The following is a 140,974-nucleotide window of genomic DNA, read 5'->3' as shown; positions in this document are numbered from 1 at the left end:
TTCTCTCTAAATATTAGTAGTTTAGTTTAGTTTAGTTTAACTTATATTAGTTTGTTACAACATTTCTATTATCAAGTTCAAGATTTATTCCAAGTTATTTCCATTTGCAATTGTTCTTCTATTTCCATTCAAGGTAATTCTATCTTTATTTTAATTATGTTATTTATCATTTCATTTAGCATTAGTTTAGTTTATATTTTCACAATGTTAGAGTAGTTGCATTTGTCTAAGGAGTAAGGGAAACCATGCATGATTAAGTAATATATAAATGTCAAAATGAGGTTAAGTTAATATTGATAAATTGTTTCTATCACATGTTTGCAACATCACGTTTAATCTTCGTTTAAAGGCCTTATTCATTGATTAAGTTTGTTCATTCGTTCTAAAAGTCGAGAGGCATGAAATTGAATTAGACTAAGCATGTGTAGTAGGACGACCTAGTCATGGACGAGAGTTTCTCTAGGACCCGGTCTATGGTTGACACTAATATCGTAAGGTGGGTGTCTTTAAGCCTAAATAATTGACAATATTATTATTACCAAGTTTAACATAATCATATATTTACGTAATTGGCATGTGTGACCCGACCTCCCTAGACATTTTATTATTATTGTTTTATTACATCAAACCAAAGCAAACGCACTACTACAGATACAGGCTATAACAACGGTTAAAAACCGTTGTTATATAAAAAAGCGGACGTTGTTAAAGTGTCCGTTGTAGTAGGTTTTAACAACGGTTGGTTTTTCTAAGAAACCCGTTGTGAAAACTATTAACAACGGTTTAAAGTAGAAAAAACCGTTTTGGAAAGGGTGACTAAATTTTGGTGGGAAAGTTATAACAACGGTTACAGTATAAAAAACCGTTTTTATAACTAAAGACAACGGTTTTTTTTTAAATAACCGTTGTTGTTTATTTACCTCCAAAAAAAAAAATTAAATATTAATAGATCCATGCATTATTACGGCGGCCCTTTATAATTCCGATGCATGCATTATTACTGTCAATCCCTGCATATGAATGGACAATATATGGAATGAGAAGGGTTATAAGATTTGAAGCAGAGATATGATGACACAAGTTCCTAAACATATATTAATTAAAAAACAACTCAAAAGACACATTACTTAGTATAAATACATGCATTATCTCAACTAACATTCTATTATCTCACCATATATCTCCAAACCCTAACTGCTAAAACAAACTCCAAACTCTAAATCTTTCAAACAAACTCCAAACTTCATCAACAATGAATGATACTATCCGTAAGACTGTTACTATGACCGAGCACAACAAGAGTTTCATCCGTCGGTTGCTAGACATCGAGGACAGGTACAGGAGCTACCTTGAGGACGCTCGGACCGCACTCAAGGACGCCAAAAAAAATGGCTTGACAGAGCAAGCGGCTTGTTGCGGCTATATGACGATATAGCAACTACTTGAACGAAACCTCCAAATAGCTAAGCGAGAGAGGATGGATATCATAGAAGAGAATGAGACTCTCTATGCATATCTAAGAATTGCATTTTTATCAATGTAATTCGTTTTTTAGTTTATATATTTATGTATTAATATATATATATATATATATATATATATATATATATATATATATATATATATATATATATATATATATATATTAAGTTTATCATGCATTCCTCTCTATCATCTTGCTTCTTCTTTGTTTTATTTTATTTAATTTGTTTTACAAGCTAATAAACGCAGAAAAACAACAGTGACAAAACTAATTAAGCGAATAATACTTAGAGAAAGAAAATAATGATCGATAAAAACACATGCAAATGAAATAATTAGAGAAAGAAAATGACTGAGATGACAAAACCTAAATTAAATCATGCATATTTAACTGATAATTAGTGAAAGTAAGAGACGATGAAACCAACAGTGACGGCGAGATGATAAAGCGACGATGAGGAAGAGAGAAAGAGACGATGAGAAAGTGTGTTTGTGTTTGTGTATGTTTATTGTGTTTGTGTTAGGGTTTGTGTGGTGTGGCTGTAGCTGATCTGTGTTTGTGTGGTTTATAGTATGGAAACTATTGACAACGGTTGTTAAACACAAACCCGTTGTCATTATAGAAAATATTAACAACGGGTCCATACTAAACCGTTGTTAAAACGTATTAACAACGGGTTTATAAATAACCGTAGTAATTACTTTTTACTAACTCTGCGCCAATTTTGTGCCAAATTATTAACCACGGTTGTGCATGTTTGAACCGTTGTTAAAACCTATAACAACGGTTATGGAACCATAACCGTTGTAATTAGTTTTAGTAAAATTCGCGTCATCCGTTCTACAACGTCTATGGTGATTTTCGTGGATAAGCGTTGTTAAACGGGCGTTGTAGTTGCCTGAATTTGTAGTAGTGACGTTAATCTACCAAGGTAAAATTCAATCCATAACAATTAATTAATAACTCCCGTCTCCTTTGGGTTCGACCCCTAAGTACTACATTCATTTGTTGTCTAGGGTATAAATATTATATTTGCATAGGTGTGCGATAGCTTATTATTATTATTATTATTATTATTATTATTATTATTTTTTTTTTTTTTATTATTATAAAATGCGCGCAACTTTCATTATAATAAAAATAAAAGGTTTACATGAAATTGGTGGGGAGCCGAGAGACAATCTGGGCTCCCACACCCTTAGCAATAGTAAAGCTAATACGAGTAAAAATGTAAGCGGCTACCCGAGCCCCAGCATCCTGAGATACCGAGAATTTCTGGATCCGCTTGAGCAAGGCAACAACATCCGAACTCAACTCCCCAAGTGAAGAGAAAGAGAAAGGTAGGAAACCATAACCCGCTACCGCGCACAAATCCCCATACTTAGCACACTTTCGCCGAAAGAAGATCGGCGACAACCCGACCGGACAAAATCCGCTAACCCGATCGAGTCAAAGGTGAAGAACCTGTCAGGTCGACGCACACATCACGCCCCCTGTCCCAAGAATAAAGCAATAAATCCGCAGGACGAAGAGAGCCACCATGCCCATCAACCAAACCGATATCAACCTCCTTCCCCGCAGAAATACCAGATCTATAGCAGATGTCGAAGAGAGTGTCCCGGACAAGGTTATGCCGATGTTTAACGCCCACAAGACCGATCAAGAAACAGCGTGGTCCCCAAAAACATCCCCAAAGAAAAACCCGAGAGCAAGCGGACGGGGCCTAGATACCGAGAATAACGGAACACCCAAGCGATACCCCAAAGACACTACGGTAAGTCCTCCCGTTCATAGTCTGACCCAACCCCGAGATAGGAACCGCACGTAACCAATCGGAGGAGTGAGAACCTGCCGAGACCGCCATAGAGCGATCCGGCGAGGTGTCAAAAAAAAAAAATGACTACGAGGCGTGTGCAACCGTCGTGAAATAAATTATTATTATTAAAATTATTATTATTATTATTATTATTATTATTATTATTATTATTATTATTATTATTATTATTATTATTATTATTATTATTATTATTATTATTATTATTATTATTATTATTATTATTATTATTATTATTATTATTATTATTATTATTATTATTATTATACTATGTTGAGCAATCTCTTAAGGCCCTGTTCTTTTGGACTGAAACGAATCTTATCTGAACTGAACTGAACTTATAGGATCTGAAATGAACTGAACTTATAGGATCTGAACTGATCTGAACTTATAGGATCTGAACAGAACTGAACTTATAGGATCTTAACTGAACTGAACTTATAAGATCTGAATTGAACTGAACTAAACTTATAGGAGCCGAACTTAACTTAACTTAATTTTATTTTATTTTATTTAACTTAACTATTATTATTATTTTTTTTTTTTTTTTTTTTTTTTAAAAAAAACGCAAACTTTTATTAATCAATCAAAAGTTTACAGGAAATTGGTGGGTAGCCAAGATATTTTTATTATTAGTATTATTATCATTATAACTTCTTTTTTTTTTTATAAAAGGATGCGCTCAACTTTCATTAAAAGAAAAATAAAAGTTTACATGAAATTGGTGGGGAGCCGAGAAACAATCTGGGCTCCCACACCCTTAGCAACAGCAAAGCTAAGTCTAGTAAAAATGTAAGCGGCCACCCGAGCCCCCGCATCCTGAGATATCGAGAATTTCTGGATCCGTTTGAGCAAGGCAACAGCATCCGAACCCAGCTCCTCAAGTGAAGAGAAAGAGAAAGAAAGTAAACCATAACCCGCTGCCGCGCACAAATCCCCGTACTTAGCACACTTACGCTGAGCAGCATCAGCAACAATCCGGCCAGGCACAAAATCCGTCATCCATGTCTGAGTCAAAGGAGAAGACCCTGTCAAGTCAACGCACGCATCACGCCCTCCGTCCCAAGAATAAAGCAACAAATCCGCCGGACGAAGAGAGCCACCATGCCCATCAACCAAACCGATATCAACCTCCTTTCCCGCAGTAATACCAGATCTATAATAGATGTCGAAAAGCGTGTCCCGGACGAGGTTATGCCGATATTTGACGCCCACAGTACCAGTATAAGAAATAGCGTGGTCCCCAAAAACATCCCCAACAAAAACCCGAGACCAAGCAGGACAGGGCCTAGATACCGTGAATAACGGAACACCCAGACGATACCCAAACACACTACGGTAAGTCCTCTCGTTCATAGTCTGACTCAACCCCGAGATAGGAACAGCACGTAACCAATCAGAGGAGTGAGAAGTGAGAACCCTACTGAGACTGCCATAAAGCAAGCTGGCGCGGTGTCAAAGAGAAAACAGACTCTGAGGCAGCAGCAACCGTCGTGAAATAAATGTCTGCCAATTTTTTCATAAGTTTGGGGGCAGCAATTTCACTAGGGTTACCTAAAATACCAGAGCCTGTAGTCACGGTAAACACCCGCGCGGCATCATCAAAAGCAGGGTCAGCAACTACAATACCAGAAGGGTCGATGAGCTTAGCCTGCAAACCAGCAGACTGCAAACGGGATGCAATAAAAGCATAAAAAAAAACATCTCCCGCCGCATAGACACCAAGACCACCAAGATGAAAAGGGAATGTATCAAGGCGCCACTGCCAATCCCCAAAACCCGGCCCAGACGCGGTGACAATATGTTCCAAGCTGGAACGAAGAGCGGCATCAAAAGGAAGATGGACCGACCCAAAAACACTAGGGGAGCAAGTACGTAGTGAGAAATAGAGCTTAGAAATACCAGTACAAGATTATTATTATTATTATTATTATTATTATTATTATTATTATTATTATTATTATTATTATTATTATTATTATTATTATTATTATTATTATTATTATTATTATTATTATTATTATTATTATTATTATTATTATTATTATTATTATTATTATTATTATTATTATTATTATTATTATTATTATTATTATTATTATTATTATTATTATTATTATTATTATTATTATTATTATTATTATTATTATTATTATTATTATTATTATTATTACTACTTGCCAAGAGAGAACATTGATAAAAAACAAATTATAGTCTAAAACACAAGGTAAAATAATAACATTTTTTCACTTTATATGCATTGATTTTGTAACGAAAAATTTTGTATTGCGATAATTGAAATACAAAACAAGGAAACAAAATGAGTTTTTATTAATATCAGAAAAGTTTGTGTACAATATCTAATAATCCTCTGATTCTAACTAAACAAATAGGGTACGCGTGCACGATCCATGTAGGGGGTGCGCGTGCGTTTTGCAGGGGGTGCACGTGTACAGGTTGTATGCACTCTACGCGCGACGTTGGCCTGTATTCTTGAGAGGGTCGAACGACTTGAGTCTCTCTTGAATGTTTGAATGTTTGAATATTCGAGTTTGAATGTTTGAATATTCGAGTTTGAATGTTTGAGTTTTCTTGCGCAGGCGGCACGAATTTGCTGTGCTTGTTGACTGATTACGTTGAATTTCACGAGATTTTCAGAGAGAATTCCAGAGCTTTTCTTTTCTTCGAGTTTTTCTATCTTCGAGTTCTTTTTTCTATCTCTCCCTGAAATGAATGAACTTCGCTCTATTTATAGAGAAAAAGTTGGGCTTTCTCTAGCTTAGGGTTGCGGGCCCATTTCTCGGCCCGTTTGCAATTTTAGCCCAATTTGACTTCTGTTTGGACCCGAATAACTCGGAATGACCCAAATTTGATTCAAAAGGGACAAAAATAATTAAATTGAGTAATTTATTTATTATTAACTCAAATTAATTCATTTATTTAATTTTTGACACTTAAATAAATTTTTGGTGCCTACAAATTGCCCCCTCGAGACTTTGTCACGCCCACTTTCGAAGTGTATCAGCGTGGCGGGGTCTCGACCCATTCTTTTGGTTTGACTTGGAAGTCGACGGGTGTCCATCATGTTGCATTGAAAGCATTTTTTTGGCCATCCTGTCATTATCTGACTTGGCGGATGACTGACGGCTCTTCTCAATATTTATATCACCCTGGTCATTTTGTAACCTTGACGGACGACACTTGAGTTTTTATATCACTCTGGTCATTTTGTAACCTTAACAGATGACACGTTTACAGTTGAGCAACAAATATCTTCAACTGATTACTTCAGCAGGTCATTTATATTCTTACATGAACTACCATGCAATGAACCCGTTGGGTCATTTCGGTCATCATGTGAGGCATATTTCTTAAAGACCTCATCAAATCATCATATCCCATGTCGAGCCGGAGCCCTGCAGATTTTTTTTTGGGGAGATCATTCTGATTCTCATATGAGTTACCATGCAATGAACCCGCAGGGTCATTTCGGTTATCATATATATGAGTTATCATGGTTGCCATGCTTTGGAGATTACTTAAACTTTTCAATGACCGAAGATTATGACAATGTGAAAACAATTTCGAAGATTCTTTGAAATATTGAAGAGGATTATATTACTTGAGGATGGAAGTCTTGAAGACGAAGAAAGTCTTGAAGACTATTTGAAGACGATGGAAGTCTTGGAAGACTATTTGAAGACTAATCAAGACGCTTCACGGAAATTGTTGATTGATGATGGTCTTAGAAAATGGCTTCTTCAATTTTTTGCAGAGATGGTTTACAAAAAATGTTTGCTCGCAGAATGTCTTAGCTGCTGTTATTTTCAACAAGATGCTCATCCTTTTATGAAAACGCCAAGCAACGTTGAGTTTTTTTTTTAAGGTGCGGTACGGGGTATTGACCTACTGTTTACCTAAATCGCCTACATACTTACAAAGTAAAAAAAATGGTATTTCACAAGATCAAAGCCTACATAATAGTGCAAAGGGAAATGGTGTTTGCTTGGAGGGATGACTGTACTCGAGCTACATGTTCATGTGGGAAATAATCTGTATACTTCCCTTTAACATGAAGGATTATAACGATATAATAAAGATGATCTATGGTCATAAAATAAAATACATAAGCATAAGTAAAAATATTTAGAATTAACCTCGGGTCCTTGCAAAATTGGCCTAAGAACAATATCAAAACTGATATTCGCCTATTAGTTGCACCCAAGACGATCTAAGATATACCCTTTGATTATGCTAGAAATCAATCTAAATTTTTTGTAAAATTTTATTGTCTTTGTGTTTTTGTGATGAGAAAGAGGAGGCTAGGTCAGAAAAATAATTAGGTTAGAAATAATTCTCCACCTTTCTTTTTATATAGACCGAAATTCGAAATCAATTAGGAAAGATTTATATCTCCTAATTTCGGCTAACATTGACCGAAATAAGGAATAAAATTTTCTTATTTTTGGTCTTTCCAAAAATATATAAAGTGTGTTAAATTGTCATCTAGTGAGGATCGAACCCATGACCTATTGGCTTGTGTACCCTCACTATTACCACTATGACACATTCAACTTGTTGATATTAAATACAACTGATTATATTTAATTACGAATTAACAGATTAATTCTTTCAAACTAACCTTATATATATTTAATTAAATATAACTTATTATATTTAATTTACGAATTGACAGTTAATTCGTCTCAACTTAATATTATTTAACTTTCATTAAATAATTATCTCATCAACACATTGACTAACTTTTTAGTCATTTTGGGCATCAATGTAATTATATTTCTATAACCACATTTCTCAAATACGTCCTATAGGTGTGACCTTTAGGGACCAGTTGATCACCGCCATCTGTATGATAATAACGTCAAACTTTCTAGCAAGCCAACCGTTATTAGGTAAACGTTAATCAACTGATTAAATATACGAAGTATACCCTTGTGAACCTGTAAGAGATTTACAAATGTTATCACACTAATTTGTGGAGGACACCAGCTCCAACAAACTCCCACTTGTCCTCACAAGTGTATGTGCGATAACCGATTCTCATATCCTTTAAAATTTCTCCCACTCAATGTAAAACAATTTGCAAATCCGAATTCACAAAGGTCGTATTTTACAAGCGATCATTATCAAGAGTGGTTTTCCCGACTAGAGAGTAACTTAACTGATAAACGAATCAACATTCGAGCATGACCATGCATTTCAGTTACAACTCCTCGAGTGGCCCCGAGAAATAACTATACCGATAAGGGTTGGATATTTTCCTCAACTCGAATCCTGCAGATGTAAGTACAGTATGAAATGACCCAGAAAAAATCTACTTAGCCCCAATTACGGTAGACCGTGAGAAAGAAACCAAAGTCACCCAAAAACTGCCTTAATCTCAAGAGACAGTCGATAGTCAAAAGAATCGACTCTAGGATCACAATGGATGTCCTATCCACGACCTGGCACCGAATGTTATTAAACATTTAGGACTCCATTACGTTGTCACAAAAAGTTGTCCTACGAGGTATCGTCATAATCTCGTATCTGTGATCGATCAGTCAACTGTTTGACTTATGGCTCGTTGAACCCACCATCAATCGACTGCACAATATAATAGCCGGAGTTATCAGCTCACATTGGCGATTACGGACCAAAACAAATATAATGTAATTCAGTTAACTTTGTGGCGTTCAATGTTGTCAGTACAATCCACATGAAAAACAAAATATTATATATAAAACGATGAAGTTATAAATAATATATGAAAAAGATAATGTATCAAATCCATAATCAAGTACTACAACTCAGGAACACGTTTAATTCCCATGGAAATAATGTGCCCTACATGCTTATCATAATTCAACGGTTCAGTAGTAGAATCTGCTACAACACACTAAGAGTGAAGACGAACCCGGACTGTGATCCGTTTGGAAGCTAGCATCTGCGTAACCGGTTGCGCATACACTACTACAGATACAGCCTATAACAACGGGTAAAAACCGTTGTAAAATAAAAAAGCGGACGTTGTTAAAGCGGCCGTTGTAGAAGGTATTTACAACGGTTTGCTTATTTAGTGGAACCGTTGTCTAAATTATTCACAACGGTTAAAAGCCGTTGTTATTGGATGCTCTCCGTTGTGGAAAGTGTTTCAAAATTTTGGAGGGAATTATATAACAACGGTTGTCGTATGTATAACCGTTGTTGTAACTTTCCCTCCAAAATTATGAAGTCTTTTGACAACGGGTTTATGTTACATACCCGTTGTTGTAATTTTACCTCCAAAATTGTGAATACTTTTAACAACGGTTCTTTGATTAAAACCTGTTGTTGAATATTATGCGCGGGTATTTGTAAATGTCATTCACAACGGTGTTAGTTTTATTAACCGTTGTTAAAGGTATTCACAACGGTTTTTTTTTAGTAACCGTTTTTATTACGTACACCTAATGTTAAAAAATTAAATTTGTTTCATGCCATTCAAAAACCTCGCATATATCAGCAAACCATATACCAAACTAGCATAAATCATAGCAAGGGTTCATCGAACTCAATAGATTCAATTCAACCACAACAAAACATCATATATATATATATATATATATATATATATATATATATATATATATATATATATATATATATATATATATATATATATATATATATATATATATATATATATATATATATATATATATATATATATATATATAATTACAAGGAGTTGAATTTACATGAACTAATTAATCATTCCCTAACTTCAACCAAAAAATTACTACTATAGTATCATGCATTTCTATCTATATATATTCTAAGACGTAGTTGTCCCACATGTCTCTTACCTCGTCTATATCTATACTTGAGTATTGCTCAATCTGTTGTGACTGGTTGATTACATACTACGGAAAAAACAAAGAGAATACATTATGGTATATATAGCAGCAAGCAAGACAACATTAGCAACATCATAGTATATATAGCAGCAATTGCAAGACAACATTAGCTCTAATTTAAAAAAAAAGTAATAAACACATGTTTAAATTATTACTAACCCTTTCTGGAATAACGAGATATCTTCGCCTAATAATCTCCAACATGAACCGACAAGCGTATTATCCACATTGTATGCTATCCGGTCGAGAGGGCCTATTATTACATAAAAAAAACAGACGAGAGAAGGCTCACATCATAATCTTGAACTTTAGGTATTGTATTAGTATTAAACACAGATTTTGCACTTAATGTTATTGTATTTGAGCACGTACCCATCTGTTATCGTAATAAAATCGGGGCCAACATCGGAATCGTTCGTGGGTTGATCCTCCTCGTTTGCTCTTTTCTTCTTAAAGGCCCTTTTTTATAAAATAAAAAAGGAGGCGAAAACTAATTTTTTAGGGGCAAAAATATGAACGAGCTTTTTTCTATAAATAAAAATTGAAAATGTTATTATAAATAAATCAGCATTATAAACTTACATTTTAATCAAGTGCTTAAAAGTCTCGCTTGGTTGATGATGTAAAGAGTCCAACCGTAAAACTTTTTTCTTTGTCGGCATGATGGCTGCTAGCACCCAATGAGTCCTACATCAAGAGACATCATCATTATTAACAAGTACATATATTAGTTATGAAAATGCAATTGTAGGGGAAACGTAATATTAATTTGTTTATTACCCTTTTTCATTATAAGCGCCAAAAATCAGCTTCTTGGTTGTCGTCAATTGCTGAGCAATATAATCTACCCGTTGTTCGAACGAGAAATCCGGAATAAATAAAGATAAAACATAGGGGCACAGGAATCCGTATTGATCAGATGGAATATTCTTCTCGGGGATCACTCTCAATTGCAATATCCTACATTATTACGGTATTAATTCCGGTATTTAAAACACTATCTACCTAGTAGTCAAAATATTAGACTATGAAATTATTTATTAAGAAACTTACTTCATCCAAACAAATATGTGTGCTATATCAATCTGGTCTAGTCCACCCATACGGCTAGCGATCCCATGATATAAGCGCTTGGCGCTCGCCCTAGAATATCCTCCTCGAGCGGAATAATTATCGCTTGCTCGGAGGCTATGCGATGGCCAGCCTCCTCATACAGTCTCATCATCGTCCCCGTTCTTACTTTTTGCATGTAATCCTTCCCTTTATATTTTGTGGAGTTTATACTCCTAACTTTCACGGCCGGGAAAGAATGAGTCTTTGATGTGGTGCTACTACCACCAGCCTACACATGTAGTATAGATAATTAAAATAATAAAAAATCCAAAGGTAACATATCCTAGTTGGAGTAATAAAAATAAAAGCGTACTTAATTAAATACCTCGTCAACCTGCTCTTTCAATGATGAGGTAGTAGTAGCAGGTAAGACTGGGGACTTAGGCTTATCAGTATTTTTTGTCCCCTACACAAAATTACCATGCTTTTTATAAATACAGACAAAATATAAATAAAGGGGCGAGGTTAATTTTTTAAAAAATGGAGAAGTTAATTAAATACATACCTCATCAAGTTGTTGTGAAGTCGAGGTCGTTGGCATGTCTGTGGACTTAGGCTTATCCGCCAAAGCCGCCTTTTTTGTTCCCTACAAAAAAAAAATAACATATAAATTTAACATATAAAAAAATTCAACAATTAAAAATGTAACACATATATATATATAAAGGTATTTCTTCTAACCCCAACTGCTTTCCATTTGCTCGGGTGAGGCGGCGGAGATATCTTCGCCAAGTAGATGTGAGTATCAGGCCATTGGATGAAACTTCCAAGCGCATCTCCCAGAATGGTAATGTCGTCACGAACTGGGACAGGCAGTGGAAATTTTTCATGGCCTGGATTGACTGTAGTTATCTCTACTATTCTATGATTCGGCAAAAGTTTTTCGCCATGAACTACGATTTCCGTCTACTTGCAGCTTTTTTGTTTTCTACGAGACCCCGGCCAACACGCACAGGTGGCTTTTCGATTCTATTAGGGTCAGCAAGAATAACTGGCCTCTTGTTTACGGCCTGAAGAATATACACATACATACATTATTATATCTTTGCAAAAACGCTTCAGCATTCAAAAGATTTTGCAAAAACGCTTTCTGTCTCAGGCCGATTTTTGCACAAACTTCAGCATTCATATAAATTTAACTAATTAAACACTTCATGCATACCTTACAAAAACAGGAACCGACTTGAAGGGGATGTATCTTTGTTTTCCATCAGTCGTCTTCTCATCAAGTTGCATCTCCTTTTCAGACCCATTATTTACCTAATAAAATTAACCAATTCAATGGCACCATGTCGGAAGTTGGCGGTGAACACACCCCCGATCTTACCCAAAAAAACAAAAAAGAAAAATAAGGAAGTATATTAGGTACCTGATCGGCTTTAGTTGTTACAACTTCAGAAGCATTATTAGGTACCTGATCTTTCTGAATCTCGTTGACCGATACTTCCTTCTCATGTATTGCCAAGGTAGTAGCGGCCTCTTCACCAATCTGTTGTACCTTATTATTACCCCCTTTAGAAATGACATCCTCCATTATCTTCACTTCTTCTTGAAAGCTTACCTCCGATTCAGCTTTAGTAGTACGGATGCCATTAATCAAGTCGCTTGCCAAGAATGTAATGTGTCGGCAATTTTTATCCCAACAATAACATGTGAATTGAACTTAAATGAAAATAATAAAATAAATGTTACCATGTCGGCGTTCTCGGACTTAGTCTTCCTTTTCTTCTTTATCCGGGCGTTTTCCCATAATATTTCGTTACTCCAACCTGTAACGGACGCCCCTCAAACGACCTGGATGTTCGGGTCGGCCGATCGCTCTAGCAAGAACGTCATTACGACCCCTGGGAGTGAATTTCCCTTCTTCTACCTCTTTCAATACGTTATCCTATAATATATTAAATAAACTTCAAATTATATTTGTGACTAAAATAATAAAGTTAGTAATGAACTCGTCTTAATAAAATAATGCTTACTATGTTGGCCAAAACTTCCTCATCGTATTTGTCATGCGACGATCGGGATCCTTTAGGCGTGTGCCCATGTTTATAAGTTACATGCCGATCCACCTCTTTCACTCTCTTTGCCACCTACACATTAACATGGTAACATTTATACACGTAAATGTGTATCAATGCAAGTCCAAGTGTGATTAAAAAAATAAAGTCTCACAGGGCAATAATGCATGCTACTTACGAGGTCCTCTTCTATCTTTCTCAAACCGCCTCGAGAACCATAGAATTTCCCCTTCTTGCATGAAATGTTAGCACGATTTCTTTTGCTAACGGCCTTCAAATAATTATATAAAAGCGCAAGTAGATGAGATAATAAAAAGATTATATAAAGGACTCATTAATTAAAAAAATGATAGGTAAATCGTTAAAAGGCGAGGATATTTAACTCAAAACTTCTCAAGACTTCTCATCTTTTTGAAAAGATCCCATTCTTCCTGCTTGATGGTGGGACACTTGTTTTCCGGTGGGCTCTTACGCATCTCCCCGTTGCCTTGTCCACATACAACCAATCCCTAGCAACGCCACACTTCCACTGCCTGTGGACATCCGCTGCCTTATGCATTAAATACTCATCATGGCTTATATCGGGTATAATAAAGCCTTCCTTTATACGAGCCAAGTATAACTCCGCCAATTTTGGATTCAAAGTTCTAACATCATCTAAATGGATAGGCACAAACTGTCTTGTGCAAGCACCAATCCAACGGAGAAAAGACCCGCATTTGGACCAAAAGTGGGAAACCCTTCTCACTCCATGTTATTTCGAACAGGCTGTTTAGCGGCTATAGCCGCAAGGACTCTCTTGCACTTCGTAGCATCCCTCTCACCAGGCTTATTATCACCAGGCTCATTATTCTTTTGACTTCTTTTACGTTTTTCACCCATGATAATCCTAAAACCCAAATATGAATGATATAGGAAATGAACAACTTAACAACGTACATGCAGAGTATTATCTAAAACCCTAAACCCTAATAGGAATGAAAATTTAAAACAACAGATTGAGCTTCTAAAATCCTAAACCCTGATAAGAGGAGTAAAGTAGATGATGCGGGATGATAAAGATAACAAAGAAAACGAAAAATAAACAGATGCATGAAAAAAGAAACAAGATGATCGTCTTAAAACCCTAATGACGAAACACAAAATTAAAGTGAACATACCTGTTGATGATGATGATAAAGAGAACGAGCAGGATGATAAGGGAAGGCAACGGAATCTGGGCTTCGGAAACTGGGCGACGGCAATGGCGGCGAGAATGTAAAAAGCGAGGAAGAGAGAAGAATTAACACAGGATACCAACGGTTGGAGTAATAATGTTGTGTGTGTTTGTGTATGGCATGCTGGATGGGTTTCTATATTAGTTTTTTATTAAGACAAACTATTAACAACGGGTGCTCAAAACAAAACCGTTGTTGTATGTTAATAACAACGGGTCAATAAAAGTCAACCGTTGTCAAAAGTTTATTACAACGGGTAAAATATACCCGTTGTAATATATTTTCACCAAATTTGTGCCAAAATGAAATATGTCAAAAAAAATAATTGACAACGGGTAGAGGTACTACACCCGTTGTTGAAAGTATTAACAACGGGTAATTTAAATATAACCGTTGTTATTGTTGAACCTCTTTTTTTTTAAAAAATTACTGTAATTCCATTACGGTCAAACTGTAACAATACATACTTTGCAACATTATTCAGCAATTTCAACACCAGCATCCACATCTAATAATAAGATCAAGAAAATAAGACAACTTACACCAGCATGCATGCATACTGTGTCCTGATGAACTATCTCAGGATCGGGGACGTTTCTTGGATGTCATAGTTTCTTCGTTAACTCAAATACCTTCACCATGGTCATCACGCATATAGATGCTTTCAGTGTCCTCATGATCAGTGTCAACATCGTCGAAATAAGATACAGTGGTAGACTGATCCATTCCCTCAAAAACGACATCCTGATCATCATCATCATTATCGGATGGACTACTCCTTCTTTTCCTTATAGACAGTACAACAGACCACTTCTTATCCATAGGATCGGTGACATAGAACACTTGTTTAGCTTGGGATGCCATTATGAAAGGATCATCCTTATTATTGCCAACCTTACCCAGATTGACCAACGTCAATCCCATCTTATCCTTTCGGACACAATGGATGTTGTTATCAACCCAGTTACATCGAAACAAAGGCATTGTGAAATCAATGTAATCTAGTACCAATATTTCTTGAATAACACCATAATAAAGACATTTTCCCCAAATAGGCTTTTTATCTTTTGAAGTAGCAAAGTGCATTGCCTCAAATTCAGAACTCACACCACTATTTTGCATTGTGCTCACCTCATCTTGCTCGCGGGTGTAAAAAGTATATCCATTAATGGCAAAACTGTTGTAAAAGGTGACCCTGACATTTGGACCTAAACCAAGACGTAGTAACCTAGGAGAGATGTCATCACCAGTTTGATCAGTACACTGTAAGACAATATTCCTAAACCACTCTGGAAACGTCTTCGTATGCTCGTTCGCAATCCACTTCTCGGTCTTGTTTTGGTGATCGTATTTGAGCTCATCTTTGTGTTGTTGAATATAAGGTTGCACCTCATCTTCGTTGTTTAGCACATACATGTGTGCTAAATGCAACATTTCACGTGTCACAATTTTTTCAACCCGGCCCCTAATACCTTTTCCGGTCATCCAGTCACTATGACGATTCTTAGGAACGCCAATCAACTCCTCAGGGGAGAGATGAGCGTAACAATATGAAAGAGCTTCGTCTAAAATAGCGCGTTCAGCAATACAACCTTCCGGACGATACCGATTAGATGTATAGTCCTTGTAGACTTTCATCAATCTTTCGAAAGGATACTGGTATCTCAAGTACACGGGTCCAAGGTACAAAATCTCCCTAACCAAGTGAATGGTCAGATGAATCATGATAGTGAAGAAAGAGGGTGGAAAATACATTTCCAACTGACAAAGAGAGGTTACAACGAGGTCCTGCAATGAATCCGCGTCATCGGGATCGATGACTTTCTTGCATATGGACTGGAAGAAGAGACAGAATCTAGTTATAGCATATCTTACCTTTTCGGGTAAAATGGAACGAATAGCCACAGGTAGTAATTATTGCATCAAAGTGTGACAATCATGTGACTTTAACCCGCTGAGTTTTAGGTCTTGCATCGACACTAGGCTTTTGATGTTCGACGAATAACCATGTGGCACTTTAATTCCATTCAAGCATGCACAGAACTCTTTTCTCTCATTCCGTGAAAGGGTATAAGCTGCTGGCGGTAAAAATGTACGATTACCTCTCTTCCGTGGTGCCAACTCTAGCCTAATACCCATCATTTTCATATCTTCCCTAGCTGCGGCGTTATCCTTTGTTTTACCAGGAACATTCAGAAGGGTATTGATAATATTATCACGGACATTTTTCTCAATGTGCATGAAATCGAGGCAATGCCTCGACCTCCAGTCGTGCCAATATGGAAGTTTATCAAAAAATATGGATCTTTTCTTATACCCACGAGTAGACAATTTAGAGCCGCTCTTCTTCCCATAATCTATCTCAATATGCTTTACTTTCCGATAAACTTCATGCCCACTCAAAATTCTAGGAGGTTGACGAAGTTCTTGTCTTCCATTGAATGCTTTCTGCATCTTGCGATAACAATGGTCATGAGACAAGAACCTCCTATTTCCCATATACACATACTTACGAGAAGACTTCAAGTATTCGGACTCGATATCCTCCCCACACAATGGACAAGCCTCTTTCCCATGAACTGTGTGCCCGTAAAGGTCGCCATAAGCCGGATAGTCGGTTATTGTACACAATAACATCGCTCTCAAATTGAAAGTTTCGTTCTTATATGCATCAAATACTTCTATCCCACTATCCCACAACAATCGCAAATCATCTAGAAGAGGTTCCAAATATACATCTATATCATTTCCCGGTTGTTTAGGGCCGGAAATTAACAACGACAACATCAAATACTTTCTTTTCATGCACACATATGGAGGTAAGTTATAAATAGCCAACACTACTGGCCAAGTACTATGTTGGCTACTCATGTTTCCGTGTGGGTTCATTCCATCAGTGGACAGCGCTAGACGTAAGTTTCTAGGTTCATTGCCGAACTCGGGATACTTAGCGTCGAACGATTTCCATTGCTTACCATCTGCCGGGTGTCTTAGCTTTCCATCATTTATTCTTCCTGTTTCATGCCAAGTTAACATTTTTGCATCATCGGGATTCGCATAAATCCTTATGACTCTTGGTATCAATGGAAAATACCACAACACCTTAGCCGGGATCCCTTCCTTATCCTTATAACGCCACTCCAAACATTTAGGGCAATTGGTTAAGTTTTGATATAATTTCCGATACAATATGCAATCATTTGGACATGCATGTATTTTCTCATATTTCATACCCACTCCTCTTATTAGTTTTTTCGCCTCATATGTCTTAACAGGTAGAACATTACCATCAGGAAGCAACTCCTTTATCAAGGCTAAAAACTAGTGAAACACGTGTCACTCACCCCATTTGCCCCCTTGATATTATACAACTTCACCACAAATAGACATTTTTGTGAACTTACAACCAGGATAAAGAGGTGCTTCAGACTCACACAACTTCTCATACATGTTGTTAAGGTCATCCCAATTACTAGTGTCATCACTTACATCTTCAAAAGCAATGGACTCATCATCATTCTCTTCATTATCTATAGACCCAACATTCAACTTCTCTACTTCCAACTCTTCCAACTCAAAAAACTCGGCAAACTCAGGATCATCAGTTAGCCTTTCGTGTACCTCAACATCATCTTCTTTAGAGTTATTCTCTTCCTCTAATGATTCCCCATGAAAAATCCAAAGTGTATAGGATCGACTAAATCTCCACTTTTCTAGGTGTATTTTAACGTCCGGAAAAGCTATATAGCTAATATTACCACATCTTTCACAAGGACATGCAATACTAGAAGAACCTTTCAAATTGTTCGAAACGAATTCATAAAATTCAGCTAAACCATCCTTGTAGGTGCGGTCACTCATATTTGCATCAATCATCCAAGTTCGAGTCATTATTCTACATTCGTAATAATAGGCAACTAATTAAGAAAATACAATAATAGGCAAACAAATAAACGAAATTCAGGAAAGCAATTAAGCTAAATTATCAACAAATTAGATAATAACCCAAAAAATCCTATATCTAGTTATAATAAGCGTTGCTAAGAAACATATATATACCTGATTGATAAACACGCGCGATGAGGGAGAGAAGACGTGACAACAGTGACGGAGATGAAGACAGAGAGACGATCAGGGAGGAATGGAGGATGATATAGTAGCAGTATTAGCTTGTGTTTGTGTTTGTAGCGTATAGCAGAATAAAGCAATATGTTGTTCTTAAGATTTTCATAATATTAATAACAACGGTTATTGAGTCTACAACCGTTGTTAAAACGTATTAAAAACGGGTTCTAATATAACCGTTGTGATTACTTTTCACTAATTTGGCGCCAAACCATTAACAACGGTTAAAATTTAACCGTTGTTATTAGTTTTTTCATTAACAACGGTTGTTTAAGTATGACCCGTTGTTAAAACCAATAACAACGGTTAACAACACATAACCGTTGTCATTAAGTTTGGTAAAATTCGCGGAATAAATTCTACAACGTGTTTTGATGATTTTCGTGAATAAGCGTTGTTAAAGGGCCGTTGTGGTTGCCTGTATTTGTAGTAGTGATAGCTTAGTATCTCCTCCATAAGTCAATACCCAATCCTTAGTCCTCCGTAGGTACCTGGATTCTTTTGGTACCGACTCGTCATACTCAATGCATATGCCACGTCTGGACGTGTGCATATCATGGCATACATGACCGATCCTATTGCAAATGCATAAGGAATACGAACTCATGCGTTCAACCCCTTCAGGCGTCGTGGGTGACTGAGTCTTGCTCAACTGCATCCCAGACGTCATTGGAAGGTTCCCCTTCTTGGAGTTGGTCATGCTGAACCTCTCAAGAATCTTATCCAAATAAGACTCCTGACTAAGTGATAACGTCCGTCGTGATCTATCTCGGTAGATACGGATTCCCAAAATGCGTTGTGCCTCACCCAGATCTTTCATCTGGAAATGGTTCTTCAACCATTCTTTAACCGAAGATAGGAGAGGAATGTCATTCCCAATCAAGAGTATGTCATCGACATACAATATCAAGAATACAATCTTGCTCCCACTCGACTTGATATACAAGCATGGTTCTTCGACCGATCGAGTGAAACCATACTCTTTTATCACTTGGTCGAAACGATGATTCCAACTCCGAGAAGCTTGCTTAAGTCCATAAATGGAACGCTTAAGCTTGCATACTTTTTTAGGATGCTCAGGATCTATGAAACCTTCGGGTTGCACCATGTACAACTCTTCCTCCAAATAACCGTTTAAGAAGGCGGTTTTCACATCCATTTGCTAAATCTCATAATCATGAAATGCGGCAATCGCTAAGATTATCCGAATGGAACGTAGCATGACTACAGGTGCAAAAATTTCATCATAATGCAGTCTTTGCACTTGAGTGAAACCTTTTGCCACAAGTCGTGCCTTATAGATATCCGGTTGCGCGTCTACAGAACGCTTTATTTTGTAAAGCCATTTGCACTGTAGAGGTTTTACCTTTTTAGGTAAATCAACTAGATCCCATACGTTATTCTCATACATGGAGTCCATCTCGGATTGCATGGCTTCAAGCCATAGCTTTGAGTCGGAACATGCCATAGCACCTTTATAGGTTGCGGGTTCATTACTTTCTAGAAGTAAAACATCATTCTCCTCGACCATACCAATGTATCTGTCCGGAGGATGAGAGTCTCTACCCGACCTCCTAGGTTCCTCAGGAATATTAACCGTATCATCAGTTCGAGGTACAGCTTCCTCCATCTGTTCCTCGGTTGTTGGTTCTAGAATCTCCGACAGCTCGAAGGTTCTATTACTCGACTTGTTCTCGAGAAATTCTTTCTCTAAGAACGTCGCACTAGCCGCAACAAATACTCGATGTTCGGTTGGCGAATAGAAGTAATGACCAAATGTTCCTTTTGGATAACCTATAAAGTATGTCTTGACCGATCGCGGGCCGAGCTTATCCTCGTGTCTCCACTTGACATAAGCCTCGCAGCCCCAAACCCGAATAAAGGACAAGTTAGGTACCGTTCCCTTCCACATTTCATATGGAGTCTTGTCGACAGCTTTAGACGGACTTCGGTTAAGTATAAGAGCAGCTGACAAAATAGCATAACCCCATAATGAATCAGGCACTACCGTGTGACTCATCATGGATCGAACCATATCAAGTAAGGTTCGATTTCTCCGTTCGGACACACCATTTAATTGAGGTGTTCCAGGTGGAGTTAATCGTAGAGCGATTCCACGAGTCTTTCGGTGTTGATCAAACTCATTTGAAAAATATTCGCCACCCCGATCCGAACGGAGTGCTTTAATCTTTCTACCCCCAGTTGGTTACTGTACCTATTCTCGGTATTCCTTAAATTTCTCAAAGGACTCACTTTTATGCTTCATTAAGTAGACATATCCGTATCTACTCAAATCGTCCGTGAAAGTGATAAAATATCTATAGCCATCTCTAGCGGTAATTGACATAGGTCCACATACGTCCGTATGTATGAGTCCTAATAGGTCACTAGCGCGCATTTCAACACCTTTGATGGAAATTCGAGTCATCTTGCCAATGAGACATGATTCACACGTGCCATATGCAGAAAATCCGAATGAGGGAATAGTCCCATTATCGACGAGTTTCTTTACGCGTTTCTCATTTATGTGTCCCATTCGACAATGCCATAGATAGGTTTGATCTTTGTCACCAACCTTTAATTTCTTATTATTCATGTGTAATACTTCCGTGGTTTGATCTAAGATATAAATTCCATTCATGGAAACTGCTTTGCCATAAATCATTTCATTAAAAGAGAAAATACAACTATTATCCTTTATTGAAAATGTAAAACCGTCTTTAGCAAGTACGGAAATGCAAAATAATGTTCTTAGATAAATTGGGTACATAGTAACAGTTATTTAAAGATAACTCAAAACCACTAGGGAGTTGGATTACATATGTTCCCTTTGAGGCGTGACTACTCGTGCTCCATTCCCGACTCGCAGGTCCACATCACCTTTTTCGAGAGGTATGATGTTCTTTAGGCCCTGCAAATGATTACACAGATGAGAACCACAACCAATATCTAGTACCCAAGTTCCGAAACTTGCATGGTTAATCTCAATCATATGAATATAAGATGACATACCAACAGGAGCGACACGGCCTGCTTTGATGTCCTCACGGTAGACGGGACAGTTCCTCCTCCAATGTCCAGTCTTGTGACAATGGTGGCACTCTATGTCACCACCCTTGCTCTTTGTCTTGCCCTGTGAGCCACTAGTCTCACCGGGCGCACTCTTACCGTTTCCTGGCTTCTTAAACTTTGGCTTACCTACAGCTAGGTCGCCATGAGCCTTGCCCTTACCTTTACTCTTGTTGTGAATCGTGAGAACATCCTGCTTCATGCTCCCACTCAATTTCATATCTTTCTCGGTCTGTACGAGAAGGGAGTGTAGCTCATGAGGACTCTTTTTCAAGTCATTCATGTAGTAGTTCGCCCTGAAAAGGGCAAAACCATCGTGAAGAGAATGAAGCATTCGGTCAATGACAATGCTCTCACTGTTTCTACAATTCAGTGACTCCAGTTTCTCGACATTCTCAATCATGTGAAGAATGTGTGGGCTAACAGGTTGGCCCTTTTGGAGTTTCGCATAAAAAAAACGACAGGTATGCTCATATGTGATGATTCTCGGTGCCTTTGAGAACTCATTAGTGAGCGTGGTGAAAATCTTGTTTGCACCTTGGGCAATGAAGCATCTCTGCAAATTGGTTTCCATTGCAAAGATGAGTACGTTCTTTATCGCACCCGTTTCCATAACGAAATCACTATAAGCGAGTGACTCGTTGGCTCCTGCATTTGGGCCTGGGTTGACCGGTATTGGCTCAGTTAAATACCTGAGCTTACCGTCAGCAGTGGCAACATTCCGTAGTGCCGCCTCCTAGTCCGCAAAATTGGACCCATCATTCTTCAGTCGAGTGGACTGATTCATTTGGTCCATAAACATTTTAAGCCTGGACGAACGATCTAGTGTGACACTAGGCATTGGGATTGCGTTATTTCTAGCCATTTGTTGTAACAGTATTATTGATAATAAGCGTGTTCTACACTGCGAAAGAAGAATAAAATAATAAGCTTGCATCGTTTTTATTTTAAGTCTAATGAACTAATGTCATAACGCGAAGACTCAAAAACATTTATACAATTGACTCCCTCAAGAATTATATAAATGACCCCAAGACTCAATTCTCTGTAAATTGATAAGCTAACCTTTTAGCTAATTCTACCGTTAGAATTCTTGGTCGATAAATTTCTGTAAATTCTATCTATAGTCCATCATAATCACGAGAAACTCTTCAGACTATGATGTTGAGGTAAACTAAGTCAACACAACTACTTACCCAACGTAGAAGAGGTCATATTAGGCCTACCGACGAAGAAGGGACTCATAGATGTTTGCCCTTATAAAGACTAATCTCAATTTCCGTTTTAGAGAAAAATCCCATCAACTTTTTAATTCATTTTAAGTGAACTATAATCTAGCATGCGAGAATGATTTAAACTAAGGTGATGGCTTAAAGACTGTGACATCTGCATGTCCATGAAAACTAACATACAACCTATATGAGTCAATTTTCATGCATTTTAGTAGTAGGTGGTTTGGTTTTAGGCGGAATATGATGCAATTACTAGCATGTGAATGAAAAGCAATAAAATGAAAAACGTAAAAAAAACAGTAAAAGTCTTAGTGTGGCCTATCCTATCAAAATGAACAATAAATACAAGTTTGGAATCCATCCTTGGACCCGAGAAGCTTGTCTTGATGTTCCATCTTGATCCATGTAGCGGGAGTGAGCTTGAATCTTCATCTTTAGTCTTCTTTGAAATTACAATAATTAAAATTACATAATAGACCTATTAATTACATTCTAATTTCAAAACCCAAAACTAAAATAAAGGAGATTTGAGATCTCATAATTACATAAAATTATGTTTCCTTCATTACGAAAACATAATTGACTAAGGCCACACTAAGTATTACAAATTACAACCGATTGCAAAATTAAATACGTAAATAAAATTCATTCATTCGATTCATTCAACATAATTAAAAGCATCAACTAAAAATAAATTAAACATACATAATACGATTAATAAATTATGTTGATTAATTTATCCAAACCACCTATTTAAATTAAATTAAGTGATAATTCCGCAATTTAATCACATTAATTTCATACTTAATCCATATTATACTTGTAATATGAATTCTATCCGTCAAAAATTTTAAACTGCTTTAAAATAACTCGGTATCATTAAATTGTGAACCGATTCACAATAACTAATTGGCCAAAATAAAAAATAAAATCTAATTCTCTAAATTTGTCTCGGCCAAAAAAACGAAAAGTCCCTTTTTTTTTTTTTTTTTAAATTGACACGGCTGAAAAAAATAAAAAAACAACTCCTTTCCTATTCTAATTAGATAAATAGGAAAAACAAGGGAAAAAAACTTTCCAAAAAAAAATTTTCTCTAATTTTTTCGGCAAAAGGCAAAAAAAAACTTTCCTAATGTTTTTTTTTTTCTTTTTCACGGTTTACCAAAAATAAAATTAACAAATTTTTTTTTTTTCGTAAACCCTAAAAAAAAACAGCCTATTTTTTTTTTTCTTTTCTTTTTTGCGGCAATTATGCCCTAAAACAAGATTTGATGATCAATTGTTTACCTTTGCTATTAGAACATGATTAGCATATGAAATAATAAACATGATTAATTTATATGCCAAAAACTATATAGCAAAAACAATCTTTTAATCATAAACATGACGATTCCATTTGATTTTAACTTAATCTGCATTAAATCAAAAACTACCAATTCTTCATATGATAATTTTAACTGATTATAAACTATAATATGAAAAATAGAATGGAAAAACTATCATCAAACAGAAAAAAAACGGCACAACAAAAACGGCATAAAAAATTTCGATCCAAAAAAACGAAACCCTAAAATTTCTTCTCGAAAATCTTATCGTTTACATACAAATTTTATGAAAATCATCAAAATTAAAATCGTAGCCTTAAGCTCTGATACCACTTGTGGGAAATAATCTGTATACTTCCCTTTAACATAAAATTATAACGATATAATAAAGATGATCTATGGTCATAAAATAAAATACATAAGCATAAGTAAAAAGATTTAGAATTAACCTCGGGTCCTTGCAAAATTGGCCTAAGAACAATATCAAAACTGATATTCGCCTATTAGTTGCACCCAAGACGATCTAAGATATACCCTTTGATTATGCTAGAAATCAATCTAAAATTTTTGTAAAATTTTATTGTCTTTGTGTTTTTGTGATGAGAAAGAGGAAGCTAGGTCAGAAAAAGAATTAGGTTAGAAATAATTCTCCACCTTTCTTTTTATATAGACCGAAATCCGAAATCAATTAGGAAAGATTTATATCTCCTAATTTCGGCTAACATTGACCGAAATAAGGAATAGAATTTTCTTATTTTTGGTCTTTCCAAAAATATATAAAGTGTGTTAAATTGTCATCTAATGAGGATCGAACCCATGACCTCTTGGCTTGTGTACCCTCACTATTACCACTATGACACATTCAACTTGTTGATATTAAATACAACTGATTATATTTAATTACGAATTAACAGATTAATTCTTTCAAACTAACCTTATATATATTTAATTAAATATAACTTATTATATTTAATTTACGAATTGACAGTTAATTCGTCTCAACTTAATATTATTTAATTTTCATTAAATAATTATCTCATCAACACATTGACTAACTTTTTAGTCATTTTGGGCATCAATGTAATTATATTTCTATAACCACATTTCTCAAATACGTCCTATAGGTGTGACCTTTAGGGACCAGTTGATCACCGTCATCTGTATGATAATAACGTCAAACTTCCTAGCAAGCCAACCGTTATTAGGTAAACGTTAATCAACTGATTAAATATACGAAGTATACCCTTGTGAACCTGTAAGAGATTTACAAATGTTATCACACTAATTTTTGGAGGACACCAGCTCCAACAGTTCACTCAAGCTGCCTACGTACTTGCAAGGTGACAAGTATGACAACTCGCAAGATCAAGCCGACGTAGTTCAATTTTTTTTTTGTTTTTTTTGTTTGTTTAGGTATGATACACATTTTTTTTGTGGCTGCACTTAGGCTAAATGCTCACCCAAGTTGCCTACGTACTTGCAAAGTAGAAACAATACTTCACAAGATCAAGTCGACGTAGTTCATAGAGGCTTGCAGTTTAGACTCTTGCTTAGGAGCATGGCTTGCAGTTTACGCTCTTGCTTAGGAGCATCACTTGCAGTTTACGCTCTTGCTTAGGAGCAGAGGTTGCCGTTTACACTCTTGCTTAGAAGCTATTATGCAGTTTATCCTCTTGTTTAGGAGTTGTTATGCAGTTTATCCTCTTGCTTAGGAGGTTGAAACCTGCTTATTTTGTAGCATTATCAATATTGCTCGCCTTGGATTTGACGTACAAGGGAGCAGGTATTTCTTCGTTATTTCCATCTTTATCGAGTTTAGAAGTTTTCTGTTGATTTGTGAGTGATGTAATTCGTCTCTTTATTTTGAGGGGTTCTACTTCAATGATTTCTACTATCTCCATACGCTTCGTACTAGAAGGAATGAGACTTTTGACGTTGCTATTATCTTTCACTTCTTTGATTTCTTGATTTGCTGAAGCAAAATATCGATGTTCACTGTGACGGGTATTTATGGACATCTCTAGGCGGCTGAAGACCCCGTTTGTAGTAGAACTTAAGCGGTGAAGCACCAAAGTCTCTTCTTTTACATGCAATGAAATGGCTGACGTGACCGAGCGTCTTCTGCGCGAGCTTAGTCTCTTGAAGACATATCGATGATTACTCAAAGGTAGTTGTCGCTCCTCTGTAGCTGCTGGTCTTCCTAGTCGATTAAATACAGACGAACGTGGTCTCGTTTTAGGTTGACGTATCCTATCAAAGACGGATAACGTTGTTGGAAGAGGTACATTGTTTTCCTCTCCACTTTCTTCATTTGTCATGATAGAGATAGTGTTGACACTGACTTGGTTGATGTGATCTTTTAGCTGCTCTAGAGTTATTTTATTTCCTTGTTTTCCTCGTTGCTGGGCATAATGTGTTTCTAGTTTTGCTTGCCCTCTTTGCTTCTTTCTTGTTATTGTCTCCCAATTTTTATGACCATCCACCCTTTTGTTATTCTTTGTAGGTTGGCTTATGTCTGCCGATGCTTGAGCTACAGACGACAATGCCTTTCGGCTCCAAATAGCTAATGGTTCTAGACTTTCAAACTGAATCATGTTTACGCACCATCCATTCTCATTTGAGAAATCGTTTTGTACTTCATGTAAAGCTAGGATTGGAGGAGTTATAGGATGTTCCATGGCCATAGAAATATGATTAGTTGTTACTGTTTCATCAAGGTCCAAGATGATTTGTCCATCTCTGGCAAGTTGCATGATCTTTTCCTTAGGAGTTATGCATTTCTCAAGGGGATGACTAACCAATCTATGGTAATGACAATAGTTGGGATTAGTCGTCTTGTTAGCTTGTTCTGGTCGTCTTGACTCTGGCAACTGTATTACGTTCTTTTCTAGGAGGTCATCTAACATATTTGACAGGTCAGAGTCAGCAAATGGATACTTCTTAGCCAACAACTCTTTCAATATAGATCGCCCTCTTTTGAAATCTTTGATAAATGCATTTTGCTTATTATCGAGCGTAGGATTATTGGATATCTTCATTGGTTTGTTGCTAACACTTACGGCCATGGTCTCTTTGGCTTCTTCTTCAACATTTTGGTATTCCTCCTTTTCATCATACTTTTGAAAGTGCGTTGCTTTTCTCTGATTGTGCCTCTTAATTGTGATTTCCACATGAGCGCGCATCGCAAGCTCTTGGAAACTTTTAGGCTTGATGCCTTTCAAGATGTATAGAATATCCCAGCTCATCCCGTTGATGCACATTTCAACCGCTGAGGCTTCTCTTAAGCGATCCTTGCATTCCAGACTCAGTGCGCGCCATCGGTTGATGTAGTCAACGACATGTTCATCTTTCCACTGGGTTGTATTTGTCAATTCACTCATGCTGACAATGCGTCTAGTACTGTAGAATCTGTTGAGGAATTCCTCTTCCATGTGACCCCAACTGTCAATTGACTCCGAGTCCAAATCCATGTACCAATCGAACGCAATTCCTTTAAGGGAACGCACGAACTGCTTGACTAGACGATCACCATTAGTTCCAGCATTGTTGCATGTCTCGACGAAGTGGGCGATGTGTTGCTTTAAATTTCCCTTCCCGTCGAACTGTTGAAACTTCGGAGGCTGATAACTAGGAGGCATGCGCAAACTGTCAATCCTCTTAGTGTAAGGCTTGACATAGCGCCCACTGCTTGTCGAACTTTCACCTAGCTGAGTTTTGATTGTCTTAGCTATCAACTCCTGAAACTTCTCTTCAGTGAAGGTGCCAATTTCATTGCCAGAAGCCTTTCCATTATCATATTTGTCATCGTCCTCATCAGTATCATCTGTAACACCCCCATATTCTGAGGAGCCTTAACTAGGCCTTCCTTAGCATATAAGGGCGTTACCATCTTGGGTGCTCGAGGTAAGTAATCATCAAAAGTCGATAAAAGAACAATTATAGTTATATTACAAGCGTTACACCCAACTTAACAAAATAAAGATACGACTCGTCAGCTACACACTATCTCTATTAGAACTCGTGAGGACTCATCCCCGCCAGGACTCCAGCTATCTACGACATCAACACCTGCCAAGACTGACTGCTCACCATAGGGGATGACGGCAGACACATGAACAAACAAGACAACCACACAAGGCCAGTAACTGAGGCAAGACTCAACATAAACCAACAACAATTACCCACACAACACAAACACAACCCAACACACACAATCACACCCACTCCAAACAATCTCCGTCACCGACTGTCCACTGGACCAGGCCCTGCCAGTGGGGGACCGCAGTCGTACCCACCAAGTCCCCGCTCATCATACCGAGCGATAACCCTGTCCCATTAATGTGCACATCCCATCCCGTGGCGGGTTCCACGGAGGGCGAAACTAGGGCGTGAAGCCACTCCTGCAAGCGACTCCACTCAGCCGAGGACGCACCTCGAGAACCAGAGACAAACAATCACAGACAGCTGCAATACAACAACAACCAACAAACTGTATACACCAACCGACTATCGCATATACGCTGCCACACAAATACAACTACAACTACAACAACCACGACACAACAACCGACACACTAGACCATCCACAGAGACTGAGTAGGCGAACCTACCTTTAAGCGACTGCAACGATTCCATGCCAACACACGAAATATCCAGCAATTAAGCAACACCTATATACATAACACAACCATCTATCACCACCAAGCAAACCCTAACTGCAAAGACAAGGATACGGATGATGATGACGACATACCTACAAGAAGAAACTTGGCAAAGGACCGCTACCCGACTCAAGCTATGCTCTCCTAAGGCACAAGGACCTTCAAAGGCTTCCATGGAGGTTATATGGTGAAGGGAAGGGAAGGAGGCGACCTAAGGATCTGAAGAAATGAGGCGGAAATGACATGCGGATATAACAAAACGCGATTATAAACCCTCGCTGAAAAGACGCTACTCGATCGAGTGGCCAACCTACTCGATCGAGTGGCCCCTACTCGATCGAGTATCAAAGCTACTCGATCGAGTAACCTCTACTCTATCGAGTACCACCCCTAACTCACAACATAGGGTAACTTTAATACGCATTCTAAGGGACATTACCACCCCCCAAGGTCGGTCAACGCTGGTCAACGGGTCTCTAAAAAGGGCGGGTATTACAGTCTTCCCCCCTTAAAAAGAATTTCGTCCCCGAAGTTCAACTCACCTATCTCAAAGCACAAGATACGGGAACAAGACGACATCGCTATTCTTTCGACATAGGTCACTACTCCCCGGAAATACCATCCCCCATGTCATCATCATCAACTGTCTAACACGCCATATAGATCGACTCTTACAAGCTATTACTTGAAATACCAACCTCACAACACGAACCGGCACAACCAACGATTACCCAACACATTACGAGATTACACTTTCACTAGCAATAATCATCAACACGAAACAAATCCCATTAACACAACTATGTTGATACGATTCTATTCCACCACATGACATCATAACTATCTCTTTATGACCGTCTTTTAAAGCACACTATCAACTTTTACTTTAACACACAAATTACTCAACGAACAGGTGCAAACAATTATCCTTTCATACAAGAAGTGTAACCAAAGTAATAGAAAACTTTATAAACAAACAACAAAATAATTGCAAAATCGGCCTTTTTATTTTGCGACATTACTCTTCCCCTCTAAAAAGGAACTTCGTCCCCGAAGTTCACCACCGAATTACTACACATGTTACTTACTACTTACATTTCGACATATATATCCAAACCATATTATTCATTATTGACATTACTCATTAAACATACACCCATTTAACCATACAAACGTATGCAACCACATCGAATAACTAGTCACTGTCAAGAATGCTTGTATGTACCATATGTATATGTACATGAAAAGACATAACTCCGGTGAAATATAATTAGTGGACATTACGGATGTAAGATGAATGCAATAAGAAACAATTTCTACTCCACTATTTGTTATGAATCCGCATCTAAAATTCAAACACGGCTTTCAACATATGAAATTAACGGTTCAAACATGTTACTAATCATCAATAACCATATTAAACATCAAAACATGTAACTATATAACCATCAAACAATTTTAATTATCAAAAAGTTCCTGTAACAGTGCTACTCGATCGAGTATATAGGGTACTCGATCGAGTGTCTTGGCTACTCGATCGAGTAGCCCTGAGATCAGAACACTCCAACCCTGTCAAACCTGCAGCTACTCGGCCGGCTATGAGGTACTTTGTCGAGTACCTACAGGTCAAAATCTTGGAAAATCCTGTCATAACACCATGTATATATATAAAACGTCACCAAAACACGAGTCGGGATGACAACCGACCCCCAAAATTCTGCAAACAAGTTCAAGCTAAACAAATCCGGCCTTATGGCCATCCATACAAACCAAAATAAAAGTTCTAACTAAGGACGACTACCATCATCCAACATCATCAACTATAAACAAAGAGAAGAAAGAGGAGTGTCACTCCTGCTGCTGCTGCTGCTCATCCATCACCTCATCTCCACCACCATCTCCTCCCGAGGTGCCTGCTCCCGATGACCCAATACCCGCATCAACCGCCAAAAGCAAAGGACTGTGGTGTCCCCCAGGCTGACTGATCCACCCCGTAAGAGTAGAAAACCCCACTATAGTCCCCAACTCCGCTCCACCACACTGGATGTGGTCCCTCGGTCCCAATCCCCTGAGCATACGCCATCTCATGCATGTTCTGGAGTGTCAAAGTAGATGACACTCTCTCTGCCAAGTAGCTCGAACGCGTCTCTGGGGTGTCGAGGTAGGGGTAACAAGGAAAAGGGTGATGCTGCTGTGGTGCTGCTGGTCGTGGTCCGGTCTCAGCTGTCCTCTCCCTCACACGACGGGGTCCTCTCCCCAACCTGGGTCTCTCCTCCACCGCTGCCACGTTCTCCCCCTTCCTCGGCTCAGGCATCACCTGAAGGATCGTGTCATCAATGAGGTATGTTTGCAACTGCCGAGGTACATCATCATCCTCCTCCTCCTCATCGGAGTCATCAGTTACCACCACCGGGTCAACGGCTCTGTCGGTGGGAGGTGCTCAGGAGCCGGGATCTTCATCCAGCTCATACCCCACACTCTCCAAGCTAGGCCACCATCAGCTAAAGTTCTCAACCACTTCCGGTCGAGGTAGTAGTCTATGTCCATAGTAGGCACCGGTGTAGCCAGGGGAACATACTCAGAAGAAGCCTCAAAGGAGGCTAGCTTTTCAGCTAGCCGGGTGGCAAGAGCACCACAACTCAAGTGCCGAGTGGTAGATGTAGCCATCAAGGCAAGGCTAGCACACACCATGGCAGGAGCATTGAAGACCACCCTCTCGGTCCGCTCCGAGTTCAGATAAGACATCAAAAGCAACAGTTCATGATTGTTCAGCTTACTCATATCCGACCTCTCATAAAGAAGGTTCGAAATAGAACGAAGAAAGATCCTCAAAGTAACATGTTGAACATCATTAATCAACATGTTGTTAGAGGTGGGAGCTGACTTTCCGGAAAGACAAGGCATAAGGCGGCAAACACCGCACTCAGAAGGAATCTCACTGATGGAATCCTTGGGAGGCTTGGCCAACCCAAGGTAAGAAGCAAAAAGGTCCATAGTCAACACGAAACTCGTGTTCATAAGACGGAACTCAACAGTTTGTGCAGCTGGCTCGTAATTAAACGAGCTCATAAACTCCAAAGTCAGAAAAGGGTAGGAATGCTTCCTCAACCGATACAACCCCATAAATCCCAAAGTCTCAAAGATGTGACGGACATCCGTCTCAATTCCCAAGTCCTCAAGAAGTGTGGTATCCACACAACGGGTGGGTCTCATCTTGCATTTTTGCAACGCCACAAATCTCTCCCTATGTTTAAAGTTTACAACCACCGAAAGGTATTCCGGTACAGCGGGTACCACGGGTCCACTACCTTCCCCAACTTCGGGTTGTGAAGCCCTCCCCCTCTTACTCTGACGGGTCCCTATGTTTAGTCTTGGCATTTGTTTCAGCATATAATTTAAACAAACTTGCATAGGCACTTAAAACATAGAATTTACACAACTGAACATTGAATAGTCATCCAGGTACACACTTTCACCAACAAATTCTCAATTGATGCATAAATTCAGTTTATAGTATTTCAGACGATCTCTATAGCTGTAAAAAGTTTAACATGATAAACATGATTTACTCGACCACTACGATTATCAAGCCATGGCTCAAATACTACTTCATGTAAATACTTGATAACATGCGAAATATTCATATATGTTCATAGAAAGGCAACTTAAAACATGTCATCATCAACCTTCAACATTAGAAGCAACAACTCAATTAGACTAGTCAGACGGTCTCTACAGCTGTAATGATATTGACACATTCATCAAGAATTAACATCACCACTACTAAATTAAAAGTTTAACTCTTGCATATACATTCATATCCAACACAAAACCTTAGTCATAGGAAACGAATTTCAATTTGGGGCACTTTTAAGACGGAGTTTTAAGGCAAGTTTTAAGGTGAAAATTACCAAAAATCCAACTTCTAACATAACATATGTAACATATAGTACTCAATTTCATCATTCAACATGTAGAAAACATCCAAAAATCAATTTTGATTTTGCAAACCCTAGAAAATTCGCCCCCAATTTTGCAATTTCTACTCTATTTTTAGCATAATTAACATCAATAATCATGAAAGGGAAGCATATGAATCACATTACGACAATTACAAGCAATTTTTGTCCATATGAATCAAAATTTTCGGACTATTCTATCATTCTAATAGGTTCAAAGTGATAAAACATGTAAATAGGGAAGAAATTCATACCTTAATTAGATGGAAAGTGAGAGAACGGAAATTAAACAAAGTAAATCACCCAAATTTAGTCACCACAACCTCAAGAATAGGAGAGTTTTTGAGAGATTTTAGGGCTTAGGGTTCGAATAAAGAAGAAAGAATAAGAGGAATGAGAAGAAATAAGGGTTTTAAGAAACCCGTAAGAGCCTCTATACTGTAGCCTACTCGATCGAGTGCCTAGGGTACTCGATCGAGTGCCCTCTACTCGATCGAGTAGGTGCTATTTGGTCGAGTATCTGCAGAAAATTCCTACATCCCGATGTCATAGCTTCCTAACTAGATCGAGTGAGGTCTACTCGGTCTAGTAAGCACTCGCACTCGGTCAAGTAAGGTTGAGTACTCAGTCAGAAATATAAAATTAATTGAGGATTCCTGCAAAACAATATCACGTGTCGATTCCAAACCAAGTTCGGAATTCGTCACTGGTTATCGTACTCACTTCTATATCACCACTACTACTCAAACATATCATGTCGTCTCATCAGACAAGGTTCATATCATATTACGCTACAACAACTGCACACTACATGGTTTACCTGTCACTGAGTCATTCATATACACAATTACGTCATCATATCATATCTAAACTCGTCTTACCACATTGCTAGCAAACTTATGCTTACGTCAATATAAAACATATAATTAACGGTGAATATCCTCATATCATCCAAGTACATTCTACATAAACAAATTAAAGCCTATCATGTTCCAATTTCAACATAGCAAATTATTTTACACAAATTAATCACCACGCAAGCGGAAACTTTCAGCAATTAAGCATTGTACAAATGCATCACCATTAGCTATTTCTCACATCCTAACTCAACATTTCTTGAACTATCATCATTATAGCTATGGTAGGACTTATAAACTTATATGGAATCACCATTTCTAACAACCTTAAGCAAACACCAACATGATCACTTTCATATTACAGCATACACTTTCACACTTTTCACGCATATCTATTAAATAAAGCCTTTTACGTTTTTCATATTCATCGCATAAGCTCACTAATTCTACCAAAACTTCACCATACACAATCCAAACGCAAATATCATGCCTATACCAACTTTAACAAAGACTCAACCACGGATAGTTCCAACGCAATTCACATTCACGTTAAGCACCTACTCACGGACTCCACATTCCCATACCCAGTGACTGGCTTAAGTACAATGGGGCCAAGATCTTGAAATGAGGGCGCCTACTCACCCAAAATCTAGCATCAGCTGGGGCTCCCATCATACATACACCAGGTTTATTTTATTAGACTTACTACGTTCATTGTGTTCATTGGTTACAGGTTCCAAAATCGTCGCTCTGATACCACTTTGTAACACCCCCATATTCTGAGGAGCCTTAACTAGGCCTTCCTTAGCATATAAGGGCGTTACCATCTCGGTTGCCCGAGGTAAGTAATCATCAAAAGTCGATAAAAGAACAATTATAGTTATATTACAAGCGTTACACCCAACTTAACAAAATAAAGATACGACTCGTCAGCTACACACTATCTCTATCGGAACTCGTGAGGACTCATCCCCGCAAGGACTCCAGCTATCTACGACATCAACACCTGCCAAGACTGATTGCTCACCATAAGGGACACGGCAGACACATGAACAAACAAGACAACCACACAAGGTCAGTAACTGAGGCAAGACTCCACATAAACCAACAACAATTACCCACACAACACAAACACAACCCAACACACACAATCACACCCACTCCAAACAATCTCCGTCACCGACTGTCCACTGGACCAGGCCCTGCCAGTGGGGGACCGCAGTCGTACCCACCAAATCCCCACTCATCATACCGAGCGATAACCATGTCCCATTAATGTGCACATCCCCTCCCATGGCGGGTTCCACGGAGGGCGAAACTAGGGCGTGAAGCCACTCCTGCAAGCGACTCCACTCAGCCGAGGACGCACCTCGAGAACCAGAGACAAACAATCACAGACAGCTGCAATACAACAACAACCAACAAACTGTATACACCAACCGACTACCGCATATACGCTGCCACACAAATACAACTACAACACAACAACCGACACACTAGACCATCCATAGAGACTGAGTAGGCGAACCTACCTTTAAGCGACTGCAACGATTCCATGCCAACACACGAAATATCCAGCAATCAAGCAACACCTATATACATAACACAACCATCTATCACTACCAAGCAAACCCTAACTGCAAAGATAAGGATACGGATGATGATGACGACATACCTACAAGAAGAAACCTGGCAAAGGACCGCTACCCGACTCAAGCTATGCTCTCCTAAGGCACAAGGACCTTCAAAGGCTTCCATGGAGGTTATATGGTGAAGGGAAGGGAAGGAGGCGACCTAAGGATCTGAAGAAATGAGGCGGAAATGACATGCAGATATAACAAAACGCGATTATAAACCCTCGCTGAAAAGACGCTACTCGATCGAGTGGCCAACCTACTCGATCGAGTGGCCCCTACTCGATCGAGTATCAAGCTACTCGATCGAGTAACCTCTACTCTATCGAGTACCACCCCTAACTCACAACATAGGGTAACTTTGATACGAATTCTAAGGGCCATTACCACCCCCAAGGTCGGTCAACGCTGGTCAACGGGTCTCTAAAAAGGGCGGGTATTACATCATCATCCTTGTCAGAGTCAGTGTGCTCACTTGAGATATTTTTCTCGCGAAGCTCTACCACCTCCTTTTGAAGTTCATCAATCTTCTTGTTCTTTTCTTCATTCTCCTTCATCATCTTTTCAAGGAGCTTATCCATGCTTTGGACTTGCTCCTCAAGTGTAGCACCAGCAATCACCATGACTGAAGCGCTGATAGGAGTGGAGGCATCCTTCCTTTTTCGCGACGCCCTAGGTTTGCAAGGGGAAGCGTTTTTGTCGACCTTAGAACTTCGAGTCTCTTCACGCGAAGGAGTAGAGGCAGCAAGGATAGTTGTAGCAGCAGCAGCTATGGAGGCAACGAAGATCTTGCGTGGCCTGGTAGGGACATGTGCAGAGTGTAGGCTAGTAGTAGTAGCGTTGATAGCAGCTTTCTTTGCCATTCCTCTAGTGCTGATGCCAACTGATTGCACAGCTGGGGAGGTAGCAGCAGTGGGAGTGCCTTGCAGGATAGCTGAGTAGGTCTTCTTGGGGGTGTTGGAAGAGGTGTCTTGCTTGGTAGACATATTCTTGTAGCAGTAGACTTAATTTGTAAAGTAGTAGAGATGAGAGGTAGAGATTTTCACGTTGGGTTCACCAAATTTGTAACGACAAATTTTGTATTGCGATAACTGAAATACAAAACAAGGAAACAAAATGAGTTTTTATTAATATCAGAAAAGTTCGTGTACAATATCTAATAATCCTCTGATTCTAACTAAACAAATAGGGTACGCGTGCACGATCCACGTAGGGGGTGCGCGTGCGTTTTGCAGGGGTGCACGTGTAGAGGGTGTATGCACTCTACGCGCGACGTTGGCCTGTATTCTTGAGAGGGTCGAACGACTTAAGTCTCTCTTGAATGTTTGAATATTCGAGTTTGAATGTTTGAATATTCGAGTTTGAATGTTTGAGTTTTCTTGCGCAGGCGGCACGAATTTGTTGTGCTTGTTGACTGCTTACGTTGAATTTCACGAGATTTTTAGAGAGAATTCCAGGGCTTTTCTTTTCTTCGAGTTTTTCTATCTTCGAGTTTTTTTTTTCTATCTCTCCCTGAAATGAATGAACTTCGCTCTATTTATAGAGAAAAAGTTGGGCTTTCTCTAGCTTAGGATTGCGGGCCCATTTCTCGGCACGTTTGCAATTTTAGCCCAATTTGACTTCTGTTTGGACCCGAATAATTTTCGACACTTAAATAAATTTTTGGTGCCTACAGGTTTGTTCATACATTATACTACGATTACATTACGATAACAAATAAATCACATATTATATCTTTTTTTTTCTAACCATTTATTTCCATATTATCATAATCCTCATCACTTTTATCTTCACTATCATTCTCAACAACGGATCCATTGCCTCGCCAAATATTTTTGACTATATTGTTTCGTACCTAATACATGGCCTTATTTTGCTTTTTATCAAACATGCCCAAATCTATTGTGATGCTGAAATTATTAATGAGAGGAGTGATTTTTTTTTAAATAATAATGTATGTATCGAATAATTAATGTAAATGTTTTTGTATCGGTCTTTAAAAATAATACTCTGTATATAACTTTTCTGAACTAAATTTATAAGAACTTATAGGATATGAACTGAACTTATAGGATCTGAACTGAACTGAACTTATAGGATCTGAACTGAACTTATAGGATCTCGAATCGAATCGAACTTATAGGATCTCGAATCGAATCAACTTATAGGATCCGAACCAACTTATAGGATCTCGAATCGAATCGAATCGAACTTATAGGATCTGAAGTGAACTGAAATTAAGTGACTTTAAGTCCAAAGGAACAGGGCCTAAGTGTCAAGTGACATCATCTTACTCTACCTAAGTGATCATTTAAGAACCTTTATAAATTTTCTAAGATAAATATGCACTAAATTTTTCATAACCCCATGAATAATGATATCTATAAAACATTATTAAAAGGCTATCCTAAAAAGGCCACGTAGACAATGCCATATGGGATGAAAAAAAGCCACGTACGCAATAACAATGTGACTTGGCAAACTAATATGACATGGATTATCAATTTATTATTATATTGCATTAATTTTCACTTATTTTCTTTAAAAATCTATCCATATTCCATTAGCTTTAAACTTAATTAACTAAAAAAACTACAATAAAAAAATACGCATTAACTATAAGTTAATTATTTCAAGATATTTCATATGGAGTAGCATTATATGTATTCGAAATAAAAAAACCGAATACATGAAATTAAGAACGAAGGAGAATAAATGAAGTTGAAAAATAAAAAAAAAATTGTATCTATACAATATAGTTAAAGGCTACTTAAAACATTTAATTTTAATCCACATGTCGATTTTTTATTGGTAAATACTAAAAAATCTATACTAATTACTTGATTATTTATATATATACAATATTATTAAAGTCTAGATTATGTATTAAAAAGTTATCTTTAAAACTGTCACATGCTTATAAGTACAAAAATAAAATAAAAAAAATATTAATTGTAAACACAAAAAATAAATTAATACAAACTCTTTATTTTCCTCTCATAAATTTGGTTATTAATCTACTTATTTATTTAACCTTTAATTTCTTTTATTTAGTAGGATGGTTTTTGGTTTTCTCTCGCCATCATTATAATTTGTAGTTATCATAATTTTTTTATCTCCCTTTTAATTCACAAAATTGTTCCTCTTCCCTCGAATAAATTGTTGAAATTAATCAATAATTAATAACAAAAAAAATTCATATATAACTATTATAACAATCCTAATTTTCATTTTTATTCAAAAAGTTGGTAGGTAAACTATACATACATGGATAATTAAATGAATTCTTTCGCCTTTTATCCTTATTATGTTTTAAATCTATTAATAGTAAGAATATTATTTAGTTATTGTTTTTGGGTTTGTATTGAAATTGCAGGAAGATGACATACTCAATTATCAATAACATTGCATGAAATCACTATGTAATTAAAAGGGTAGCTTAGAACATTCAATTTTATTTCACATGACATTTTTACACCCCATTAATTCTTATTCATTTTCATTGATTATTTAATTATATTGACAATATGACATGCATGGAATAATAATTAAATTTATAAAACTATAATTAAAAAGTAAGCCAAACTATCTACCATTATCTGAATGTCATATTTAAAATTTCATAAGATAATTTCTAAACCACTCTTATGCAAAGTGGATTTTGTAAAAAAAAAAAAAAAAATAAGAATAATAAAGCAAATCTTTTACATTCCATTTATTCTTTGTTCCATATTTATGGATTATGTCTATATTAAATTTCATAATAATGAGAAAAATCTATAACTCAATAATCTAAATGTAAAATATATAAATCTAATTAAAAGGCAAGCAAAACTAACTATCATCATTTATACGTCATATTTTAATTATATAATAAGACAACATCTTAAATAAATCTCTTGTAAAGTGGATATTGTAAAAAAAAAAATAATAATAATAATAATAATAATAATAATCAAGCAAAACTTATACATTCCATTTATCTTTATTCCTTATTAATGTTTATATTAAATTTCATAATATGAAAAATGATGCTCAAAAGTCGCGAACCTTGATTCATATTTATACCTATATTAATTTTGATAATAATGAAAAAATGAAGCTCAAAATTCATAAAACGCATCCTCAATTCTTTATATATTTTTTATGGAAGACAAAATTTATAAGCCAAAATTTTTCTTATCTCTATCATTAGTAGAACTAAATGTAAATTTTCCTATCATTCTATTAACATCAAGCCAAGTGTATTAAGGTTTTAAAATTATTAACTAATTTATTTACTTTTTATGTAAGTTCCATTGGGTTATGAAATATTCAACACATTTTCAATTTCATCGTTTGTGTTTGTTTTGTTCTCATTTAGGGGCTATCAAAATTTGTGGTGTTGAGCTATTCAAAGTTAATATACTTACATCTCTACAACTTCACTCTCATTCCCTTTTTCTTTCACTATTTAAGAGGAAACTTAAGTTAACAACAATAATATTGCATAAAAAAAATTCACTATTTTGTTGGTTAATTCAGACTAATTACTGAGTTACTTTTTTTTTTTATTATTATAGGGTCAATTCGTTGGAAATAGAAGACTATATGGAGAAGTAAAATACTAAGATAGCTTAATAACTATATATTGAAGACTAAGCACAAGATTGACGACATCAACGTGAATGACTAATAGTTTTTTTCTTTTCTTTTTTCAAATGTATATTTTAATTTGGTATTTGTTTGTTTTTTTTCATCATTTTACCTTCGAAAAAATAGCAATATGCACCTACTTTGGCTTATTTAATTTATCGACTTTGATCTTTATGTTAACATGTAAATGCCCGTAATCTTAGTACGCAATCAATGATGACTTATTCATAAGGTGAGCTTACTATATGTTTTGATATTTTATAAAATTTCAATTACTGAAAACACTAGAAACATCACACTCAAAACAAAACATCCCGTAAATTTCACGGGCCACAAAACTAGTTGGTAACTAAAAAGACAAAGAAAGATAAATATGTATGTACTAACTTTTTCATAACTACACGAGTAATGATCTTGGTAATTATAAAGACAAAGAATAAAAATTAGTTAAATAAATGACTAAGTGAGCATGTAAGAACATTCATAAACTCCCTAAGATAAATATGCACTAAATTTTCCATTACTCCATTGTTAATAATTCATTAATTAGTTTTAAAACCCGTGAAATTCACGGAATATTTTATTCTTTTCTGTTTATGTAACATTGTAAATAAATAATATGTTGAATTAAATTATTACTTTTTGTTCGTGTTGACGTGTTGATAGCTGTTGAATCACTCAATTTATGTTCTGAAGGATATGTTTCCATTGTAACTAAAATAAGTAAAATAGTCTCAAGAACGTCATAATTTTCGATAAAAAAAAGCGCTAGGCACAAATAAATAAAGTATAAATTCTTGTTAGAACCAAACCCCGCATCTTCCATCTAAATTGGTTTTCCAATTAAAATATTCTATGGTTGAAGTTTTGATTAGTATTAATATTAATATAAGTTAACCAACAGTAATACATTAGAAATTCAGGAATTCTTTGTAAAGTGGTATAACTCAAGAATTTGTGTAAAAGGTTGTTTTGGTAACCACTTTTTTTAGTTTATGTAACCCTTTTTTTTCACTTTGTTAGTGTAAAATTGTTTTATAAAAGACTAATTAATAAAAAATAACTTAAATAACCTCCCCTTAAAAGATTTTTTTTTAATTTCTAATTACATAAATACATTTCTCCTTAAAAATCAGTTTGGCATTTTTGTACTACTGAATTTGCATGAAACCGACTCAAAGTAATCCTGAACAAACCTATTAATCACTCTTGAGTCTTGACCAATAATGAACTGCACTCCTTATTGCTACCTTTCTTTGTCAACTCTTAAAACTAAGAACTCTTAAAACTACATAACTACATAAAGTATAACATCTTTAGCCTTACCGTGGGACATCTCTCAATAAAATCTCGATTCTTGTAGATTTAACAATCAAAATTCATTGTTGGTCATAATATTTGTAACTTTAACTTGTCAGGTCAAGCAAAAATAACATGAATGAAAGTATTTGATTCATTTTATACAAAATGTTTGAATTTAAAACTTCTAATTCCCCTTCTTTATTAATATTGAAAAGAAAATGAAAGTATAAGCCCACACCTTTAATTCAAGTATATGAACCCAAACCTTTATTTCAATTAACTAAATGCAGAGTAGTAGATCTAATAACTCACAATCGAGATAGTCCACAAGCTTGTAACCAGCTAACATGGCTCTGTTTTATGATCTTGAAAAACCTGAAAGAACAAGACAATAAATTTCAATTAAAAATTAGCAAATCACTTAAAATGTAAATTCAGCTTTCGCAAAAAAAAAAATGCATTTGTGGAATTGAAAGATAACTACACGAAGTTGGAAGAGATATAACACTACTACAAATCTAGGCAACTACAACGCCCCTTTAACAACGCTTATCCACGAAAATCACCATAAGACGTTGTAGAACGGATGGCGCGAATTTTACTAAAATTAATTACAACGGTTATGGTTCCATAACCGTTGTTATAGGTTTTAACAACGGGTCAAACATGCACAACCGTTGTTAATAATTTGCGCAAAATTGGCGCAAAGTTAGTGAAAAGTAATTACAACGGTTATTTATAAACCCGTTGTTAATACTTTTTAACAACGATTTACTACGGACCCGTTGCTAATATATTCTGTAATGACAACGGGTTTTTATTTAACAACCGTTGTCAATACTTACCATACTATAAATCACACAAACACAGATCAGCTACAGCCACAAAACACAAACCTGACACAAACACAAACATACACAACAAACACAAACACAAACACAAACACAAACACAAACACAAACACAAACACAAACACAAACACAAACACAAACACAAACACACTTTGTCATCGTCTCTTTCTCTCTTCCTCATCGTCGTTGTCACTGTTGGTTTCATCGTCTCTTACTTTCTCTAATTATCAGGTAAATATGCATGATTTAATTTAGGTTTTGTCATCTCAGTCATTATTTTCTTTCTCTAATTATTTCATTTGCATGTGTTTTTATCGATCATTATGTTCTTTCTCTAAGTATTATTCGCTTAATTAGTTTTGTCACTGTTGTTTTTCTGCGTTTATTAGCTTGTAAAACAAATTAAATAAAATAAAACAAAGAAGAAACAAGATGATAGAGAGAAATGCATGATAAACTTAATATATATATATATATATATATATATATATATATATATATATATATATATATATATATATATATATATATATATATATATACATAAATTAAAAAACGAATTACATTGATAAAAATGCAATTCTTAGATATGCATAGAGAGTCTCATACTCTTCTATGATATCCATACTCTCCTCCTTAGCTATTTGGAGGTTTCGTTCAGCAGTTGCTATATCGTCATATAGCTGCAACAACTGCTGCTCTGTTAAGCCATTTTTTTTTTGCATCCTCGAGTGCGATCCAAGCGTCCTCAAGGTAGCTCATGTACCTGTCCTCAATGTCCAGCAACCAGCGGATGAAACTCCTGTTGTGCTCGGTCATAGTAACAGTCTTACGGATGGTATCATTCATTGTTGGTGAAGTTTGAAAGATTTAGGGTTTGGAGTTTGTTTTAGCAGTTGGGGTTTGGTGATATATAGTGAGATAATGGAATGGTGGTTGAGATAATGCATGTATTTATACTAAGTAATGTGTCTTTTGAGTTGTTTTTTAATTAATATATGTTTAGGAACTTGTGTCATCATATCTCTGCTTCAAATCTTATAACCCTTCTCATTCCATATATTGTTCATTCATATGCAAGGATTGGCAGTAATAATGCATGCATCGGAATTATAACGGGCCGCCGTAATAATGCATGCATCTAGTAATATTTAATTTAATTTTTTTTTAAATAAACAACAACGGTTATTTAAAAAAAAAACTTTGTCTTTAGTTATAACAATGGTTTTTTATACTATAACCGTTGTTATAACTTTCCCACCAAAATATAGTCACCCTTTCCACAACGGTTTTTTCTACTTTAAACCGTTGTTAATAGTTTTCACAACGGGTTTCTTAGAAAAACCAACCGTTGTTAAAACCTACTATAACAGACGCTTTAACAACGTCCGCTTTTTTTATATAACAACGGTTTTTAACTGTTGTTATAGCATGTATCTGTAGTAGTGTAAGAAGACAAAAATAGGAAAAGAATTATGATACATATTAAATAAGGAAATTTATGTTAGCTATTTATGACTTGCTATTACAGCCAAGTGATTTTACAATGTATAATCTTATAAGACTATTTAACCGATGAAATAATGAATTGTGGACATTAAAGTGTTATGAAGAAATTCATAATTGCATTAAAATTTAAAACGACAGTCAATTTCAGTATTTATTCACTAAATGAAAAATTAGTTTACAAAGTCTTGCTCTCCTTGCTGACACATGGCTAAATTTAGTGCTCAATCTAGCCTTTTAATAGTATTATACTAGGTTTGGTGCCCGGCTACGCCCGGGCTACCTTTATTTAACATTTAAATTTTATTTTCTATGAAATATGATTTCTCTAAATTTGGTTAACACATACATTTACAATTTATATATTAAAATTATGATGAGAGGTAAAATTAATCAACAAATTATGAGACACGTTCACCTCTCCCGCCGTTAATATTATTACTTTCACTACATCCCCTGTTAATACTATTACGTTCACTACTTCTTCGGTTACTGTTGTTTGTTTTACTATTCGTGCTATTTTTACGGTTAACCCGTTAGTTTTGTCAAGCTCGTATATTTAAATAAATTAATATTTTCTTAAAATCGAATTGTTAGTTAATTTTTCATACTCTTTCCGTTGTTCTTACTGTTACTTTCATTAAATGTGTTGTGACTATTATTACTTTCACTTCTCCCGCCGTCATTATTTTTTCTATCACTACTCCCGCATTTATTATTGTTAATTTCACTACTCCCGTTGCTGCTAGTATGACTTTCAGTACTCCTGTTGCTATATATATCATTATTATTTACTAATTAAATTACAAATCTAATGAATTATGGAATATTATATTTTTTGAAAATCTGAATTGATTTACTTACCTTTAAATAGTTTCCAAAATATAACATATACTTATATTATATTTATGTATGTTAAATAATTAACATATTTATATACTGATTAATTGGGACCCGTTTATTTAACGAAACTCGCCATATTCTAATATTCTCTAAATTTATACTTTTAACCAAAACTATATAATATTTACATTGAAGTCCATTGTTCAGGTCCATCACATGGCGCTAGCGATTTAAAACTATATAGTATAATTAATTTGTATAGATTTATTTAATTACATGGAAGTCCCTTGGTTTCTGGAATTAATATATAGTATTGATAGAAGTTTAATTTCAATAACTCTCATTTTTCATTAACACTAGGAGAGTTTATTGAGATCAATTATAACCAAAAACTCAAGAGAGCAATTAAAACTCATATAACCCAAGATTATAAATAAGATCACAAAAAGTTGGCGGGACTTCCGTTCACCTATAATTTTTTATTTGCATACTTTTGTTTAGTCTTTTACACTCTATTCAATTGGATTCTAATTTATTTTTGTTTATTTTCAGAGTGTACTTACAAAGGATCTAAAAGTAAAATGTCGAGGTATAAACAATTAATATTTCATTCTTTCTACATTTATTTCACATATACGAAGTATTTTTTTTCCCTTAAGTAAGTTTCAGATAGTGGTTACAATCCTCGAATATTAAAATGGAATACTGAACTTAGGGGTTGTCATTAAGACAAATCAAACTATCATATAGATTCAGGGGTTTTGATGTCATTCCTCATTGAGGGTTGTTATCTAACTTTTTCCTCTCATCTTCTCTTCCAACTTCTCCTTTTGTCCTCTCACAATTGATTAAGCTAATATATATCGTGTGGTGGTCGGATAACAAGTGAATGAGGCCAAAGATACTATATTTAACTGGTTATTAGTGGAGAAGGTAGAAGAGAATGTAGAAAAGAGAAGGTAGATAGCAATTCTCTGTTCAACATTACATGGTTTTGACTCATCACAAAATTTCAAAATACAGTAACTATAATATATCTTCAAGTTAAAAAAAAAAAAGTACAGAAAAAAGCTGAAAAAATACTTTCAAGAACAATACAGCGAAAACAAAACAACAACAAAAGTCAAACCCGCAATTCTCACATGTCACAAAACTAGTTTGCAAACTACAATTTACATTGTTTTATATTGCCTAGTGATTGTTATGTTAGGAGTTTATTATTTTTCGTATATAAAGAAATTGAATCGCATTTTACTTGAACTTCTTACTATGAGGAGTGACTTTATTATCCGATCACATCGAGCTTATTTCACTATTATCCCATCTAAAGAATTGCATAGTGTAATATGTTTCAAACTAATGTGAATTTTCTACGTGCTTTGAGTTTATGGTTGTCGTGAGAGACAGATGACGCTAAATTAGAAAGATACCAGAGGGTGGGGTAGGCCGGTAGGTGAGGAGGGAAGAAGTGGGTAATTGGTTTTGAGTGGGATAGATGAGAAAAATAACAAAGATAAAATCGTTATATTGTGATAATCAAGCGGCGTTGCACAATGCGAGAAATCCGGTTTTTTATGGCAGAACCAAGCACACCGAGATAGATTACCATTTCATTAAATAGCACTTGGTAGACGGACCATTGCAATATCATTGTTCACACAAAGGAACAATTGGCGGACATTTTTACGAGGGGGGTTAGGTTAGGGTCGGAATACAGGCCAGGGAAAAAATTATGACGTCTTTTATTTTATCATTTTTCAGCCCAAAAACATATTTTTAAAAATTAAATCATATTTAATATTAATAATATTATTATATTTATTATTTTATTATTTAATGATATAAAATTTATATAAAATTGACTTTTAGATTACTTTTTAATTAAAAAAAAATTAAAATAATGTTTTTTATATTTATTATTTGAAATATAATATAAAAATATTATTTTAATACTATTTTTAATTTATCTTTGACCTATCCGTTGAACAGGTCGGATCGAGTTTCAACCCAAAATAACGGGGCATTTTGGGTTCGCGTCATTTCAGATCACGGGTCAAGATAATAGGTCTTTGACTCTAAAAAATTGGGTCGAATTTACGGATCAAGACATGTTTTAACAGGTCTACTATCAATTAATCAATCAATTATCAATTTATAAACATTAAACAAACCCAACTTCCTACTCTTTCTCTACCGCATCCAAAACCTACGCAAAATGTGGAGAATTTTTTGGTTAATTAGCGTTATTAAGCAAAGTAATTAGGTAATTAGTGTTGAATTGAAACTATTTACGTTTATGGTGTCCACGTCATTACTCTTTTTTTTCCCAGATTTTCAACAAAGCCGCTAATCTTCTTAGCGGCTTTGCTTCTTTTTTACTAGACATTCATCTTCCAAAGTCCAGTGGCTATTGGACTCAAAAATTGCGGAAATAACAGACAAAGCTGCTGATATTCTTAGCGACTTTGTCAACTTTTCAAAAAAAAAAATGAACACAGAAAGCCGCTAAGAAGTATAGCGGCTTAGGTGCTTATATTAAAAAAAAAATACGGGAATCTCGCATTCATTCAATTGAACACAAAAATCCCCAATTGTTCCCCCGGAACCCTAATAAGTCGAAAAACCCAATTTCTCACCCAAAATCTATCAAATTTCTTTCAATCAATTCCTCTCCATCAACCTAATTCATCCTATATTCATCTAAAGGTAATAATTCAACCCTAATTTACTAATTTCGTCCATACTTTAGTAATTCTTCCCCAATTTACTAATTTTTTTGTGCTTAGTTTAGTAATTGTTTTTAGCTTAGTTTGTTACTTTGATTGTTCAAATTAGTAGCTTGGTTGTTCTAGTTTGTATTTAGTTTGATTATTTACAATGGAGATAAATAATTATCCATTGACTTGTTGGTGGAATGGTGAAGTAGAGGTAAATGGTGAAGATATTAGTTATAAGGGTGGTTGTGAAAGCTTTGTTATTGTTAATAGTACTATTAGTCTTAATGAGCTCAAGAGTGAAATATATGAGTCTTTAGAGGTAGATAAAGGAAAATATGAGATTAATATCAAAATGAAATTCCCAAGTGTAAGAGGTTATAAAGTACTATCCTTGAGTAATGATCGTAGTTTGAAAGCTATGTGGGCAAGTGTGTGTCAATCGAAAGCCGCATCGATGGATTTGTTTATGGAGTTGATGCCTCTTGAAATAACTCAAACTGCTACACAATCCTCTAATTTGTCATTCACAAATATGCTTAGTCAAGTTGAGGATCCAAATTGGTCTTTGTCTTTGTCAACTAATAATGTTGATGAAGCGCCCATTGATGGTAATATTTTTGGAGATGAAATTGAAAATGTGATTGAAGAGGAAGATACAATGTTGTTGTTGAGTGATGAGGATGATATGATAGACCTTGTTTCTCAACCATGTACTAACACCCAATTCATCAAGGTTCATGCTTTAGATGTTGATTATGAAAATAGTTGGTATAAATCAAGTGCGGCTCCATTTAAGAATGGAGAGGAATTTAATGTTGAGCAAGAATTTGCAAGCAAAGAGATTTTGCGACAAGTTGTCACATCCTACAATGTTCTTAGAAACCAAGTTTTTAAAATTACCGAATCAAGACCTCACACCGTGACTTATAAGTGTAATAGATAACCCTTAGCTTGTAGTTGGTATTTGAGAGCGAGTAAAAAAACATTTCCATAGATGTTTTCACAATTGTGTCATACAAAGGTCCACATGAAGCGTCTTGTGTGGTTCGGAAACCATCTCTTGATCATCCAAATTTAAGGGAGGAGTTTATTAGCAATGCTATAAGCATCTTGTGAAAGAAGATTGGGGGGGCTAAGGTGAGTTTGTTAAGGGCATCCATAACAAAGGAATTCAACTTCAAGATTTCTTATTGGAAGACTTGGGTGGCTAAACAAAGAGCGTTGGTAGATATTTATGGAGACTGGGAGGAGTCTTATGCTTTTCTTCCTCGTTACCTAGATGCTTTAAAAGAGGCAAATCCGGGAACCGCTGTCCATTTTGTCAATAAGCCAACTAATGATCCCAATTTCCAACTACTTGATAAAGTGTTTTGGTCATTTGGTCCCTCAATCAACGGCTTCCCTCATTGTAGGCCCATTATTACCATAGATGGCACTCATCTATATGGCAAATATCAAGGGGTTATGTTGATTGCAATGGGAGTTGATGCAAATGACCAACTCTTTCCATTAGCATTTGCCATTGTTGAGAAGGAGGACTATGAGAATTGGAGTTGGTTTTGGGCTGCATAGGACATTATGTGACACGGCGTAGAGGTCTTTGTGTCTTGTTTGACCGTCATCCGGGTATCTTAAAATCAATGAATGAAGTGGGGAGTGGTTGGGAAGAGCCATACGCTTTTCTTATGTATTGTATTCGACATCATGCATCCAACATTAACAAGATGTTCAAAAATTCAGATTTGAAATCAACTTTCCCCGAGAACGCTATGCAACACCAAATTAGAAAATTTGACTTAGGTATGGAGAAAATTGGTTTGATCAATGCAAATGCTAGAGCTTTGTTAGAGAGAATCCGTCCAAGTAAGTGGTCTCTTGCTCATGATGGTAGTAAAAGATATGGTTTTAAGGCAACAAATATGTGTGAATGTTTCAATGGTGTGCTAAAGGGGGTAAGATTTCTCCCAATTCAAGCCCTTGTAAAAGCCACTTTTACCTGAGTTAACAAATATTTCGTTGATTGAAGAAAAATCACTAGGGATAGATTGTTAGGTGGTTTTAAATGGTCGGATAAAGTAACTAAGACACTTGATGAAATTGAAGAAATTGCCGCCCATCATGAAGTTAGTGAACACGATTTTGAGCAAGGCCTTTATCAAGTAACTATAAGTCAAGGTCGTAGGCTTGGAAATCGTGGTGGAAGAAGTCACACGGTACGATTGACAGAAGGACTTGTACTTGTAATAAGTGGCAAAACTTTCATTATCCTTGTTCATATGTAATGGCGGTATCTCGTCCTTTTTCAATCGACGTGGATCAATATGTTGACCCATTATACTCTTCGGGGGAATATCAATCTTTCAACCTATTCCCGATGAGGGTTATTGGAAGACATGGATGGAGAATAAATTGATTCCTAATGATACTTGGTTAAGAGAAAAGGGAAGACCGGTATCTAAAAGAATTTGTAATGAAATGGATGAGGTTTCCAAGTCTACCGTTACTTGTAGTTTGTGCAACGTAGAGAGGCATAACAAGCGGTCACGTGCAACAAATAAATCTAGGGGGTAATATATCATGTTATTTTTTCATTGTTTAAAATTGAACTATTAAAAACCATGTTAATTTTTCTTGGAGTTTGACAATGTTTATTTTCTTGATGTGTTTAGGTCAAATGGAGCCGGGTCCAGTAGATGATAGCGTTCTCACAATGCAAAAGGAACATAGAAGCTCGGTTATTTGGGAAGGAGAGGTAATTAACGGTTCTACTTAACGTATTTTATTTTAAAAAAAATATGTACTTGTTTAAGTTATTTTAAAACATATATGTTTATTTTTTTTTTGAAGGATATCGAGCCGCTAAAATGTAGAAATCATTTATATTCCAAATCTAAATTCACCGTAGACCCAGCTGTTGAGAATTTAATTAGTGGAACCCAGTTTCATGGTATTCATAGGTTAGCTTATGTTGTAGCTCGTCCTGATATGATAACTACATTAGTTGAGCGTTGGAGACAAGAAACCCACACCTTTCATTTAACAGTTGGAGAAGCCGCCATCACTTTGCAAGATGTTAATGTTTTGTTGTGTCTAAAGGTCGGGGGATTACCTATAACTGGTAAATCTGATCACTTTTGGCCTGAGTTATTGGAGCATTATTACTTAGGTATTAGACCACCAACTGATGCATTTAAGGGGAAAACTTTGAAACTTTCTTGGTTAAGAGCAAATTTTCAAGGCCTACCACAAGATGCAACCGAGCAACAACTTCATGCATATGTAAAAGCTTATTTGTTATATTTGATCGGTACCGTGCTCTTTCCGGATAAAAGTGGCAATAGAGTACAATTAATTTACTTCCCCCTTTTGACAAATTTGGAAAGATTGAATGAATATAGTTGGGGAAGTGCAACACTTGTTTATTTGTATAGAAACTTGTGTACGGCGTGTACAAAAGGAGCGATAGAAATTGGTGGTTGTCTTGTTCTAATGCAACTTTGGGCTTGGGAACGTATATCTATTGGTCGACCTACCATCATGACATCAACAGTAGAGGAGCAAGCCGGTGTCGAATACCCACTTGGTTTCCAAGTGGTGGAGGGTGTTGACCCACTTGGTTGTAGGTGGCTAAGAATTCACCGGGCTTACAGGTATCACTTGATTGGATTAGTTCAATGTAGGCATGCTCTTGATACAATGATCGTTACCATGTTCACTTGGGAACCCTACGCTACGGATGTCCTTTCCCTTCTTCCCGTCCTTTGTACCGAAGATCCCAGTGAGTGGATTGTAAATGCACCACTCATTTGCTTTGAAGCCGTTGAGTGGCATTTTTCTAATAAGGTTGTTAGGCAATTTGGTTGGCATCCTACGATTCCCCCTCTATGTAAAACATCTAAAAATTTGCATAAAATTGATCGTCGAGGAACTGCTACTGATTATGAGGACTTGCATAAAGAAAGCATTGCGAAGTGGAATAACCGCAAGACTAGATTGACCCCTAGAGGTGTTCTTTACAATTGTTACCTTGACTACAATGATGGATACCTACAATGGTATCGTGCCATCACTCATCTAGTAGTTCTTAACTTTAGTACCGAAACACAAAGCAAAGACTTGTATGAGAAGAGACACAATTTCTATTCGAATGCGGCGGACAACATGCTACTTGTAAGTATTTCTTCAATTTTAACAACCTTTGTCTAATGAAATTTGTTTAGTATTAGTTTAATTTTAGTAAAATTGTACTTGTTAAATTTTGCAGACGGAGGGTCATTTATACAACTATAACCATGCTACTACTATGCATGGTAACATGCGGAGGATGTTCCACTATCTCATGTAGGCATGTTGCGAGAGATGCAGACAATGTCACTCGAATGCTTGCAACGCACGGGACACAAGCATCTAGTCCCACCCATTGACACCGATCATCCAAGCCCTCCACACCAACCTCCTCCTAGATATCATTTACGTCACTTGGAGCATAGGCTTACCCTTATCCGTGAGGAGGAGACACCTACCAGTTCAAGATCAAGATCAAAGAGGACTCACTCGAGATTGGGCTAATGTGTCAAGTAGTTTGATGGAAATGTTTAATTTTTATGAACTTTAATTTTATTTCAAAGTATGACTTTAGTTCAAGATTAGATTACTTTTGGAGTTGTAGTACGAACTTTGTTGGTTTATTTTCTTATCAATGACATGAATTGCATTTTCGGATTTCAATGTCGTGTTTGGAATGTGTATATTTGGGCATTGTGTATGTCATGGTGAAGGTTTGTGCAGATGTGAATGATCTATTTGCAGTCGTGTTTGTCGTAGTGAAGGCTTAGGCATTGGGTTTTATGTGTTTGCAGCTTTTTTTTTTCAAATCCACAGGTAAAACCGCTAAGAACTACAACGGCTTATGTTCTTTCCTTTTTTTTTAGTGAAAATTAGATAAAGTCGCTAAGAACATCAGCGGCTTTGCCTGTGTCTTTTTTGCAATTTTTGAGTCCAGTAGCTACTGGATTGTGCAAGCTTTTTTTTTCAAATCCACGGTCAAAGCCGCTAAGAACTTCAGCAGCTTACTACGTTCTTTTCTTTTAAAAAAAAAAACTTGGCAAAGTCGCTATAATTCTTAGCGGCTTATATGAATAACACGAATTTAGGCACTCCAATAGCTACTGGATATGGTTAGTGTGAATTTTGGATGAAGAATTGATAAAGCCGCTAAGAACATTAGCGGCTTTGTTGAAAGTCTGGTAAAAAAAGAAAATTGATGACGTGGACACCATAAACGTAAATAGTTTCAATTGAACGCTAATTACCTAATCAATGTATATATATAAAAGTGGCTTTTTTCAGGCAATTCTAAAGACTCCAACTTTTTAAAACTATCTAATTAATTTTATTTAAAATAATAATATGTATAATTATCCCAATATTTATGCAAATTTTATCTACATAGCTCTCGAGTCTCCAACACTTTCAGAAGTCTAATGTTTAATAGCTTCCTCATACAAGATAAGAATTGGAAAAGAGTAGATTATGAGTCTTATATTCCGTAGCTTACGAGTATATAAATAGGAGTACACCTTCCCCCTACTATGTGTACTTTTTATTAGGGTCACCGTGTTTACTTTCACCTGTCACTATTATTTGTACTTTATACTTTATTATTGTTACTTACTAATTCCATGACTTTTTATGTTTAGGTGTTATTGGCAAAGCAAATACAATATTGGTATTGAACCAAGTTGGTATATGGAGCATGAGCATATAATGGTGGAGATGAAACACTTTCTTTCTTTATAGATTTTAATGTGCATGGAAGGTAATTTCTCATAATTTGTTCTATTACGTTGACAATAATTCTATTTATTGCTCCTTGCATTGAACGTGCATGTATATTAAATTCTGTTACTATTACATTATATTGACTATATAGACATATTGTACAACTGTAGCAATTGTCGGATTTTATTCAAGTAGTCAGTCATGCTATTATATTAAGTTAACCAAGCAATGTTCGGTATTTCAATCGTCTTTGTGTCAAAAATTCGTATGATTAGCTATTTAGCTCTATTACTTGCTTCTTAAAAGTTCATATGGTTAGCAATTTTCGTGTAAATTAATGTAGTTTGATTTGGTAACAGGGAACATAGTAGCATTGAAGAAGGTAAGGTTTGATAATTTAGACCCAGAAAGTGTGAAATTTATGGCGAGTGAGATTGTAATTTTGAATAGAGAGTTTATACTCTTAATTTTCGTGTCAATATACCACATAATATTATACTATGTATTGAATACTATATTTTTTATTTTATTGTTATTATTCATTAAATTTGTTGCTTGCCTACATGATTATATGGTACGTGAACTAAATCGAGTTTATTGTTGATGCTCATGACGATTACGCTTGGATTTCCCACTAAAACTCCTCTATTATTTGTTTGAGATATAAAAGAATTACTACTACATATTATATTGATATGATATTATACTATCTATCTATGAACACATAAAAAGATAGAGGCATGGCTTACATGTTGTTTTACGTCAGAAATAAGCCATACATCAAACAACTTCCAAGAAAAAAAAATGGTTATATATGAGCACTAACTAGTTTTGTGACCCGTGAATTTCACGGAATATTTTGTTTTTAGTGTGATGTTTATAGTGTTTCTAGTAATTGAGACTTTATAAAATATCAAATCACATAGTAAGATTACCTCATGAATAATTCATGATAAATCGTGTACAAAAAATACGGGCATTGACATGTTAACATAAAGATCAAAGTCGAGAAATTAAAGATTGATATTTTTTTCAAAGGTAAAATGATGAAAAAAATCGACAAATACCAAAATAAAAAATACAGATGAAAAAAAAAAACCTAAAAAACTATTACTCATTCACGTTGATGTCGTCAATTTTACACTTAGTTTTTAATATATAGTTCTTTAAGAAATCCTAATATTTTACTTCTCCATATAGTCTTCCTTCTTCAATGAATCGTCCTATCAGGGGCGGCCCAAAGGCTGTGCGATTAGGTTCACAACACAGGGGCTCAAGGGGAAATAGGGCCCCAAAATATAAGCCCAATTCATAACATTAAATGAAAATGATTTTGGCTTTTTTCCTCCTTGTGGACTACTCCTGTAAAGTCACTACTCTACACTTCACAACATCTTTGTTTACCCAAAACGCACGCGCATCCCCATTTCCCATCAATAGGCAATTTTTTTTAAAATTTATTTATTTAAGTAGGTCACAGAAAAGTATAATTTTTTACCTTTCTCAGTTCTCGGTTCTTTTGTTATATCTCCATCTTTTAATTTCTTTTATTTATATTACTCTTTATATTAAATTATTAATTATTGTGTGAGACATTTTTATTCTATAAAAGACAAGATATTTATTACAAATAAACAAATACGAAGTACTGTATATTTTATAAAAGTGAATCGTCTCATGATATGAATTATGAAACGGTCTTATTTATATAATTTGTGTTTTAAGTATATGCCTAAAATAAATCATAGCATTTTTTTTCATATATCTTAATCTTTCATTTTTTTTTCAAATTTTTATTTTTAATAGTTTTCGTTTAGGATCTCAAGTAAATGACAATTAATTGTTTTGAGGCCTCAACCTAAGAATCGGAACAGGGCCTCCCGAATTCATCGGGCGCCCCTGGTCCCTATAAAAAAGTAACTCAGTAATTAGTGCAACCAACAAAACAGTGGAATATGTTTTATACAATATTATCGTTATTAACTTAAACTTCCTCTTAAATAGAGAAAGAAAAGTATGTTAACCTTTGAATAGGTCAACACCACAAATCTTGGTAGACCCTAAATGAGAACAAAACAAATACATACGATGAAGTTGAAAAATGTGATCAAAACTTCATACCAATGGAACTTGCACTAAAAAAGAAATAAATTAGTTAATAATCTGAAACCTTAATACATTTACCTTAATTGGAATAGAATCATAGGGCGATTAGTGACATATTTAGTTCTACTAACAATAGGGATGAGAAAATTTTTGGTTAATAAATTTTACTTTCCAACAAAAATATATAAACAATTGAGGATGCGTTTATGACTTTTGAGCATCATTTTTCATTATTATCAAATTTAATATAAGTATAAATATGAATCAAGGTTCATGACTTTTGAGTTTTGAGCATTATTTTTTTCATTATTATGAAATTTAATATAAGCATAAATAAGGAGTAAGGAGAAATGGAATATATAAGGTTTGCATTATTACTAATAATTATAATATTTTTTTTTTTACAAAATCTACTTTATACAAGAGTGGTTTAAGATATTATCGTTTATAATTAAATATGACATATAGATTATGATAGATAGTTTGCCTTGCCTTTTAATTAGATTTATAGATTTTTTTCATTATTATCAAATTTAATATAAGTATAAATATGAATCAAGCTTCATGCCTTTTGAGTTTTGAGCATCATTTTTTTCATTATTATGAAATTTAATATAAACATAAATAAGGAGTAAGGAGAAATGGAATGTATAAGGTTTGCTTGATTACTAATAATTATATTTTTTTTTTTTTTACAAAATCTACTTTATATAAGAGTGGTTTAAGATATTATCGTTTATAATTAAATATGACATATAGATTATGGTAGATAGTTTGGCTTGCCTTTTAATTAGATTTATAGATTATAGAGTTATAGATTTTTCTCAGTATTATAAAGTCTAATATAGAAATAAATATGGTGTGAGGAGAAATGGAATGTGAAAGGTTTGCTTTATTATTATTATTATTATTATTATTATTATTATTATTGTTCCGGGTGTAATTCCAGAGCAAGTATAGTTACCACCCGTGGCTTGTTGAATGATGTCTTGAGTTGGATTCTCCCTTGGTCTTAATCGTTCCTCTCGGCCTCTCCTGCAACAATGAACGAACTGAGGGCTTGGCTTTGTGCCAAGCGTACCCACTCCGACGCCCAAGTCAGTAAACTTAGATGTATAAGTTGTATGCTAAATGGCTAGGAATATATTGTAGAGAGATAAGGAAGATTATACCAGATGAATAGTGTACTTAGGTCAAGTTGTGTATTTCTGGATTGGATGGGATCCTTTCCTCAATGAAGGTTGAGGAGTATTTATAGACTTCACCTTTTGTCACGTAGTGGCCAAGTGGCCAAGTGGCTAGCAGGTGGAAAGATCGATCTACCCCTCGGCCGAGGGACCTAGGGCTGGCCGGCGGGCGCTGGTGACCCGCCGCCGAGGGGTCTTGGATATGAGTACGCGGATATGTGTCCCGGTGGCGGTTGTCACGCCGGACCCGAGTTGGCAGTAGATGGGCCGCATCGGCTAGGGCGTCTAAGTCGTTGACTTCTTTGTGGACATCTTTGACCTTGCTCAATATGTTGACTTGGTCAGCGGGTGCAGAATATGCCCCATCAATTTGCCCCCGGCGTAGTCTATGCCGTGGTATGGGCTTCGATGTACGTCGAGCGTATATTCTCGCGCAAGTAGTTTGTAGAAAATTTTCCCGCACGGCTTCTTCTGCGGCGGCTTCTTCCGCTCCGCCTAGTCTTTCTTAGGCCGTACCATATCCCCCCTCCACATGGATGTGTATTGGGCATCCGATGTGGAAAAAGAAAGGGACGCTGGCCGAGACCGGGGTTGAGGCTGCGGTTATTTTTGATTGCCCCCTACGGCGGTGTCTAGCTTGGTTGATCATGTGGCCGGCGGAGAATAGGTGCATGGGAATTTGTTGAGGAAGGTGAATAGGCGGAGAGATTTGAATAGGCGTGTTGAAGACGTTTGGTCACCGTGCATTGATTTACACAACTGTTGCAACGATTGACATCCGTGGTTGCATGTCCGACACGTGTCCGCATCTTTGATTGGTTGACGCTTCATGGGCTGTTCTCTGATTGGTCCTGCTTCATGGGCTTTTCCCTATAAATAGGGCAGTTGCTCCGTGAAATTGGTCACCAATTTCATTCTCCAAAATTTTTCTTCTCTAAACTTTCAAGGGCTTCTGTCTTCTAACATTCAGAGTTGTTATTCCGGCGAGTGTTTTTCTTCAAGGTAAACAAACAAACTTCTTCTTTTTATTTTGTTAAATAATTGTTGCTATTATGTCTGCTACTGGCGCCGGGACTAGTACTTCTGCGCCGGAGGATTCCCCGTTGCGTCTTGATGGGGAGGAGATACTAGACGCCATTCCGATAAGGTTTGGGGGCCCTAGGTCTCCTTCTCCCGTAGTCGATCCCCCACCCGGAGGGACGGGAGGATGAGGGTGAGGATGCTGATGAGGATGAGGGGACCCCTTCCGATGGTGGGAGGCTGTCTGTCCCGGATCATGGCGAGCCCTGTACGACTGGTCTTGAACGTGGTTGGTTCCATAAGTTCGGCAGTTGTTCCGGCGAGACATTTTTCGGAGGCCATTTCTCATTCGGTGAGGGGTATAAGATCGTTATTCCTAAAGAGGGTCAGGCGGTCTGTTGCCCTCCACCGGGTCACACCGGCGTGTACATCAGGCATCTGGAGTATGGGCTGCGGTTTCCTCTGAATAGATACGTCGTGGCCATTATCAGAGCTATGAACGTCGCGGTGGCCCAACTACATCCGCTGGCCATGAGGACGATAGTTGGCTTTGTGTGGCTTTGTCTCTTTAGGGGGGAGATCCCGACAGTCAACTTATTCCGCCGACTTCACGCCTTCGTCCGTCAATTCTTTGGTAAGGTGGGGTGGTACAGGCGTACGACGGAGCCGAGCTATGTCTCCGTGAACAAGCTTACTTCCCGCAAAGACCGCAACGGCGGTGGGTTTATATCCAAGTGCCGGAGGATTACCCATTGCCCCGGTCTTTCCAGAGCCCTGTTTACTTGCGGTGTGAGAACCGGGAAGAGTATGAGGAGTGTACCTCCCGGGGTAAGGTGAAAATGGACGCTTCGAAGGTTCCTCTTACTGAGGATGAGGAGCGGGCGATGCACTGCTCGATCTTTGAGAAGGGATGGCTGCCCCCGACTCGATTATTCTTCAAGATGAGCCGCTCATCACGTCGGCCTCATACCGGCCCTCGGCCCGGGGTGAGTGGGGTCGGTGTGAGGCCTCTTTTTGCTGTTGTGCTTCTGTTTTTTAGAGCTATGTTCTATTCCTGTCGTGTAATTCTTGTTTGGTTTTCTTTTTGCAGACCGGTTTGGCCAGGATCTGTCCGAGAGTACCTTGAAGCGGTTAGGCCTTGATAAGGACGGAAAGGTCGTGGTGCGGCATCCTACGGCTGAATTACGCGATCGCAGACCGTCTCCCAACGAGCTCATGGATAAGCAGTTAAAAGGGGTGGACCCGGTGGCGGCTCAGGCAAGGGTTCTCGGAGGCGTGCCAAAGAGAACGAAGAGGGCTGCGACCGGGGCGACGGCGGCGTCTGTGCCTGCTCCCTCTTCGACCCCAGTGGTTCAGAGGGAACCTGTGGAGGTCGTTGATATTACCGGGGGGTCGGTGACCATTGCTAAGGAGTCGCCGCTTGCTTCTACCGTTGTTGGGGAGAAGAGGAAAGAGCCACCGTCTCCTTCCGTTGTTGCCGGGGAGAAAACCGATCCATCCGGCCCTCGAACAAAAAGGGCCCAAACTGGTACGGATCTAACTTGTGGTTCGGATTTAGCTGGTTCGCTGGACATCCCACGACCAATAGCTTTACGATGTGTCAATGCAAGGTGACATGGATGCTTTGTGCAAATTTTTTGCAGATCCTTCCTCGGCGACCGCCGTTCTTATTGAGCGGCAATCAGGGAAGCAGCCCGAGAGGGCTATCGAGACGGCGGGTGACGGAAATGTCATTGTTGACTCCTCCGCTCAGAAGATCTCTGCCTCCGAGCTTGTGGCGGAGGGTGTGAAAATGTATAAGAGGCTGGCGAAGTGGACCCAACAAGCCGGCTCCTATATCGCGGAGCAGGAGAAAACCATGGGCCAAGCTGCGCCGCTGATGGCGAAGCTTAGACTTGACCTCTCTGCCGCAAAGGGGGAGGCCGCGAAGTTTAAACTGGATTTCTTTTCTGCCAAGAAGCGCGCAGAGGAGGTTGAGAAGCTGCTGGGGGCTGAGAGGGCCAAAGTTGAGGAAGTTGATGGCGCTACTGCCAAGATGATGGAGGAGCGGGATAGGTACAAGGACGCTCATAACGCCGCGGTTGCCGAGGGGGAAAAGTGGAAGAATCAGTTCCACAACCAGGCGGAGGCGCTTAGGGACGCGCAGGCTGTCATTGCTCAAAAGGAGAAGGATATTGCCATGCTCCAAGATGAACTTCTCCCAAAAATGTGCGCCCAATTCCGGGACCAGGCCGAGGAGGCGACCAGGGAGGCAATAAGGAAGCTCGTCCCCGAGGGCTCTTTCCCGTGGGATAAATTTGAGAAGCTTTTGGACGAGATGGCTGAGGCTGCGGACGAAGCGGCGGCGGGGAAGACGGAGGCCGTCTGTGGTGCGGAGGTGAGGGAGGGTGACGTGCTAAAGGCACTTGAAAATGTAGAGCCCTCTTCCGAGCCGGCCACCGGAGAAGCTGCTGCTGCTGATGGAGGACAGCAGCAGGCATAGGGAGACGGGCGGTCGTCACCAGACTCACCCGGCGTCTCGGATAGCTTTAGCTGTTCGGGGGCCAACTATTGAGCCTTCTCTCCCTGCCATCTTTTGGCGCTTCAAATCCTAAGTCTGTAACCTTTTGTTTTCCTTTGTTTCCTTGCTTTTTGTAAAGCTTTGGTAGGTAGAGTTTAAGCTATCCTCATGGGGACGGCCGTCGTCTGTACTCTCCTTGCAATCATTTTTAACAATTTTATCTTTTGGTCCTTGGCTTTGGCCGGGACTTTGATCATCATCCTTCATTTGTCTCTTTGCGTTATTTAATTGAGTGCCTTTGTTTTTACCGTCGGCATGGCCGAGGCAGTTAGTACGTGCATCACAACTGTGTTAACGTCTTTAGCATTTCCTCTAGCGTACCGGTCATTGTGTCCCCGTCGCTCTCGGCTGGGGCCGAGGTAATCGGGGTTATGGCTCGATAGCATTCGTATCTGTAGGCATATTGACCGCCAGACTCGCGTCTCAACTGCACTGAGTATACGTTTCTTCTAGCATATCGGTCGTTGTGTCCCCGTCGCTCTCGGCTAGGGCCGAGGTAATCGGGGTTAATGGCTCGATAGCATTCGTAACTGTAGGCATATTGACCGCCAGACTTGCGTCTCAACTGCACTGAGTATACGTTTCTTCTAGCATATCGGTCGTTGTGTCCCCGTCGCTCTCGGCTTTGGCCGAGGTAATCGGGGTTACGGCTCGATAGCGCTTATCGGTCATTGTGTCCCCGTCGCTCTCGGCTAGGGCCGAGGTAATCGGGGTTATGGCTCGATAGCGATTCTTCTAGTGTACCGGTCATTGTGTTAGCATTTCCTCTAGCGTACCGGTCATTGTGTCCCCGTCGCTCTCGGCTGGGGCCGAGGTAATCGGGGTTATGGCTCGATAGCATTCGTATCTGTAGGCATATTGACCGCCAGACTCGCGTCTCAACTGCACTGAGTATACGTTTCTTCTAGCATATCGGTCGTTGTGTCCCCGTCGCTCTCGGCTAGGGCCGAGGTAATCGGGGTTAATGGCTCGATAGCATTCGTCGAATCGGGCATATTGACCGCCAGACTTGCGTCTCAACTGCACTGAGTATACGTTTCTTCTAGCATATCGGTCGTTGTGTCCCCGTCGCTCTCGGCTTTGGCCGAGGTAATCGGGGTTACGGCTCGATAGCGCTTATCGGTCATTGTGTCCCCGTCGCTCTCGGCTAGGGCCGAGGTAATCGGGGTTATGGCTCGATAGCGATTCTTCTAGTGTACCGGTCATTGTGTCCCCGTCGCTCTCGGCTGAGGCCGAGGTAATCGGGGTTAATGGCTCGGTAGCGATTCTTCTCTTTGAGTGACAAACAATTCGACGGAAAAGTTGGGTGATTCATTCGTTTGTTATGATCATGCGTTGGGGTGTCCACAATGGGTTTGGACACCTCCGCCGCTATACAATGTATTTCCTCAAGTTGTCGGTGTTCCAATGGCTCATCAAAGGCACACCTCCCATGTCCGTCGGCCCGGTATGTGCCCGGTCTCATCTCTTCAATCACCTTGTAGGGACCCTCCCGATTGGCCGTCGCCTTACCATGAATATTTCCTTTGTTGGTGGCAGCCGACTTCCTTAGGACTAGGTCTCCCACTTTTAAATCCCTCTTGTGGACTCTTCATTGTAGGCTCTTTTCATCCGGCTCGATATACTTGCCAAGTTGAGGCGTGTCGTATCTCGGCTTTCTTCGACCAGTCTAAGGAAGCTTTGCCATCCTCGTTTTCAACCGGGTCAAGGTAGCCGTTCAATGTTGGCACCGTTGCTTCAATCGGTAGGGCGCCGGGAACCGTAGACTAGGTGGAAAGGGGTGTACCCCGTTGCTTCTTTCTCCGTGGTTCGAAGGGACCATAGGACGCCGGGTAGTTCATCGCCCACCTTCCCTTAAGGTCTTCGACTGTCTTCTTCGACCGTTGAGGATCGTTTTGTTGGCCGCCTCCGCCCGTCCGTTGCTCTGTGGGTGGCAGACGGAGGAGTATGCAAACTTGATACCAAGCTCTTCTAACCAATTCATTATCGGTCACTCCGAACTCTCGTACCGTGGTCAAATACTATAACTTGGGGTAATCCGAAACGAGTTATAACATTTTCCCAGCATTACCTTTCGACGGCCGCCGTGGTCTTCGCCGTCGCTACAACTTCAACCCATTTGGTGAAGTAATCAACAACGACGATCAAGAACTTCCTTCCTCCGGAGGTCGTTGGGAATGGCCTTAGCATGTCCATCTCCCACTGTGCGAAGGGAAGAGGGCTGAGCACCGGTTGTAGGTCCCTGGAGGGAGCGTGTATTACGGGGCATGCATCCGATTCGTGCACTTCTTGGTCTTTGCTCGGAATCTTGAAGCATGGTGGGCCAGAAGTAGCCGGCTCGTAGAGCTTTGTGGGCTAGCGTTCTTGCCCCCATGTGGTGTCCACGAGATGCCTTCGTGAATCTCTCGTCGATGCTCGCTTCTGCGTCGGTGGACCGACACACTTCAAAAGTGGTCTTATTACGGACCTTCCGTACGCTTCTCCTTCGAACACTAAGTACCTGGCGGCGATCCGTTTCATTTTGGCCGAGGGATTGCGGCCCTCCGGTAATTCACCTGTAAGTTTGTATTTCATTATCGGAGTCATCCACGTTGTCTCGGCCTCTACGTTGCCCACCATGCCGTCGGTCTCAGTGATGCTCTTCGCATTCCGGATATCTACCAGCGACGGTTCGGTGACGTTCTTGATGGTTGAGCTGGCAAGTTTGGAGAGAGCGTCGGCCCGGTTGTTCTCGGATCTGGGAACGCATTGGATTTGGAAAGACTTCAATTTCGCTATGTCGGCCTTTACCCTTTCTAGGTACCTTACCATTCCGTCGTCCCGAGCCTCAAACTCCCCTCTGATTTGGTTAGTAACCAACAAAGAGTCCGTCTTCAACACAATGTGCTCTGCTCCGGCAGCCCTAGCTAGCTCGACCCCGGTTATCACCGCCTCGTATTCGGATTCGTTGTTCGAGGCCGAGAAGGTGAATTTCAAGGCGTACTCGAACTCGTCCCCGTTTGGGCTGATGATGAGGATGCCGGCTCCTGAGCTGTTCGTCGTGGAGGAGCCGTCGGTGTAGACCTCCCATACGCCTGGGTTTGGCTCTTCTTGATACGTGCATTCGGCCAGGAAATCTGCAAGTGCTTGCCCCTTTATCGAAGGTCTTGGTTTGTCTTGAATGCCGAAGCCGAGAGTTCCACTGCCCACTTGATGAGCCTGCCGGATTGCTCGAATTTTTCCAAAGCTTTCTCTAACGGCTGATCGGTTAGGACCGTCACGGGGTGCGCGTCGAAGTAGGGTTTTAACTTCCTCGTGGCAACGACGACGGCGAAGGCTGCTTTTTCGATTAGTGGGTAATTTCTCTCGGCGGGCAACAGTGTATGGCTGACAAAGTAGATTGGGTGTTGCTGTTTGTCTTCTTCCCTGATGATCACTGCACTGACCGTGGCCGAGGTAACTGCTATGTATAGGTATAGCGTCTCCCCCAGCATCGGCCTGGACAGAGTTGGGAGAGTCTGAAGATGAGCTTTCAACTGCTTGAAGGCCGGCTCTGCTCCTCCCCCCCCACCAAGTCTTTATTCCCTTTCAAAACTTTGAAGAATGGGGTGCTCTTGTCGGTTGACCGAGAGATGAAACGGGCGAGAGCCGCCATTCTTCCGGTCGATCATAACCTCTTTTCGATTCCTTGGCTCCGGTAGGTCTAAGATTGCTTGGACTTTGTCCGATTTGCATCGATGCCTCCGCACCGACAAGTACACCGAGAAATTTACCCGCCCGACACCGGTTGCATTTCATTGGGTTGAGCTTCATCTTGTACTTCCTTAGTGAACAAAATGTTTCGTGTAAATCGGCCAGTGTGTTCGGGTCGGACTTGCTTTTACAATAGCATCGTCGACGTAGGCCTCAATGTTTCGCCCTTTTTGATTTTGGAACACTTTGTCCACCAGCCTTGTATACGTTGCGCCGGCGTTTTTCAAACCGAACGGCATCATTTTGTACATGTATGTGCCGTTAGCGGTGATGAATGCGCATTTGGGCATGTCTTCCTCAGCCATGAAAACCTGGTGATATCCCGAGAAGGCGTCTAGCAGGCTCAGCATGGTGTAGCCTGCTGTGGCATCGATTAAGCTGTCTATCCGTGGCAGAGGGTAACAATCTTTGGGGCATGCTTTATTAAGTTGGGTAAAGTCTACACACATTCTCCATGCCCCCGATGACTTCTTTACCATCACAACATTGGCTAACCACTCCGGGTAGGTGCAAGGCATAATAAAGCCCGCCGTAAGTAGTTTGTCTACCTCGGCTTTGATGGCCTCGTCTTTCTCGGCTGAGGAGTTCCTCATTCTTTGCTTGACAGGGCGAGCGGTGGGGAGTACGTTCAACTTGTGAATAATTACCTCCCGGCTCACGCCTGGCATCTCGGCCGCCGAGTAGGCGAAGACGTCTTTGTTTTTCCTTAGCGAGTCCAGGAGTTTGGCTCGAATTTTGGCTCCAGTGTTGGTACCGACTGGTTACGGTGCGGCCTGGGTCAATCTCCACCTCTTCGGTCTCTGCTCCTTCGACCATGCTAATGGTTCGGTCATGCTCGGGCCTGGGAGTGTGCTGTATCTGGAAGGATTTTAATTTTGAAGCGCCGGCTCTCACCCTCTCTAGATACCTCGTCGTCTTATAGTCCCGAGCCCCGTATTCTCCTTTGATCTGGTTGATCAATGAGAGCGAGTCTGTTTTTACCACGACGTGTTCTGCCCCGGCGGTTCTGGCTAGCCTGACTCCGGTTATCATTGCCTCGTACTTGCATTCGTTGTCTGAGGTCGAGGAGGTGAGCTCCAAGGCGTGCTCAAACACATCTCCGTTCGGGCTAATGATAACGACGCTGGCTTTCGAGCTATCCGTCGTGGAAGGGCCGTTAGTGTGTATCTCCCATACGCCAGGATCCTTCTCGTTCTTCGAGGTGAGTTTATGAGCCTCCCCCCGGTCCGAGACGTATATTAATGTCAAGGCCCGGACGGATATTACGGCTTGGGTTTCACTCAAAGTGACCCGGCCTATGAGAACGTCGTGGGCAGATGTGCCGTTGATGACTATAAAATCAGACATAACGTTCCTGGCTGCAGTTCCCTCGCCGAACCTTACCGGCAGTCTGACCGACCCCAGGGGTACCAGGCCGACCCCCGAAAAGCTATACAGCGGGTTGGTGCAGGGGTTCAAATCTTCGACTCTCAGACCGAGGCTGAGAAAGCATTCTCTGTACATAATGTTCGTGTAGGCGCCTGTGTCGATTAGGCACCTCTTCACCAAATGGTTGGCTATGTCCAGGTGGACTGTGAGTGGGTCGCTGTGAGGAGCAATGACTCCCTCGTAGTCCGCCTGTCCGATAGTCATATCGGGGATTTTGGGAGCGGGGGTGGCTGTGTTGGGCACAAAGTTGACGGCCTGACATGGCTCATTCAGTTGCCGTTTGTGTCCATGAGCGGACCCATCGTTCCCGTTGCCTCCCGATGACAACATGGATTACTCCTATCCGTTCAAAGACGGATTCTTTGTTTGACCCGCCGGCATTCGGTTTATGGCCTTTGGCGACATACTTGCCGAGGCTCCCCTTCCGGATCAGCTCTTCAATGGCGTCCTTCAGATGTCGGCAGTCGTTGGTTAAGTGTCCGGTGTGGCCGTGGTACTCACAGTATTGGCTCGTGTCACCGTCACTCCTCGGCCTAGGGGGCCTTTCCCACTTCTGGCCTTCGCTCTTGCTCAGAGCGAATACCTCGGCGGCCGACACGACTAGGGGGGTGTGATCGCTGCACCGTTTTTTGTAGTACGCTCCCGAACTCCCCCCGGCGCCCGTCGAGTCCTGTCTCCTGGCAGATTTGTCAGACCGTGACCTATTATTGTCACGGCGTCTTTCATCGGGGTTGCCCTCCCGGCGGCTCTTCTTTTCTGAGTGCTCGGCCTCGTTGGGGCCTAACCACGTCTTGTGATAGTCTTCTACTTTGATGGCCTGGTCGGCCATTTTCCTGGCGGCATCCAAGCCCAGGCCTCCGCACTTGATGAGCTCATTTTTCAAATCTCCCCTTGGGAGGCCCTTCATCAGCGCGAAGGCCGCCAGTTCGGGATTAATCTCTCGAATCTGTTGGACCTTTCCGTCGAACCTCTTCATGTAGCTTCGTAGAGACTCGCCCCCCTCCTGTTTGATAGTTAGGAGGTCCGATGTCTCCACGGCCCTTCTCTTGTTGCAAGAGTACTGGGCTAAAAAGGCGTCCCTTAGGTCGGCGTAGTAGTACACCGAGCCGTCGGGAAGCCCCTTGTACCAACTTTGAGCCATCCCATGCAACGTTGTTGGGAAAACTCGGCACCACACTTCATCGGGCTGCTCCCATACCGACATGTGAGACTCGAAAGCCTCAGCGTGGTCGGCTGGATCGCCTTCCCCTTTGTATGATATGGGCGGCAACTTGAGCTTAGTTGGCACCTGGACTTCTAGGACGTAGGCGCTGAGGGGCTGTCTGATCACATGCCGGATGGCACGTGGCGATCGGCTCCTCGCATTCCTAACCCGGCTCCTCTCCTCATAGCGGGAGGGGCTCCTTCTTCGACTTGGACTTCTTCTCCAACTCTGCTGAGTCGGACTCCTCTGGCTCCTTTGGGGTATGCCTCGTTCGTGTTGCGGGGACGCTGTCCTCCCACGAGTACGGGAAGGACTTAGGTCTACCACGCCCACTTTGGGCTCCCCCGGCGATTTTGCTGGGTCAGCTTCTCCTAGTGCTCCGTTCAAATTTCTCGGAGTCACATTTTGGGCCCCGGTCCTCTCGGGACGCTTCCGCCGCTCTTGTCGGCGTGACGGTGTGAGCGAGCGTACGTATTACTAATTAGGTCCAGGATCATTTTCAGCTTTGCTATGTCAACCACATGCCCCATGATGGTGACCTGGTTGGCTGGCAGCGGCGTGTCTGGTATTATCGGCATCCCGAACTCCGGTTGGATTACCCCGCCGGTGGAGGGCTGCACGACTCCAGAATTGTTGAAGGTATCATCTTGGTGGAACGCGGTTTCGTCGGTCACGACTGCGTCTTGTTGTTTCGACATCTTCTCAGCTTTTTGGGTGGGTTTTTGTTTTTTTTTTTTTTTTTTTTTTTTTTTTGGGAATGAATGTGACTAGCTTCTAGTGTCTTCCCCACGAGACGGCGCCAATTGTTCCGGTGTAATTCCGAGCAAGTATAGTTACCACCCGTGGCTTGTTGAATGATGTCTTGAGTTGGATTCTCCCTTGGTCTTAATCGTTCCTCTCGGCCTCTCCTGCAACAATGAACGAACTGAGGGCTTGGCTTTGTGCCAAGCGTACCCACTCCGACGCCCAAGTCAGTAAACTTAGATGTATAAGTTGTATGCTAAATGGCTAGGAATATATTGTAGAGAGATAAGGAAGATTATACCAGATGAATAGTGTACTTAGGTCAAGTTGTGTATTTCTGGATTGGATGGGATCCTTTCCTCAATGAAGGTTGAGGAGTATTTATAGACTTCACCTTTTGTCACGTAGTGGCCAAGTGGCCAAGTGGCTAGCGGGTGGAAAGATCGATCTACCCCTCGGCCGAGGGACCTATGGTGGCCGGCGGCGCCGGTGACCCGCCGAGGGGTCTTGGATATGAGTACGCGGATATGTGTCCCGGCTGGCAGGTTGTCACGCCGGGACCCAGGTTGGCAGGCCGATGGGCCGCATCGGCTAGGCTGTCTAAGTCGTTGACTTGCTGTGGACATCTTTGACCTTGCTCAATGTGTTGACTTGGTCAGCGGTGCAGAATATGCCCCATCAATTATTATTATTATTATTATTATTATTATTATTATTATTATTATTATTATTATTATTATTATTATTATTATTATTATTATTTTACACAATCTACTTTTCATGAGAATGGTTTAAAAAATATCTTCCGAAATTAAAATATGACATGCAGAATAATAATGGTAGATAGTATCGCTTGCTTTTTAATTATCTTATGGAATTAAAGTTAAATAAATAGGTAGATTAATAACCAAATTTATGAGAGGAAAATAAAGAACTTATATTAGTTTTTTAGTGATTGCAACTACTTTTTTTTAAAAATTTTTGGGTACTTATAAGCATGTGACAATTTTGGAGATAATTAACTTTTTAATACATAGTTTCACCTTTTTATAATATTTTATAAAAATTAATAATTAAGTAATTAATATAGATGAATTAGTATTAACCTCTATAAAAATGCCATGTGAATTAAAATTAAATATTTTAAGTAGCCTTTTAATTATATTGTATAAATAGATTTTACCTCAATTTCGTGCCTTTTGTATTTCTTCTCTCTTTAGATTACCCATGTGATGCTTTGTCTTATCTGCATTCACATACATTTCACGATGCTTTAAAATTCATATAAAAAAATATATTGACAAAAAGGTAAAACATCAACATGGCAAAAATTTCACAAACGAATCAACATTGTCACATGTAAATCATTGAAATTAAACCAAATGAAAAACATGAATTTAAATATAAATCAAAGGATTTATAAAACTAATAACACAACAAATTAAAATATACTTTATTGGACATAACAACAACAATACTCAATAATAATACTCAATATACTATCTATAATCAAATAAATAAATTAAACCATAAAATACAATCTACAACTTAGAAACTCATGGGCAAATGAGCAATAGATTTTAAATAAATATTGTGAATAGAAACTATCATAGGTATTATAGGTTTTATAGCCATCACACAACCATAGAGTCCCATATTTTAATTTTATTTTTAATTTATTTTTGGTATTATTAAATTAGATAGTTGATTGCGGAGCAACTCAAGAGGTGAATTAAATAGGGAAAAATGTTAATGAAAATTATGAGTATTAAGTAGTATAAAGAAATATAATCAATTTATTAACATATTATATTACAAAAATTAATTAGATAGGAAGAAATTTTAATTAATTTGGTGGGTGTTAAGTATGATGAAGAGTTTTAATCAATTTATTATAATGTTTAATTAAAAAAATGAATTAAATAGGAAAAAGTGTTAATAAAAATGGTGGGTGCATGTTAAGTAATATGAAAAGTTTTAATTTATTAACATGTTTTATTACCAAAATTTCAATTAAAGTGTCAATTTTAATTATAAATTATGACATTTATTAACATGTTTTTATTACAAAAATTCAATTAAAATGTCAATATTGATTATAAATTATGAAGTTTTAATGTAAATTTGTAAGGGTTACATTAACTAAATTAATTTATAGAAAAAATGAATTAAATCTATAAAATAAGACAATTATGTGGCAATGAGTTTTGATGCTCACATTTACGTGGCATTTACGTGGCATTTTTGGATTCTACGTGGCGTTTATTAGTCATTTTAAGGTAGCCTTTTAATTATATTTTATAGATTAGATACAAGTATCTTCTATCGTCTTTCAAGTTTAGATCACAATTTTAACTAATGGTTTCGATGTACTTTTTTTTGTATTTTTAGTTTTCATTTGTTTGATGTATTTCGTAATTAAATTTTTATTTTAGTAACAATAGAATTTTTTTTTAGTAACAATAGAATACTTTAAATACGTTCCCATATCAGAATAGAACACCAAGTATAAGCAATTTATATACTCCTATTATAAAGTTATTGCCTCCCAAGTAAACTACTTGGCCCGTCTTAAGCTGACGACGGTCGACGGATATATTAGTCAAATGTAAAAGAATTGGAATTCAACTCAATCTCTAGGCAAGTTAATATTGTTTTTGAAAGTACGGATCATGTAGTTAGCTCAAATAGTTTTGGGTAGAGTTTTGCTCATATTTTATCCTTCTACAATTATGATAATTTTAAGGATATGCCAGATTATCATTAACATAAGGCTAATACTTTGTGACAAGCCTCGATTATATATATACCCCCATGTATACTTCTTAATTTTTATTTAATTAATTACTCTACTCCTTTTTGAGTTACAGAAAGAACAACCTAGATGATATGTACATAAGAATTAGAATACTTGGCTAATTTGTATTGGATAAAGGTAAATATATCATCGTATTATGGAACAATTTTACTTTTGTACATAATTTTCGAGTCATTTTAAATTCTTCAACTTTTATGAATTACCTAGATGATATTTAATTTTTTTTTTTAAATTGAACGATAATGGACTAAAATTGATTTTCTATTATCAAAATTCCTAAATATAAATGAGTTTAATAGATAAAGATTGCATTTTTTAAAACTTATATCATACGTTTTTACGTGAAATATGAGCCTATGAGCTTAATTAGTTAATTAACATCGTCCAACAGAATCTTTATGGACCGAGTCCGTCATACGCAAGTAACACAACTATACAAGCAAGGCCTATATCTATTGGTATCGTACAAAGACATATTTGGTTCCAATAGGTAAAGACAAATATGATACGTATATACAAATACACAAATTCCACGAAGAATAAGGTGATATGCTTGCTCGGATACCCACCTTCATTAATTTTCGGCGTTCTACAAATAACTTTCACAAGATTAATATGCTCAAAACACAAATGAATGACTAAAAGTTTATTATTTAGATTGCAAATAGAGAGGTGTTGTATCACATCGATCCATATATAGCAAATTGTGAGTGTGTTTGTAGCTCTCTCAAATTCTAATATATTTAGGTTGCACCTTGGTATTAAGAAACTCGGTAACACTTAAACTCATCAAAATATATTACATATATCACTTTATTTTAATTTTAACATAAAAGACATATATAAGGAGTGAGACTTGATCTAACTTGTAAAACTAAAATCTAGTATATACATAAAAGAGAGTTTTTTCGAGCGATTCTAGGCTGTCCACATCATCACAAATTAATTTAGGAAAGTTTTATAAATAATATTTTTGATGTAAAAAATAAAGTGGTAAATCTTTTAATTACTATAATAATATATATTTCCTATTTTATAGTCAAGCGATGTTTCTAATTTTTATATAAAAACTTTTACATTTTATTTGGCAAAATAATGTCGGTAAAAAAATTATGAAAATAATATAATTAGATTCGTGGTAAGAAATGCTATCATTATAGTATAGATTTCATATAATTTGCACATATTAAAGATGGTGTACTTCTTAATATGTTATATGTCCCACATTGAAAAACAATGTTAGTGTGGTGATTATAATACGTATAAATTATAAAATTGTCCCACATCGAAAGATTAACATAAGGTGGATGATCCTATGATTATAAATAGGAGTTATCATTGGAACCTATATATCAACCAAAAACCTTTTGAGTCTCTTAAGTATTGTTTTGGAAAGCTCTTAAGAGTTTATATCATTATCTTCACAGTATGATATATATATTTCCTATATTATGTATTATATTCAAGTGATGTTTATAATATTTATATAAAAACTTATACATCTCATTTGCAAAAAAGTATTATAAAAAAAATTATGAAAATTATATTATAATAGATTATTGGTAAAAGAAATGCTAGCATTAGAATACAGTATCATATTATTTACATATATTTTTCATTATGATAAAAAATTAAAAACAAACGTACGAATATTAATAAATAGTACTCCCTTCATTCAAGACCAAATACAACATTTTCATTTACAAACTTGCCAAGACACAAATTACAACGTAAATATCTTTAAGTTTACATTATAAAAAATTTAAAAATTTGATATTCTCATTGTACTTTATAGGTGAATCAAATAAGATCTCACATGACCATATTTTGTCTTACATATTGCAAAGAATCGTAAAGATTCTATTCGTTCATGAATAGTGTAAAAAAAGGAATGTTGTATTTGGTCTTGAATCGAGGGAGTATAGTATTTGCTCATTATTATTAACTCGGGTTAGATGTCGAATTATGTGAGAAAAATATGGTGTATTTCTAAGTATGTTATTTGTCCCACATTGAAAAATATGTTGGTGTGGTTAATATATTACGTATTAATAATAGAATTGACCCACATCAAAAGTTTAGCATAAGGTGGGGTGATCATATGATTATAAACAGAAGACATCCTTAGAACCTAAATATCAACCCAAAACCTTTTGAGTCTCTTAAGCATTGTCTTGGATAGCTCTTAAGAGTTTCTATCATTATCTCCACTGTATGATATATATATTTTTTATATTATGTCCAAGTGATGTTAATAATTTGTATATAAAAACTTATACATCTCATTTAGCAAAAAAGTAACATCAATTTTTTTTGGAAAAATTATATAATTAGATTCGTGGTAAATAAATGCTAGCATTAAAATATAGTATCATATTATTGCACATATTTTAATTATGATAAGAAGTTAAAAAAAATGTACTATACGAATATTAATAAATAGTATAGTATTTGCTTATTATTATTAAACTGGGTTAGATGTTGAATTAGGTGCGAAAAAAATGGTGTATTTCTAAGTATATTGTTTGTCCCACATTGAAAAATAATATAGGTGTGGTAAATATACTACATATAAATAGTTGAATTGTCCCACATCAGAAAATCATCATAAGGTGGGGTGATCCTAAAAATTAATTTAGGAAAGTATCATAAATAATATTTTTTGATGTAAAAAATAAAGTGAATAATCTTTTAATTATTATAATATATATTTTCTATATTATATTCAATTGATGTTTCTAATATTTATATAAAAACTTTTACATCTCATTTGGCAAAAAAATATCATTAAGAAAATTATGAAAATGACATAATTTGATTCGTGGTAAAAATGTTATCATTAGCGTATATATTTCATATAATTTGTACATATATAAAATTGTGTACTTCTTAGTATGTTACATGTCTCACATTGAAAAATAATGTAGGATTATATAAAAATAATAGAATTGTCCCACATCGAAAGATTAACATAAGATGTGGTGGTCTTATGATTATAAATATGGGGCATCCTTTGAACTTAGGTATCAACCCAACATTTTTTGCGTCTTTAAATAAGATGTTTTGACTTTTGATTATATTTTTTGGGTGAATCACTTTTGATTATATCTAAATAAATGATTATTAGACATAAGATGTAAATATTAAAACCTTATAACCATTTTTTTGTTACTAAGTTAATTATCCCGTTGCAACGCACGGGCATCCAAACTAGTTGTATCAATACTATATATTAAATCCAGAAACCAAGGGACTTCAATGTAATTAAAGAAAGTTATACAAATTAATTATACTATATAGTTTTAAATCACTAGCACCGTGTGATGGGCCTGATTAAGGGATCTCAATGCAAATATTATATAGTTTGGGTTAAAATTAAATTATATAGAACTTTGGTAATTTTCCTAAACATTTGTAAGAGACTAAAACATGGTCAATTTACTTAAAATAAAATAATTAATTAAGATGGTCAATTTCCTTAAAATAAAATAATTAATTAATATGGTCAATTTCAAGGAGACTAAAACAAAGAAGATGCTTGGTAATTTTCCAAAATATTTATAGAAAACTAGAAGATGGTCAATTTCCTTAAAATAAAATAATTAATTAGTATAAACATGCAAACTTACGGTATTAATTATTATCATCATAAAGTTGTATATTAAATTTAAAATCTATACAATTATATTAAACTTTATAGTTTATTAGATGTATAGAGATGTTAATTATTTAACATACAAAAATATAATATAAGTAGGTTATAAATAATTCAAGTTAGATTCCATAATATATAATATTACATAATTCTTTCGATTTGATTTAATATATATATATATATATGTAATATATTTGTATAAATATATAATCCTCTTAAAATTGCATGCCTAAGTAGTAAAACTAATTTCGTCAGTAAAGAAAAGAATTGTTGTAACATTGGATATAGTTGTGTGATAGTAATCACTCATTTGAATAGTAGAAGTAACAATATTATTAGCGAGATTAGTGAAAGTGGTAGAAACAACAATGGGAGTAGTGAAATAATCAATATTAATGCGACAATAGTGAAAGTAACAATAATTACGGCGGGAGTAGTGAAAATAATGTGAAATTATCAATATTAATGCGGCAGTAGTGACAGTAACAATAATTACGGCGGGAGTAGGAAAAGTAACAATGATTACGGGCAAGTAGTGAAATGTTATTACTACTATTGTTTCATTAATAAGAGTAAAATATTAATAGCGGGAGTAGTGAATTTGTTTCAAAATTTATTTCATCGTAATTTTATGATATGTCATAGAAAAATATATTAATGATAAATTTATGGCTTACGCAACTTTAAGTAATTTTATTTAATGAAAAAAAATAATAGTAAGTAGAGGTAGCCCGGGCGAAGCCGGGCACCAATACTAGTAATACGTAAAAGTTGGACTCTAACCTATGAGTGTAGCAATTACAAAAATCATAGTATAGAAACCTACTTTAATAAGGTATCTAGGGTAAGATTAGGAAACACAATATGATAAATATGATCATATTGTGTGAGTATAAAATAAGAGATACAAGTCAGTATATTCTAGATCTAGGGTTAAACTTAAGGTATGAGTTAATACTATAAATACGGTCTTATGTATTCATATCATGACACAAGTTTATCAATAATACAAAGTACGTTTATGAAATACTATCCCCTTATAAATTCTGTCATACTTTTAAATTTTTTTCTGCCTAATTAATAAATGGCCCTTTGCGAAAATTATTATACCATAAAAACGATATTCATATGGTGTGAAAGGTACTAAACAATCTTTTTATACTACGGAGTAATGGTTTTGTAACTTGAACATGAATATCAATTATTAATGACTTGACCCTCTAAATTAACTAAAACTTAACACCTAAATAGTTACTGCCCCCATACCGACTTCCATTCTAGGAGCCACGTGAGGGAAATGTGGAGCGATACATCCGGCTGGAAATGGGACGTATTCGCGAATTATCTCCCTCAAATCGAATTAAAAAAATTAGCCTTTGGAATATTAGTATTTTAATCAAAAGGTATATATAATTCCAGCAAACAAGAGGGGTTAACTCTTAAAAACTAAGAACATACTTTTTTAATAACCTCACTCACACCAGAACACTAAATAGTTTTCGTGCAACGCACAGGTATGAAATCTAGTTAACATTAATTAACCAAAAAATTCAAATGTGGAACTGCCAACTTTTCCCATGATATACTCCTAACAATTTTTTTGTTTTAAATAAAGAAGCGGGACTAACCCAAAATAAAAAACGAGTATATGACAAAAAAAGAAAAGAAAAAGTAACTAAAAAGCATAAAAAAGAACATATCGGGGTCAAGTCACACCCCCCAACATCTTATTCGAGCCGACGGAATAGTCCCGCTCCCGGCATGTCACCATACTTCTTAACATTCAATTTCTGATCCTGCGTAACACCCCAATCTTGAATCTACCCACCTATCCGCACAACCATTTGCCTCACAATAAATATGGCTGATCTTCACATCTCACATCCCAATTTGAGTCTCGTATGAACCACTTGCAAATTCCGTTCCATAGCAATCATCAGCCCGATTTTGTTGAAAATTTATCATGGAAGTTGCGAAATTTTTTGACACTGCACCTGATCTTAAAGATCGCGTTCTTATTAATGAAAAGTTAAAAGAGTTTGTTAAACGACATTCCCATATGAGAGGCGAAAGCGAAATGTGTGAGCGAAGGATTGTTTGCATTACGTCGGGTGGTACGACTGTTCCGTTAGAACAAAGATGTGTTCGCTACATTGATAACTTCAGTTCAGGTCACAGAGGAGCTGCATCAACTGAGTATTACATTCTTCTATTGTTTTCGATACCTGTATCGTCTGTTCGCCATTATCTACTGATTGCTGATTGCTGATTATAAATGTGTATCCTGCAGGTATTTTCTCAAGGCTGGATATGCAGTTATTTTTCTCCATAGAAGGTACTCCCTCTGTCCCGGTTATTTGTTGTTCTTTTTTATTTTGGGGTCATTTATTGTCCTTTCTATTTTAAGAATAAAGTTGATGAGTAATTTGATCATTCCCATTCAATTTGTTCCGCTTGTCATTTAGTTATTGGCCTCTCCTCTTTCCTTGGTCTTTGTGCCAAAACCAAAGAACAACAATTGACCGGGACGGAGGGAGTAACTGTTATATACATTTCGCTCTTTCGTTGATTCATGATCTAAACCGGTGAATGTTTTAAGTTTTAACCTTTAACTGAATTAGCCACCGTGTTGTGTTATTTGGTTTAGAGGAACCTGTCAGCCATATTGTAGATTTCTTCCAAATGACCCTTTGCTAGAATGTTTCGAATCAATTGATCAGGGCGGCTCTATCATTCGACCAGTCCAATCACAAGCTGACGCGGTCACCAACGCAATCATGGATCACCATACAGTAAGAAGAACCATGCCTTAAATTCGAATTAGCAAAAGTAAGAATAATGCTAGTTAACCAACCTGCAGTCGTTTTTTAATGGTAGGCGATAGAAACAGGATTATTGTTGAAGCTCCAATTTACGACTGTATTTGAGTATCTTCAGGTAAACAAACTTTCTCTCATCAGTCATCATCAATATTTTTTTGTACTGATAACTGATTACTGAACTTATGGTCTGTTTTCAGATTCTACAGATGATTGGGGTTGCACTTACAGAACTCGGCCCTCATGCTATGTTCTATCTTGCTGCCGCTGTCTCAGACTTTTATGTCCCTTGGGAAAGCATGGTAGCCTTCTAATCAACTCGACTTTCGACATTACTTATCAGATTAAGTAGTTGAGAACATGACCTGGTTAATAATATCTTTATGTCTGGAGCTCAATCTGCTAAAACTCGAATATTATACGCCTGTCTACAGTTTTTCGCTGTTTTGCCCTGTCTACTCGAGTAGTCCACTTGTTTCATGATTTAAATTTGCAGGCAGAACATAAGATTCAGTCTGGAGGAGGACCCTTGAATATGCACCTGGTTCAGGTGCCTAAGATGCTGTCTGTGCTGAGAAAAGACTGGGCTCCTCAAGCATTCTGCATCTCTTTTAAGGTCAGTTTCTCCTTATTATAAACCTCAATGATGGTTTATGTTCGCCGATCATGTCAAGAGTTAAGCCATAAAGGCGTGGTTATTGTTGTTATTACTTGGATCAGTATTTTCTTGTCGATTTCCCATGGTAACTTGAGTATTGGTTGCTGTATTCTTCCCAAATGCGAGCAGCTAGAGACAGATGTCGATATTCTGTTGCAGAAGGCTTCTGCAGCACTTGAAAAGTACAATATGCATGCTGTGGTAGCTAATGAACTTGAGACTCGTAAAGAAGAAGTGACTATTGTCACGCCGGATGAAAAAACTTGTATTCGACGTGACAAGGCTGATGCCAGGAGCGATGTAGAGAGTCCACTGGTTAAACTCCTTGTGAAGATGCATACAGCTTACATTCTGAAAAATGTGCAGAGTCAGGGAGCATCCAACTAATGATCATCGACAATTTTGCGGCCACAACACTTAATTTGTTAAGAGATTTTCCTTTCTGTTTTATGGATCAGATAATGCATAATGATTGTAGGAGTGAATTGTGCGAGTGTGCTTGCTACTACTCTTGATACAACTATCGTTATCATGTACAAGATTATGAATTTTCCGTTCAGATAGTAACTAATGAGGCACTGGGGTAATGTTGTTGTATGGTTAGTTACTGATGAAGTTAGTTACTGCTGAAGATCAATTGAACAATATTGTCTCCCATGCGTTCCTTTTATCATTAATAGAAATTTTACTATTGTAAATGATGAACAATATTCGGATGAGCCATCTCTCTGTGTTGTACTTATGTACTAGCCTCGTGCTTCCGAATATTAAAAAAAAATAACCTGCATTCCGCATCAATAAAATATATTGAAACACCTACTGAGAAGTTGATCAATAGCAGAAATTGTAGCTACCGACTACGTGCTCGCTTTCCCGTCATTCAACAATATAAAGTTCCATCTAAGGAGAACCTGAAAACAATACTATAAATGCCGGATGAATAAGCCATATGTGTAGGCCATTCTACGAACCTGAGTGATTGTTTTTTGTCCGAGACAAAAACCACTCCATAATTGTGTTGTAAAGCAGAAAAGGTCCAACATTGGCCATATTTACACTGTACATCAAAGTTCAATGTACTTGGAAGCTATAAATACTGTACTTAACAATGAATCAAATTATTACTCGAACCTAAAGAAGCTGACAGAATGGGTACATTACCATGTACCATAAATCGAGCCGTGATACAAATAAATGAAAGTCCGAAACTCACAAATTGGTGCATCAAACTCAAAATTACAAGGTTAGAGAGATGCAGAAATACAATCGACCAAATATACTGCACAACACTCAGCAGGTGAAGATGTATAGTCATCTCTAAGCTTGATTAGACTTCATCATAAATAGAAGGGTTTGGTGTACACGTCAAATGGCTCGCAAGCAGTCAATTGCGGCTCCTGTATATAAGCACCAAGTGAAAAGATATGATGTTAAACCAATGATGAATGCGAAACTGAAGACTCGGATGACTTCCACAAAAGAATAAATAAAAACAAATAAATAACACTCTTTTTTTATTATAAATGTCTTTACTTTTTTTTATTTTTGACAGCTGTGTACATCGATTTTTGACACCTTAAGGCTAAATATCAAGCATAATCTGACAGATAAGTTAAACCTCCTTGTCCATCGATTATACTCAGGATTGGAAAGGTGAATGTAGCTAGAATAACTTTACCAATCTGGCAATAGTTTCAATGTTTCAATAGTAATATACGATTATGACTCACTATTCTTCGGTTTCCAGAATAAAAAAAACATATAAAGTCAAATGACTTGCTAAACTATCTAAACTTCTTGTACTGTGAAAGTGCAAGTAGCTAAGTGTTCATGCATTTCAGCAATTTCCATTATGGTTTATCCACAAACAGTCTAGGGCTGGGTAAATCCAACTTCCCTTACCCCGCCAGTCTGCCACAGACAGGAGGCATGCTGAATATGCAAATTTACAGAGCAGTACATCTCCATGATCAATATGATTAGTTAATCAGGTCCTTGTGAGATCAAACAACTATAGTATAAGGACTTGGAGCATGGAAGCTCCAACCAAAGTGTCAACTGTTTGTTGGCTAATGGCTACCTAACCGGGCGTAATAAATATCACAAACTTACTGGTTGCAGTGACAAGGTGCGAGGTGAAGGAGTGCCTCAAGGACATGCATATCAGAGTTCATCTTAGTTGCGCCTTGTGCAAAAGGTGCATCTAAGGTGCCCAATGCATTTTGGCTAGTGCCTCTGTGAGCCTTGAGCTAAAGCGCCTGAGTCATTCTTTTTTAAACTAAGAATCACAGAGAAAAGCATAAATCAAAACAGTTTGCAATCGATATATAGTACCTGTTTCAGTCCCCCAGTCGCACTACCTCCATCAACCAACATGGTCAGAAGTGATGTGACAAGCCCACCTCCTCCAAGACCACCTCCACCACCACTACCAGTATTACGAATAGCTGAACGCATGGAAGTTAACATGCTACCATAAGTGCTAGCTTGTCCGCGCTCAATAGCTTGAATAAAACAGAAAGTCATTGCCCCTGTTGACGTGATCTTAGACAGAGCCTGCCCAAAAAAAAAAAAAAAAAAAACATATTTAGATATGTTTTAAAAAGTTGGCCTGAACTTAAAAGTGAAGGGGAATTGAGGATAGATCATACAGCTGTATCAGCTGAAGTTTGGTCATCGTCGCAGCCACTAAAGGAGATGACTTCTCCACCATTGGATCCTTTCCACATGCCTGACCGAGGACGGTGATCCTCCCAAACATACTGCCCACTCCTACATTACAAAATTGAAGATTAAGCAAAATAACATAAAGCGTTCCATAAAAACACGAAAAAAAGCATGCAATGAACCTATAAATATGGAGACAAAGTTCTATCAAACTAACCTGCTCATTCTGCAAAGGAATGGTAAATCTAGTACAGTCCCACTGTGACATGCATCAATTATTGCATGAAGCCTAACCCCACGAGGTAGAGGTCTGACAATAGAAGCATTAATCTCATCATCGACAATCATCCCCTGTGTCTCAAAGTCCAAAGGGCATAAAGTTTCATCATATCCATCAACTTCATCCCCGTTATAATTTCGTTGCCGAGAACCATGACCAGAATAGTGTAAGACCAGAGAATCCCCTGGTTGACAGCCATTAACAAGCCAATATAATGCCATGCGTATGTTGTGCTTGGTGGGGATCTTGTATGGATCAGTTTCTTCTTCTGCATTGTCAAAGAACAAGCATGGCATTTGTAAGTCCAGGATACTTGTTTAAAACTACCAGAACTACAAATTTTATAATCAACTGTCCATTTTAAATCTTTGCCACTTAACGTGGAAATCCACATATTTTAACACTCACGTAAAGTAAACCACAATAACATGTAAGCTACTGCAATCATGGAACAATGTTTTGACTTGTTCACATATGAAAAGACCAAAAAAATTATAAAGTGCTCTCGTCAAATGCCGATGCAGCAAACATCGTACCCATCTCAGCTTCATAGTTCAGATAGCCACTTGTTCTAACTTTACAATTGCAGTGTATAACGTAAAAAGTTCCAAGTTTTAACTTCAATAAAGACAGACTTGAAATATCTGATCCCCTTTATTTTACTTTTGCAGAGCAAAATGAGAATCACAGTTCTAGAACTCATGTCGAAACCATACTGTCGAGAAACTCATGCAAATTGCAATATAACCGATATAGGCATAAAGCACTTACATCATAAGTTGATGGTGAGTGATATAAATCTCAAAATCATGAATATCTATATCAAACCAATCCGTGGGTGTGAAAAAATGGTTTTGAGCTGTAAAATCTTACAAAAGATCATAGCCATCACTCCAACTAAAGTCCACGACACACATAAACTTGGACAAATTAACAAGAGTCCCTGATTCATTACCGAAAGACCCTCACAAACACACACACACACACACACACACACACACACACACACACACACACACGCAAAAACACTATAAACCACCACACTAAAATAGATGGCTCGTCATGTAAAGTGTAAACACTTTCTAGCTGTGAAGAAAATTAAAAATCAATTACACAATTTGGGAGGATATACAGGGTAATGGTGATAAAGAAAACAACAACAAACGTATATTTATGATCACATTATAGTTCTAAACTGTATTACCAGCTTGTTGATCTGTTAGTTGTAAGAATAAAAGCCAGAGCTATTTCTAAGCTGAGAGGGATAGAAGCTTTCCCTTCCAAACCCTTCATGTCACCCATAAATTAGGTAAGCAATGTGGAAACTGGTACCTTACAGATTACATCCCAAAAAATATTATTAGGCCACAACTTAAACCCCACTATAAATTATAGAGTAGTTGTCTGAGCTAAGAAACAGTCCATATAATTTTGGGACTTCAGGCATATGACACGCTGATTCTCCCTACGTTCCCGTCAATTGTTTATGTTTTGTGTGATGAAGCATCAAATGTGGGGAATTCTAGGCCACTTGCATATTCTAACATTAAAATTGAAAGAGAAGAAAAAAAAAAAAAAAAAAAAAAAGCAAACGAAACCTTTGGTGGGGAATGGGGATAGATAAAGTCCAAACCTAGTACACTCCAAGGTAGCCCAAACCAAGAAGTGCAGCTAAATCTAAATAAAGTTTGAAGGGAAAAGACATCGCCTTTGCTTTCCTTTTTAGTCACTCGTCTGAAAAGCATTCAGCTAAAGCTTTAAACTTGCCAACTCCGTAACTGCTTTAAGTGTTGGACAAAATCATTGATGGAATTATCAACATGCATGTCACTCGCTTTCTTAGTAGGATCTCTTATCCTGATCTCTTTTATTAGGATCTCTCTTACTTTGTTCAACCATGCTGTTGGTTTCTTCTGTTTTATACACGAAAGGGGGACCCAAGATCCTGATAAGAGAGCGAGCACGTCGAGGAAAATCTTAATAAGCTTGACTAATATCTCACTGAATCCTGATGATTTATTTAAAGCTAAGGCTTTCCCAATGTTATCATCAAGCCTTTTCTAAAGTCTGAATAACCAACCACCAAATCGAGTATCCTTACCAGAATACTATTATGATCACCTCTCAATGCTTCAAATAACAAGCTAATCACCCCAAATTCATAGAACAAAATGATTGATCATCTCAAACATGTTTCTATTAAATTAAAATTTTGAATGACAGCATCTCAAAATCACCAATAATCATATCTCCAACACTTAATCAAAACAAACCATGACTTTCCATAAACAGTTATTGAGTTATTATCAATCACGTAAAATCATGAACACACCACCAAAATCAAGCATCATCACCATTCACCAAATTACAATTATAATGATCTCTCAATGCTTCAAATAACAAGCTAATCACCTCAAACCTCTTAGAGCAAAATGACGATCACATCAACCATAATTCTATGATATTTAACATTATCAATTATGTAAAATCATCATGGCACCACCAAATCGACCATTTATACCAGCAGTTGTGGAACTAGGGGGCAGTTGAATAGTGGAAATTATAATATTTTTAGTTAAAATCTCCGATTCTTTATCTAGAGTACCTTATTTTGTTAATAATTCGCTCCGTGGAAATTTTGGCTCACCTAACCACAAATGCTACCTACGCTACTTGGGCACTTCATAACAAAAATACGATTATGATCGCGTCTTAATTCTTTAAATAACACACTACTCACCTCAAAACTCTTAAAATAACATGATAATCAGTTAATCACCTCGAACATAGTTGCATAAAATCAAAAATGTGAATGATCGTACCCCAAAATCTAATCAAATTAAACCGCCTTACACGAGATTAACTATTTGTTGACATCTATAAGTCATATTCTAGATAGTTGGGGATTGGGATCTGTTTCATGCAAATACTAATGTATAAAACCGTCTTACACAAAATCAATCGAACAAACAATAAAAATCAAACGAAATTCATACAATGAAAATCGAGAGAGAATAGCATACCAGTGAGCATAAGGATAGATTCAGAAGGAAATTGAAACTTATTGATCAACAAATGACGCATACACTTAGAATCATTAATACACCCTTTAAGCTCATGCCTAGAGAACTTATACGAAATACCAACAATCACCGCCTTTTTACGACCGTGAGGACTAGGCGAGGCGCCAGGCGGCGCGTGGGAGTACGGTGAAGGAGGGGGAGGTGTAGGCGCGTGGGTAGAAGAAGATGGAGGAGCTGCGACGGCGCGTGGATCGGCGAGTTGAGTGACGGCTTGACAAAGAGCGCAGCGGATGGCGCGTGCGCCTGGAGGTAGTTGGAGAGGTGTTCGGCAGTTTGAGCAGTTTACTAGCATCATCATGGTGGCGCGTGGCGTGTCGAATTGATTAATTGAGATGAATTTTGATGCAATTGATGAACCCTAGGAGAGAGAAGGGATGGAATTGGGGGATTGGTGATCGGAAAACGGGGGAATAAGGCTCTGTTCTTTTGGACTTAATTTCGATTCTAATCGATTCGATTGATTGATTCATTCCATTCGATTCGATTCGATTGATTCACTTTCAATTGATTCGATTGATTCGATTCAACTCAATTGATTGATTGATTCGATTCGATTCGAATCGATTCGATTGATTGATTCGATTCGATTCGATTGATTCAACATTACTATTATTATTCTTATTGATATTCTTATTATTATTTTTATATTAATGTGTTTACTATTTTTATTATTATTATATTATTATTTTTATATTTATTATATTACTATTATATTTATTAATAATTAATTTGTATTGTTTATATTATTATATTTATATTTAATACATTTATTATTATTATTATTATCATTATCATTATTATTATTATTATTATTATTATTATATTATATTTATTATTTTATTAATATATTTATTATTATTAATATTATTCATAACATATTTATTATTATTATTATATTTAATATTATTATATTAATAAGTTATTATTTAATATTTATTATTTTATTAATATACTCAATATTAATATTGTTAATCACATATTTATTATTATTATTATTATTATTATTATTATTATTATTATTATTATATTTAATATTATTATGTTAATAAGTTATTATATTAGACCTATTATTATTATTATTATATTATTTATTTTTTAGTTATTATTATTAATATATTATATTATTATTAATAATGTTATCATTATTATAACTAATATATTATTATTATTATTACTTTATTTATTATTATATTAATATTTTATTATTTATATATCTTATTAGATTATTATTATTAGATTATATTAATATATTATTATTAATGAATAATATTATAATAATATTTATTATTATTATTAGTATTATTTTTATTATAATATTTATTATTATTATTATTAATATAATCTTTTTATTATTATTTCGATTGATTGATTGATTCGATTCGATTGAATCGATTCGATTGATTGATTGATTCAGCTCCATTAAGTTGATTGATTCGATTAACATTGATTCGATTGATTGATTCATTGATTGATTCAGACAATTTCAGTCCAAAAGAACAGGGCCTTACATTTTGCCGCGTTAATAATAACACAGTTTTAATTTCACATTTGTCAGATTGTAACAACTTAACAAACCAAGGTCAACGTCTGTTTTTAGTTTGAAAGTGACGCTATAGAGTTGTTGGATGTAGGCTCTGTTTGGCAAAACTACCTCAAAAGGTAGCTGAAACATGAAAAGATAGCTGAAAATTAGGAGCTGATAAGTTAACTGATTATATAAAAATGTGTTTGGCAAACTAGCTGAAAAGGTAGATGATTTTGGTAAAATGATGTAAAAGGATATGAAAATTATTTAATATTATAGAATAAAGGGGTAAAAAATGGAAAATAAGTCCTTTCAGGTACTTGATTTCTCAAATGCTACCTGAGGTAGCATTTCATTTCAGGTACCTTATTTGACCAAATAAGCTACTTACCAAACACTTGCAAAAAAATCAGGTAGCTGAAATTTTGGTCAAATAAGCTACTTTGGTCAAATAAGCTACCTGAAGTGTCGTGTCAAACGGAGCCGTAGGCTTGGATTGACTATGAGCTAAACGCTACATACAACTACGACCTAAAAACTACTTTGGATTTTTCCGGACACGGTTAGGAACTTTTTCGGGTTGAAATAAGAAGTCTATAATAATTGGTGAACTGTCGGGTTGAGTCTGGTCAGACAACCACATCTAAATTAAATTATTTCATTATCGTCTTATCTTTTACAAAGCACGTAATGAAGTAGTGCTGTGTTTTTCAATCCTGCAAGAACAATGAAGAAGTATATGTAAATATTTGCAAATTGCACTCTCTAAAGTAGTCTAACCTTTGTTACACATTAAATGTTGTACTTCGGAATGTGCTTGGTAACGTAATCCCCATTCCTCGTCAAAGCGAATTTTCATCTCAACATACAATACATAAGCACACAACTAATTTTGTTCTAACCCAATTTGTTGTATTCCAAACTACTCCATGTCAAATGGCTGGAGTTTGGCTTGAATAAGGGCAATTAAGCATGAATCAACCCATGGGGCAAAAGGTTAGACGGGAAATCCCTTAACTCGATACATTGAATTTAATGTCGATGGATGCTCAAACGAACTCCTAAATTAGTTGGGGATGGTGGATTATGCCACAACAACAATGAAAATTGGGTTATGGCTTTATTTAAAACCTTGGCTCTGCTACCGCGACTCTAGCCGAGCTTCATGGTTTATGGTTTCGCCTTAAAATGGCTTGAAGATTCAAAGTAAGACAATTCGTTGCTTAGTTAGACTCAAAGGTTATGGCGAACCATGTTAATGGTAATACAAGAGACAACATCACTTATTGATATCTTAGACTCTTATCAAAGATTGCAAGTGCGATTAAAAGCTGATGGTGAAGAGTATGTACTCCATTACGTGTACATGAAAGTAAACTTTGTGTTGATAAGTTGTCAAATTTAGCGCCTGGTTTCCTTTTCGTGACCATGAGTTTTATGTTCCTCCTCATAGGGTTCAGCCTATAATGTTCCATGATGCACAAAAGGAAAAGTCTTACAGAATTTGAACTGAACTGAATTTATGGGACCTAAAATTTTCTGAATTGAATTTGTAGGATTTGAACTAAATATAAAGGTGGACACTTTAAGCCCAAAAGAACAAAGCCGAAATCCGGCTTCGACCTCCCTTTTTCCTCAAATACAAAAATTACTCGTACTTCTTAGCATGAACACTCCTCCTAATCGGCATAGCCATATCAAACACGACACTTATCGAACATGCGTCAAAATGCGTCGGACATCTATAAAGCCGTGTCTAATTCTCTTTTTTTATTTGCGCACGTGTCCATGGTATTTGGAAACATTTTGGACACACATTCAATCGGAATCAAGTTGAATTTAAGGTAAGTGGTGTAAGTTGTTTTAAGGTAGTATTTGGTGGGGAAATAAGTTTAATTGGGGGTAAATGATGTTTTCTAGACGAGTAATGAGATGTCAAAAGAGATTGAGGGGTCGTTTAGTTCACTACTTAGGAATGGAATGGATTGGAATGAGAAACCATAAGAGTATGAGGTTCCAATTTCATACCTTCTAAAACTTGTTTGGTTCATTAGAAAAATAAACATGAAGGAATGAAGTTTGAAACTTTGAATCCATGGGAAGGAGGTGGGTATGGGATTTCAAGGGGTTGGGGTGGAATGAGAATCCATCGGGATTCTAACTCCATTCCAAAACACCTCAACCAAACACTAGAATGATTAGAATCCATTCCATTTCATTCCAAACCTCCCAACCAAACACCCCCTGAATATAAGTTGGGTTTTGGTTTTGTAAATGAGAATTGAATTAAATAATCAATATCAAATTTTAGCTCTACTTATTTAAATTTAATATCAAATTATTTTTCAAAAATAAAATCGTACATATATAACTATAATATATATATTTTATTAAATTTAAATAAAGTGTCCCGTATCCTAAATTTTATGAAACTAGTATTGGTGCCCGGCTTCGCCCGGGCTACCTCTACCTACCATTAAATTTTTTTTTCATTAAATTAAAGTGTTTAAAGTTGCATAACCCATAAATTTATCATTAATATATTTTTCTATGACATATCCTAAAATTACAATGAAATAAATTTTGAGACAAATTCACTACTTCCGCTATTAATATTTCACTCTTATTAATGACGCATAGTAATACTCCGTAACATTTTACTACTTGGCCGTAATCATTGGTTACTTTCACTACTCCCACCGTAATTATTGTTACTGTCACTACTGTTGCATTAACATTGATAATTTCACTACTCCCGCCGTAATTATTGTTACTTTCACTATTGCCGCATTAATATTGATTATTTCACTACTCCTGTTGTTGTTTCTACCCCTCTCACTAATCTCCTTGATAATATTGTTAATTTTACTATTCAAATGAATGATTACTATCATATAACTATATCCAATAATGTTACTACAATTCTTTTATTTACTGACGAAATTACTTTTATTACTTAGACATGCAATTTTAAGAGGGTTATATATTTATATAAATATATTGCATATATGCATTAAATCAAATTGAAAGAATTATGCAATATTATATATTATGGAATCTAACTTGAATTATTTATAACCTACTTATTATATTTTTTAATGTTAAATAATTTAAATATATATATATAAATCTAATAAACTATAAAGTTTAATAAAATTTCATAGATTTTAAATTTAATATATAATTTTATGATGATAATAATTAATACCATAAATGTGCATGTTTATGCTACTTAATTATTTTATTTTAAGGAAATTGGCCATATTTTAGTCTTCAATAAATATTTAGGAAAATTACCAAACATCTTCTTTCCTTTAGTCTCCTTGAAATTGACCATCTTAATTAATTATTTTATTTTAAGGAAATTGTCCATCTTAATTAATTATTTTATTTTATGGAAATTAACCATGTTTAGGAAAATTATCAAGCTTTTATATAATTTAATTTTAACCCAAACTATATAATATTTGCATTGAGATCCCTCAATCGGGTCCATCACATGGTGCTAGTGATTTAAAACTATATAGTATAATTAATTTGTATAAATTTCTTTAATTACATTGAACTCCCTTGGTTTCTGGAATTAATATATAGTATTGATATTGATTGATTGATGCCGTGTCACGTCTCCGTTTCAGTGCTACCTAGCTTCATAACTACCGTTGGGCCAATTACGAGAGTAGCCAGTCGAAATAACCAACCACATATGCAAGTCCTACTAAAATGAAAGGCCCAACAAAACAAAAACCTAAATGACATAAAGCAAGGTCCGTATAAAACCCTAATCCAATCCCAATCACTACAATCTCCATTACAATTCCTAGGGTTCTTCCTTACGCCGTCGTCACATTTCGAAATGGTACTTCTCTCAATCCTCTTTCCTCTTTCAATTCATCGGCATTTGTTGTTGATTCACTGTATAATCTTAGCTTGATATTCGATTGTTCGAATTTTATTTGTTAAATGATTGATTTACGATTTGTTAGCTACTTTTTGATCTGATTTTTAGGCATTGTTTGGATTTTTTAGTTCATTATTGATTCATTGAATATGAAGTAATTACGGTGTTTATTCATGATTTATTTTGTGTTAGATTTACGCGTTAGATTGTAAAAAGTTTACCGATTTCTGAGTTGTTGATTGCTAAATGTGTTTGATGTAGTTGCTATTTTGGTTTATTAAGTTTATTTTTGCGTAAATCGGTTGATGCGTTTGATAAAAAGGATTTGAGGTACAAGGTTTTTCGTGTGGAAATTTGATTAGTTAAGTTAGGAATGTGATAAGTGATGATTGTCAATTTACGAAGATTAGTTTGAAAAGGCGATCCTCGGCTTTGCCTCGTGCAAGCCTTGGTGGTACACTGGAAAATGTGATTTGGCTTAAAAATGAGGTTTTGGTATTGGTTGTTCACTTCTCCAAGTGCCAGACTCTACTATTTTTATGAAAAAATATGCGTGTTTTGGCTTAAAAATCAGGTGTGTGAGCGTCAGACCCCCGATATCCCAGTGTTGAGTATTGGACAGGGGTACACGAGGACGTAATAAGAGTGACAGTAACATAGCCCTGTGCTTATAAGAAAGCATTGAGGGTTTCATTCTATTTTATAGGCAGTGAAAGAGCTATCCTGATGAATAATTGACAACTTAGATGTAGAAGTTCAAGTAGAACAAATGATCCCATCAATGTTTGCAAAGTTAGAAATGAAATCGAGCTCAATGTTTTGGTTGATCATTCAAGCACTAATTGTTGACTTGTTTATGGCTACATGTTACTTCTAGCAAATTTTCTGTGAAGCAAGTCCCTTTCTTACCTGCTGTTGTAATTAATTTGCTTTTAAATGATGCTTGCAGGCCAAGAGAACCAAGAAGGTTGGTATCGTCGGGAAATATGGTGAGTTCTCGTGCTGCCTTTGTTGTTGTCTAATTGTCTACAGATAGACTATGGTGTAATGCTTGTTTATATTCTGCTGAGGACTTGGTGTTCAGAATCTCTCTTTAAGATTCTCCTTCTGATTGGTTTAGTGTTCATTTTTTTTATTAGGGATATTGTAGAAATACTAACTAATAAACTGTCTAGGTACCCGTTATGGTGCCAGTCTTCGTAAGCAGATTAAGAAGATGGAGGTGTCGCAGCACAGCAAGTACTTCTGCGAGTTCTGTGGCAAGGTAATAGTCCCATATATTTGGCACCCCTCATTTTCATTTGGTGAGATCAAACATATGTTTTAAAAGAGTGAGACCCACGTTCAGATTGTTGTGTTTTTGTATGCGGTTTCTTACGCAAGATATAAATGCTTGAAGTTGATTTGAATGTCTCACAAAAAGAAGTTAAATGTAGCAACTTCAAGTGAATAGAAAGTATATGATCTAATTGCATAAAAACTTTAATGTTGCAGTATGCCGTGAAGAGAAAGGCAGTCGGAATCTGGGGATGCAAGGATTGTGGAAAGGTCAAGGCCGGTGGTGCTTACACATTGAAGTAATACCTTTTTCCTTGTCTAATCTATTTTCTGCTTATTTGACTTCAGTGATTCGAACTTTCTATTTACAAGTTACAACTGGCTGCTTATTACCTTCTTTTTACTTTCATTTACAGCACCGCCAGTGCAGTCACAGTCAGGAGTACAATCAGGCGTTTGAGGGAGCAGACCGAGAGTTAAACATCTGCCTGCTTATCTTTTTCAAGAAAGTAGAAATTTTTGTACTGTGGTTAATTACAGTTGTAACCTTATCAGACCTTTGAAAGGATGCTTGTTCTTAGAAGTTTTAATCGTTTGACTTGTTTGGATTTATATCTCCGTCTCTTTTACATCGCCTCAGCTTCTGTTTTACCAAATCGTATGTGCTAGACTTCAATCCAGTCGTTAAACACTGCCATGTACTCCGTAAGTCTAGTTATTTTGCAGTTGATGGGTGATTGTCGATGGTCACACACTCCTACTCGTAGGGATGTATGTCTCCATGTCCATGTGGAGGAAATATATCTCGACAATTAAATTTTGCCTGATTAGCTGCGATCACCCTTGCTAGTTCTATCATCTTTACAAGGCAAATTATGATCCTCTAAATGATTAAAGTTTCGAAGACTGCTTTCTTTCTTCAACTCTTCTCCTCTTCCATCGTTCTTTTGTCTCCCATTCTCCCCTGTTTTTTGGTATCTTCAAACCCGTTGTTTTATGCTAATTAACCTACCATTTCACGAGTGCTTGGTGTCCAAGTGAATGAGTTAATGCAGATGCCATATAACTGGCAAACAAGTAATTCCGATGCTCACGACCAACTCCAACAGAGTTTCTCACAGCTAAATTCCTTAACAATAACACGCGAACTAGACCAACTAGTAGTCGAAATCAGACCATGTTTTCATTTTTTTGAGGAGCAACTTCATAACAAAAAATAATTGACAGCTAACGAAATGTAACCACCCAAGTATATTATCCACACAAGCCGTGAGCGTTTCTACAAATCTCTCTATTCATCGACTTGGGTACTTAAAATGAAAAGCCTTCCAAACATGGGACTTGTAGTTTGAAAGATAATATAACAATGATACAATAGTGGCTGAAGTCAGGTTTTAAACCTATGACATCAACTAAACCACAATTTACAGACTGAAGCTAAAACCAAAACTACAGTAGCCTATCCTCCAATTCGCTAAAGGAATGAGGATGCTACAAACTGGGAGATTACACCAGCTAGAATAACACCATTCTCGACCATGAGATGTCGAGATGGACTGCCAAGTGATAGTGTTAAGCCTTCTCGAGGTAAGAAATCGAAATGCAAAAAGCCGATTATAGATTCTGTGCCAGACATCGATCTATGTTTTTCCCGTTCTGAAATGGCTCATGAAGTTAGTGATGAGTTTGGTGAAGTGTGGTTGTTATACCACTTGAATTGGAAGATGTTCATGCTGGGCGTCGTGATGCATTTGCTTCTGAACAGCTTTGACTGCAGCAACTCTGGCGGCATTGGCTGCTCGGTTAGCTGCAGCCACTGCCCTATTCACCCTCTCATCAACCTTGGCCACATCATAAGCTTTCTCGGCTGCCCGCCTTGCTTCCTGATCAAATATAGCAACCAACTTATTGAGTCAATGCAAAGCATTACTCTATAGTAACTACAAATAGACCAAAAAAAAAAAAAAACTGTTTCTTTAAGACAAACCCATCCCATTTATAGTCCCTATTTGACTTTGATAGTTGGCCAATCTCAACTTCTTAATTTATTCGCATATATGTAGAAATACTATGTTTAAATATCATTTTATAAAAGCTGCAGCTTTAAGGTAAAATATCAACATCATTGAAAAGAAGAGTTAGAAGGGGCCAATGCAAATGGGACGGAGGTACTGACTACTGAAGGAGCACTTTCTTTACCCACAGCTCCCACTTGAGGCAATCATACATCAATACATGTTTATTTTGACGCAAAGTCAAGAGTTGTGTAAAATCCAGAACGTGATTATTCGGCAATGGAGCTCACCCAACATATGCAAAGCAAACTAGAAACAATGAGCATCATTTTAATTATTCATCCGAATAAGTTATTGCAAAGATGTCAAAGAAATGAAATACAGAATCGAGGTATCACCAGGTTCGTAAGGGTGAAACTATAAGAGCTGGTCGAAAAGCACAATTAACCAGATACTGAAAGCTCACACTCCAATAGTTTTAAAAACTACAAACGATAGACTGAACCCAAAGTGTTGCAGTTCCAATGAGTTCTTGTAGCCAACTCCACTCTCTCGAAGAACGGAAAGCAGGGTTTCCCAAACAGCTTTTAACTTGCTAAAGATAGGCCGTATCTTTGAGTTAAGGCAAATTTCCCATGCCATTTAGGTGCATCTCATTAAAATGTTGCCTCTTATCTTGCAATTTTAAAGGGAGAAAAGCAGGATAAAAAGAAGAGATGTGTCCCCAGGTAAAAGCACAAGCACAAAAACAAGGGAGTTCTGACAATAAATAAAGGGTACCCTACAAACAAAACGATACTGCACACGATGACAATGTAGTAAGTAGCAACCAACATGTACATCACAATGAGATGGGAAAAAAGGTGAAGCGCGCAAATTGTAGATAGAGGCAAATTTATGCCATAAAGTGATGTCTTTTTACCAAAAAAAAAATAATTCATGTATATATGAACAATTTTGGAAGGAAAAAAAAAGGTCGCAAAAAAAAGCAGTCGGAAGATTAAACCAGGACTCCCAGAAAAGGAAAGTAAGAAGAAAAAACAGATACAAAGCATTATCCAATAGCTGACCTGGACAGCGTTGAGCACTTTAGAATGATTAACAGCGACAGGAGAAACTGGAAAGGTAGCACTTTGTGTGCTAGGAACATCAAGTATCCCATTATGCCAGTGGCCTGCTTGGGTTTCTCCGCTTCTGTATGTGTACATCCCAAGCCCTTGCCTTCTTCCCTCATGCCACGCTCCTTCGTATCTATGTCCGTTTGCGAATTTATACACTCCGAACCCATGCATTTTGTCGGCAAAGTATTCTCCAGCATATGTGTCCCCGTTCCTGAACAATACCAGGAAGAGTAAAGGGTTATATCCAAGCACAAGCGTTTACAAACTTTGCATAAATTACCACATTGAAGGTTACCACCCATAGTACATAAAGAGCAGATTTTGTAGGAAACCTAATTAGACCTGCAATAATGTAGCACATGTCAATATTCGGAATACGAGTGCTACCAAATAGATGGCAAAATTATAGCTGCTACAAGATCACAAAACTGATCTCTCAGCAAAACTAAGCCACCAAACAAATTTTGTTTCTCGGACGCTGCTTCACATAATCACATCTGACCACTACTATTATCACATTCCTCAAGACATGGCATGCTCCGCAACAACATGGAACCACATAGAATCATTGATCACCTAGCCAAGTACTTGAGACTTAATACCAAGTGCTTAACAAGAATGGAGATGCATTAAATCACGCGCTGTCATTCCTTGCCAGAGTGGCATGTGAAAAGATAGAATAAGAGGTTTAGAACACAGTACGGATGCTAGATGTCGGAAAATAAAGTAAGATGTGACTAATAGACTATTGATTGATAAAAAGTTTTCATAGCACAAGCAAAGTCTTCATCCCCAAACTGATGTCCTAGTAAGTTACTAGTGAGGTCAGGTGAACGGAGGCCACCATCTTACAGAAAAGAAATACTGACAATTTTGAAATGCTGGACAACAAAACAGCACCAACTACTGATTATTTTTGCTTCTGGGTCAATTGAGGTGAAAGATGTCTATGTGACGTAAATATTCAGTAGCAGTCCAGATGATTTTTACCCATAAACTCATACGACAGCACAAGGATTATGTATAGCTCAAATGTCTTCCATCACACTCTTCACAATGCGAACTATGTACGTGTCAATCATTCATGATACCCATCCAAGTATAACCACTACTTAGATACTTCTATAACCTACTGCTAAGGATCCAAGTATGACCACTATTTACATACTTCTATAACTTGATCTTTCTGCATGCAATTTTAGCCCTCATCCATCTTATTTCATATGCTAAACAACGATAACAATAAAATACAGCCCATGAAACCATAACCGTTCTCTCATCACAGCCTTCACCCTAGGGCAGGATGTTTACAATACAACATGTGTCTCTTTAAGATTCCCAAGTGTGCATATGTAGTGTCCAGTGAAACTCCACAACAAACTGTGTTAGCACAAATAAACTCGAGAACAAAACAATGGCACAAATAAACTCCACAACAAACTGCCAGTTACTCAAAAGCAAATACTTCGTATATTTTTTCCTCATCATTAAACAGAAATACTTGCACGATCATAACAAGAATGCGTAGTGTTTACTCTACATACGTACACTTACAAACATAAATTTAAGCTATTTGATATCAACTATCACAAACATATGAAGGCAAGTTGAAAACTAACCAAGTAATTCTGACAAGGCATCATGTACATGACTCATGTGCAGCACAAATGTACCAATCATGAAGCAAGCATGAAGTTATCAATGACGAATCCAACAATATATAATCGACAAACATTTAATACTTGCAAAAAAAACACAACATGCTCATCAAATAAGCAAAGTATGAAATTACCTAAAATGGTAGTGACCAAGCCCATGCTTAACACCCCACTTGAATTCACCAACATAACGACTCCCGTCCTCGCAAGTATGAATCCCACAACCATGGCTCTGTCCATTAGACCATTCACCAGCATACACATCTCCTGTATAAAACCTATATACACCAAACCCATGTCTAAGACCTTGTCTATACTGCCCTCGGTATCGACTACCTCGAGCCCATGTTTCTACTCCATACCCATCATACTTCCCATCAACCCAATCACCCTCATACCGCCCACTCATGTAATAATAATACACCCCACTTCCTGAACATTTCCCCTTATGAAATTCACCCTCATACACATCCCCATTACTATAAACTTGAACTAAACATCCTGAACTCAATTTCTTCTCACTTTTAGACTTCGACCCAATTGACCAAAACACAGGCAAAGGTCTAGAAACCCTTGAAGGGTTTGACTTAAGCTTAATTGGGAAATGAAACGAACGATTCAAAAATACCCTAATTGATGGCAATCTAGGAAGTGCAAGATTCAGAGAAAATAAAAGAGCAGCTGAAAATGCAAATGCACTAAGAAAATCAAGAATAAAAGAGTGACTTGGGTGCGAAACTAAGAAGTAAAAAAATGGCAAAGCAAGCAACAACAACAATCTTAAATGAACCCTAAGCCGTCTCAAATGGCGCAACCGCCTTATTATCCTAAACACAACCGTCTTTGTCGTCGAAAACAATGAAATCAGATATAACTGACAATTCCCACAATCCAACTTAAATGACTTCAACTTTGAAGAATTGGGTATTGCTGAAAAAGGATAATTCTTAAGAGAATAAGGTAAAGTTGGTGACTTTACAAGAGATGAACTAGGGTTCATCAAAGGTCTTTTATGGGGTGTTGTTGTTGATGAAGATGCTCCAGAAATTGATGAAATTGGTGAAATTGACCCAAAATTATGATCATTTTTCACATGGGTAATGTTCAAAACCCTAGAATTAAGATCAAATGATGGAATAAAAGGTGAATTAGATTGAAAAAGTTGATGATTATGATGAAAATTAGGGTTTTTCTGGGTAATTAATGAAGAAAATAAAAGGGGTGGACTTGGATTAAAATCGGAAGAGATGCCACTGCTTTCCTTTCCGATCTGAAGTTCAGATTTCTTCTGATGCATTTACATATGGAAATTCACCAAAAACTTTGCCAAAAATCTTATCTTTTTTTTGAACAATTTTTGTTGATTTCAAAGAGTTTGTATTTTTTCTTGGTTTTTTTTATCTATCTATTTATTTGGTTTGTGAAAAAGTGAGATTATTATCTAATGAAACATACAGTATATATGTAAACGATGATGGTACACGTTAGAAAAACCGTTTGTTAATTAATGGACATATATGTGATGATATAAGTATATGATATGATGATGAGTATGACATTTGATGATGAAAATGATATTTTTCAGAAATTATATCTGCGATTTCTTCGTTTCAGTTGATGGTGATTAATGATTATAGTGAGAGGGGGAAAAAGTGGAATTTTTTTTTGAAATTAGAGGTCACGCTTAAAGGATGAGATAATCTTGTGATGTGATATTATAAATCTTGAATATTCGGGACGGTTTTATGGTAAATTATCCTAAAATTATTTTAGAGTAGTGAATTATGTGGGTTTAGTGTTTTTTCATTAGTATTTTCTTTTTGGATGAGGAGTGAATTTGTATGCGCTATTTTCTTGTTAGGTTTGTAGTGTATAAACGTCTGGGAATATATGAATATAGGTCGTGCATGGTAGATGAGACAAAAGTAGTATGCTTAAAGGATTACAAAAGATTTGACCTATACATACAAGTGAGAGCATATTTGATCAATTTTCATCTTAAAACGGATAATGTCGTCTTAAGAAGAGACTTAAAAAATTTCAATAACTTGTAAACCACGCATATTAGATTGACCATTCTTTTAATATTAACGATAATAGCTTTTAACCGAGTATGTGTTTAGTAATCTATATTATGTGTTTTTTTTTTTCCGACAATTGTCTATATTATGTGTTTTAATAACTGTATTTTCATATTCTTTGTGATCATTTTAATGTCTGCGGTCTCGCCGTGATAATGTTCTTAGTACATTATTTTATTCTTGCTAATTTGCCATCATTCATGACAATGTTACAAAATTTAGCGATCGTCTTATTTTGAATTATACTATAAATCTTATAATAACTTATTGCAATATTATGGGTTCATAAAATACTTAAAATCATTATAGCATTATCATGCTTTTTCAAAATTATTACCTCGGTCCATCAAAAAAGTTCATGTTTTAAGGACACAATCAGTGGCGGTTCTAAAGGGGTTGCAAGAAATTCACATGCATCCCTTTTGTTTCGAAATATTTACAGGTTAGTTTCAATAAGGATCACTAAATGTTTGGTGTTGACCAAGAGTATCTCCTACCGACAGTTGGGGCAATCTCCTTCGGAATACTGAAGGCAATTTAATGGGTTGACCCCTCCCAAGTTTGGCTTTCATTCGCAAGAATCAGGAATCGAACCCCTGACCACTTGATTAAGAGATGAGAGGCCTTACCACTCACACCCGCCAACTTTGGTTCACTAAATATTTAGTGGTGTAGTGGTTACATGGTCTATATCAGTTTGATTATGTGGTGTCATTCTTTAATGCCTATTTTAGCCCTTCATTTCCATAATTCTTAGTTATAAATTCATTCTATTATTTTTGACATTTTTCCACTTTTATCTCATTTAGTTACAAAGCATTTTATTTATACCTACTCAAATTATTTGGATCCAATTTTATAGACGGATATGCTCATTATAGACGGATATGCTCATTATAGACGGCACATATCCGTCTATAACTAAAGACGGGTCAAATACAATACCACATTCATAATAAGACAAACAACAAGTGGGGTGGTGGGGGCAAAAAATGTCATCACTTTCAAGCTATTTGACCCGTCTTTAGTTATGGACGGATATTCAGTCTATAGCAAGACTAGCTGAATTTTATTTTCTATTTCTTATTTAAGACGGTACTAAAGTCGTAAGCTTAAAACGGATAACATCGCTTTAAAAGAGAGTTATGTTAAATTTATAATACACAGATATGTGTTTTATAATTATAAACATACTATAAAACGAAGTTTTTTAATAATTATTTTTTTCACTAATACTTCGACTAAGAGCATAGGTTATAATTTCTTTGTAACTTGACTCCATTTTACACAATACTTGTTTAAAATAACCTTATAAAAGTTCAATTAAAAGTTACTCTGCAGAAGTCATAGCATAATAGTAGAGCAAATAAGAACACTTTTCTATCATAAAAAATAAATAATGTGTTAAATCAAACTTACTTCGATGTATGTTCTATTTTCCCGGCTAATATCCTTTTGAAAATTTTAAGGGGATTCTTTAAAGTACAATGTTATTTGTTCACGTGCGTGTTTTTCTTAAATTAGCCTAAATGTCCTACTTGAAATTCTAAAGAAGTGCATTGATGTAAAACTGTAAAATAATATTTACCTCTATTCACTCATTTCTTCCCCTTCTATTTTATACAAGAAATAAAAAATAATTTTAGACCACACAAAACATTCTATCCCATATACAATTGAATTTGGACCACATAAAATGAAAACCGAAAGAGGGAGGAAATAAGTGAATAAAAGGAAACTAGTTTTAATCCCGTGCAAAAATTGTACGGTATAGGTGGCGGTCATTAGAGTATAATGTCGAGTTATTAATTTTCTTACAAAACTCAGATGTGTATATGAGTTTACTTTTGCGTTTTATTAGAAATGGAGGAAATATTATTCCTGCCAAAATATGACTTTGCCTGATAGCATGACCCAACCAATTTTTGTAAATGGCAAGACCATAAAAATTTGACTCACCCGCTGGACCTGAATCTGAATTAACTTGTTAATTTATGGCTCAACTTGATCCGAGCCGTTGAACTCGATGGTTTAAAGATAAACCGTCTTACTCAAAATTTGTGTTTTATAAAACCGTCTAACTAACACAATTTAATCTAACGATTTTACCTTACCATCCTAGAATGACCAAAATAAAACGACTAAAGGAAAGGGCCCAATATTAAAGTACTTACTCCCTCCTATTCCGAATAACTGTCTCATTTGTACAATGTCACGAAAATTAAGGAATATAGTTAAAATAATGAAAAGTATTGTATAGGGGTAAGAATATAGGAGTTAAATAATGAAAAGTATTGAATATAATGGTTTAGGAGTGGTTGAGGTGGTAAATAAAGAAAAGAGCCAAGGGTAGGAAAGTAAAAAAGCATGTCCAAATATGGCAAATGGGACAGTTATGTGAATAGACGGAAATGACAAATGAGACAGTTATTCGGAATAGGAGGGAGTAGTAAATAGTCTGTGATGATTTTTTAGAATAACTTGGCAAACGCAAAATCATAACCATAAATTAGGCTTCACTTTACTTCCTTGACAATCCTCTTTTTTTTTTTTCCACATATTTAAATTCATTGTATTTCATTGTCTCATCCTTATTATACAGCAAAAATAACGGAAATCGTTATCACAGAAAAGATATTTTCGAGTAATATAGAAATTCGACTTTGTAGCTATATTTAGTTAAGTATTTTTATACTTTATTATATATTTCTTACTTGCTTACATACTTGTTAATTGTGATAATTTGATGATGTTCAATGTTTTTTCGAGTTTAATTGTTTTTTTAATTAAATTTATTAAGTGATGAAAGTTTGACATAAATTATTCCTAAAATAAGTAAAGGCGTAGCGGGGTAAAAGTTGTATTTTGACTGTTGAATTTTAGAAAGAAAAGATTACAAATGAACATGGTGGGCCCACATAATTCTAAAATTGAGCGACCAATAAGAATGCTTTAAAAAAAACCTAGCTTTTACGTATATATAGTAGATGAGAGAGAGTAATTAAAGATTGTGATGAACATGAAGGGCCCTATTTAAATAAAAGTTTTTCAAATCCTAAAACTTATTGGCCAATCAAAAAGCTTTAAAAAACCTAGCTTTTATATTAGGTAGATATTCAAAGGTTATAAGGTAATCAATTTTCTACTAAAAGCAAGTCTCAATAGTTTATCTTAAAATTGCAAGCTACTTCGTACTAGCTTAACCATGTAGTCTTGCTTGGTTTGGGGCTTTGAAATTTAGAAATTCCATTAAACTAAGAAGGCTTAAATAGACCCACAATAAATAATCAACCAATAGAAAAATAGTGGTTCTCAAATTTTGATTTTTTTTATTAGCTTTCTACTTTTCTAACTAGTATAAATGTAGCTAAATCATTGGAATACTTTGATTTCTCAAAATTATTGTAGCTTAAATTATAATATGACAATGTTAAGCTAGTAACAAACTACTATTTCCGTCTCGGTCATTTGTTGTCCTTTTCTTTTGGCACAAAAACCAAAGAAAGAGGAGATGGCCAATTACTAAATGACAAGTGGAACAAATAAAGTGTGAATGATCAAATTACTCATCAAGTTCATTATCAAAATAGAAAGGACAACAAATGTCTGAGAACACCGCAAAATGAAAAAGGACAACAAATGACCGGAATAAAGGGAGTAACAACTAGTTTATCATTGAACTTGCTCTAATAATCACCAGAGTCCAGAAGTGTAAGGAGCCTTGATAAATTCTCCACGTCTCCATTAATTTTATTTATAAATGAATTCTAATATTTTGAAGAATATTTTTAAAAAAATTATAAAAGAGAAATAAGAAAAATAAGAAACTTTTATCATTAAATACATATGGAAAATTTTTTAATAGTATTCACTCATATTTTTCGAAGACATCAAAGATATAATCGATATATATTCTCAATCAATAAGTCTTCTTTCAGATGGTCTGAAATAAGACGGACCAAATGTCACCATTTTTTTAATAGAATGTAACTATTTATGACAAAATATTATAACTAAAATTGTCCCCTTTTACCCTAAAAATAATGATAATATCTTATCAAAAAATAGTAACATTTTACCGTAAAATGGCTACATTTGATCCGTTTTATTTCAGACGGCTCTGAAATAGCTCGTCTGGAATAAAAATTTGCGCTTCTCAATATAAAAGGCGGCCGATAATGCCACGATTAATATCTACTAGTCCACGGAAAGTGTGAGTGCAATAGTTTAATACACACTATTTCTAGAGGGCAAGGTTTCGTGGCATTATCCTTTTAGCCTGTGGTGATAGGGCTAACCCTATATAAAGGTACTTTTAATGTAAAGTAGAGAATATGAAGCTGCTAGTATATGTTTTTCTCTTGTTTTTGATTGATGATTGAAAGCTGCTAGTATCAGTTGAGTGTTTGAGTACGTAATTGTTCATTTATCAAATATCAAATATATACATAGAAAAAATATCCAACAGGTTAAAATTTCAATATGTGGTGATCCAATCCATAATGATAATAAATTGACAAGGAGACATCCACAATATCACATCCATTATGCGATTAAATAAGAGCTTTGAACGATACGGGTCCGGGCTTATGAGTTCAGGACGGGTCAAGAGTCGTGCCTACAAAAATACCCAGGAGATGTATTTTGTATAGTTGTCAAGCTAGCCTAAAGTTAACGAGTTTCTTCGTAAAGTTACCGCGCTAACTTAACCTAAACAATTTTGTAAAGACATTAAGCTCATTTGCCAGGTAACGATACTTCTGTCTTAAATGAGAATTTGTGATAGATTATATGCATCTGGAAAACTATCGTACATGTAATTGTATACTTGTCCAATAATAATAATCTTACTTTGTTATTATTATTACTCCGTATTATAATTGACGTCAATTTCGACCTTGTCATTAAAACTGCGGCGTACGATGATGTGATGCATCAAGACATCATCGTAGTTGTTTATTGATCAATTCAAACGAATGCTTTGTTGACCCTAAAACAGCAAATATAATAAGGTGCAGTTGAGACTATGGCGCTTCACAACATCATCATTTAGACTGTATTTACCGCACATATGGACATAAACCACGTAAAAGAGGAGCATGTCACGATCGTTTACAAAAAAAAAAGGAAAATAAAAGACGAAACCTAATACACTACATACATATATTATTACTATTAGGGTTATTTGATAAAAATAATTCAAACTATTGGTGGTTTTCTTATAATAATCCCAACTTCATTTAATCTCATAATAAACCGTATTATTAACGTCGTCATCTTATATTGAATTCGGTAACCTACTACCTCCCCACCAGGTCATACTTTCGAAAAAAAATCTTAAATAAGTAATATTTACCTATCCTCTTCACCCCTTCACTTTTCTATCACCAACCATTAGAAACCAAAAAATTACCACCACATCACTAATCTGCTGCTACCAAAACCAACATCAAAAATCACCACTAGCACCACATGAACTTTTTGAGGAAATTAACCAACGCCAAACTGTGATGCTCGGACTCTTCACCTGACCCTGAGGATCCGGTGGACAGGATCCGGACACGGATCCAGACATGGATCCTTGACGGACTTCTATGAGAAATCGGTGTGAGAGTGTTTCGTTTTTTAACCTCTGTTTTGTACAGCAACCCTATATCAAGAGTGATCTTGACATGAATTTAATGCTGTAATAAAGTCTTCATTCATGTTAAACATGAAGAAACTACTTTTCCTTTCTTTTCTTTGATTTTTTTTAACTAATAATCAATTTATTTTCAAAAAAATAAAACATTAGCCGAGTCCAAATTCAAATTAGGATCCTCGTATCCGAGTCCTTGTTTTTGAGATTTCAAGGATCGGACCCTCGGATCCGTGTCCGTGTCGGATCCTCGTATCCGAGTCCGAGCATCACAGACGCCAAAAATCACCGTTGGCACCACCAATCTGCTACATTCCGATCTATTGATGTACTCTCTCTTTTGGGGAATTTCTAAAGCGAGTTATCATCATTTTTCGATGATTTTCGTGGAATTAATGAAGGAGATGGAGACGTATACAACAATAAAGGAATGCAGTGTAACAAGCACCCACACTACCAGAAGCACGTATTTTGTCTAGAACACTAACCTAATTTCATCAAACCTAAATCAATCACCCCCAAAATTCAACAACCCTAAAATCCCCAAATTCAAATTCAAATGCAATTAACAAAATAGAAACCCAGAAAAAGTAATCGAATAACTTGAAATTCAACATTATTCAGAGAATTAGAAGTATCAAATGTGGCATTGAGCTTTTCTTTGAGACCATCGTATAAACAACCACCATGCTTTGAATATGACTAGTTTTATGGGAAGTGAGTTTAAGGGGCGATGATGACGATACTGGACATTGACACCATTTTTGGTGATGAGCTTGAATCTCGTGTAATTATAGTGATAATGGCTTGTGACTGAAAATTGACGCCTTTGATTTCTGGATTGATTTTTGAGTTTTGCATTAGTTGAGTAATGGAGGTGTAAATGGTTGATGAAGAGTGAAGGTGGTTGGTAGGGTTGATGGCTTGAGGTACTGGAGTGGTGGTGGGTGGTGATGAAGGAGAAAGGAGGGGGACTAAAAAATAAAAGAAAAGGGATGACCAGATGATTTACCTGATTTTGCAGGTTAAAAAAGGCCCAAGTGCAATACGAGTAAATGAGTGCACTAAAATGGTTTATTATGAGATTAAATGGAGTTGAGATTATTATGAGAAAATCACCAATAGTTTGGATTATTCTTATCAAATAACCCCTACTATTATTATTATTATGACTATTATTGGTGTGATTATATATTTGATGACAGGAAGTAAGAATGCCTGCATTGCCTACCACTATAGGATTCTAGGATGCAAGTTTAAGGCAATTGAACGTCAAGAACTCGAATTTCATCTATTACTTTTTTTCAGGAAGGGAACTCCAAATTAGCATAACTTGGGAAATAATTTAAACATTTCTATCCCCCTCAGTCTTTTCAACTTTGGAGAAAAAAAAAGCTAGGAAATTACGAGTAATAGTACGACATTTTCAGCTTGACTACGGCGGATAGACTATAAATTTAACAGCAAAAGCATTTTGAAAAGAAAAAGTCATAAAACAGAACATCATTCGACTCAGCCGCAAAAAAAACCATGTTAATATAGCGAACATTTTATAACATTACTCCAAAACTGGTGACCGGACTGGACCAGTTAGGTTGAAACACGGACCGAAACCCTCAAGATCTCGTCTTCACCAGTTCAACTATAAAAGATAATTTGAGGACTTTTTTCAAGGTTGGACTGGACAGGAGACCGGTCAGCACATATTTGTGGACTCGGAGACCGGACCGGAATGTATGCGGTCTGTTCCGGTCTGGTTTGCCAGCCGGACCACTTTATGAACACCCCTACTCATGGGGGGTAGTATATTAGCCTCATACCCTATGTTACTAAGACTCGGGTATGGGCGTCGGATGCGGATACGTGTTCAAGTGTCGGACTTTTGAGCCTCAACCTCACGTTACACGATTGACTATCCATCCTTTTTAACAAGGGGGTTACCAAAAATTTATAAATCATGACGCTGAATTGTAATTTTGATCACGGGTAACAAACTAACAATTGCCGGAATGGAAAGGAAAAATAAGAGGCAACCAGTATTCAACACTCAGAACTTGACATAATGAACTTACATGAAACTGTATTTCAAAGACGGCTTTAGCCATCATACATGGATCTCATTTCCTAGAAGTACATTTTGTGCATTCCTACCAACAATGGAGGTTTACCAGGAAAATTCGAAGCATATATACTGAAAGGAGAAAGAGAAAGCACGTCTAACCAGAGACTAATTGTCATGGGCTGGATCCAAAATAGACTTGGAGGCTAACATCAAGGCTTGTGGATCTTGAAACCAAATACCCTTGGGACATAGCTCCGAGTTGGTTGTGGTGGCTTAAGATTCCCATATGTCATGAGAAAAAGATGAGGGAACGTGGTTCCGAAATAGGCACCATCAGCGTCTTCTTTGAGTCAAGGAAATACAAATACAACAACAATAGCATTACCTGAGTGTCTTACTGATTTGACATCATATTATAATGAAAACTACATTGACAATTGCAACGAATGACTCCTATTTCACGGTAAAAAGAAGTGCAAGCAATTTAGTGAACCACTTTGGTTTATCCATCATAATACCAAGCCAAAAGATAGTGAGATTCATTGGCTCTATTGGAAATGGAAATAGAAGGAAACACAGATAGAAAGGAAAATATAAAGATGAGCACATAACGCATCAAACATGACACGATTCAAAATACAATGAAGCAAACCAAGAAAAAGTTATTTCTTCCCGCAAGCATTCACTCACGTCAATAAAATGCAAATAATTTACAAAAGCTCCTAACATTACGACATGTAAAATCTTGCCCTTCATCAAAATGTTAACAGTTAACAATCAATTGAGTTGGAAAATAGCATCCTACTATACACACCAGACGCGATGTTCTCTAGCAAAAACAATGAAGATTGATAAGGATGCCTGGTACACATACAAGCCATTACAAACCAAAGTTTGTAGAAAGAGCTAAGAAGAAGAATACATGACACTTGTTTAGAAGTTTAGAACTGCAGTAAGTTATTGGATACTAGTTGCCCACTAATCCCGGAAAAGGGAACACAAACAGTCAACCACTGATTAAGATTGGGTAAGCTAAAACAACACAGACCTGCTGTGAAATTAGTAAATTAGTAAACAAGGCCATCCTATCTCTAAAATTATAAGGGATGAGATCCTCCAGGGTCTCCAAAAAAAGACCCATTAAGATAAATCGAAAGATCTTGAGCATAGAAAACAAAGCTTCTAGAACTAGCAAAGTAAAGGATAATTAAACTAGCAGCGCTGCATAACACCATCAAGTCACAAAATAAAACCAGCCTACATGGCTATAAGGATACTGCCTTGGTACTTAGATCGTGGGTAATAAACATCTTCACATCTTGGGCAATAGATCTTCACAGTGCTTGATCGTGGTATGTCTGATTGACCAAGAGGAAGGCAAGGTTGTCCAGCGCAGTAAACTCTAGGACAACGCCCAAAATCATAGCTTTTGAACTTTTCCAACTGTTAAAGTATGCAACATAATATACATCAGAAAATAATTGACAACAGAAAAAAATCTAAAAGGAATGATAAAGAAATGGAGGACAAACAATCACCATTGCAGCCATTCCTTTAGTAGTCAAGATGTAGCGGACATGAATAAGACCATAAAGCATTTCGGCGGCAGATTCAATTAATTCATTTTGTTCTTCTGTAAACATATCACCTAAACACGATCATACAAACAATAACCAGATGATTATGAGCCATCTCAAAACCACGAAATAAAATAACCTGAGTAACGTATTAAAATTTGAAACTAAATCCACCAATGATATCTTAAACCAGGGTTTAAAGATCAGTCATTTAGTATCTAAGATGGTTGACATCTATAAAATTTGTTAACCCTGGAACAGTTGTCTGGAACAACGTAAATGGTGAATACAAATAGCCTCTGCAAGAAATGAAGTCATATTATTCCCATTACTTCTTCTGGATTTCGAGAAGAGGCTATTCAAAATCTCAATTCTTACATCATTTTCGATTTTCATACATACTTGAGGATTTACTCAGCCAAATCAGCATCCACCATCTCTCTACTCCAATATCTCCCCCACAATTCTCTAATCTCTCAAATTGGTTAAATCAATACAGCATTAAGCAACCAACGCTTGTTAAAATCCGAAGGAAATATTGCACACAACATTATCTAGAAAATACGAATCTGTTTGCAAAAACTGCGCTCCCCGTGTCTATTATAAGGCACGCACCTTCGCCCCACGTCACGCGTTTTGTCGCTCCAAGCTCTCCTTGTCCCGGTGGGCCTTTACCCCTTCAAACTTACTTCTCCGGTATGGTCGATCTCATTTCCTATAATCAGAGTATCTTACCCTCCCAGACCAAAATAAGTTGTAACCCCTAGAAAAACAACTAAAAGACTCTCTTCATCTCAAATGTCACAGACAGACAAATAAGAAGATACAGGTATTCATTTCAACACAAATACTTCCCTCTCTCGCCCCCTTCCAACACAGTTTGTACGCAATTTCTGTACCTTATGTCCTTCATCATAATGCAGAGATCCATTCAAAGTTATAATGTCTTGTGACAGGAAAAGGAAAAAAGGAGTTTCAGCTTACCATGAGAAGATTCAACATCCAAAATCAGGTCAAGCGCATAATCATAATATGGAACTTGACTACTCAAGCCACAAAGGTTAAAGTCATCTTGGATGTAATCATCGTCGACCTCACAGAAGAATTCATTTCCTCGCAAATTACAAAACCAAGAAATCCATGAACCATCAGAACCACTCACATCTGATTCTTCACTATCGGTTTCAGACTCCTCTACAATGAAGAAAGCACGAGTCATCAGCACCAATAAATTCGAGCACAAATCCACTTTCAGTATCTATTCACAGAAAAAACAATACGCATAGCCCAATGATTAGAAAAACTTTATGAAAGATATAAAGATAAAGCTGGTAACAGAAGAGGAGGGGGAGAAAGATCACTAATACAACACTAATAACAAATACTCTGGTGCCACAAGGACAATCGCAAAATTTTAGGGTAGGGAGGATCATGTGTAAGGAGCCGTAACTCCTATGTTATAAACAAACAGATGCCACATCCAAATGGCTGAGAACGAGAGAATTATATCGAATAACTGCTGTTACACAATAAATAGAAAGAATGGACCAATGATTAATAAATTAATAAAACAAACTAAGCACTTGCGAATCTCAGATAACCTAAGTCTGATCAGGAATAAAATGAAAATCTACGCAAAGGTAATCATACCAAGAAAATAAGAATCTATCTAAAAGTTCAATTTAAATTTTGCCTTCATCTCTTGCAATATCATGTATAAGACAATATAATTGACAAATCTAAGCCACATCACTAAGAATCAATCGCCAATTTTCACGCTTATCACTGTTATCCTCAGCTAACACACCTCACAAAGACACAAACATCAAAATGGCTCTCTTTCAAAGATAATCTCACTATTAGTCAACTGGTACGGCAAGTTCACATCATCTACAAGCCACTCCACTCAGTTTTCTTACCTTATCCCCCCCAAAAAAAAAAAAAAAAAAAAATATCTACAAGCCACTCCAAAGGTCCATAATCATCGACTTCATCAACTTCTTTTATCTCCAACCAGCCTTTTCCTAAACAAAAAACCGCCTAACAAGCAATAAAGCGTCTCAACTTCTAACCCCACGTCTCATTTATCACTCATCAACCCCAGCAAAATATTTCACATAACACCAACAACTAACATCCTCATACAACATCTAAACCAATTTCATGCATATATGATATAATTGTCATCCTAACCTACAACAATGGAGCTCTCTTTAAAAGATAATCCCACTGTTAATGTCAAATGATGCGACAAATTCACCTCATTAAAAAGCCACCAAAGGTATGATCATCAACTCCTTCAGCTTCAAGCAGCCCTTTTCTCAAAAAGAGCCTCCCAACAACTACAAGTTTACAAAGCATGCCGACTTCTAACCCACGTCTTGTTTATCACTTACCAATCCCCGGCAAAAATACTTTATATAACATCAACAACAAATATCCTCATAGACCCACCAGAACAAATCATTCTCAAATTCAGTTAAGACGATTCACAAAAACATCCAATATCACTCATCCAACCTCCGGCAAAAACTTTATGACTAGCATCAACAACTTATATCCTCATACGGCATCCAGACCAATCAACCTCAAGTTCAGTCGAGACGAATCACAATAGCATCCAATATCACTCACCAGGACCCCAGCAAAAAAATATTTCACCTGACATCAACAACTATTATCCTCATACAACAACCACACCAATCATTCTCAAGTTCAGTCGAATGATTCACAAACGCGTCCAATATCACTCATCCAACCCCGGCAGCAATATTTCACCTAACATCAACTAATATCTTCATACAGCACCCACGTCAATTATTCTCAATTCAGTCGAAACCATTCGCAAAAGCATTCAACATCACTCATCCAACCCTGGCAAAAATATTTCACCTAAAACGACCAACTAATATCCTCACACAACACCAAAATCAACCATTCTCAAGTTCAGTCGAAGTGATTCATACATCCAATATTGCTCATCTAAGTATCTAACCCCCGACGTAATTTCACCTAACATGAACAACTAATATCTAGATACAAGTGATACAACTCCCACACTAATCACCCTCAATTTCAGTCAAAACCATTCACAACCCCCCACCTCACCTCAATCTATCACTCTATCACTTCACAAGTAACCAACTGCTCCTTCACTGTCCAACAATCTACATACTTACACTTTACTACAAAAGTGAAAACATAGAATAGCACTAAATCCGCAATTCACCACAATAAACCAGAAACAATATTTTCCTGTAGCATCAACAACTAATGTCCTCATAGTCATACACCACCAAAACCAATCAAGCAAAAACATTCAATATCACTCAGTCACTCACCTAACCCCCCGCAAAAATATTTCACCTAACACCACCAACTAATATCCCCATGCAACACCATAACCAATCACCTCAAGTTCAGTTAAACGATTTGCAACCCCACCCACCCACCCTTGCATTTCACAACTAATCAAATGCTAGTTCATCATTCAACAATCACAACATTTCACCTAGCATCAGCAACTAATGTCCACATACACCACCCAAACCAATCATCCTCAAGTTCAGTCGAAACTTTTTGATTCGCAAAACCATGCAATGTCAGACTCTATCACTTCACAAACAATCAAATGCTCCTCAACTATCAAACAATCTACAAACTTACACTTTCTTAACAGACAAACACATACGGAGTACAATACAACTAACACCCAAAATTCACCGCAACAAATAACATACAATACAATTACATCCGCCTACAGCATCAACAACTAATGTACTCATACAACACCAAAACCAATCGCCTTCCAGTTCGGTCGAAACGATTCGATTCGCAAAATCATCCAATATCACTTTATCACTTCATAAACAATCAAATACTCAAACAAAATCATACAATACCACTAAATCCGCAATCCACCAAAAAAACACAATAAAAAGCGGAAAATAAGAAGGAAGTACAAACCATCAGATATATTAATAGGTTTAGTAAGATCAGAATGATCAGAAGGCGTTGCTGCCTTATCTTTATCTTTAGGGTTAGATTGTCCACGAGAAGTCGACGGAGAAGTACGCTCAAGGTGTTTATCAAGCACGTCGTTTAATCTTTTCCGATCAACTCCGCCAATTTCCGGCGACTTCGACGGCGGTCCTCTTTCTCTATGCATGCTTGAAAATTTCAAATCCGGCGAAGGTAGATTTAGGAATTGAGCATTTAAGTGAAGGAAATTAGGGATTTGGATTGAGCATGAGTTCGATTTTGGGGAAATTAGGGTTTTGTGGAAATAATTGGGGGAAAATGAATGGAAAATATCTAACTAATGTCTAACGGGTGTGTGAAAATTGAAATTGTGACGATGGTGGTGATGAGAGAACGGAAGCAACAACACTGGGGGCCAGCCCAGGCGCCCCTCCAGATTTTTTTTTTTTTTTTTTTTTTTTTTTGAAAGTTTTAAAAACCCGATAACCGGTTCTGGTTTCTAATTTGTTTCTTCTAGATCATTTGTTGTAGACTGTAGTTACAATAATAGCTCGGCAAAAAATCTATTAACCAATAGCTAAAGCTGATCAAATGGCCTAGGTTCATTGATTAGACACAAACCGGTCCGATTTTTTTTCCAAAACCTGGGCCCCTACTTAGACCCGAAAGGCCAAAGACTCGACCCATAGAAGCCTTGTGATGATTATCAGTCGAGGTTAGCCAATTAGGGCTATCCTCATAGCCAAAAAATGGTCCAACCCGGCCCGCAAAGATCAAATTCGGCTAGATAATAGAGCTTTATGTTACCATAGTAAGTAAGTGTTAGGGTTATAACTTGTAAGTTTGCTTGATTTTTGTACATTGCTTTTAATAGGGGGTATGTACTAATTAGAAAGACCTTTAAACATAAACTAAATACGGAGTACAATTATTATTTTTTTTAGAGAAAAACCCAAGAGGGGTATCAATGCATTAACTGAAAATCGATCGACACAAAATGTTCAATATCGTTGGGCAACACGTCCGCCCAATACCTTATTCCTACTTGCCACGGCCTGACATGAGCAAGCTCATGAGCAACCCGATTAGCATATCTACCAACAAATGACCAACGAATACTATGAAAAGAAGAACATGAAACTAAAATGTCATCGAGTAAAAGAAACAAATCACTGCGACCCTTCCGCTTAGTTCTGAGCGCCTCAATCACCGTAAGGCAATCACTTTCGAGAATGACATAGTCGTGACCTCTCTTCTTAGCTTCTTCCACACTGATCAGAATCGCCATTGCTTCTGCCACACTAGGTTCGATAACCTCCAACTACTGCCAAGTAGGGCTGAGTAAAACCGTATACCGGATACGGTTTTGAAAATCGTATCGGGTATACGGTTTTTAAATTCACAATTTTGTCGATACGGATCCGACCCGGTTTAACCGTGTACCCGGTTTTCGTATACCCGGTTTTTCCATATATCCGGTTTTCGTATACCCGGATACGGATTTCAGTTGTTTGTTGTTCAATTTATTGCATACGCGATAAAATCGGTACACCCTAACTTAAATTTAATAATAGGTTGCATATTAAAATAATCAAAATTTCAATATTCATTATACAAATGCATTAGGAAAAAAGAAAGTGGACAAGTTAAAGTGATTTTGGTTAAATTATTTAGTTTTTGTAAGATATTTTTTGTTTTTTTTATTTCTTTTCAAAAACCGTATCAAAAACCGTATACCCGGTTTTGTTTTTGCCCTACCCGGATATGATACGGTTTTTTGAAAACCGTATGGTATATATGGAAATCCGTATTGTATATACGGAAATTCGTTTAATTGAAACCGTATACCGTATCGTATCCTTATATTAAAACTGTTTCGTATATTTTTGCTCACCTCTACTGCCAAGTCATTCCCCACATCACTACACCACCCTCACCCCTACACACCACTCCCAAACCCGTACCCAACCCTTTCTTCACATCGGCATCGACATTTATTTTGACTACTCCGTTCTCCGGTCTCCGCCATCCCCTAACAACCACTTCCACGTTCATGTCCAGCCTCCCACTTGGTAGCCTCTCCCTCACAGTCCCCTCCTCCAGCTGCTCCTCTCTTGTTAATTCCTTCCCTTCCTTCCTATCTTTACTTACCCGCGACCTAAACATTTCCATTCCTAAATCCTTCACCCTGCGCACAACGTCATCCTCCTTTGCCTTCACATTCTCAAAGACCACTTTGTTACGACACTCCCAAATCGCCCAACAGCCTATCATGAAGTCTATTCTATCTCTCAGTCCCAACTCCCTCCACACACTTTCCACCCACTCTCTCACCCGCTCAAACCCGCCGCATCACTCACATCAAATCCCAGCCTATCCCAAATCCCTCCCGCCAACCCACACCCCTGAAATAAATGGAACGAAGTATCCCACGGTCCATAGCAAAATGGGCAAGAAGTATCATCAACCTTAACACGACTAGCAATGTTACACCTAGTCGCAAGCGCATCACAACAAAGTTGCCAGATGAAAATTTTAACTCATGGCAAGACCGACATCTTCCAAATACTGTTCCATAGCCGCTTTTCTTCAGTGAGATCAGAGGTGCCCACCTCCCCTTGTCCCACACCAACCAAATACCGATACGTTGAACGCACCGAGTAAATACCATCTTTTTCACCTTCCCAACACCAAATGTCCTCCACGTCAGCCTTGCAAATACGGATGCTCAGAATTTTATCATGTTCAAGAGGAAGGAAAAGACTACGAACCTTATGCGTGTCCCAATGAAGACCGTTGATAAGTGCATAATTTACATTGTTTTACCCCTTATATTAGCTCCATTTTACATGTCATTTAGCACTTATCATAGTGTTTTGAGCTAATATTTGTTATTCTAGTTGCAATTACTTGTTTCCACATATTTTGTAGGAGTTTAAGCTTCTAGGAGCTAAAGTCCAACAAAGATGCAAGCTAGAGTGCAAAGGCTAAACAAGACCAAGTATTGGACTAAAGTGTATGAAGTTGCATGGGTTTTTGCATGAAGATTTAATGGATTGAATTAAGAATTACAAATGAAGTCAAATACAAAGTCAAGCCCAAAATGAAAGTCCAAATTAAGGTGAAAGTATTGGATGCTATGGAGCTTTGGATACTAAGAATAAGAAGCATTATCGGGTGATTAAGGAGCATTAAAGCATGAACATAGAGATTCCTCGAGCAATTAATCGAGGAATTAAGAAGAAATGCCCGGACAACCATGCCCCCGATCGGAGGTGGCAACCCCGATCGGGGTTGACCCCCTGTAGGACTTTTATGTTATGCCCCTATTTTCTTATAAATAAGGGCCTTAATCCGTTATTAGGGTTATCTTTTATCACGTCTTATATTCTCTATAATAGCCTTAAGCAATATTTTCTCTCATTAGTTTTCACATTTTGTTTTCAATATTGTTAAGCATTTAGTTATCAAACATTTGGTTACTTATATATTCAAGCATTTGGTTCTACTTTGTTCTTCCTTACAAGTTCATTTCCATTACGGTATTCCTATTTCTAGCCTACTATTTTTACATTTCTATTTAGTTATCGCATAGTTTATCATTAGCACTTTTATTATATCACATTAGTATTCTTCTTATTATATGTTTCATCATTTAGTTTACATCATTTCTACAATTATGTCTAGCACTTTATTCAACAAAGTTTGTAATTTATACTTTAATATGAGTAGCTAAATTCCTTAGTCTAGGGGCTAGGGAAGCCATGCAAAATCAAATATGTAAAATGTTAAAATAGGTTGATATAATATTGTCTAATTGTTTCTATCACATGTTTGCATCGTCACGTTTAATCTATGTTTAAAGCCTTATTCATTGATTAAGTTTGTTGATTCGTTCTAAAAGTCGAGAGGCATGGAATCGGATTAGACTAAGCATGTGTAGTAGGACGACCTAGTCATAAACGAGAGTTTCTCTAGGACCCGGTCTATGGTTGACACTAATATCATAAGGTGGGTGTCTCTAAGCCTAAACAATTGACAAAGTTATTAATATCGAGTTTAACATGATCATATATTTACCTTTGCATGTGTGACCCGACTCCCCTAGACTCCCTTTTATCATATAGTTTACATCTTAACATTTGTTAGTCATCAAACCAACAACAAACAAACAAAACGAAATCGACCTTGATAAGAATCTTTCCATAGCATTTCACAACGCAATTCCCGTCTCCTTGTGTTCGACCCCTATTGCTACACTAATTTGTGTCTAGGGTAATTATCTTTGCATAGGTACACGATAAGCTTATCAACCGTCTGTAGTAAAAAGATCCGCTACAACCATCTCCGCATCAGCTCCTCTCCTCGGGGACAAGACCCGTTTTGAGTTAGTACCTGGAAGCCAAGGATCATCCCACGCCCTCGTGCTAATACCATTTCCAATTCTCCTCCGTATCCCCAATGACAAGACAACCCGTGCTTCCAATATACTTCTCCATGTGAAGCTCAGATTACAACCCAGAGTAGCAAACATGAAGGAGTTGTGTGGGAAATACTTACCCCGAAGAATCCGTGACATAAGGCTCTGTCGATCCGTAAGTATGCGCCAAGCTTGTTTGCCCAAAAGTGCCAGGTTGAACTGTCTATAATCCCGAAAGCCAAGCCCTCCCAAGCACTTAGGTCGACAAAGTTTATTCCACGCTATCCAAGCAATTTTCCTTGTCCTATTATGAAGACCCTGCCAGAACTAGGGGTGAGCAAAAATATACGAAACGGTTTTAATATACGGATATGATACGGTATACGGTTTCAATTAAACGAATTTCTGTATATACGATACGGATTTTCGTATATACGATACGATTTAAAAAAAACCGTACCGTATCCGGGTCGGGCAAAAACAAAACCGGCTATACGATTTCTGATACGGTTTTTGAAAAGAAATAAAAAAAAAACCAAAAATATCTTACAAAAACTAAATAATTTAACCAAAATCACTTTAACTTGTCCACTTTCTTATTCTCTAATGCATTTGTATAATGAATATTGAAATTTTGATTATTTTAATATGTAACCTACTATTAAATTTAAGTTAGGGTGTACCGGTTTTATCGCGTATGCAATAAATTGAACAAAAAACAACTGAAATTCGTATCCGGGTATACGAAAAGCGGATATACGGAAAAACCGGGTATACGAAAACCGGGTATACGGTTAAACCTGGTCGGATCCGTATCGACAAAATTTTGAATTTAAAAATCGTATACCCGATACGGTTTTAAAAACCGTATCGGGTATACGGTTTTGCTCAGCCCTAGCCAGAACCGAGAAACAATAGACCTAAGCTCATCGCAAAAATTTAGCGGAAATTTAAACACACTTATCGCGTAGGTAGGGATTGATTGGGCCACGACCTTTATCAATATTTCTCTTTCTGCTTTGGAGAATAAATTCCCACGCCATCCTTGAACCTTTTTACTCAGTTTGTCTCGAATAATATTCGTCACCACTTTCTTTGAATGACCCACAACTGTCGGGAGTTCCAAATACTTGTCTTGTACCTGAACAGCACGCATCCCAGGACAACCTGCAATCCTGTCCTTAATAGCAGCTCTCGTACCTCGGGAAAACGAAACCGTAGTCTTATCGAGGTTTACCAATAGCCCCGAGGCAGTTTCATACCTCTTAATAATGTCTCGCATTCTGGTCGCCTCGTTCATCCTCGCTCTCATGAAAAATATACTATCATCTGCAAAGAATAAGTGCGACACCATGGGTGTCGTAGGAGCTATTCGAATGCCCTTAATCGTCTCCCTTTCCATAGCTCTCCTCGTAAGGCTTGAAAGTACCTCCGCACAAAGAATAAAGAGATACGGAGAAATTGGGTCACCTTGTCTAAGTCCCCTCCCGGGCCGAAACCTAGAAGATGGAGCCCCGTGTACCATAACAGCAAACGACACAGAAGAAATACAATGCATCACTCTATCCACCCAATTCACATCAAATCCCATACGCAAAAACACCTTCTCCATAAAACTCCACTCCACCCTATCATAAGCTTTTGACATGTCGAGCTTAAGTGCCAAGTAGCCCTCATCACCTCTATGGTTTTTCATATAATGAAACATTTCAAAAGCTACAAGAATATTATCAGTAATAAGGCGATCCGGGGTAAAAGCACTTTGATTTTCCGAAATAATCTCCCCGAGAAAGGTCTTTAGTCTATTCGCAAGGACCTTCGAAACGAGCTTATACACAACATTACAGAGGCTAATTGGCCGGAAGTCAGCCATTTTGTCAGGAGCTTTTTTCTTTGGTATGAGAACGATATGAGTATGGTTCAAACCTTCAGGGAACGGGTTTCCATTGAGGATACCCAACACAGTTCGCGAGACCAGAGGACCCACGATATGCCAGTACGTTTGATAAAATAAAGCATTCATACCATCAGGCCCCAGAGCTTTCAGTGGATGCATTTGGTTCAGCGCTTCAAGAACCTCCTTCTCTCTGTATTCACTACGAAGTATGTCATTCATTTGATCAGGGACCCGTCCCTCCACAACCTCAAAAATATCATCATCCTTCTCGGCAGTCCTTGCAGAAAAAAGACGAGAAAAATAATTATTTGCCACCAAAGCCACAACCTCGTCCCCTTCCTTCATAGTACCATCGTCTTCAACAAGTTTAGCGATATGATTTCTTCGTTTACGTTGACCCGCTTTTCTATGGAAAATTTTGGTATTTATATCCCCATCTTTAAGCCAAAGCGCTCTCGACCTCTGCCTCCAAAACATCTTCTCCTGCCGTAACAAATTGGCTATATCCTCAACAACTCTCTTCCTCTCACTCATGGCCTCACTAGTCCTCAACCCTTCGTTCAACTTTTTTAAGCGTCTCCTTTTAGCATGTAAATCACGAAGAATTTTACCAATACTGACCCCCTTCCAGTCCATAAGCTCCTGTGCACAATGACTCAAACTCTCTAACAAATCGCTCTCATTCTCCTGCCATGCTTTTGCTATCACGTCTTCACAACCGTCTTCCCCGACCCAGACTTGTTCAAATCTAAACAACTTACGCCGTCCTACATCAACCTCCATCCGCACGTCTAAGACCACTTGTAAAGGTGCGTGGTCTGACCATTCACAGTCCAAGTGAGTCAACCTTGCCCGTGGGTATAAATTAAGCCATCCTTCCGTGCCCATAGCTCTATCGATTCTAATTTGTTTATTATCATCACCATGTTGACTATTATCATAAGTAAACAAATACCCATCGAAATTAAGGTCCCTCAACCCACAGTCATCAACCGCATCCCTGAAGTTATTCATTTGCCACTGAGCCCTTGACCCACCCTTCATTTCCGTAGAATATAGAACCTCATTAAAATCTCCCAAGCAAAGCCATGGTGCATCCGATTTCGTAGCTAGCAGCCTCAGTAGTTCCCATGACAAGTGCCTATCGGCCACAGAAGGCCACCCATAGAACCCCGTAATCCTCGAACTAGTATTATTTATCACCACATCAAAATCCATATGGTGGTTAGAAGCCGAACGGAAAGAACAATGAACATCCTTCCTCCACAAAAAAGCCAACCCACCTGCCCTCCCGACACTATCCACTTCTATTCCCTCATAATCCACCAGGCTAACAGTAATACGACGCATCTCACTACTACTAAGTTTAGTTCCACACAAAAATATTACAACTGGGGCCTCTCTTCGTATCAGGTTACGAAGTGCGCCTACTGCAACGGGGTTGCCCAGCCCCCTGCAGTTAAGGCTCAAAAGATTCATGATGCCCGACGGGGCCTCTGCCTCAAGTGAACATACACCCATGAAAGTTTTTGGTTTTTTTGTGCCCTCAACACCCACCATCTCAGACTCCTCTCTCCCTCTTTTCTCCTTTACAGCATTTATACTACCTGTCCCGTTCCCCCCTTCCATATGTCTAGGTAATCTCGTCCATTTACCACTCTCTTTGCTTTTCTGGACCAGCCCTACCTCACTGTTTCTAATCTTCTCAGTCGTCCCTGATTTAGTAACCTCTTCAAGCCCCATCGAGTGTACAACAACCTCCTGCTCGACCCTTTCCTCTAGCACCATCTCATCGTTTCCATCATCTCTTCCATCCTCAGTAAGAGTAGCCCTTCCTATTGCTGAATTCTTACTGTCACTCTTCCCAACCACCTCCTCCTCTTCTTGACCACCCAGGTTTTTTCCCCTCTTTTTGTAATTTAGGGCAATGTTCTGAAGTTTATCAATCATCTTTTCAATATGCTCCACCTCTCTTTGTTTCTCATCCACCTCAAACTCTTTGTTCAAAGACCTAGCCACTTTCGCACTCACGTTAACCCCAGTCTTGACAACTTTCCAAGGCGATGCCCGAAGGTTTTTATTGAACTTTAGCTCATCCTCATCATAAGGACCCTCATTGCAGTCTTTTTCCCCGTGCCCTAGAATTCCGCACCCATAACAATACGTCGGTAACCGCTCATATTTAACTTCAAATGAGAGGACTCTGGAATTACCCATAACAATACGGAGTACAATTATGGATCACCAAGTTCATGACTATGAGACTTTCTTATAAGTACCTATTTCTTTTATCGTACCTTAACTTATACGAGTGACATAATAGTTCATAATTATGACAATCGCTTTTTTTTATCCAAAATGTGCATTTTTTACACAATAGTCAACAATTTGGTTTTTCTTACGATAGGATGAAAGGCCCGAAAAAATCCAAATGACCAGGAAATCCAGTAATAACGTTCTAAGGGCGAGCTTGGTACAAAGGAGTGAAGCTCAAATATCGAGCCTGAGCCAACTCGACCCTTTCACGTTCACCTCTACCTACAACCAAGACATCGTACAAAAACATGAGCTAGTAGCTCATGTGCAATCTTGTTACATGACCTAGTAACAAAAGATCAACTAATATTGTCAATAATAAAAATTATTACTTATAAAATAAACATCATCTAAACCCAGGTAGAAGTTACGACGTCCTTGCTTGTGTAGTTGTGTCTCTTTAACGCTTCTATCACCGATGAGTAGTCGGTCTCCATGATAATAAATTAATAATTTGATAGCCTCCCATCTTTCAAAAATTCTCATTTGTGACGGCACTACCCGTCACAAGTTTGCGACGGGTCGGATACATACTAAATAATAAGGAAATGGGGCGGATAATTGGTGCAAGTGGCTGAGTAGAAAATAGTAGCCTCTGACATTGTCTTTTGATGTACATTAAAAAATAAAAAATAATACTCTTTGTTTATAATTCCAAGGTCATTTAAACCACATACTCATTTCATTTGTTATGTTTTGACTTATGAGTTTCTAATTTCCATCACAAAATTTTAATTTAAAAAAAACCTCTCTATGTTCATATTCATCCAAATGATCAAAATCTAGAAAAAACATCATAATCAAAAGCCAACAAAAAATCCGTCACAAGCTTGTATGTATCCGTCACAAAATCAGAAACATATCATCTTCATAACCGGATGAAGCAAAATATGAGCAAGAAGACGAGACTAACGGTAAACATTGGGTTTTATTTTTATTGTTCTTAAATGTTTCGATTTAATATGTTGAAATTTGAAGGTAAATATTGGGTTTGTTTTATATTTTTATTTTTGTTATTAAATTTATTTTTGAGATCTATAAATAAAGGAAAATGATATTGCGACACCGGGTGTCACTTAGTTTGAGTAACACCCGGGGTATAACAGTAAATTTGCTAACATTATCATTTATATTCCATTATTTAAAATATTTTCAATAATAAAAGAGTTCAAGGGTATTGTAGGAAGTTTACATTTACATAATTAATTAAATAATAAAATTAACTAACACTAAATTTATGGCATATTTATAGGAAATGTTTCAACTTATATTATGTGATATTATCACACTGTTGACCACTGAAGCATAAAAAAAATTCTTCTTAAAATGGAAATAGGAGGTAAAACAAGATATATAATGAAGATGACTAATGAATTAATGATGTATTTATGAGCCATGACTTTGATGAGATGCGAGGACCGAAGTATTGCAATATACTCTATCTATAATTAGTTGGTATTCCATGTAAATAAGTCTGGAAGTATATTACCATGGCTTATGTTGCTGGGATAGAAGGTTTGAAGTATTAAGATGATAGAATGATGATAATGAGGTGGAGACATTAAATAATAATATGTTTCCAATGGCATATATGAACAACTAATTCAATCAATGTGAATGATGTTTGAGATGAAATAGTTACGTATGTTAAATAATCAATTACATCTTCAAATTATGCAACTCATAAAACTAATGTTTGTGTTCATCATATGTTGATCTTATCTCATTTCTAAAATAAATTTAATTATCAATTGCATTCTTGCCCTTTTTAAATTTGGTGCTAAACAAATCTCTAAAAGAATATTTTGCAATATTTTTATTAATTTAATTAGGGTGTTACTCAAACTCGGTAACACCCGGTGTCGCCCTAGCACTTCCCATAAATAAAAATATTACTTGTGTTAAATGTATGAAAAAATCTGTATAAAAAAGAATCCTAATTTGTTTTCCCTTTTGTGGTTGTCTTTGTTCCATTGAATCTGGTTTTTTATTTTCTTTGTGAACTATTCTTTTTTTTTTTGAATTAATGTTGAATGCATTTTCTTTTTTATTTACTGATAACCATGATAACATAAATGGTCACAAATTATCTCAAAATCATTACGAACATTAATATGATATTTACACGTTGTTTCATTTCAAGGTAATGTGGTGACATTTGAAGCTAATATGGAGACCTTTATTGTCTGTAAGGTTACATTCTATGCTAATGTATTTAAATATTTTGTGGTGATAATGTCTACTATTGTCTACAGATTTGTCAAGCAAGAACACTCAAAGATGAAGTATTGTTGGAGAATAGTTTCATGTATATAGGAGAGTTATTATACTAATTCTATCATTTTCAGGAAATACATATTAATACTATATATGAATATGTAGTCATATATTCTAAAAATGTTTATAGTTTTCTTCATTTTGTCTGTCGACCTACATAAGTACTGATTATTATAGATCTTGGAAGATGGTAACATATTGATCAATTAAGTAAATATGATAAATTCCAATTTCCTATTTATTTATTTTTATCAAAGTCCAAGATTGTTTCCATTTTTAGTTGCTATGAAATTTTGATTAAATAACCGAAGGCAATGTTACCATATCGAGTCCACTTGTTTATATATTAAAGTACTTTGTAACCAATTTTAGAGATCTTACCGACCTTAAGAGATTGTAACATATTGATCAATTAAGTAAACATGTAATAGACTGGAATATTTAACTGGGTATACTCTATTTACCCCCATCACATATTTGTTGGCTGAAAATGATGACTTATACTCTTCAAATGGTCACATAATAAAATTTAGGTAACCATGTTACAAAATATAATATATGACAATTTTAAGGATAAATACTTTCATTTGTATATTCTAATGACGCGTCTTAAATGGTAACATATGGTGACATATTGAATAATTTTGTGAACATGTGTGAAATGTGCATTAAATTTCCCTAATGGAGTTGTATGTTTATATCTTTCTACAAAATGTCACCTCTTTAGATTGGTCACGTATTGAACGATAAAGTAAATATCTTGTACTATGAACTGTAACTTGTATTTAGTTTTATCTTGTAATACGGACTATCAAATCTTGATCGTCATTTGAAATAATATCATCTATAACATCATCAATATTCGAAAATAATGAGCAACTTTTGTAGTGTTTTAGAACTAAAGTGGTCACATATTAGACAAGTCATTTTGTCTAATATGTCACCATTGTTATTCATATATGTTATGATGATACGAATCATTCAAATCAAATCAAATATAATGTAAAATGGTTATATTTTATAACTAAGATGATAACATTTCATTCAAATATCCTATGTCACCATTTTAATTCAGATATGTTATCATTCTAAGATTCTTTTTCTTAAAAAACAAATCAAATGCAATGTAAAAAGGATCACATTTTCGACTAAAATGGTTACATTTTCTAACTAAAATGTTATGCATAACTCTATATTTTAAACCATTTCTATTCATATTCTATCTAAAATGGTTACATATACTTACTAAGATAGTAACATTTTATACACATAGTCAAATGTGACCATTTTGATTCATATATAGCATGCTCATAAGATTCTACATTGTTCAATACAAACAACTACCATCCAATTTCCCCGCCCACATTTCTTCAGCGATTCTTCACGTTACCACCTCCCTTTGCCGCTTCAACACCATTATCGCATGCGAAACCCTTTCTCATCCCAACTCTAGTGTAAGTGTAACATTGGGTGAAGTTGCTATTCAAAGATGTTGCCTCTTCTTTAACACCCATCGACTGCAAAAAAAAAAAAAAAAAAAAAAAAAACCCAAAATCAATATGTCAATATTTCTACTTAATATGTAGCCATTCAGAATATTATGTCAGCATTGGAGTTACATATTTCACATATTGTAAAATGACTACATATCCTGACTAAGTTGGTACATTTTATACACATACACACATGTTACCTTTTGTATTCTTACATGTTAATATTTTAATCAAATCTAGTCAAAATGAACCGTAAAAAGGTTATATTAATCTGCCTAATATGGATGCATACTGACCAATATGGTTACATATTGTAATTCGTATTGTAAAACAATTACAAATTGTAACTAAAATGGTAACATTATACACATAAACTCACATTTCACAATTATATTATATGATGTTTTCATAGTATGTAGGATGATGAAGATAAATATAGAAACAATAAAATCAAAAAAATTGTAAGTTTTGGTAATCCCCTAATTAGGGTGATTAGAGAGATATCATATATATAGTAAAGGTGTGCATCGATAGTTACCTAAATACAGTAAACTAATCTATTGTTTCCTAAATACAAGGGACTAAATATATACACAATATTTACTTGCTAATACTCCCCCGCAGTCGAAACGGGAGAAGGGCGGACGCTAAGACTGGAACGGAACCGAGTGAATAAATGACGAGGAAGACCCTTCGTAAAAATATCAGCATATTGGTACTCGGCAGGGACGTGCAACACACGAACCGTTCCTAATTGAAATTTCTCACGCACAAAATGAATATCAAGCTCGATGTGTTAGGTGCGTTGGTGCTGAACCGGGTTACTAGACAAGTACACCGCGGAAATATTATCACAATAAACCAAAGTAGCGCGGTGAATTGGTACATGAAGCTCAAGTAACAAATTTCGTAACCAGCTCATCTCGGCCACGGCATTAGCAACACCACGGTACTCCGCTTTGGCACTAGAACGTGAGACAGTGGCTTGACGTTTGGACGACCAAGACACCAAATTGTCTCCCAAAAACACACAATAACTGGAAGTGGAGCGAACCGTATTGGGGCAACCGCCCCAATCAGCGTCCGAGTATGCTGTCAACTCAAAAGTTTTACTCTTCGAAATGGTAAGCCCATGCGCAAGCGTGCCCTTCAGATAACGCAAAATGCGTTTGAGGAAGTGAAAGTGAGGCTCCCGAGTTGCATGCATGAAAAGACAGACCTGCTAAACAGCATAAGTAAGGTCGGGTCGAGTGATAGTTAAATACTGAAGTGCCCCCGCAAGGCTGCGATAAAGCGTGGGGTCAGCAAACGGAGCATCCGTAGTCGGACTAAGCTTCGAACCGGTTTCAACCGGTGTGGACACGGGATTGCAATTCGACATGGAGGCACGATTAAGAATATCTTTGGCATATTGATCCTGACATAAAAACAGGCCAGTAGACGTACGTTTCACATTAATGCCCAAAAAATGATGCAGCGATCCAAGGTCCGACATTGCAAATTCACTCGACAAATCCGTAATAATACGTCGCAACAAAGAAGTAGAAGAGGCCGTAAGTATGATATCGTCAACATAAAGAAGAAGATAAGCAGTTTTCGTACCGGCCCGAAAAATAAACAGCGACGTGTCACATATGCTACTCCGAAATCCCCGAGAAAGAATAAAATTAGCGAACCGTTGGTACCAAGCTCGGGGTGCCTGTTTGAGCCCATAAAGGGACTTGCGAAGTCGACACACGTGATTAGGAGTAGATTTAGCAACAAAACCCGGTGGTTGATGCATGAAAACGGTTTCCTTTAAATCACCATGGAGAAACGCATTCTTGACATCCAATTGATGAATGGGCCAAGAACGGGTGACAGCAATACTTAACACCCCGTACGAATAGAAGTAGGCTTAACCACGGGGCTAAATGTCTCATAGAATCAATCCCGACACATGCTGAGTTTTACCATTTACCACGAGACGGGCCTTATACCGTTGAAGTGAACCATCTGCATTAAATTTGTGACGAAACAACCACATACAATGAATAACAGGAGCATGTGATGGTCGTGGTACAAGCTCCCACGTGCCATTATCAATTAAAGCACGATATTTGTGTGCCATGGCAGCCTTCTAATTCGGGTCCTGAAGGGCGAGGGTGGGGGATTTGGGCAGCGGAGAGAGAGGTGAGGCGGATGTGGTATGCAGAACACGCGGTTTGAATATACCATTCATAGCACGGGTCGACATTTGATGGGCATGATGGGCAGGGAAAGGTTGAGGTGGAGGGTTAGGCGAAGGGGAATGGTATGACGGGGCAGGGCTAGGTGGAGGTGGTGGATGGAGGGGAGTGGCTTGAGCGGCAGGGGTAGCTGGGGAGGCAGGGGTAATACGTGTGGCAGGGGACATCGAGGGTGGGGACTGAGGCTGAGTAGTAACGGAAGGGGAACGGGTTGGCGAGTCGGGCGTTTGTGGTGGGTTGTGAGGGGCCTGGTTGGGTTGGGTTGGAGGTGGTGGGGTCATATCAGCCAGGACGTGGGAAGGGATTTCGTCATCAATGTACAAAAAATTATAATCCTATGGTTTGACAGTAGAGGATTCGGAAAAGGGAAAAACAGATTCATCAAAAGTAACATGACGCGAAAGAATAATTTTCCCGCTAGACAAATCAATACAACGATAACCTCTATACTCATTTGGGTAACCAATAAAGACACATCGGGTGGACCTAGGAGCTAATTTGTGTGGACGTTTGGCAGATAAATTTGGATAACAGGCACATCCAAAGACACGGAGATGATCATAGGACGACTCCTTTAGAAATAGGACAAATGTGGGGTTTCGATAAGCTAAGACTTTGGAGGGTAGGATGTTATGTATGTGGACAGCGGCGTGGGCAGCATCGACCCATAAGTTGGACGGAAGGGAGGCGTGATGGAGGAGGGTGAGGGTGATTTCGTTAATGCGGTGTATCATACGTTCCGCTTTCCCATTTTGTGAGAAAGTTTGAGGACATGAAAACCGAAAAACAAGGCCATTTTTAGTAGCTAAATCGCGAAATTTATTGTTGTCGAATTCGCGACCAAGATCACATTGAAACGATTTTATCTTGCGTTGAAATTGGGTTTGGACATACTTGGTGAATTTGGCAAAATTTTCGAAGGTTTCAGATTTGTATTTTAACGGATATATCCAAACGTAATTGGTAAAATCGTCAATTAGAATTAAGTAATATTTATATCCACTTTTGCTTAGAACAGGCGACGTCCACAAGTCGCTATGAACAATATCAAAAGGTGCAATTGTTGTAGATAAAGAATCATGAAATGGTAATCTTTTGTGTTTGCTAATTTGACAAGAGTGACATAAACTATAAAAGTGCTCTTTATTACAAAAAATACGACTATGAGACTTTAAGAAACTAAGAACGGGAGCACCCGGATGACCTAAGCGTTGATGCCATTTATCAGAAGCGAAGGCGATGAGGTTGAGAGACTCGGGCTGGGAGGTGGACGTGCTAGACCCAGAAGACACGGGATATAATTCGCCATCACTGTTGCTCCTCAAAATCGTTTTCCCATTCATTAAATCCTTCACAGAAAAACCACACGGATCAAATTCGACAGACACATTATTTTCTTTAGTAAATTGTCGAACCAAAATTAAATTTTTAATTATGTGGGGTGCATATAGGACACGGTGAAGGTGTAGGGTACGGGTTTGGGTCGGTATGTGAGATGTGCCAGAACCATGAATTGGAATGCTAGAACCATTACCGACATAAATTTTATTAATCGCACTAGAAGTGAATGGGGAACGGAGCATACCTGCGTCGGACGTAAGATGGGATGAAGCGCCAGTATCCATAAACCAGTTTCCATCATTCGGATTCATATTCATCGTGTTAAAAACTTGACCCGATTCTGACATCATTTGCGATTCATCACCCATCATGTAAGCCTGACCATACCCTTGGTTCGAGCCACGATTGGAAACATGGGCACGATAATTATTCCGATTTGAAGCAGGACGCATTTGTGTTTGTGGCCAGGTTGGCCACGGTGCAGACCACCCTGGGTAGGTGGGGTAGGGGCACGGTGGTGGAGCCCACTGGGCAACCCACGGTGGAGGTGGACTCCACGACGCCTGTGAGTATGGTGCAGCAAAAGGTTGGCCGTTGTTGCTGCGAGTAAACTAGCGACCACCATTGTTTTGGCCACCTTTGTTATTGCGTCGATTTCCATTGTTGTTTCGATAATTATTATTAGTATTATTATTATTATTATTATTATTAATACGCTGGTGAGGAGGGGAGACGATGTTAGTCGTCTCTGGCCACGCGGGCTCAGGAGGAGCGGTTGCAGGAGCAACCAAGGCCGTATTAGACTCTTCGCGGCTAGCAGTCCTATGTTGCTCTAATTCGAGCATGCTCCTGGCGGTCTCGAAATCGGGCAAGGTCTGATTGATATATGACTCGACGGTGTCATATGCAGGGGGAAGACCGCGAACGAGTTGGAGGACGAGGCGCTTATCAGTCACCTCGGCGTCAACGTCTTTCAATTGCCCTGCTAATTCGCGAAGACGTTGACAATACGCATCTAGAGAGGGCATCGAAGCAAGCTTGAGATTGGAGAACTCAAGCTCTAAGGTAGCGGCCTAAGCTCCTTTGTTATTCAAGAAGATGTTCTGAACTCGAAGCCACGTTTTGCGAGCAGTGGTATCGGGTTCAAGAACGCGAGACAGGAGATCATCGGAGAGCGTACCATAAATCCATTGCAGGACGTGGGAGTCGATCTCGGTCCATTCGTCGAAGGTGGGGTCGGTCGCTGCCGGTGGTGCCGTACCATCGATGTGAGCGAGAACTTTGTAACCACGCGCATGCAGGGTAAAGAGATGCACCCATGATGCGTAAGAAACTTTGATTCCGTCTAAAACCCGAACTTTGTTTTGAATATTGTTCACGGAGTAGACGGGGTGAAGAGATGATTTTGGTGGGGTTGACGTATCCTTGCCGGCCATCTTGGCGTGAAGCTAGGTCTGGAAGGATACGACGGCGCCGAAGTGAGAAAAAAAAATACACGTATGTGCTAGATCGTTAACCTAGACACTGATACCATGTAAGTTTTGGTAATCCTCTAATTAGGGTGATTAGAGAGATATCATATATATAGCAAAGGTGTACATCGATAGTTACCTAAATACAGTAAACTAATCTATTGTTTCCTAAATACAAGGGACTAAATATATACACAATATTTACTTGCTAATAAAAATAACATATAGAATAAACTCGAGTTTTTAAAAAGCAAACATAAAATAGATACAAAATATGCGCATACTAATGCAAACTTTTATAAGTGTAAGGATTTAATGAATCATCTCTTTTTTCCACCATCTTTTCTCGCTAGTACAAAAGTGTGTGCTTAACACCCTTTCTTTAACCCTCGATGACTTAAAGTAGGCTTAAAATGAAGTAGTATAGGCCCTTAGGCAGTGTAGGTCATGATTTTCACTCCATAGGTTCTAGTTTCGATTTTGCTTTAATCAATCTAGTTTAATTCGACATATTTCTAAATTAGTTTTTCGATTTACAATTCGACTAATTAATGAACCTAACAAAGGGTGGCATGTCGTGAGTCTTTAATTCGTATATATTGTTTTTATTTAGGATTAATAAATGAGAATAATCCATACTATAGGTGTCCTTCCTATATTACCCCAAACTATGTATTAACTCACAATAATCCTAATTATCCTACTCCCTTCCTTGGTTACACTTCCACACTTTGTTTACCTGCTCATGCAGGTCATCTCTTATTTCGTTCATTATAGCTCCGTCCCCTTCTTATTTGTTCTTTCTCTCTTTTTTCTGTTCTTCTTCAATGGTCTTTCTTTCTCTCTCTTGTTTCATGTACTCATTTTTTTTTATCAAGGGAAGCACAATCATTATTAGTCAAATTGATGTTGAACAAAAAAACGCTTAATTCATCAATTTTGATCCTTCATCTATATCAAAGGAAGCATAGTCATTATCAGTCATCTATATCAACGGAAGCATATTTGATTCTCTATTTTCTAAATCTTTTATTATGTAATTTACTTGGGGTTTTCGGGTTGAGTTTGTTGATTCTTCTTCATTGTTAAATGTGATGTATCTCGTTTCATAATCTCTGTGTGGTGGAATCTGGGCTATTTTTTTTTTGTTTTTTTAGTACTTCTTATCAAGGAATAATATAATAAACAAATTAAATGGGGAAACTCGATGATAAAGAATGGTGAAAAATCAATTAGAATGGGGTAAATTGACGATGAAAAATGATAGAAAGGGGGATAAAGGAGTACATAACATCATTTAAATAAAGGGTTACCTGTTAGTCAGGTAGTCGGTCAGTCAGGTGTAATATGGGAAGGGAGTATAATAGTTAGGATTATAGTGAGTTGATGCATAGTTTGGAGTAATATAGGAAGGACACCAATAGTATGGATTATTGCCATTAATTAATCTTTTTATTTATTTGCGCATATCGCTTTGATTTTTGTAGCTTTGTAATTTGACTTTGTATTATTATTGTAATTTCAATTCCGTATTCGATTATGGGTCATTTTGCATTATGCTTTGAGTCAAAATTGATTACGAAAACCCTAGTCTTATTTTGGCGAATCGATTGTCTCAACTCATGTGTGAACGTTGCAAATCGCATGATGTTTAAATGTTATGGTCGGATCTGTGTTAGCACGTGTTTAATGCATGATTCGGTGTTTGGTTGGACGAGATTAGGCAAATGCACGCATGGCGAGGAGTGGCTCAAGGACGTGTGTAATAGGCCGTGGACCACCCCCATTGTGCACAGTTTTCTAGGCCGAGTTGGGGCTACCACGATAAATTTAATAACTAAGGAATTAATCAAAAATAAAATTAACTCAAACATTTGACTCTGTAAAATTATAAATCACAGTAAAAAAAATCTAATGTGTTTTACATGATGTGAGTCCAAAACATCTACAATAAAACAAAAAATACTTGTATGAAATACAGATTGTCATATCTCATAGGCCATTATTCAATATATAATTATAATAAAATAACATATAAACTTGATCCATCTTAAGTTTAAAACAAAAAAATAATACGTCTCTCTTAAGACGGGTCAAATACATGTGACTTGCATAGATAAAGACAAGTCTTTAACTAATATTTAACTAGGTTGATCTTTTAGGATAGGACCAACCTATCTTATCTTTTCGAACGAGGAATATTGGTCATGTGGTTGATATCTCTGTTACATGATTTGCTCAACACCATTAACTCTCATCTATTAGACCATCCCCAAGCAAAGGTCACGCTAACTAGGTCACGACCCGATTTTACTCTTAATCCCACCATATTAAGTATTAACCTTGACTCATTTTCACCCTCCCAAGCAGAAGGTCGCGACTAGGTCATCAACCCAATCATTATCCACTTTACAACATTCCCAATCATTTTTCACATTCTCTACCCCACTTTTCTCTCTCTTACTTTTACAATTATTTATCATAACATTTTATAAATATATATTATTTATCTATTATTTATAAATATATTATTTATCTATTATTGTACATATCATTTTCCACATTATTTATCCTGACACTTTACGGAAAAAAATATTAAATAACGTTATAATTTTGAAAAGTGAGTAGACGATTTCATTAACAATTACAAAAAAAAATTTGAAAAACATGATTCGACATATAAAATACCGCATACATAATTAAAAAAAAATAAATTAAAAAACATTAAATACTACGAAATTATAAAATCCATTATAAGCAAATTCTAGGTACGAAAGTTTTCCCAAATATGCTCAATAAGATCATTTTTCAAAGCGTTATGAGTGGCATGATCACGAATCTCGCCATGAATTTCTACGAATCGTTCTTGCGTCGACCTTCTACGACGATGATATTCATACTGGTCATCAGTAGCTGAACTCGGATTATTTTCCTTAAATTCTTCGATGATTCTTTCATAGTTAAGATAAGTTTCTCGTTCATCTTCAACTATCATATTATGTATAATAATACAAGCCATGAGAACCTTCCCCATCATAACCGGATCCCAAAGAAGACAAGGGCGTTTGATAAACGCAAATCGAGCTTGTAGGACACCGAAAGCACGCTCCACATCTTTTCGACAACTCTCTTGTCGAGCTGCAAATAACCGATGCTTTTGAATTTGAGGAGCATTAATTGATTTAACAAATGTTGCCCAACCCGGACATATACCATCAGCAAGATAATATCCCATATTATACTCCGTACCATTAACCGTGAAATTAACAGCTGGCGCAGATTCTTCTAACAATTCATTAAATAATGGAGAACGTTGAAGAACGTTAATATCATTGAGCGAACCTGGTGTACCGAAGAAAGCATGCCATATCTATAAATCATACGATGCGACAGCTTCCAAAACAATTGTTGGCTTCCCACTTCTCCCACCATATTGTCCCGCCAATGCTGTTGGACAGTTTTTCCACTCCCAATGCATGCAATCAATGCTACCCAACATACCAGGAAATTCACTTACCTGACCCATATGGAGTAATCTAGCTAAGTCGTCAGGATTTGGTCTACGTAGATACTCGTTCCCAAAGTTGAGTATCACACCTTCTACGAACGATTTGAGAGAATCCCTTATATCTGTATCGCTCATACGCAAATATTCATCTAATAAATCAGTTGACGTACCGTGCATCTCTGTAATGGTGAGAAACTAGGCCTCTCATTACCACCTTGTCTTTGTTGGAAAACATGATCACTGGATGATAGAGCATCAACTAATCGCATGAATACATCCAAATATTAAATCCAAATGCTACAATATAATTATATTGAAATATAATTAAAATCGAGTAACTCATCTAATTATTAAAACCGAGTTTCTTATTTAATAAATAAATCCGAGAAACCAATTAATACAAGTCGAGTAACCAATAAATACAAGTAATTCCGAGTAACTAATTAATAAAAACCGAGTAACTTGTCTAAGTCCGAGTAACCAATTAATAAAAATCGAGTTAATCTAGGGTTATGAACCATATCACAACAGCCGATCCTCTTAACTTTCAATATCTTCAATATTCAATCTCTATCTTCAATCTCTATCTTCAATATCTTCAATCGTCTTCATATCGCTCATCGTCTTCATCTTTAATCATCTAATAAACCATCTTCATATCACTCATCGCTCAATCGTCTTCATCTTTAATCATCTCCAAACACGATCTCCATCTATACACGATTAATCTCCACAGACGATCTCCACAGACGATCTCCACAGATGATCTATACACGATTATCTTCAATCATCTAATAAACCATCATCTTCTATACACGATTAAGCATCTTCAATCGTCTCCAAACAGAGATGATGGACACGATCTAAACAGTCTTTTGCCCAATATGTCGCGAACTCCAAATTAATAAGATTAATTTGTGCTGGTATGAACACCATCTGCTGGTATGGACACGATCTATACATGATCGAGGTTTTCAAAGCCGGAAAAGCTGGTATGAACACCATCTGCTGGAACTCGTTTAAAATTTAATAAACTGTTGGTTTTGTGCTGTTAAGATTAATAAGATTAATTTGTTTCATTGTTTGTTCATCCGTAGATTAATTGTTCATCTCGTTTCATTGTTCATCTCGTTTAAAATTTTATTGTTTCATTGTTTGTTCATCTCGTTTCTCTGTGCATTGTTAAGATTAATTTGTTCATCTCGTTTGTTTGTTCATCCGTAGATTAAATCCGAAGATTTTGTTGTTCTTGTTTGCGATTACATCCGTAGCTCACATAACACCGAAGATTCATGATTAAACATAACATTAAAAAGTTAAATTAAAACAGAAATAATTACTTAAAGTTGGGACATATACTTGTCGATTAGCTTATCATTCATTTCTTGATCTTTTGTGTTTAAATTTTGTTGCGAGAGCAATGTGTTTAGCCAAATCATCTCGTTTTTAGTTTTCCGGCCTTGAACTCGGAGTTCTTCGGTTTTAAAATCTGCAGCCATTCTTTTTTGTCGAAACTCAACTTGCTCTTTCGTTGATAGTCTATTTCCTTCCATAACTGATATATCACCCAGAGTAAACACTGAGTCGGACTCGGCCATAGGAGCTTTACTCTGCCTTTTCTTCTTCGCTGCCTCCCTTCCTTCGGGTCGTTCGTAACCCTCGACATTTAAACTAGATGGGGTTCGGACATTAAAACTAGACGGTGTAGGGATATTGACGCTTGATGGGCTAGAATCCATTTTTGCCCTTGACCGTTTTGAACCCGACCAACTAATGTTCTCACTTGCATCAGTTGGATTTTTTTGTAAACTCCATTTTGCATGCTTACTCATGATTTTATCGTAAACATGAAACTCAACAAATTCTTTATTATTGTTCTCATTACGAAACAATTTTTGAGCTAATTGTATGTCGTCTTCTATGTTAGTACCGCTTGCCGGTGGACGATTAACAACTTTAGAATAGCACTCAACCCATTTGTTTACTAGGAAATTGAGTCGTTTATAACGATTTCTCATTCCCTCAAGGCTCCTAAAGCCAATTTCAGCATCATTTTGATTTTCCTTACGAGTTTGTTCATATAATTCGTAAACCGAATTCCACATTGTGATATATTTTTAGTTTTTGCCCAATACCGAGTCGGTGCTACTTAAAATCCAAGCGGACATAAGAGCTTCATCCTCTTTATCGGTCCAATTTTTTCCGTCATTTTTTAAATTGATGTGATTTTTTTTGGATGGTGGTTTTTGGGATTTAGTAGCACAATAAATAGGGGTTTCCGCTACAAAGTCGTTTGTCGGGAGTCGAGACAACAACATTGGATTTCCAAAAATATCAAGTTTTTGACTTGATTTGGTACCCGATAATAATTCGGTAAAAGTTGGAGTACTTTGATTTAAATCGAAAGTTGAATTGTTTGGAGATAAATGATCATAGGTGCCATAATTTGAAATATCATATTCGTTTAAATCCATTACTTTTTGGAAAATTAGAGATATGTAAATGTGTTTGGTTTTTTATTTTTTACTGTAAAAGTAATTTTTTTTGGGTAGAAGATTATAAAATTTGACTGAATGTTGTCCTCTTTTTATAAGATTTTTTTTATTTTAAAAAATAATGAGTTATAATTTGTGTTTAATTTTAGGGAAAATTCACGTGGTGCCCCTGAGGTTTGGCTTAATTCACGTGGTACCCCTGCCTTTAAGAATGTGCACATGGTGCCCCTGAACTTTCAATTTAGTGCACCATCTGCCTTTTTTTTTTTTCTGTTATAACGACGTTAGTTTTGGCCTCACATTTCATTTTATACAACCATATCTTTACTGTCTTCTTCAATCACACTTTACCTTCCTCAACTAATCAACTTCGCCTCCCTCTTTCCATGCTGCTCCTCCATTCAACGTGCTCCCTCCTCCATTCACACCAACGGCAACAACCTATCACCTCCATTATCAATCAATTCATTACCTAAATTGCAGCACCTTCACATAACTCGCCATCACCTCCTCCCTAAAATACCAGCAGCAGCCTCGACACGGCACCTCAACCAAGCTCACCATCATTCTCGCTCCACCACGAGCAGCAGCCAATAACGAGCAGCTTCCATGGCTAAATTTCGACATCACTTTGCAGCTGCAATCTCCGACAACTACTCGAGCCACCGCAGCTCTTGCCAGAACCTGAAACCATAACACCACAAGCATCGACTCTGGCCGTTCTCACCGGTGTCTTTGCTCCTTCTGTTCGCTCATACTGATTGAGGATTGGATTAATTTAGTTTGTAATTAACTAGAATGCCCCTCTACTTTGTTCTCCTTCTCTATTTTCAGTGGAAACCATGAATTAGTGATGTTAGCATCAAAGGGAATCAGCTCGAAATCATGACCTCTGGCATCAAATTCAGAACCTATAAATCTCTCACGCTCAAATGAATAAGGGGTTTCCCACAAATCGGATTGTGAATTAGTTCTGTCATTGCTTATTCCATGATGCAACCTTAAATGAGCCACAAAAAATAAGGTTACACCACCGTTCTCCATCGCCACAGACTCGCACAACCAAGGCGTGACCACCATGGCTCCGTATTTCAACCGTCACCACCAGTTCAGGCGAACCCATATACGCAACCACCATCAAACAACCCAACCAATGATTCGAATGTGGTACCGAAACCCAATACCAATTGACAACCTCAATCTCATCCACAAAGGGAGATTTAATTGACCTGATTAATGAACACAACACTTTCAACGAAAACGCAGAAGGGCGATTTAATTGACAACGAAAGCGATTTAATTGTTCTTCAGGGGCGATTTGGAATGGATTCAATAATCATCGTAGTTTTGTTTTGTCTTTATGAGGAAGTGGTAGAGTTGTATTTAGTTTATTAGTTATGAGGGAAATAAGAGGGAAAGGTAAGCATATGAGGGGAAAGGCAAGAAACTTAATACCGTTATTAACAGAAAAATAAATAAGGGTAGATGGTGCACTAAACTGAAAGTTCAGGGGCACCATGTGCACATTCTTAAAGGCAGGGGTACCACGTGAATTACGCCAAACCTCAGGGGCACCACGTGAATTATCCCTTAATTTTATTGTTGGTAGGTGGTTGTTGAAATTGGAGTGAATGAAGGGAGTTGAATTACTGCAAGAGTGAAAGCAGGAGTAGACAACTGAAGTTGCTGTTGTACTTTTTTTTTTTGCAAGCTGTTACATGTACTTTCACGCAGAGCATTGAAAATGTATTATTTTTATTATTTATTAATTGTTCTACCAATCAGATTTGGACACATAGGAGGTCACAAAGGTGGTCAATTTTATTCAAGTAAGGTCACAAATTGACCTTTGGTCACAAATTATCCCATTTGGTCACCAATTAACTACCTTAATTAACTCACTAACCATGACCAAGCAAGGTCATGACCAAGCAATTGACCTTGCTTGGGGATGGTCTTAGGAGTCACTGGTCATACTGTCCTTGAATGACGGGACATGCCCAATTTAGGAACACAAATTCTTATTTGTGACTGTATTACCCGTTGCAAGCTTGCGACGGGTCGAATACATATCATATAACTTGGTAATGGGTCGGATACCTAATGCAAGTAAGTGACAATATTTAATATTTTAATACTCAGTTGTTTGGATTTACACCTAAGCATTTAATGCTTCTGCAAAAATTTCCTCCATTATTTTGGGGTAGCCATATTTTCGCGGAGAGTATGAACTGATCCATGGGAAATATGGGTGACATACCCAATGCATCCTTTTTGTGCACTAGAAAAGTCTTCTTGTGAGAAAAGTCTTCTTGTGGGCCCCACAAGACAACATATAGGGGTATTTGTGGAGATTCTTCGTGTTTTAACACATTCATGCCGTGTCTTTATGGGAGTCCTTATTTTGCATCCATTGATCTATTTCTCATCTCATCCGTCTTTTCTTTATCCCAAAATTTCTCAAAAAATTCACACATTCTCTCATCTTCATCCCAAAAAAACTTTCCATGCTAATCTTCATTTTAAAAAAAAAAATACTACATTCAAACCTAACAAAAAATTATAAACATATCATCATTATAAAAGAAGGAAGCAAGATCTGAGAAAAAGGACGAGATTAAGGTAAACATTGAGTTTTTTATTTGTTTCATCAAATCTGATTTTTTTATTTGTTTTGCAAGTATTCTTTTTTTTCTTTGGGTTGAAATAATGTTGAATGCATTTTGTTTTTATACACACCTGGATTAATTAATTTAGTTAACTCTGATAATGTATGTGGAAAATAAAATTTTTATCCATCTTGTTAAGATATTTTCTTGAAGGATAAAATTGATAACAAAATCATGGTAAAATCATTATAAATTATCCACAAGAACAACACTAAGATATGAGTACAATATGTTAACTTATTTATGCAATATGTTACCATTTGTAGTTGTTATAAACATTAATATGATATTAATGGATTATTCCATTTCATGGTAATGTGGTTACATTTGTTGCAAATATAAAGACTTTTATTTTTGTCAAGTTACATTTTATGCTAATATATTTAAATCTTAATTATATGGTGACATCTTCTATTGTTTTCAGATTTATCCACTAAGGAGGATACTCAAAGATGAAGAATTGTTGGAGTGTAGTTTCATGTTAGGAGAGACATTCTACACCTAATATCATCATGTTACCAAATGGGTTGAAGCTTGTAACCACAAATGGTGTGACATTTTATGTTAATATAATGATATGGTGCCTTATTTTACCGACATAGACTAATAACTTGGTCACGTAAATAATAATGTTCATATTTTTATCAATATATTACCATATTTGAATTGATAACATATTGGACAATTTTGTAAACATGTTGTAAAACACGGTATACTACCATTTGCAAACTATTTCTAAGTCGATTGGTGAAAATGGTTACATTAGTTTTGCAATATCGATGAGCTATTTTAAAATGGTTACATCTTTATAACTTAAGTAGCGACGCAATATATCGAATGTTACATTTTTTTTAAAATGGTTACATCTTTTCAAATCCATGGTAACATATTGAGTGTCTGTACAAGTGCGTGATTGACCTACACAATTCAAATGGTAACATTTAGTCCCATACAATGGTAACATATCTACGCAATAAAGGTAACATATTCTTTGTTACCCTTTTAACCCAATTTGGCACCATTTGTTACAACCCGGATTATAACATAAAGAAAACAACGGATAAATAAAGAATCATCAGAGTATAACGATGATAAAAGGGTCAAGGTGGTATATAACAAACGAAAACTACATTGTTCAATACAAACAACTATCATCCCATTTCCCCACCCAGATTTCTTAAGCGCTTCTTGGCATTCAACCATTCACCCTCTCCCTTTGAGCCCAGCACCATCGCATGCGACACCCTTTCTCACTGCAGCTCGAGTGTAACGTTAGGTGAACTTGTTTTTTCTTTTAAAGTTGTTGCCTCTTCTTCAACGTCCATCGACTACAAACAAGCACCATGTTAGTTACATATTTTACACAACACATTGAATAACATGCAAATATGTAAACAACTCAAATTAATATGTCACCACTTCAATTTAATATTTTACTTTATCATTATTCTTTAATTCAGTAGTTTCTATATAAATGGTAACAAACACCTTATCTTTAATAACATCATACATGACACAAGAACTTCACTATTCTCATCAGTAGGTTCATAATTTGACTCAATAACAAATGGTAACAAAGAACACAAGTTTATAAACATAATAAAATATATTAATTGTAACTTAGTATGTAACCATTAACATATGTTATCATGGATTATTTAGTAATTTGGCATTCCTAAAAAAAATGTGCACAAATAACTTTAAAATGGTGACAAACAAAACATCAACTTAATTTATGCTATATTACCACTTAAATAGACTAAGTAACCAAATCATGTTTGGCAAAAAGCGTAACAACTCACAAAAAACTGATATTTGGTTACATTTTATACTACTACTCAATTTCAATAAACTCATCAACATGTCAACACGTTAATTAAATAGGATATCATCCTCAATAATATGTTAACTGAGTTAGTAACATTTTATACGCAGACATCCACGTTATCATTTTTATCTGACATGTTACCATCTTAATCAAATCAAATAAAAACATATCATAAAATGGTTACATATTCTAATTAATATGGTTACATTTTAACTATATGGAGAATATCAATATACAAATAATAGAATAAAAAAAAAAACATACAGAACAAAGTCCAAATCCAAGAGGATGAACAAAAAATTGAAATCATGAAAAAATCCGAAAATAACCATAAAATCCAAATAATATAAGTGATTCGTAAATAGGAAACTTAAAATTAAACCCAAACAATATAAGTTTTTCGTAAACTTTAAAGAAGATGAAGAAACCAAAATTTAAATTCCTCAAAAAAAAAAGATAACAAAAAAAACCCTAAAATAGACTTTAAACATTCAAACTAAAATTTAAACAATCAAAAATCATCAACAAAGCCTAATATAGTCACAATGTAAATACACATAATCTTAAATCAAAAACAGAATATCAAATTTAAAAGACCTTTGCTGCCGACTTCAATATTTGCATGTGTTTGTTCTAGCATTCTTCTTAGGTGGTGTCCTCTTTGCTTCGACATTACCATGTTACCATTTTTTATGTTAATTTTTGGATTTGTGGTTCATTTGTATGAAGTTGAAAAAGATGATAAAGAGTGTTGGGATCTGGAAATTTGAAAATAGAGAGAGAAGAAAAATTAAAGAGTGAAAATGAATTTTGGACGTGAAATGAGGTTTAGATTAGGTTTATTTGTGACTTTTCAATTGTATGGTCTACTCACCCTAATATTTTTTTTACTCCCAACTCTCCTCCGTCAGTAAGTGTTCTGCTTGTACAGTACCACTTGTCTATCCATTTACCATTTAAACGGTACCGTCCGACCCGTCGCAACCTTGTGACGGATAGATCCGTCACAAGAAACACTAATTGATTTAGGAATGCTCTAGTTCGTTTTGCACACCAAGTCTGTTGGCTTAATTTGAAAGCTGAGGGCATTAGCAATAGATGAACTTCCAATAGGTTTGTTCTCATGCCACATAAGTTAGTATACAAAATCATTTACCTACAAACCTCATCCTAACAATAAATAAACCACTTCAAGGTTTATCATATGGCCCACTATACTATTTCTTCTCTCACATTCTCTCTCCACAAACCTGTATACTACTTCCTCCATTCAACTCCACTCTACCACTTTGCTTTTTCACATTCGCCAACGCGTGTTTTACGTGGTAAATATCGTTAACTACGTATTTGCAAAAATTATAAAAGTTAGATATTTTTAATGTACTCGTAATGACAAATCAAACAAGATCCCGCATGAATATATTTTCACTTATATATTGAGAGAAAATCGAGATTGAATGTGTATTTGTGAATAGTATAAAAAATAGAAATAGGTAGAGTGGAGTTGAATGGAGGAAGTATATTGTAACCCCTCTCATCCATAAACATCAACACTCAAGTCCAACAATAGAGGGTTTTTACACAATAAATAAATTGAAGTTGATAGATTATAGTTGAATAGAACTCTTCCAACTAAAGAAAACAATACACCTACTGGCTACCGTATAGTGATCTACGGTTAGGAACATAACATCTGTATATAAACTTCTCAAATTGTTCTATCTAATAATGTAACGGATTTTTATTTTAGAAAGAGTTTATTTTGTTCGATTTTTAAAATCTTATTCAATTAATTTTGATGTTTTTTTTCTCAGTTCTATTGTAAATGCATGAAAATAAAATTAGAAGAATGAGGAGTTTTATATCATGTTGGACACGTATCATTTTGAAATTGGTCATATGCATGTTCAAAGATCGTAAAAATCAAAAATAATGATTTTTTCGATTTGAGTGTAAGATTCTACATACTTACAATTAAAAGATGTTACTGTTCTATTGGTCTAGTCACTTAGTCAGTGTACAGAAAGTAGAAAACATAGTTAAGGTCTTGCACAAATTCTTATTTGTGACGGGTCGGATACATACTAAATAATAAGGAAATGGGACGGATAATTGGTGCAAGTGGGCTGAGTAGAAAATAGTAGCCTCTGACATTGTCTTTTGATGTACATTAAAAAATAAAAAATAATATTCTTTGTTTATAATTCCAAGGTCATTTAAACCACATACTCATTTCATTTGTTATGTTTTGACTTCTGAGTTTCTAATTTCCATCACAAAATTTTAATTAAAAAAAACCCTCTTTATGTTCATATTCATCCAAATGATCAAAATCTAGAAAAAACATTATATTCAAAATCCAACAAAAAATCCGTCACAAGCTTGTATGTATCCGTCACAAAATCAGAAACATATCATCTTCGTAACCGGATGAAGCAAAATATGAGCAAGAAGACGAGATTAACGGTAAACATTGGGTTTTCATTTTATTGTCCTTAAATGTTTTGATTTAATATGTTGAAATTTGAAGGTAAATATTGGGTTTGTTTTATATTTTTAATTTTTATTTTTGTTATTAAATTTATTTTTGAGATCTATAAATAAAAATATTACTTGTGTTAAATGTATGAAAAAATCCGTATAAAAAAGAATCCTAATTTGTTTTCCCTTTTGTGGTTGTCTTTGTTCCATTGAATCTGGTTTTTTATTTTCTTTGTGAACTATTTTTTTTTTTGAGTTAATGTTGAATACTTGAATGCATTTTCTTTTTTATTTACTGATAACCATGACAACATAAATGGTCACAAATTATCTCAAAATCATTACGAACATTAATATGATATTTACGCGTTGTTTCATTTCAAGGTACTGTGGTGGCATTTGAAGCTAATATGGAGACCTTTATTGTCTGTAAGGTTAAATTTTATGCTAATGTATTTAAATATTTTGTGCTGACAATGTCTACTATTGTCTACAGATTTGTCAAGCAAGGACACTCAAAGATGAAGTATTGTTGGAGAATAATTTCATGTATATAGGAGAGTTATTATACTAATTCTATCATTTTCAGGAAATACATATTAATACTATATATGAATATGTAGTCATATATTCTAAAAATGTTTATAGTTTTCTTCATTTTGTCTGTCGGCCTGCACAAGTATTGATTAT

General features: G+C 36.7%; 8 protein-coding genes across 10 annotated transcripts; 3 read left to right on the top strand and 5 right to left on the bottom strand.

Annotated features, from left to right (window-relative positions):
• Nucleotides 1-47,440: 47,440 nt before the first annotated feature.
• Nucleotides 47,441-48,852, top strand: LOC141594807 (uncharacterized). Its single transcript, XM_074414796.1, has 2 exons — nt 47,441-48,166; nt 48,478-48,852. The coding sequence occupies exons 1-2, from the start codon at nt 47,441-47,443 to the stop codon at nt 48,850-48,852; spliced, it is 1,101 nt and encodes a 366-aa protein (XP_074270897.1).
• A 26,347-nt stretch (nt 48,853-75,199) lies between these two features.
• On the top strand, nt 75,200-77,595 carry LOC141596540 (phosphopantothenate--cysteine ligase 2-like). Its single transcript, XM_074416740.1, has 7 exons — nt 75,200-75,711; nt 75,806-75,850; nt 76,163-76,307; nt 76,393-76,452; nt 76,535-76,636; nt 76,831-76,950; nt 77,122-77,595. The coding sequence occupies exons 1-7, from the start codon at nt 75,479-75,481 to the stop codon at nt 77,377-77,379; spliced, it is 963 nt and encodes a 320-aa protein (XP_074272841.1). The 5' UTR covers nt 75,200-75,478; the 3' UTR covers nt 77,380-77,595.
• A 422-nt stretch (nt 77,596-78,017) lies between these two features.
• Nucleotides 78,018-84,585, bottom strand: LOC141596538 (metacaspase-1). The gene is made up of 6 exons (XM_074416739.1): nt 84,531-84,585; nt 82,963-83,440; nt 79,877-80,207; nt 79,644-79,764; nt 79,327-79,548; nt 78,018-78,389 (listed from the first exon to the last, which is right to left on the bottom strand). The coding sequence occupies exons 2-6, from the start codon at nt 83,318-83,320 to the stop codon at nt 78,330-78,332; spliced, it is 1,092 nt and encodes a 363-aa protein (XP_074272840.1). The 5' UTR covers nt 83,321-83,440; nt 84,531-84,585; the 3' UTR covers nt 78,018-78,329.
• A 3,715-nt stretch (nt 84,586-88,300) lies between these two features.
• Nucleotides 88,301-90,338, top strand: LOC141596537 (large ribosomal subunit protein eL43). Its single transcript, XM_074416738.1, has 5 exons — nt 88,301-88,406; nt 89,398-89,437; nt 89,624-89,712; nt 89,943-90,025; nt 90,143-90,338. Exons 1-5 carry the CDS (start codon nt 88,404-88,406, stop codon nt 90,204-90,206), a joined length of 279 nt encoding a protein of 92 aa, XP_074272839.1. The 5' UTR covers nt 88,301-88,403; the 3' UTR covers nt 90,207-90,338.
• A 626-nt stretch (nt 90,339-90,964) lies between these two features.
• Nucleotides 90,965-95,956, bottom strand: LOC141596536 (uncharacterized). The gene is made up of 3 exons (XM_074416737.1): nt 94,655-95,956; nt 92,812-93,073; nt 90,965-91,609 (listed from the first exon to the last, which is right to left on the bottom strand). Exons 1-3 carry the CDS (start codon nt 95,815-95,817, stop codon nt 91,430-91,432), a joined length of 1,605 nt encoding a protein of 534 aa, XP_074272838.1. The 5' UTR covers nt 95,818-95,956; the 3' UTR covers nt 90,965-91,429.
• An 8,306-nt stretch (nt 95,957-104,262) lies between these two features.
• LOC141596542 (casein kinase II subunit beta-1-like) lies at nt 104,263-110,374 on the bottom strand. Of its 3 annotated transcripts, none has more exons than XM_074416742.1 (5): nt 109,845-110,374; nt 106,863-107,072; nt 105,840-105,949; nt 105,579-105,744; nt 104,263-104,641 (listed from the first exon to the last, which is right to left on the bottom strand). In XM_074416742.1, exons 1-5 carry the CDS (start codon nt 110,044-110,046, stop codon nt 104,511-104,513), a joined length of 819 nt encoding a protein of 272 aa, XP_074272843.1. In that variant the 5' UTR covers nt 110,047-110,374; the 3' UTR covers nt 104,263-104,510. The 3 variants fall into 3 exon arrangements, with proteins under 3 accessions (XP_074272843.1, XP_074272845.1, XP_074272846.1); XM_074416744.1 differs by having other exon boundaries at nt 105,840-105,934; nt 109,845-110,231; XM_074416745.1 differs by having other exon boundaries at nt 106,863-107,136; nt 109,845-110,222.
• Nucleotides 110,375-126,904: 16,530 nt separating this feature from the next.
• On the bottom strand, nt 126,905-127,267 carry LOC141594806 (uncharacterized). Its single transcript, XM_074414795.1, has one exon. It carries the CDS (start codon nt 127,265-127,267, stop codon nt 126,905-126,907), a length of 363 nt encoding a protein of 120 aa, XP_074270896.1.
• Nucleotides 127,268-130,067: 2,800 nt separating this feature from the next.
• On the bottom strand, nt 130,068-130,988 carry LOC141594805 (uncharacterized). The gene is made up of 2 exons (XM_074414794.1): nt 130,821-130,988; nt 130,068-130,673 (listed from the first exon to the last, which is right to left on the bottom strand). Exons 1-2 carry the CDS (start codon nt 130,986-130,988, stop codon nt 130,068-130,070), a joined length of 774 nt encoding a protein of 257 aa, XP_074270895.1.
• Between the last annotated feature and the right edge of the window lie 9,986 nt (nt 130,989-140,974).

The sequence above is a fragment of the Silene latifolia genome, chromosome 8 (assembly GCF_048544455.1).
Source record: "Silene latifolia isolate original U9 population chromosome 8, ASM4854445v1, whole genome shotgun sequence".
Classification (NCBI taxonomy): Eukaryota; Viridiplantae; Streptophyta; class Magnoliopsida; order Caryophyllales; family Caryophyllaceae; genus Silene; species Silene latifolia.
Note: the sequence above shows the minus strand (reverse complement) of the source record. Positions and strands in the feature narration are given on the sequence as shown.

What these genes read in the sequence shown, in the direction of transcription:
- LOC141594807 (XM_074414796.1), top strand. Translation starts at nt 47,441, where the DNA reads ATGGAGATAAATAATTATCCATTGACTTGTTGGTGGAATGGTGAAGTA. An exon ending in ACAATGTTCTTAGAAACCAA is followed by an intron (nt 48,167 to 48,477) that starts GTTTTTAAAATT and finishes TCTTATTGGAAG; the next exon opens with ACTTGGGTGGCTAAACAAAG.
- LOC141596540 (XM_074416740.1), top strand. Translation starts at nt 75,479, where the DNA reads ATGGAAGTTGCGAAATTTTTTGACACTGCACCTGATCTTAAAGATCGC. An exon ending in GTTATTTTTCTCCATAGAAG is followed by an intron (nt 75,851 to 76,162) that starts GTACTCCCTCTG and finishes TATTTGGTTTAG; the next exon opens with AGGAACCTGTCAGCCATATT. An exon ending in CAATCATGGATCACCATACA is followed by an intron (nt 76,308 to 76,392) that starts GTAAGAAGAACC and finishes TTTTAATGGTAG; the next exon opens with GCGATAGAAACAGGATTATT.
- LOC141596538 (XM_074416739.1), bottom strand. Translation starts at nt 83,320, where the DNA reads ATGATGATGCTAGTAAACTGCTCAAACTGCCGAACACCTCTCCAACTA. An exon ending in ATCTATCCTTATGCTCACTG is followed by an intron (nt 80,208 to 82,962) that starts GTATGCTATTCT and finishes TTGACAATGCAG; the next exon opens with AAGAAGAAACTGATCCATAC. An exon ending in CGACTGGGGGACTGAAACAG is followed by an intron (nt 78,390 to 79,326) that starts GTACTATATATC and finishes GCTTATATACAG; the next exon opens with GAGCCGCAATTGACTGCTTG.
- LOC141596537 (XM_074416738.1), top strand. An exon ending in TGGTATCGTCGGGAAATATG is followed by an intron (nt 89,438 to 89,623) that starts GTGAGTTCTCGT and finishes TAAACTGTCTAG; the next exon opens with GTACCCGTTATGGTGCCAGT. An exon ending in TCTGCGAGTTCTGTGGCAAG is followed by an intron (nt 89,713 to 89,942) that starts GTAATAGTCCCA and finishes TTAATGTTGCAG; the next exon opens with TATGCCGTGAAGAGAAAGGC.
- LOC141596536 (XM_074416737.1), bottom strand. Translation starts at nt 95,817, where the DNA reads ATGCATCAGAAGAAATCTGAACTTCAGATCGGAAAGGAAAGCAGTGGC. An exon ending in CTTGGTCACTACCATTTTAG is followed by an intron (nt 93,074 to 94,654) that starts GTAATTTCATAC and finishes GGTATTGTTCAG; the next exon opens with GAACGGGGACACATATGCTG. An exon ending in AAGTGCTCAACGCTGTCCAG is followed by an intron (nt 91,610 to 92,811) that starts GTCAGCTATTGG and finishes ATATTTGATCAG; the next exon opens with GAAGCAAGGCGGGCAGCCGA.
- LOC141596542 (XM_074416742.1), bottom strand. Translation starts at nt 110,046, where the DNA reads ATGCATAGAGAAAGAGGACCGCCGTCGAAGTCGCCGGAAATTGGCGGA. An exon ending in ACCTATTAATATATCTGATG is followed by an intron (nt 107,073 to 109,844) that starts GTTTGTACTTCC and finishes TCTTCATTGTAG; the next exon opens with AGGAGTCTGAAACCGATAGT. An exon ending in CTAAAGGAATGGCTGCAATG is followed by an intron (nt 105,745 to 105,839) that starts GTGATTGTTTGT and finishes ATACTTTAACAG; the next exon opens with TTGGAAAAGTTCAAAAGCTA.
- LOC141594806 (XM_074414795.1), bottom strand. Translation starts at nt 127,267, where the DNA reads ATGGCCGGCAAGGATACGTCAACCCCACCAAAATCATCTCTTCACCCC.
- LOC141594805 (XM_074414794.1), bottom strand. Translation starts at nt 130,988, where the DNA reads ATGCACGGTACGTCAACTGATTTATTAGATGAATATTTGCGTATGAGC. An exon ending in GATTACTCCATATGGGTCAG is followed by an intron (nt 130,674 to 130,820) that starts GTAAGTGAATTT and finishes TATGATTTATAG; the next exon opens with ATATGGCATGCTTTCTTCGG.